This window comes from Mastigoproctus giganteus, chromosome 10 (assembly GCF_048544385.1).
Source record: "Mastigoproctus giganteus isolate SK-2022 chromosome 10, ASM4854438v1, whole genome shotgun sequence".
In the NCBI taxonomy this organism is placed as follows: Eukaryota; Metazoa; Arthropoda; class Arachnida; order Uropygi; family Thelyphonidae; genus Mastigoproctus; species Mastigoproctus giganteus.
This window is the reverse complement of record NC_143584.1, coordinates 26,146,548-26,290,726: the sequence shown is the minus strand read 5'-3', so window position 1 is coordinate 26,290,726 and position 144,179 is coordinate 26,146,548. Positions and strand designations below refer to the sequence as shown.

General features: G+C 39.5%; 1 protein-coding gene and 1 long non-coding RNA gene across 3 annotated transcripts in view; both read left to right on the top strand.

Annotated features, from left to right (window-relative positions):
* Positions 1-47,415: 47,415 nt before the first annotated feature.
* LOC150078912 (uncharacterized) lies at positions 47,416-120,183 on the top strand. Of its 2 annotated transcripts, none has more exons than XM_090382440.1 (3): positions 47,416-47,581; positions 113,345-116,783; positions 119,895-120,183. In XM_090382440.1, exon 2 carries the CDS (start codon positions 113,369-113,371, stop codon positions 116,768-116,770), a length of 3,402 nt encoding a protein of 1,133 aa, XP_090238566.1. In that variant the 5' UTR covers positions 47,416-47,581; positions 113,345-113,368; the 3' UTR covers positions 116,771-116,783; positions 119,895-120,183. The 2 variants fall into 2 exon arrangements, with proteins under 2 accessions (XP_090238566.1, XP_090238565.1); XM_090382439.1 differs by lacking the exon at positions 47,416-47,581 and adding an exon at positions 99,861-100,115.
* Positions 120,184-141,161: 20,978 nt separating this feature from the next.
* Positions 141,162-144,179, top strand: part of LOC150078911 (uncharacterized) — a 5,874-nt gene continuing 2,856 nt past the window's right edge. Inside the window, exon 1 of the long non-coding RNA XR_016547511.1 lies at positions 141,162-141,275. This is a non-coding gene — a long non-coding RNA (uncharacterized LOC150078911). The remainder of the gene's footprint in view (positions 141,276-144,179) is intronic.

Genomic DNA, 144,179 nt, shown 5'->3' with positions numbered 1-144,179 from the left:
CGTTTGATGCCACAGAGGTGAAGCAGGTGGAAACGATATTAGAATTGGGATCCGACTTCATTCTTCCCTGTTTTTATTATGCGATAGGGTACGGCGTTATGAGTGCATAAGAGAGACTTTGGCTGCTTACAATCGATGATAAACCCAACATTCGTGGAGATGTGCTAATGACCCTTCGCAAAGATGATTGATCGTTAATAATGTGATTATCGATCACTACGGTAATTAACCTTGATTGAACTATGCTCTATTTCACACCAATAGCAAAGAGGAAACAGCTGCAATTTTAAGACGTTCACACCTTGTTTTAAAGTGCTACCGAACAGATCCAAGTCATTTTTTCAAGATGCTCAAAATCCTACACACATCTACCACACGAAAAAAAACGCCTTTTTTACAATTCTAATGATTTGGGTGGTTTTTATTTCATGTTTTTTTTTTCTCTCTCTCTCTGTTTTATTGGCTGTGTCTTCTGTTTAATGTAATTTGGATTCTTATGGGTACAAGATCAATCGGTGTTGAGTAAACTGGAACCACCCCCCTCCACACACACATTCAGATATGAAACGTTGTTCATTTATTCGGAACCGGGCAATATGGATTTGCGCTATTTATGCATTTCGACAACATAAGGATATTGGGGAAACGTGTTTGCTCAATGTCTTTGTGTTGAATGACCCCCACAAAGTGGGAAGATGTGTTTGCTCAATGTCTTTGTGTTGAATGACCCCCACAAAGTGGGAAGATGTGTTTGCTCAATGTCTTTGTGTTGAATATCCCCCACAAAGTGGGAAGATTCAACAGAAGGACATTCTCTTTGAATCTCCCCACTTTGTGGGTCGATTCAGAGTCATGTGCACATTATAAGGTCGCCTAGTGACCTTGAGTCGTCCATTAGCGCACGGTGTTTCTATAGTATGTGCAAAATTTTGGGATGAAGTCTAAGGTTCAAAATAACACCACCACAACAACAAAAAAAAAAAGGGGGCCGTATTAACATATCCAATTTTGAACGGCTATGGAACTATGGTTGTTTGAATTTTAAAAAATTTCTGAGGTTCTTAAAAGATAAGAAATAAATGATAATAACCAGACTCGTACCGTGTAAAATATTTATTCATGCTGGTATTTGTTTGTTTATTCTTATTTTTCTATTTTGAAAGGAAGTTTGGTAGACACAAATGAATTGTGAAAATTTTATCCAATATTTTTGCATTTAACATACATACATACTCATAAACTGCTGCTTAATAATTATAGTTTCTACTTTTAAAGCAGCAGCATGGAGTGAATGAACAGTAAACACCTAACAGCGAATGAAACTGTATACTGACATTTCTCTTTTACAAAGAAGTCTAAGTTTGAATCTCACATATATACTCTTCTACAAAGAAGTCTTTGAAGTTTGCATTCCACATTGATTTACTGGATTGTCTTGCATAACTGCCGCGATGAGCCAATTATGGCCAGAAGGCAAAGCATTGCGTAGGAGAGTTCAAGTGTCCTGATTCTAATGAAAAAAGTCTTAGAATTTATCATTCTATATAAGGGCCATTGCTCTTTGACCAAACAGTCAGAGAGCAATGACCCTGGTGAGATTGTGGGTGCCATATACAGTGTATAATGCCTAGGAGAAAGTAAGTTATAATTATACAAACGAGGGGGCTCAAAAAATAAAATTGTTCACCCAGAAGTTGTGATCGAAGGTTGAAACAAACACCATGTATTACACTTCTTAAACATAATCACCAAACAAAATGACGCATTTTGGCCACTGAATATACTTACGCAGGCCAGTTTTGTAGAAGTCCCCTAATTGTCTTTCAAACCATAACTTGGCAGCAGATATCGCCTCATCGTCGGCAGCCACGAAGAAAGGAACGAAGAAGAAATTCGAGGGTGTAAGGTCGGAGGAATAAGCAGGATACGGAAATATCTCAAACCCATATTCGTGGGCACACCTCACTGCAGCATGCAAGGAATGCCCAGTGGCATTATCGTGCAGCAGACATACACCTTTTGACAGCTTTCCCATGCTTTTTCTTTTATAGCAGCACATAGCTTTGTGAGGAGGTTGGAATAATATTTCGCTGTTATAGTACATCTCTTTTGAAGGTAATCTGTTACTATTACACCATGCTGCTCCCAAAAGACTTACAGCATCACCATGCCAACACTTGGTTGCACACTTGCCTTTTTTTGGGGTGGGTTAATTCCACATGCTTCCTTTGTTTTCACATTTTAGTTTCTGGATCATAGTGATCGATCCATGTTTCATCCATGGTGACTAGCCGTGAAAAAACTCTTCTTGCTTTTCCTGGCACACTGACAACATTTCATGTACATATTGTGCCCTCTTCTTTCATTGGTAAAGAGTCAGAAGTCTGGGAACCCATTTATGACACTTTACTCATATGTATCTGTTGATGAATGATATTCTCCAGACCCTACGCTAATTTGGAGCTCTGTAGCTAGTTCCTTGACGCTAATACGGCCATCTTCCAGGATTAATGCCTCCATTTTTGCAACACTCTTCTGTTTCAGCAGTTGCGTGCGTCCTGGGATTTCATCATGCACTGAGGTTCATTTAAATTGTTTATACCAATGTCCAACAACATTGTGATCTGTTAGGTCTTCTCCATAAATATCAACCATTTATTCGTGGATTGTTTTGGGTGTTTTCCCTTGCAGAAAGAGGAACCGAATCGCTGTTCTGGATTCCACTTTATCCCTTGTTGCACTTCATTTCATTTAGCACTGGAAAGAGAAAAGATTATTTGTCAGATCGATACCAAAATTTTTTGTGGTTGCCATAGAGATTTTAAGATGTCAAAATAAAACAAAAAAAACAAATTAAATTTTCTTACAGAAACAGATATGTTTTTATAATCTCGCTCTACAAGTATATTGTTCACACAAACATTGTAACAGACTTTTTTGTAAAAATTCTTGTACCAAGTTGGTTTATATCATTCGGGCATTCTACACAGTATCATTACAAAAGCTCTGTCTTCACGAGACCATCATTTACAAGAAACAGTTCTTCATTCGGGATCTCATTGTCCGCTTAGAATTTGTTCATTTATCATTCTGAACCAGAGTAGACACTTTCAGTAAATTTTCTGGAGATTTTAAGTAATTGCTTCCAAGTCCTCTAGAGTGCGACTTTTGAGGACTTTGACTTAGCTAACAAACAAACTTAGCTATTTCCAAGAAGTCTGTTTCCATACGACTTCTTGGAAATATTAATGATCTGTTGGGTTAGGGAATAGAAAAAATTGACACTCTCGTATCTGATCCATATTAAATTTTAACTTAATCTTTGTAAAGGTCAGTTTTATGTTTCCACTTGACCTTTACCTTATTTCTGGTGGAATTAGCGAAACACTTGAGATTAATTGCACATTGGATAATTAAATCTACAAAAAATCTCTCCCACTGGTTCGCTTTTTAAGTTTGAATTACTTTCAAACTTCGATATTTATTGAAAGGCATTAAACATGAAACGTTAGAAAGATGGAGGAAATAAATTTTTAACATTTCTTTCTAGAATTAAAAGGTGAATGTTGTTATCAAATAGGTTACATGATTTCCTTGGTAAGCACTATATATTTTACTCTATACAGTATACTTCGCTCTATACTCTGTATACTTTTCCCACGTTTTCACTTCATCAAATATCTTAAGGGTTTATGATGGTCCATACGCCTCACTTGAATTGCGGTCAGGCGAATTTGGAGGCCATTCAAGATGGGTAATATCTTCACTGCATTCGTGCACAGTGCAGGCTCAATTACATTGTTCATTTTGTCTTTGAAGAACCCCTTTCTGTCCGGGAAGAAATGCAACATGACAAGGTGCACATGGTCTCCTAAGAGCTGCCGATAGACCTCACAAGTGATGCCCTGTGGTGGGGTAGTATCATCTGCAGGGTAGAACTGCCCTCTGTCCTGGAAATTTGTATAACATCTTGTCGGATTACTTCTCAGGCCGTAGAGTGGTAATCAGATCCAGTTTAGTTGAGAAGACGAGTTGGAGCGCGTTTGTCCCCTGGAGTCTATATTTGGACCCTATATGTGGAGTATAGCGTTGGACGAAGTGCGTGACATGGGTGACTCTTCAGTAATTGCATACGCCGATGATCTGGTGTTTGTAGTAAATGGAAATTCTAGAAAAGAGATTGAGTAATAATCTAGCACTTTACTTCAGGATTTATTCGCGTGGTGTGGTTTGCATAAGCTTGTAACGACTAAACAAAACACTAACTATATTGCTAAAGGGCAGGCTGAGCTTGACGAGGCCACCAGTTATTAGAAGTGGAGATGTCTCGGATATGTGAAGTCCGTCAGGTATTTGGGTGTGTGCTTGGTGGAGCGTCTTCATTTTACGGAACAACTATGTGAAGCAAAAGATTAAACTGCTTTACTCCAAGCTTCGGAGAGTTGTGAGGGTACAATGGGATTTGAAGGGCACAGCTCTAAATTTATTTTGTGAGTGTGTATTTGTGCCCATAATGCCCGGAGCTTGGTGTGCTTATGTCAAACTTTCTGTAATTAAAAAATATTCCTTATCTGCAAAAAGATTTGCTCTTCTGGGCATCACCAGTTCCTGTCGCATGGTATCTATAGATGCATTACTGGTAAGATGCCTGCTGATATGTTGAAGTTCGAGCATGGCTGATCTATTTCTTGAGAGGAGGCATTCTCATTAAAGTCTTGGGCGTGTAGGCATGTTGTGCTCCAATATCATGCCTCTGTCGACTTTATCTCACACCTTGAGAGGAAAGACTTTCTCTCTTACTGAGGATAATTTAAAGTTATTATTTGTAAATAAACTTATTTTACTGCTTTTTGCAGATGTGTTAAATCTTTTTAAAAGAAGGTATAGAGCACTAGATAGTCAAGTCCAATCTCTAAGTAGTTAAAGACGTCAACCCGAGCCAGTGGATGGCACAAATGTCATTCACTGATTAGAGGCTAAAGGCCACGTTCTGTATTTGTGTATTTTATTGAGTATTTTTATGTTTTATTGTTATGTTGTTTCTTTTAAAGTAATTGTTTTATATATTATTTTATATACAATTAGAAGGCACATGGGTCTCTGGCCCAGGTGGCACGCTAATAGTCAGTTGATAAACATGACACCTCACCAGTGAAACGTGGTCTATACACACCAGAGGTCCTAGTTCTTGCCAACAAAATATGCCCCATATTAAGCAACAAGCTTCTCATTGCAACAAGTGTCTATGAGAAGCTTTCTTTCTAACGTGTATGCAACAACTCAGAATGCGGATCAAAATAGTGGTCATTAGTCTCAGTACACAATGCACGTTCAAGAAAACTTTGCTACACAGAGGTGGATTAATTTTTGAAAACTCTTTAATAGTTGGTTTTTGCATGTTTGGGTTTAGAAAATACACTATATAATCCTCAGAAAACAATCAGCAGGGGTTAAATCTAGTGATTGGTTATTCAATTGGTCCACGATGGCCAGCCTACCTTCCAGAAGACTTTTCATCCATATATCATTGTACAGCAACTGAATAATGAGAGGATCATTTATCCTTCGTGTAATAAACATATCTGCTTGTTGGTCGGGGATTACTTTGAGCATAAAGTCCTTTGGTCGTAGTGCAATTGTTCATTTAGTTTATTGCGTATTGTCTGTATACTATAAGTGCGTCCGCGCGCTAGCACAATGGTTATAATCACCATCCTCCCGATACCGAGCGGAAAAGGACCCCTGTTCGAATCCTGTCAGTGGGCAAGGAACTTTTATGGTTTATTTTTTTTTACTCTGTGACTCAGCTAGTCGGTCTTGGCTGCGGATAGCAAGGGTCCACCCTCTCCTGCCTGAAACTCCAGTTTTAAAATCGACACACGCAATTTATGGACATATAAGTTAGTTATCAGGTGGCCATCAGAAGAACACGACACTTTACATACTTTTATATTTCAAGTGTGTGTGCGTTGCGTGTGTTCACCGACCGAGTTGCACGCTATGCAGCTAACCCCTTAATAATTCATGGGGGGGGGGGAACCTTACCGTATTAGGATCGATTAACAGCAACCCCAGTAGAAGAATCTGAGCTCCGACGGGATTTGAACAACGCAGACTTCTCCGAACGAGAAAGGGGGCGAGTTCACTATGATGTTAGAGGGAGGACGGAGTCTGTAGTAATTGTACTATAAAAGAAAGAAAAACATTCAAGAGTTCCATTAGATGATATTTCTTCAAAGACAACCCAGGAGGGCTAATACCTATTTCAGCTGCTCATTACATCCATGTCAGTTTAATTTGAAACTGCCTCGTCGAGCAAGAGTTAGTTATTGTTACTGATTGCAAAAAAAACTGTTTGGCAAATTCCATATGCATGTTAAAAGTCACCTTCATTGAGGACGTAGATTAATTTTGGTGTATGGAACCTTTAATGTTGGTTCCGACGATGTCTTTCATTCACTGTAAAATCTATCAATTGACTTTTATGAATTTGGAAACCAGTATTACTAACATTAGTAATTGTTGGTCTACCACATTTTGGAGGATCTTGCCGCCCTTTCCTAATTTTAAGATTGTATTCTTTGGCAAGTTTTTCTGCAACTTTTCCACTTCCATATTTTGCAAAAACGCTCATGAGCCAAAACATTATCACTACCTACCTAATAGCATGTTTTGTCCTTTTTCTCCATGATAACGCTCACCCGGATTGCCATCGACTCCACGAGATCATAGCAGGTATCCTCGGATATTCTAAACCAGGTGGATAGAACGGCCTCTCGGACTTCGGCAACGGAGCGAGGCATTGGCGTGGACTGGTGAATGCTGTGTTCCACTGCATCCAGCGATACGATTGATAGGAGAATTTTGCGGTCAGGGGAGCACACGAAACGCTTGGGCACGATCCTCGAACCATTCCTGCACAATGCGGAAAATATTGCTGATTAAATCAATTTGCTGTTGCAATTTGAAGTGTAAAATTACATCTTATTAGAAAGCATTAAGCCCTTTAAATTTGGACCAGTATAATTAAGATACTTGAAACTTTCAGAACTATTTGAAGTATTAAATGTCAGTATCAGAGAACTGACATTTGAAAAAATCAAAAGTAATAATTGCTGAATCAGTAGGATCCACAGGAGGTTCAGAGTATTACCATTTTGAATCAGTGAGTCACAAAGGTTAGTGAGTTTAAACATGTGCACAGTGTATTTTTAATTGGAGGATCTTGTGCATCATTCCCAAAAATTTCAGTAGTAATAATCTTAACAGAAATCAACGTTATCGAATGTCCAGATTTCATTAAATTTTAATAAAAAGTAACTTCTTAGTGAATGTAATGAACCTCAAGACAATTGTTAATGTTAAGTTCAAGCACATCAGGTGGAACCGCACATAATCAGGAAAGAAATCTTTGTAAAATTAGCATTTCTATCCATACAGAGCATCTTCAGGAATTACAAATAGAAATGCTAATTTTACTAAGACCTAAGATGTCCAGATTTAAACCATGATGGTTTGAATCATGGCCTGTTTTTGTCCAATCGTGCAGTTTGGTTGCAGCTGCTCACCGTCGAATACCCACCGATCCATCTGCATGATGGAACTGGAACCTTGACATCAGATCAGGTGACTCTTTTTCAGTCCAGGAACGGTGCCCATTGCAGATGGAGGTGTTCATGACGGTCGGTAAACATGGGTAATGAACTGGTCGCTTACTCTGTAGGCCTATCCTCATAGCCCCTGCTGGATGATGTGCTTGGAAACGTTTCTCTGTGCGCCTTGGTTGTAGTCTACCGGGATCGTGAGCCGTCTGTTGTCCCAGACAGCATGTGCCAACAGCAATTCACCTCAGCTGTCGGCCAGTGGTGGTCTTCCTATCTGGGTGGTTGTGTCCTCTTAAGATCCTTTCGCCATACTTTCACTACCGTGGCTCTCGAACAGCCGACAAAGCTTGCGGTTGCTGAGATTCTGGTCCCTAGCGTCGCAAATCATTCCACATTCAAACTCCGTCAGATCCCTCCCTTTCTGCATTGTACGGGTTTCGTACTAACGAACTGGAAGGCACTAACCGTGCCGCGACTATATATGCTGCGCCGGTCGGTGATCACCCTTAGATGCTGTGGGATGTGTCCACTCGGGGAGACTGGGTAATCATAGTTTTGGTTCATGAGTTTAACTTCATTATTAGACTCTCTCCTCAATATTTTACTCAAAAGTATTTGTAGAAAAAAATTACAACAAAAATGGAAAGCCCATAACACAATTTCTTGCGACAAGAATGCGAAAATTTCTTTGAATATTTAAATTTCTTATTCTGGAGGCATGATTTGTTAACTACACCTCAGTAATGTAAATATGCCTTGGCACTAAACCAAACAGTCCCAACTGAACCTTTCATTACCATCCCACAAAATGGTTCACAACTAATACTGTATATTGTTTACATACTCGTAGGACACCATTAGTGTAGCGCAGTTCTTCCACTCCTCTACCCCAGCTCCCCCAATCACCTAGTGTTTTATGTGTCGTATTGCGCATCTTCTTTCCAGGATACTTTTCTGCTGCATCAAAACATCTACCAATGCGGCATCCTTAAGCAGTCTGTGCATTAACAAATTCCCTTGACCACCTCGCGTAACGTATTATTCAGTCTGACATAATTAATTACAGTTGCAAATTGGCTACTGTTCTCATTCCCAGAACGAACTACAGTTTGGACAGAGAGAAAGAACACGGTGCTACGAGTTACCGGATGGATCAACAGTGGAAGAGGTGAGAAATTAAGTTAAACAAATGGCTAGATTTCCCTGTAGTCTATCTAATGGCAGCTATCTATACATCTTAGGTGCTGCCATAGCTTCATTTATCTCCAACTTTTCACAGCGACCAACGTTAATTTTCAGCCCTAACGTCCATGGTATATTTTAGTCGAGAATTATACGTTAAAGCTATCAAGTAGTGTGGTCTCCTTTGTTCTCCTTCCAACAGGAGTATGCAAATACATCAAAATAGCTCAAAGAAGTCACGATTGCCATTTATTTAAGATATCTCTAAACCGGCTGATCTGGGAAGATTTATCTTAAAGGAAAGCTAAAAAAAAATAACGTGGCCACCCTTTTCGTCACATTCTTTCCTTTCTTCTTCTTGAATGACCTAATTCATCACCCCATTATAGAGTAACCCACAGTAGTAATTAGTAACTGTCACCTCTGAACAGTGGACTGGTTGCTCTTGAGGTTTAAGGGAGCAGCATTATAATACTGTAGCGTGCATCCAGCGAGTCTTCAATGGAAATTGCAAACGTTTAGCATCACGGTTTCTCAAGAGCAAGAAGCTCACCACAATAGTCAAATACATTATGCAAGCTAATGGCAGAACTGGCGAGCCTTTTAATGTTGCCCGATAGCAACAATAGAGGGAGCTGGAATAATTTAAATGCTAATCTTAGCTGCTGTCAGTGTAGAATTACCCGCTACATTTGGATGACTGTTATCCATGGACCATACAATATTTATTTTCGTTAATAAAGTGGTCGTGAAGCAGAACGTCACTGCCATTGCATGGGGTGATGTTATCCCCCCCTGCTTTCGTTTTGTGACCCCCGATTTCATTAACTTTAAATTGCATTAGCGAAAGGAAACGAACAGTCAATGATAGCATCACATCGAGCGAATTAAAACCGTCTAACCACGCGAAGAAATGATGCGATCTTAATAAAGATTGGGCACTCGCTCTTTGTACAGTGTCTTTGGAGGAGATTTATGTAAACTCTTCGCTTAACTCAATAAATAATGGTCCAATTTCAGGTTGTTGACTGCATAAGCAGTTGATGCTACTTTCATTGCCGTTATGTTAATTAAAATATACATATTTTTGGCTGTATCAATTTTAATTTGTCTTCTGAATGTTCACAAAATTCGCAATTTATTCGGATAAAGTACAATTACGCCTCATGTCCTTAATTGGACGTTTAGATCATAGGTTATATAAATAAATAAATAAAGGAAGCTGCAGGCATTATCAATCCACTGCAGGATGGAAGCCTCCTCAACAATTCATGTTGAGGGAAATGGACCATAATCTGTCACTCTGGTCCAGTGCGGGTTGGCAGATCGACCGTATTTATTAGTCAGGGGCTTGAATCCCGGTCTACTCAAAGAGCGTGTGCTTCAGCGCTCCCACTCCAGACTAATGGCTATTACTAATAACTTGAGAGAACTAATTGCACTGTTACACCGCGGTTATTACCTTTGGTAAAAACCACGTTTTGGAATTCCTACCGGTCCCTTGGTCACAATAACGCCTTTGAAGTTATGATTACACTAATAACTTTTTATTAAAATACAAGAAAAGTTTATTGGGGAAATGGGGCCATGGAGATTGGAAGATCAGACTTTCGTTAAAGCAAGACTGAAGTAGTTTTATTTTAAGTAGTTCTCAAAGGGTGTTTTATAAACTCGGAAACGCATTTCTGCGAAGTTAGAAGAATGGAAAGAGGTTTATTTATGGGAGTTTTATTACTATTGGGTTCCCCTTAAACAATTATCTACCAACATCCGGTGTAAGTAATGCGATTCCGAACACTGCTGTAAAACTTTGAGAATCTCTTGGGCGAATCAGTAATTAAGAAAAAAACTTCTTCTTTTGCTGCACTGGCAAAAAAAAAAAGTAGATAAGAAAATGCAAGTTGTATGCTTCCCTCCTCACACAGGTAAGTATCTAGTAGACATTTGAATTTATTCAAGCTGTCAGTCCCAACTACCTGTGAGGGCAACTTGTTCCAGCAATCAACGACTCGTGGCTAAAAGAAAACCTCCTACAATCTAATCTAAACTTCAACCGCTGTAATTTGAATTTATGGCCTCCTAGTTCTGGAATTCTTTATAACAGTGAGAATTCCACCTTCATTCATTTTATTAATCCCTCTCAGAACCTTATAAACCTTGGTTTACAAGCTCTGTAACCCTCATAATCTGAGTCTTTCCTCACACTGTTGTCCTTCTGCCGATCTCACCATTCGAGTTGCCCGTATTTTGGACCCTTTCAAGAAGCTTGAGGTCTTGTTTCAGATAGGATCTCCATACTCATGGAGAGGTCTCAATATCATCTATAGGACACCATGCGCTTTCCTGGCTGCCTGCTTACACTGTTCAGAAAACTTCATATCTGCCCGTATTGCAAATCCCTTTCCTCCTCCACTGTTTTTAATTCAACCCCACCAAGTGTATAATTTGGGGGTTGCTAATCTCCAACTGTTAAGACCTTGCATTTAGCAGTATTAAAACATAGCTGCCACTTCTCTGACCATCTTTGAAGTCTGCTCACTTCATCCCGAAGGAGCCCTGCTTGTCACTGATCATTAACGACACTACTAATCCTTACGTCAACTGCAAATTTTGACATAACGCCTTCTAACCCTTCCTCGATCTCATTTATGAAAATGAGAAACAACAGTGGTCCAAGAACCGATCCTTGAGAAACCTCACTCCTGATGTTACACCAATCTGAAGAATATTCATTAATCACAACCTTCTGCCTTGCAGCCACCCAGAAATCATCACATAAACGTAAATAATGTGTTTACTGTTTTTTTTAAAAGTTGTGCTGACTTTGGGGTTTCTTATTAGAATCTTTAATTCAGCAGAAGATGGTATTTTTTGAATCCTTGTTTCTTCTATTTTTCATTATTGGACTTTCTAGCAATTAAAAGAAGAATTAAAATAAAGAGAAACTGTATTTTTTTCTTTCTTTGACTTTCCTTATATTTGCTCTTTCAGTTCCCTCTCTTATCTTCGGAGGTGTGTTAGCTCTTTTAAGTAGTCTTGATGCTTCGTTTTTCTTTGGGTGCCTCCAATTGTTAGCTGTCAGCTTGACGATCACTTTGACCATTTTGGTTAACGCTAAACCTTCCCAAGATATTTTCGCTAATGGACAGTGAGACGGGAACAATTTTTCATCACGTCATCTGACATTCAAATAAGATTGCCAAACGGACTTGATTTCATACTACTGCTTGTGAGTGCGAGCTTGAGCACCCTCCCAACCTTAAAAAAGAAAGAAAGAGAAAAGAATATCTTCATTTATTCCCCCCGTTGCATAATGTAAAACTTTTCTAGGTGCGTGAAACGGTATTTTATCTCATCTGTCTTCGATAGATGAGACAAAACTTGAAAATTGAATAGCTAAGTGGTTACAAACCTCGCACCAGGTGAAATGGACGTAAGACTGATCGCAGTAGATGTTACTATGGTGATAATAGCCAGATGAATGATAGATGAATCTCTAGAAAAGTGGTTGCTGTGAGGATGATGTTGTTTATACGAATAATGTGGCATGCATCTCTCCCTCAAAAAAAAAGAAAAACCACCCCTCAAGTGCTTCAAATAGAATTTGAAATGAGCAAAAAAGACCCGAATCTATAATTCACAGAACATAAAAGCGCTGAATTTGTCTGTCTCTTTGTGGCGATTTTTCTATAAATGTTTAAATATGTAAGAATTCTTCGGGCCATACCAGTGATATTCTTTGAGAGACGGGTCTTTGTTTCTTGTATAAGGTGAAAGAAAATGTAAATGTTAAATGAATGCGCTGTAGTTTATTCATTTGTACATGAGTGCCCACAGGCAGAGACCTAATTAGTAGTCATAAGTTTTGTTTTTGGGGGTAGACAGAGTTCAGACGTAGGTAATCTGTACAGGAGTATCCTCTGAACGGTTTAAGTATCATTTCTTTTTCTATGGGCCAAACGAGTACAGAGAAAGGCAACGAGATTGGTGAATGGAACAAAGGGTTGCTCTTACGAAGAAAGGCTTAAGTTCTGCAAATTGTGGTGTCTGGAGACTAGGCACCTGCGAGATGATCTGATTAAGGTGTTTAAGGCCTTGAATGACTTGAGCAAGCTCAGTGCTGATGGGATTCTTCCTCTTGCCCAGATTAACCCCCGAGGGACATAAATTCAAATTGAGGAAAGACTGTTGTAGAATAGATGTGCGGAAATTTGCCTTTAGCCAGTGGGTGATTGATTCCTGTAACTTCCACCTGTCATTGTGGAATTCAACGCAGAATTAGACAAACATTTGGAGTGAATGGATGAGTGAAATGGGAAGTTTTTTTTGGTTGATGTTATATAAACTTGCTTGCTTGAATCATATGCCTCTGCTATTAGCTGATATAGATTTGAATAATTTTATAACTTGAGTTAATTTTTTTTTTTGCAAACTACGCATTCTGTTGCGGTTCTTCTTGTGATGGATGAAAAATTATTCCTGTTTCTCTGGAATAGAAAATCGTATCCAGGTTAGTTTGGACTTTATCGAATGAATTCTGCAAAGTTCTTATCGGGAAAAATTTTATTTCAGTAATTTTTGGCGTCACTTTGTTTATTTGTCTGAATGTTAATACTAATTCTCCACTCATTCCTCTTGCTGAGACACACCTGAGGAAGGATGGTTGCAGGGTAGATGTGTGGGAGTTTGCCTTCAGCCAGCGAGTGGTTGATGTTGGAACAGGCTTCCATCTGTTGTGGAAGTGGATGGTTTGAATAAATTAAAGGAACTAGACAAATTACAGTAAATTAACCACCAGGTGTTTCTTAAAAGAACATTTTTTAAAAAGATTTTGGATGTAGTTACTGTTCCTCTTGGAGGGTGTAGTTTTTCAATAAAGTAGTCGTACATGATTGTGAGTTGGAGCTTGTTCAGCATTAATCTAGAGAGAATGTTGTTGGTAAAGCATTGTGTGTAGTTAATACTTCAGGTCTCGTGATGAATAATTAACGAACAGAATAGGAAATGCATTTTTATACTACAAGACTAGCCTTGTTAATCCGTATGGGTTGATGAACTGCAAGTTTTAGAACGAAATAAATTAAAAAATTTAAATTAAAATTTATAAAATCCTCTTAAGGAAAAGTACGGACTTCTCGCACTAGTTCATAGGCATTAGCGGATTTAACTCTTAATTTCACCAAAGCTGATGGACCAATATGAAAGTTGCACACTTTTCTCAAAGAGGATTTGATCAGTTTTAATTTTCATTTTATTTTAAGGCTTCAAGTTCATCAAAAGGATTAGAAAGGTGAGTCTCGTAATAGAAAGAAGTTTGCTGTTCTGTTCATTAAGTATATTGTAGAGTAGTTGAATGTTGTGCTGATGGTACAAAACTACTACCATTTTTAATATTTAAAAGGAAAAAGTCCACCTAAGGAAAAAATTCCAGAAGGTATATTTGTTCATGTTCATCTAAAAGAATGGATGAATCTGGAATGAATTAATGGCCCCAAAAAATGTGAGCAAGGCGTCCTGGTGGTCTCTTAAGGAAACCATCTCTTCTCATTTAAAAAGAGGGTGAGGCAATTGAATACACAGGTAGTTGTCATTCCTGGTGGACTGACAAGCCAATTGTAGCCAGTGTCCATAAACAAGCGATTTACGCAGAACAAATGAATGGGAGAACCCGATCATGACCTCACACTCACTGGAAGAATGAAGAGGCCCACCATTGCACAGGTGTGTGAATGGATTAAGGAATCTTGGAGAAATAGAAACGGTAAAATAATTATAAAATCTTTCAAGAAGACTGGAATTAGTAATGCCCTTGTTGGCGCTGAAGACACTGCGTTATTTGAAGATAGTGATACCAACGTTAGCGAGGAAGAGTTTTTGGGATTTGAAGGCGATGATATTTTTTCGTTTTCAAAATGGCTGAACTTTCCCTTTGCAGAACACTGTTTGCTACCATTTCTCACTGTCCTTTTGTTCATTTTCAATTCTAGTGGTCGTTTGCTTCGTATAAAATATTTTCTAATATAGCCAAGATTCTTTTATTTCTCTTTTAAATTGCTGTATTGGTAAATTAATAATAATTAAATAATGTATTATTATACAGTATTAGTATTTTTCTTGCTGTTCTGATCACATGCTTATGATGAACTTTTTTTCTACTATACACATTAGAATAAATATTAAATGGCTAAATACACTAAAACTTAATTTTCCTTTCTAAAATGGGGGTGTCTTATACGCCGTTAAATACGGTATCTATCTATTTAAATATTGTAGTTCTTTTCTCAGAGCGTTACAGTTTGAGTGTTCAGAATAGTAAAGAGTGTGATTTCTTGGATCGCGATTGTGTTGAGCGCCAAGGCGACTGAGGCGTCAGCATATTGTCTGTAAATTGCATCTATTCGATTTGCCTGTTTGCTGAATGGAAAACCCGAGTTCTGGGGAGATAAAACCACCCTTGCACTGATCTGTTCACGTATGATATTCCTACGTGTCTTCCTATAGCGTGATGCGTTTACCTTTCACGCAAAGAGTGAGTGCACCTAATAAAGTGGCCACTTAGTGTATATAAATAGGAAAAGCTCGTACAGCTGGAAACACTTAACGTTTCATTGATGGCGCATTGGATTCAGATATGAATCGGACATTTCTGCGCTTGAAGCAGGTTCGTGAGTGGAGCCATGGATGCATTTAACATGACTCAACTGTTTCTTCCTTGCCGGGTGTGCACCTCTGATTACCACACGTGAGTTGTTCATCATGAGAATTTAGTCGCGCGCTCGGGCCAATCAGTCATTCGAATGACGGCTGTGAACGCGCTGCCCAAATGTTTAGCATTACGGGAGCGCTTCCGCTGTTCTACTCTTGAAAACTGGTCCTTGCACGCGTGATGAGTTTGAAGCTAACGGAAATTGCAGTTCGCGATGAAAGAGATGTGTTGGATGGTGTCCGCTATATCTGTTTGTGCCTTGTCGGGCTCTCCCCAGTTAAGCTGGAAGTCTTCGCAAATGAACACAAGTGGGGAAGAGACTATCCATCCCCCCTCCTTGACACCAGAAGGAAAATTATGGAAGAAAGAAAAACATTGGGGTTCAGAGATGCTCAAGTAAAGTTTCTTGAGCACAAACAAACCAGACATCGAATAAATTTAATTACAATAAAAATGGGGGCTCATTAGCGCCGGCCTGTCTGATTAGCGAACAGTAAAGCAAATAGTGAGTGCACACTATTAGGCATTAATCTGCATTATAAATGTAACGCTGGTCATTAGTGTATTGTTTTGGTGCCAACTTACATCGATAGATTAACGTCTTCATTAGGAAAATGTTCCCTTTTTTTTTTTCTCATCGCGCAGTGTGGGCAGACTACTTAAGACGGGGAAATAAATGCCCTCGTGTAACGATAAATGCTATGCATTCGAAAGAAACGGGGGTGGTCAATTATCTTAATGAGTAATCAAAGTGCTTGGACTGCACCTGATAATTAATATTTTTTGGAAATGACTGCGAAATTAATATTTCACGCTGATAGATCACAACTTAAATATGGCTACCGAAGTTAATTATATGACACTAAAATGGTTTAATTTCGTACTATGGTTTTGTGTGGTGGTGGGGGGGGAGTTACAGATATGAGAGGGGAAAATGGAGAGCATTCATGAATTTTATTAGAGCAACCAAGCACTCCCAGTTCCTTTTTTTCTGGGTAAAGTCGATCACACTCATTGCATTTTCTTTTGAGTTTAAAGTAAGCGTGCAATTTGCCAAGGTCAGGATCAGTCAATAAGATCGTTTACAGAAATTCTATTGTCTGAGGCAGATTAATGAAATTTTTGTCGTTTGTCCACTGGATGAAGTCTGCTGGGTCCCACTAGACAAACTAGGCGATTGCTTGGAGTACCAGTTTTCTATTCGTCTCTTAATTTATAAATTAATTTACATTTTTAATTAACGTTAACTTTTTGAGTCTGCCGGATTGAAAGAATCTTGTGAGACTGCAGTTGGAAATGGTCTAGATATGTACGCCGATTCTGGAGCAGTGTCCCCAAGAGCTGCCATCCTATCGATGTGAGCCACGTATACCATCAAATGTGTGACATATCCTTGCCCACTCTTCTGCGAAATTGGCGTGTTTCCCAGTGTTCATCGTATACCCAATTTAAAAATTTGGCAAGATGGAGATATGCGCAAAATGGATTTCTCACATCAAATGATAACCGGCTTACGTTGTTGAATGTGGTTTACTTTTGAAGGAGTTTTTCTAGTTTAGATATTTTTATTGAATGGTGTACACTCAAGACATGGCTGACGATTTTCCATTGTACTGTATTCTTAAATTCGTTTCTTTTCAGAAACTTTATTCGGTTTCTTCAAAGCGAGTAAAATCGATTTTTGATTGTTGTATAATGAATACCACAATAATATTGCTACTGGTGACTCCTTTCAATCACTAGGCTACCTTTTGTGTTACCCTGAACCCGAGCAGCAGCACGCGTTGTCATGGAAACGTGACGTCAATGTTTTCTGCAGCGAATAACGCTCGCCTATACGCTATGGACAAAATTCGGGACAAAAGGCACATTCTTTCCTACCCAATGTAGGCTGAGCAGTCTGGCTTAAACTGTGTCACTACTAAAGTCAGCTCGAATGAAATTTGTATGCATTTTGATGGGAGTTGTCAACTGACCATGAAAATATTAAGGTCCATATGATGCCCAGTGCTGCAATGAAATTGCGACACAGTATCCTGCAACAAGAAAAGGGAATTATATGTCTTTATGAATGCAAAGTTTTCACTATTGGAGGCCCTCGTGGGTAGCACAGTTGATAGGATCGCTGTCCTCCCCACACCAGGTGGAAAAGAACTGAGTTCGAGTCCCGTCGATGACGTGAGGAATTTTTATGGGCCTATTTTGACAACGTGGTTGAGTTAGTCGGTCTCAGGCGAGGGTTGCATGGTTTTTCCTCCCGGAAACTGTGGTTTTTTGTCCAGCAAACAAAAGATGGACCTCAGAACCCGCAATTTACAGACAATGTGCATGGAGCAATATGGCCTTAGTCGCTGATGCTCCTAAAACCCTACTACAACAATAAAAATTAATATCATTAATTTTAGAAGTTAATTGTTTTACATTAAGGATGGAGATAGGATGGAAATCGGCTGTGACAGAACCCTTAGATCGTTTCTTCTGCTGACGATATTTTACTGTTTTAATAGTGGAGGTAACCCCTGCTTTAAGTATCCACCTAAGATTAAAGAAAAATACTTAATTGAATAATTTTTGAACTCATTCCTTTGAAATGACGTGGTTGGTAAAATGTATCAATGCCTTCTTATAAGCTTCAGTAATTTGCATGCTGCATGGCTTATCAATGTGTAATTAGGTAATTACAGTTACACCGATGTTCGATTTCTTCTGCATGCTCTTTTTAGATACTTCCATGGACACTCTTCTTCCGAATTGGTATCTATAATTCCACTGCTCTCTTCCAAACTAGTCCGAACACGTGCCTCAACTCGTTAACAGTCCAATTATTGTTCAACTCAACTCACAGAATTGTCCATTTTCTTAATTTCTTTCTTCTGTTGTTCTTTGAAACAACTTTCCTTCACACTTATTTCCTGAAAATAAAATTTTAACTTGCAGAAGTTAAAATCTAATTAAAAAATAATAAATGTCTTTCGGTCTCTAACACATACGGGTAGTTTGGAAGAAACTTTGGGAGAAACAGGTACTTTAGAAGAAAGCAATGGAAATTTAAAAGGTCAGTAAACATTCCTCGTGTCATTGACGGGATTCGAACTCGGGTCTTTGCCACCTGGTGTGGGGAGGAAGGTGATTTTACCAACTATGCTACCACGAGGGCACCTGCTGTGAGAGATAGAATAATGAATGATCTGGAAAAGTTTCTAGTTGTTCTGGTGCTTTCTGTTTTGGACATTTAGTTCATTTAATTAAGATGGCCTTGTTGTCAAGTATGCAGGGTGGTTTTAGAATTAATTCTGATTGTACGTTCCACAGGAGAGTATTTCTGTGCTTTTTCCATTCTAATGTGGCCAGCCAGGGATATTGAATTTGGGTCAGCAGCCTACTGGGGATGATGAGCCAAGTTGATTCTGGTGCGAATGCTCCTGTGTGCAATGAAGTATTAAGCTGAAATTACTGAGAGTCAAAACTGGAGATAGAAGTCATTGAGGAAGAATTTCTCCCTCCAGATTTCCTGTGGTGTTTTACTCTGGATCGGCACTCAGAGTAAAAACCACAGAAAAATTGTCCGTTCTTGTGTTTATTGTAAAGAATTGAACATCTTGTCTCTTTAATCGCAGTGTGATGTCAAAGACATTGCAAAGAACTACAAAACAGAAATTATGCTCAATAGAAAATGATAAAACATCAAGAGGAAAATAACCAGAAAGGTAACTCCCAAAGAATAAGAAAGTACAAAGAACAAGGAAGGATTACAAGGAGTTATTTCGTTTTATTCCCCTTTCTATGCACCACTAAAAGCGAACAAGTCAGCTGTCTTGAACCTATAAATCGATAGCTAGCCGATGAACCTGACAGTTTTCCAATAAAATCCTGCACACTCTATTTTTTCGAAGCTGGAGAATCGGCACGAAGTACGCAGACAGGTACTGATGCGTGTGCCTTTTTTGCCACTTCGAAGAATTTATCCCGAATAGCGTGGGACCCATTTCGGTAATTTGAACCTACGAAAACCGTGGCAGAATTGGACGTTACAACTTTTAAGTATGCAAAGAATTTTAAGCCCAAAGCAAAAATAAATATCTTTTACTGTCCCCAACACGTTGCACGTTTTTCGTTTACAATAACGTGAGAGGGAACAAGTGGTAAATTTATTTTCTTTGTCATACAACCAAACCATGAGCCACACGAGCTGAATAGAGGCTATTTATTTTTTATTGTAATTCAATCGCGAAAGTTTATTGAAACCAGAGAGTTGGGAAGCCTGAACAAAACACGCTGGCATATTGGATTTGAATTTCTTACACGTAATTTCAAAACATTGAGGATTTATTTAGTGCAACGCAATACTCCTTGGTCTTGGAGAGGGAAGACTTATTTTCTTACTGACGGAAGTTCAATTTTCGATGTTAGTGGATCTTCTGTGACTGGAATCATTAGTTGAGCAGCGTCATTTTGAACTGTAGTGGGGATCATTTTAGTCCGAAAACACTGAGTTAACTGTGCACTCATCTGTATGGCAGAGGAAGTGAGAAACGTGTTAATTAACAAAGAGATCATCTCAGGCATTCTTAGCACTGTTTCATTAACTTGCCGCTTGCGTCTAATGAGCTCTGTAATTAAGAGACAGGAAACCGCGTATTTCTCACAACGTTTCTTGACTCCCCAGCCACATACCCTCGAGGTAGCTCCATTTGTTTGCCAGTGTGCACGCGTTGTTCTCTGCAACCTTTTTTATTTATATTTCTGTTTATATTTCTTTTATTTTTTTATCCTCGTGACCTGTTGCAGGGAACAGCACGATGTCTCAGCACTGGCAGTCTGCATTTGAAGGGCCCGCGACACGCTAACTGCAGTTAGATTCTTGAAATTTCAACGTTAGGTTTGCAGGGGCATACTTTCATTTGATCAAAGTAGCAATAAAAATGTCGATAAGTTTTTGAATATCGTAAGCTGTTGTCATGGTCAGTAATTGTGATATTAGTTTAAAGAAGATCACAGAATTCTTGGAGTTCTTCTGGGAAGGTTGGTTATTAGACTAACTGTACAGGGCAATTCAATAATACTTTCTTTTGTTTATTGTGAAGCAACTAGTGAGACTACTAAAAACTAAATTTCATACCTTAAAGTTAAATGTTCAATGTGGGCACCCCCTTGCAACACGGCACACATCAATTCGATAATTGAATTCCTGTTTATGACTGCTACCTCTGTGATTACCGGTGGTCTTAATTCATGAAGATCGTGTGGCAGGGGTGGTCAGTAGACAATGTCCTTCACATCGCTCGGAGAAAGAAACCTCATTTTCAATTGCCACAATTGAAAATGAGGCTAAGCTCCATCCTGCTGGAAAATGTAGTCATCTGAGTCTTTCTCTGAGGGAAAAACCATTTCTTCAGCATGTCCTGATAGATCGTGTTTTAATTGAAGAAAGATGGGTCGTAGGTGTTCCGTTGTGAAATAGCGCAAAAGATCTTCACTTCTTTTTTGACGACCACTGCTCTTCCTTTTGCAAATACAACGGTCTTCTTTGAATTGCTTATATCAACGCTGAGTGTTGCTCCTAGTTGGTGGATCCTTTCGGAAATGTGTACATTCTTGGTACCATTGTCACTCAGTTCGCAAACTGCAGGACATAGAACACCTTTTGCTGTGAAGTCACCATTTTCGTAACAAGGTCATCCCTGTCGACGAAGAACTTAGTTTTTCTGACTATTGGTGTACATTATGTGATTGTAGGACTCACTTGTTACTTCACAATAAACATATGAAGGTATATCTTTCTTTTTGAATTGCTGTGTAGGACGTAGTTCTAATTTTACAATATAAGATGATTATTAATGAAACTATACATTTAAACCTATCAGATATTTATCATCCTCGAAAAGGATAACATATACACAAGGAAAACAGTGAACGAACAGTAGCCCAATGTGATCTGTGTCCTTCTAACAAAACACCAACAAAGAAAACCGTTAGAACTTCTACAGAAATCCTGAAGAATCTGCTTTTCTCAGATATTCTGTATTTCGATGCCATAAGCGGTTCAAAGACGGAAAAACCAGCACAGAACATGACCCTTTCCCATGAAATTCAACAATATCATTAACTAATTAACTCTTAGTACAGTGTTTGCTGTCGTCCTTGACCACAGATGAATTACAATCAGAAGACTTGTAGGGGCTTTCAATATTAGTTGAGTGTACAAAGAACATATAGGACAATGGCACGTGTTTGTTCACGTGGTCCTTCAACGCCTTCCTAAACAAAGGCAGACTAGAGTTGGCATCTGTGTTTTCCTCCTATGCCTCCAAAAAGGACACTCTGTAAAGTCTGCTGGCCAGCGTGATCATCGCTACATGATCATGCTGGTATCATTAAATAATACTACAAATTATTATTTAAAATTTGTCTGTGAGAATGTCTTCACAGGCCACCGATTTGCCTGTTGTGCGGGCTGAATCCTGGCAAGTCATCTTTAATTTGCATTCCAATCTGTCTCGATGAAACTTGTTAAAAGCATCAACACGTTATAAAATGCCCCTAAACAAATCTTTGACAATGTATTATTCCATTTATGAACCAATTTTATGCTCCTCAAAGATGAGAACAGGCGATACGCCTTGTCACTTCATTTTTCGGACAAAGGGAGTTCCACAGTTCTTACGAAAGGTTAAGAGGGAAATTACTCTGCTACTCAGAGTGTGGGTGGAGTCCCCATAAACTTCAGAGTTGTGTAGGTCACTAGAATTGCTAAGGGTGGTGTACACTTAGCGTCGGCATTGTGAAAAGACATCCGGAAACCAGTTTGCATGCCTCTTTGTAGACTACAGGAAGGCAGAACACGTGTCTGGACGATAAAGGTAGTCGTAGGAATTCGGGCAGGAAGTTGTAATCACAGCATTTGTTGTTGGGTGGATCGAGACTATACAAATGCGGGTTATAAAGAAACGGAACTAGCCAAATGTCGAATTAACAGTGAACATTGAGTGAACAGGGAGTTCCCTACTCACAAAAAATTTACCAACGCAAAGGGGATAGAACTGATGGGAGGGAAGGAGGAGGTATTTCTTTAAAATCTATCTATCACATAGAGAATATTAATGGTACCCAACGAACATGTAATCAAACATTGCTGATGGCGTGGTGTGATTTAGCGTCTTTCTCCAGAACTGTTTCTTTAAGGATAATAAATTTATTTATTACTCAAAAGAAACAGCCCATTGTTTTAGTGTCCTTTTTCCTCAGGAATGCCTCTTTGTAATGATAGTCCTTTTGGTTTCAGCAACAAGTCAGGCACAAGGTTTATTGCTTCTCAATTTATTAGGATTTCTCATCTAAACAGGACAATTATTGATTTGCAAAGTTGCTTTAATTGTTGATCCAACGTAGATGAAGTTCTGTTGCGTTATTGCACCATTAGCAGGAACAGTATTAAAAATAAAATGAGGCACGCCCTCCGTTAGTTCTGCTGTGTGGATGGCATTAGTTGTGTTGTTAATGGCTTCAGTGCCTTGTCTTTCACATCTGGCAATGCATAGCCATAATGACTGGAAGGATAAATCTGGGCATCTTGCTCAGTTGGAAACAGATGACGCGATATTTTATTACCCAAATGTGGACACGGTTTAATGCGTTACATAAATATATATGATTCAATTTGAGTCATTTGCTTGTGTCAGTATAACTCAGTGATGGATTCATTTTTAATCCACTGTGCACTATAAAAAAAATAAATAAATCTTACACTACCTGTCCACTTTATTAGGACCATGAAGAATTGCTTATTGGACTACTTTTATCCGAAATCGCTGAAAACTGATGCGAAGAATGTTGGATGATTCATGTAGCAAAATTGTTCTTAATTCTTGGAGCAGAGGCTGACGAACACGCATTTCCAGTCCATCCCATAAACGCTCCATGTGGATGAGATGCGAGGATTGGACTGGCTAGGACAGGTTCTTGAAGTCTTCCTCATGTTTCTCAAACTACCCTCTTTGGTAGTATACATTAAATAATTAAAATATTAAATACCCTTTAATACTTCAGCGATGGTCAGAAAAGTGGCAACTGTTTTAATGCAGAAAAATGCAAGGTCTTTTATGCTTGGGAATAGCAACATCTTCCTTGCCACTTAGGTGTGATGAGAAAGGCCCATGGTGTCCTTTCGATGATTTGTAGAATGTTTTTCCTGTAGAAAAAGGGAGGACTTAATCCTACTGTAGGCAGTTGTAAGACCACACCTAAAAGAAAGAGAGCGAGCTTCTGGAAAAAGTCCAAAAATGGGCAACGTGCCTGGTGAGATTAGCAAAAGGGCGTCCAGATGAGGAAAGACTTTGAATATCTGAACTACAAAGTTTGGCAAATAGGCACCTTAGAGTGGTCATGATTGAGGGTATAAGGTTCTGAGCTAAATTCAAATTACGAGGGGGGAGAGGTTTAGATTAGATTGCAGGAAGTTTTCTTTTAATCAGCCAGTTGATTATTGGAATAAGTTCCCTCCTTGGGTGGTAAAGATTCACAGCTTGTTGATATCCGTCTAACGTTACGCGTATTAACCATTGTACTTTGAATGTCTTCCTTCTTAGTCTTTCAACAGACAACTCCTAGGTTATTATTCTGGCGTGTCTATTAATCTTTGTTCACCACGTCGGCCATCTTGTGTTGGGAATGTCACTTGGACATGTGTGTTGTTAACTTAATAACCTTAATGTCTGATCAAATGAATGTTTAATTGAAAATACAGCCATGTTCGAAGGCTGTCACCTCCGAGAGAACATTTCTAGTTAAGATGATTTATTTCATTCTTCCGAACTTTCTGACTTTGCCAATACCAAATAAAACAAATGACCATCAATGAATTCTTCAAATAGTCCGAGCTATTATTCAGATATTTATGATCTTTAAAGTGGCGTCGTTGCTAATGGTTCTTTAATTAACTGGGTCCACAATTGTGCGCTAATCAAGTGCAGGCCCTCTTTGGAAAACTGCCGACAGCTTGGGTCACATAAGATAAATTCTGAATTGCGTGGTTTCAATGCCAGAACTTCCAGCATCCTTAGTACGTGAGGAAATAACCTACCACACGCTGTTCTTTATATTACACTCTTTTATTGTGAAGAACAAAATGCTAGTTGGTGCTCTGTTGATGTTTTGAATTTTTTGCTCCAAAGACAAAAACCAAAGATTTTTTTTTTGTCATTTCTTCCTTTAAAGCACTCTTATTTATTTATTTATTTTTTTTTTTTTCACGATCTGCATTCATCTTTCAATTTTTATTTTGGGCTGCTATCTGAGGTTGGTGAAGGCATAATGAAGTTTTTATTCAAAAGATAAAATAACTGGACAGCGTTTATCGTTCTGATCGATCATATATTAATTTTTTTTTCCGATTAACAATGCTGTTATTGTGAGTAGGTAAACTTTGGCCACTCTTTTAGAACGCTGTGTACTAATATTGTCATCAGCTCGCTGCTCTACGTTCACCACGCCCTAAGTGAAGATAAGGTCCGTATCCACCAACCCACCATTCTAATAGAACTCACTGTATGGGCGTGTGTGAAATGCATTGTTCGGCTGAAATTTTCGATGACAGCACGTGGCGAGTTGCATGATTCATGATTACCCCTTGACCGCAGTGATATTTCGACGCTAATGGCTAATCCATGATTTTAATTCTATAGTTGAGGTGCCCTTTTCATGGAAACTAACTAATAGAACTCTAATGGTGTGTATTTATTGCGATAATATGCACTGAAATTAGTGTTTGGACAGTCATAAAAAGGAACACAAACTTTTGCGAGTAGCTGTATTTTTTTTCCCCTAATTTGATTAAAATTGCAGTCTTTTTCATATCGAGCGTCAAAGATGAAACATACACTGTGCTGCCACTTTATTAGATACACCTACCTAGTAGCGTGTTGAGCCTCCTCTAGCCTTCAAAACAGCCTGAATTCCTCTAGGCATGGATTGAATAAGATGCTGAAAAGGTTGTGCAGGAATGGAGTACCATGCAGACATGAGTGTGTCACGCAGTTCCTTGAGATTCGACGGAGGTGTAGGCCTTCAGCGAACAGCCCTTTCTAGCTCATCCCAAAGCTCTTCAATAGGATTGAGATCTACGGACTGAGCGGGCCACTGCAGCAAAGAAGTCATTGTCATGTTCCTGGAACCATTCCATATAGTGATTCGGGCTTTGTGCACCGGCGCATTATCCTGCTGGAAGTAACCATCTGACTGAGGATAAACTGTCAACATGAACGGATGCACTTGGTCAGCAACGATGTTTAGGTACGATGTAGCATCAGACGTGAATCTATGGGTATGAATGGACCTAACGTGTGCCAAGAAAACATTCCCCACACCATAACACTGCCCCCAACACCTTGCACATTAGTCGTTAGACATGACGGATCCATGGATTCATGTTGTTTTCGCCAAATTCTGAGCCTTCCATCAACATGATGCACCAGGAACTTCGACTCGTCAGACCAAGCAACTGTTTTCCAATCCTCGATAGTCCAATGTCGGTGTTGCTGTGCCCACAGGAGGCGTGCTCTCTTGTTCTTCATTGATAACAAAGGTTATCAATGAAGCCGTCGGTTGTTGTAGCCCATTCGCGACAAAGTGCGACTAGTTGTCCATCGCGATATTTTGTTCTGCGCACCAAGGTTGTATTCTTACGTGATGTGCGATATTGTGGCCCGTCTGTTTGCTTGCGCAATTTTAGCCATCCTTCTCTGGCCTCTCTCATCAACAAGCGGTTTTCTTTCGCAGGAGTGCCATTAAGAGGATGTTTTCTGTTCGTTACACCATTCTCGATACACCCTTGAAACTGTGGTGCGTGAAAATTTCAGAACTGCTTTTTCAGAGATGTTTTGTCCAGCACGTCTTGCACCTACTACCATGCCACTTTCGAAGTTCGTTAGATCACTCCTTTTCCTCATTCTTCTACGGTTAACACGTTTAACTGATACTAGAAAGGTTGTTCTGCTGCATTTATATCCACAACTTAGGTCATGTGACTTGCAACGTTTTGGGAAAAACCATTTGTGTGCACAGCAGGGATGTACCTAATAAAGTGGCAACACAATGTAATTATTTCTAAGCAGAACGAAGTGTGGTGCATAAAATGATTTTTTCTTTTTCAGCAACAAGACTCTGAAAAAGAGGTAGAGAATCATAACACGAAACGTATGCTTTCTATATATTTTTTAGGAGATATAATTTTTTTTTCAACTCTGGAAGAAGTGCTCATTTCATAAGACAGTGAATGTAATTTTATTGTGTTAACAGTACGATTAAAAAAAAAAAAATTCCAACTTGCCCAGCTCAAATTTGAACCTCTCATCTAAGCACGGTCTGCGCACTTGGTAACACTAAAGTGGCCATGGTCCAGTATATTTAATCCTCTATAGACAGTGTAATACGACAAAAGAAAACACCATGATTTTTTGGAGATGGTGTCTATCTCTTTAACTCAACATCCTTAGTGCAGAGACCAGAAACTTCCGAAATAACTCTTCTTCCACCGTCTTTTCCTAGATTACCCTTTCTGTCCAAATGAGGTCGGCTTGCTTTTGACAAAGCTGTGCTGCTGATTACGTCAGGGATTTTTACTGGCCATTTATGATTTTCGAATCAAAGGAACTCGGAGGTTGAGTTAAGCGGTCCACAGTGGGAAAAGATTTAGCCTTAATGAATGCATAATGACAGTCATTACGACATTCTAGATGATAACCCTCTCTTTTTTTCCTTCCAGCAGAATTCTTAAATCTCTAGGACATTAACTGCTATTTATGTCTAGTGTTTAGCATCTGAATTTAAACAGATATTTATCATCCGGTCGTAGTGGATTTTTCTTTTGATCTCCCTCGAGATATTAATTATTGTTTGGTGGTGATTAAGCAGCAGTGGAGTAACTTTGGTCAAGATCAGTTCGGTTCCATTTAAAATGAGTGGTTGTCGTGCTTCGATACCAAGATTGTCCTTTTGTATACCGCGGTAATGAACGCCTACTACCGATCTCTATCTTAGCTGTGTAATGATTACTTTCGAGATTAGATTTTAAAGAGTAGGTCTGAAAAGAATACAGACCCGGGCAGAATATTAGCCAACCGGTCCTGAGTAATTTATTATACAATGTATTATATTAATGAACAAATGAGCCTGTATGAAGTAATTACAAATGCATGAAAAGTGTTTAAAGAATTTCCATTTGGTCTTAGGCTGATGAGGGGAGAGTTAAGGGTCGAACTCCATTAATCCTATTGGGTTTGGCTCTGGAATGTGCGCCAAATTGTGCAACTATAGCTACTTTTTCGCAATTTTGCTATGGCAATAGTGTGATTGATAGAAGCGAAAAGTAAATGAATAATTAATTTTTTGCCAATTAATTGCTAATTAATTAAAGAATAATATATAAAAACCAGTTCTTTTTCACTTCACTGCATGTACCTCACTGTAATTATGCAATGCGTTAACGTTTTAGGCGCATTGGATTTTTATTTCTTAAATTAATTAGTTTTCTTTTTCTCTGATTAATAGAAGCTAAAAATTGGACGACTAATTATCTTGTTACTAATTAATTACTAATTAATCGAATAATAATATATAAAAGTAATTATTTTCATTTCGATGCGCATTCTTCCCAACGTAATATTCACTACTTTATACTCAACAACACGTGACATGTAATGCGTGTTTCAGGGTCTGTTATTTAATAAATAATTGTAATATACTGTCAACGCTTTCGTAATGCACTTTACTATTTCTTCCTGTATTTTAATAATAGTTGAAATATGAAACTTAGTTAACGTTTCTGGTGTGATTAATATGATAAACTAATGGTTAACAATTCATGATTTATGTATCTAGCAAACTGATAAAAAAAATTAGTCCAAGCCAGATTTTGAACGGGATAACAGTAGAAAACCTTCTTTTTGGCCTCTTTCCAAAACTAATGGCCAGAACTTTTGATCATCTATACTCCCACCTCTTTTAAAACCTGATGGTTTTACTGCCTCCTCAGCTGAAGATAAAACCAACTTACTAGCATCCTACTTTTCTTCTAACTCTTGTATTGACAATCTTGGCAAAGCACTTCCTACCACTCCCTTCACTTAATGCCTCTTGTGGTCTTCCGTCAAAAGGATGTCATAAGAATTTTGAACAATCTTGAAAAGCTCCAGCTGATGTAATTCCTCCACTTGATTTCAAAACCTATGCTCCTGATCTTACTCCTGTTCTGTGTTGCCTTTTGTACTTCACTACTCCAGTGCTTCAGCTACATATAGCTTATGTGATATGCATGAAAAAAAAAAATAAATATTAATTGCTGGATATATTGGTCCGATTTTAATGAAATCTGGGATTGCTTGATAAATATTTCTGAAAGAGCTCAATAGAAAATTTCATGAAAATCTGTCTACTGAGAGTAGAGTTGTTTCATGCGGACGGACAGACGGGCATGCCGAAGTCAGAAGCACTGTACACAAATTCTTTCTCATAACAGCTACTTTTATTTTGTAATAAAAACAAACACGACTTCTCGTGGATTTTGTTATTTTGATACTTTTTAATTAAAAAAAAAGTAAAACATAAATCAGGAATTATTACTATTTTTGTTATACTGATACAAGAAATAAATAAAGTGCATTACGAAAGTGTTGAAAGCATACTACGATATGATGTATATTACTATTTGTTTTTAATATATTACAGAAAACGTGTTTCATTCCAATTTTTATTATAATCCAGTAAGAAAGAGGTACATTATAAAACATTTCCTGAATATTGTTCAGGTATGTGCAGTGAAGCGAACACAATTACTTTTATACATTATTAGTTAATGAATTATTAATTGACAAGTTAATTATTTAGGTTTCACTTCTGCTAATTATAGAAAATTTAATTAATTAAAAAAATCGAATCCGCCTGAAATGTAATGAGCCACACAGGAGACCCCTCCTGTTTCAAGACGAGGTTATCTGGAGTTGACCCCTTCCTCCCAATACTCGAGAGATTTCTAAATTTTTGAATATATCTACGTGTGCCCCTCATTAACCTTTGTTTTCTCATGACTCCCACTCATTTAGGGAGCGACGTGACAACAGCTCACTCCCTTTACTAGAGATGTATGTATATTAAATACTGTTTCTCTTGTATTACCTAACTTAACTTTCAAATAAATCCTTCAAGAATCCAGATGATTAGGGTTCTTAGCACTGTTTTTTTTTAATTTTCCGATCTTAGATTAATTTAAAGTTGCAATTAATTTGCAAGCATTCCATTTAAGGATCCAAATTACAGAATTTCATATCGATCCGTGAAAATCAATAATGTCCCTTATGTATTTCTTACGCTCGATGTTTCTCAATCCATGAGTGTGGTATTTTATTTCAGTGATTAGAAAAACAGATGATGATAGCCTGTTCCACAATGGACCATTAATCTGAGAGCAGAGTAGTTGTTAGCAGCGGTTATATAGCAATGAAAGGGATGTAGACAGTTCCTTATCAGTCTCACTGGCTAACAGGAACAAAATAGATAAAAAAATTGTTTCTACAGTAAGTCCACAAAAAAATAGACGCGCTTGAACTTCTTAACTCCATAATTGCTTTAATTTTGTTTGTTGAAAATGCAAGGGCGAAACCAGAGGGAGAGGTAATGGGATAATAATCCAAATGAGATTATTTTAAAAGCGTTTCAAATGCATATAATCGAATCTAGGTAATTTCCACACGATATGAGATGGCAGTAATGCCTTCCACCCCGAGTAACCTTATGTAGGGCGGCACCTGAACGTCAGTTCAACTCCGCTTTACTACACTGTGTTTGTCATTCCCGGTGTTTGTCACCTGGAAGGCCTGTCCAGTGTTCGTCTACACCACAGTGAGGTGGGCCACAACTGTGCATGTACTTGGCAGACCTCAACTAACTCATACTGAATGCCCAAAATGACTTTGGGATCATTCAAATAGGGGAGAAAAACCACATCCACTGGTGGAGTACAAGACTGGTGGATGCCACGATCTTAGGCACCCGAGGCTCCAGCAGAATCCCGCCGCGATCATTCATTACTCTGCAAGCACTTAAGAATTCTTGGAGAGAAGCCACTTCACAGTTGTCTTTGTATTAAAACGGAAACAAGTTTCTTAACTTCTTCATCAGAAAAGCCATGGTTTTTGAGGATCTTGTTAAAAAGATCACCCACTATATCTTCTCTGGTCGTTTCCTTTGCAACGTCATAAATGAGCAAAGTTGGTATTAGAGAAGGAACAAGAAGCAATCCTTACAAGATCTTTTTGGGATGCCGTTTCTATTAGAACTCCTTTGTTACGGATGAGACGAAGAGTTTTAATTATTGTGCAATGGGGAAACTTGTTTCGCATTCGTTTTTTATGAAATTGTCATCGATTAGGATGGCAGTGGTTGAAGTCTCCAAGTTGGCCCACTTGTCTAAAATGAAGTTAGTAGCCTCCTTAGTCAGTTTGCTTGAATTACCCGTTAAAAATCCCATGACGTTTTTGTAGTCTTGACATGGCTTTGTATAAGGAGGAAACATCTTGACAGGCTGAGTCTTCATTTCCGGTGTTTACAGATTTGGGAGCTTGGGATCTCTCTCTATCGTATCTGGATCCATAAACTCCAAGTTATCGCTGGTGTTTGAATCCGTCAGGTTGCAAGAGTCAATTTCTGGATAAATTTTGAAATGCTCTTAATAAATACGTGCTAAACCTTTTGGGTTCATGAGTATTAAAATGATCGTGATGAAGAATAAAAATATTGACTGTTCAATGATGTACGGGCCTAATGAGTGGGAATGTGGGACAAGCGATTTCTATTCAAGGCTCATTTAATAGTTTAAGTGGCGTAAAGCATGTTAATGAGATGGTGAACTGCAGACTGCAGATTTTAATTATTGATTAGCTGTTTAACTGTATTCTACATCATCTCCTTTGGGAGAAATAAATTTCATTCTCTCTCTCTCTGTTCCCTAAAGGTTTCTGCTCGTTTGAATTTTCACTTGAAAAACTATGCTGGTTGTCTTTTTATGAGGTGGCAACAACTTGAGTACATCGTATTCCTTCTGAAATATTTTCACGTTCATGAGCCTTGGTGTTTTCGACTTAAATCACTCAGTGCTTGGAAGTAGTATTTTCCTGAAACATTTTTTTTTTTAAGATAAATCTCCTTTTTCAGTGTTATCGCCACCAAAAAGTCTAGAATTGCATGTTCAATGTTCTCGATTTATTAATAAATATACACTGTCCTGTCAAAACTTTGGTCTTCTACCTAATAGTGGGTATTTCCTCCTCATGCTGCGAGTATCGACGCCACTCGGGGAGGCATGGACTGTAAAGGCCTCTAAACATTGCAAGAAGTATGTTGTACCATATCGCCAGTATTGTGTCCAGTACATCTAATAGACTGTGGTGGAGGATCTCTCGATTTACTTAATCTCAAAGATGTACTGTGGAAGTCATATCCGACGAATTCAGTATCCAGGGAAGAAACTGAAGTTACTTTTATGTTCGGCCAACCACTCTTTAAGAATGGCAGAGCACATTATGCTGCTGGAACACAACCGTGCCATCCGAGAAGAGTCCCCCATTGACGCCTCTCAGGTGCAAACTTTAGGCGTCCTTAGCGATGGGTGGCCATAAGCATGTAGGTACCTTGACCAGGCGCCTACTATGGGGACCTATGGGGAGGAGGGTTTGTTAGATTGTGGTCTTTTTGGAATCACTGCTGGTCGTCACCCAGTTAAAGTCCATGGTAAAAAAATTAAGAATTGTCATAGTAAGCCACTCAAATGTTAATTTATATGCCATACTATGTCTCTAAATTGCGTGTGTTCTCTGGTCGATTTGCCTGTTTTTCTGGACCAAAAGCCCGAGTTTCCGGGGGTAAACACCATGCTATCTACGCCTGAGACCGACTAACTGAGCCACGGAATAAAAAAAAGAGCCTATAAAAGTTCCTTGGGTCATCGACAGGATTCGAACCCGGGTCTTTTTCCACCCGTTGTGTGGAGGACGGTGCCGATACTACTGTGCTATCTGTACAGACAAAATCCATGGTCATAATGCACAGTGTTTAGAGGGTCAGGCGCCACCAGTGGTTTTCCACATCTGCGCCGTAAGTACTCATGTGAAGAAATACGGTGACACTGTAAAAGACAGAAAAAGTGTTGTGTTGGATTCTGTTGTGTTCTGGCTTTTGGTCACACGACCCCCTGGTGGAACCCTACGTTGTCTGTACACACCACTAGGAGGTAAGCCAGGCTGTCACTATTCTCTGGCTGGTCTCCGCCAGGTTCGTCTGAGCTTACCTGGACGGAGAGAGAATAAGAAATAATAAAAAAAAAGAGGTAGAGTACAGTGTAACACAAGAAGGAGGGGTTGAAAGTAAGAGTTAGGTGATGTAGATGGATGCAGGCTGCTAGTTAAAGTTAAAACAAACTCTACCAGGCAAAAGGAGAAGAGGAGGAAAGGTCGACAGCAGCAGGGATTTTGGGTGCAGAGGCTTTTGGCGTTGGTGTGGATTTAAGCCACTGATCCTACCCGGTCCAGGGACTAGGTTAACAACATCCCACCCTGAGAAACAGGGTCAGCAGAGGCTTGTGATTGTAAATTTCTGGAGTAAGAAAAGTCCGGAGATAGGGTCAATCCGGTAGGTGCCACAACCGGATGTATGGACAGTCCAGTAGGTGTCAAGTCCAAAGATAAGTCGATACAGTAGGTGTCAGGTCCAGGGATGAGGACAGTCCGGTAAGTGTACATTCAGGTGAAGCAGATCAAGGAACATTTCAGTAAGCCTATGGTCCTTGAGGCTGTCACAGACATTCTCTCTGGTATACCAAGCTGGGATACCAGAGAGAGAGTCTAAAGCGCTGATGGAACTGATATTTAGGTGACACTCAAGTCAAGTGGACCTAATTTCGGCAAAATTCGGTCGGTCTGTGACAGCCAGATCCTCTGCTTGCACCTTCACGATGATGGGGTTGTTAGTAACCCTGGGTATAACCCCATGTGCAAGTCCTGAAATAAGGCACCTGGCACACTGTAGGTGACGTAGGAGCAAGCCAACTTAAGTATGGGTCGTGGTATGGCGCCTACAAAACACGGAGGAATACCGCCCCTCTGCGTTACCAGGAAATACAATATAGTAGATGACTCTCATCAACCGGTGCAATACCACTACTTTGCTTATTAGAGGCTTGGAGGTGGTGAAACTCATTGTCTGAGAAGAAATTCTCCTCGTGTGTGGTGTGGTTGGCCTTCATTCATTCGTTTGTGTGTTATTATTTGCAGAAGACTGTTTGACACCGAGAAATTTATTTGTGAGGTGGAAAGGGGCCTGCTTTGTACAACACGGCATTAAAGGATTACCCCAGAGGACTAACAAAGGATTTTAACGAAATTTATTATATGTGAGGGAAAGTATTAAATAATTTAAATCTTTTGATTGCCACATACATTTAATTCAAATTCGTTGTACATAGTTTCTTATTTTTCTCAATTTTAATTTTCTACTAATATTTATTTTTAAAAACGGATAAATTTTATTGTAATTATATTCTAGTATAGCCCATGCAAAATTTGATATTCATTCTTTGCTCCATTGCACAATCGTGACGCGGAATGGTAACACTACTAACGAAACTGGTTTTTACTTGTAGCATACTGGACAATCTCTGTACTACCATCTGTTGGAGGAAGTTTGAACTACAGCATACCACTTCTGTTTACATTCAAACTCATCAAACATGGCTGCAACAGCACTAGTCCGGGTATTTTATTGCTCCACCTCGTATATGTTTCAAAATATAGTGTACTGTATTAAAATGTGCTCCCACAGATGACATCGTGCTAGTGTAAAAAAAGAACCTTTCCCTTGCTAGAGTATTTTCAGTCACAAGAAAAAAGACGCTGCGGTGACCCAGCTTCAATGGTAGTGGTTCCATTTCAGGATCACTTACAAAGCACTTCCTAACAAGAAGTCTGTTTTAAGATGGTGCAAAGATGTACAGATTTGTCACGTTTTTCACGAAATGGAAGCATAATCTGTTTCCAGTTAACGTCATTGATTAACAAACAAACTTACTCATTTCCGAGTGTATTTTATTTTGGTGCATACTGTACATAATTAGGATAATTCACTCCACAATCTTGTAATGAATTTATCACTATGACATTTTACATAGATAATAAAAGAGATAACAAAAGAAAAGCAAGAAAAAAAGAGCTCGATGATGAATGAAAGCAAAATAAATGATGCAGGATGAAAGAACGTAGGGTGGAAGAGGAGCGGAGATCACGAAAGAGAAAAGATCGGGAAATAAAAGAAGCTACGACTTATGATGACCTTTTCAAGACAAAGGCAGCCAAGACGTGTATGTGCAGTGCATTTGGTTATTAAGAAAGGAAAGGCAGCATTTTAACTGGAAGGCACTCAGCCTCTCTCTGTACTATTTCCAGATCCCATTTCAGTGTGAACAACACAAAGGAGAGGTATTGACGACACAGGACAGCTCTGTTCAGACGGATGCACTTCGCATCTACTACTCTAAAGTGCATTTAGCGATACAAAACTGACTCACTGGGATCCCGGGAGGCCTGCGCAAATAAGAATGAGTTCCATTTAGAGAGAGAGAGAAAGTCTCTGTGCTCTACCCCTATCCCCTTCGTCCCACCCTTCCCAATTGCAGCAGATAACTGAACCACACAGCAAAGATTATTTAGTTGAGCTTTCCTTTTCGTCCTGCTTAATACTGCCAAACGTTGGGAGCGAGGTGCGAAAGGGAAAGTCTGGGATGGAGAAATGGACAAAGGAAAGGAGTTAGGAAGCGCCCGGGACATTAATTAGATGTTAATGGGTCTACTTAAAGTAGTGTATGTTTTTTTCGGTGTGTGACAAAGCTGTGTTCGCTCCACTGTGATCTCATATCACTGTAAACACAGGTGTTTAAACCTGTTCCTAATGAAAGGTTAGGAAACTGTTTCTTAACAAGCGTACTCGCCCTTCTGTCTTAGAGGTTCAGCTCGTGCATGCCATTATTTGTGCACATATGTTTACCCTTTTGAAATTACTTCCGATAATAACTTGTTTTTTGTTTGTTTATTCTGCGTAACTCCCTTAGGGATAGTCGCCTAATTTGTATGAATTTTAAGAACTAAGCTTCACGAAGATTTCAGGTTGTGTCACCTACATTAATCTGAGTTGAGACCTTACGCTTAGCAACAAAACAAAAAATCTGTGGAATACATGAACCGCTGCTTAGCTAACTTCAAACCTATGCCACGATAGCCATATCAAATTTCTATCGACAGTGATGTTTTCTTTAACGAAAGGTGTCCCTCAGGGCTCCACCCTGGGCCCATTATTGTCTAGTCTAATATATATATATATATATAACCCGACTCTGAACATCTCAAAATGGACAGTTGTAACCTATGCGGACCCTAGGAAGAAAAGATTTTTCATCCTTACAAAATAATCAATTCAATACACGTGAATTCCATAACGACTTAGGAATGTTGTTTTACTCCAACACCTCTTTCATTTCTCATTTGGAAACTTTTAAGAAGGCATATAAGGTACTTGGTTCGTTAAGAGATTCAATTATACAGTACATTTAATAATCCAGTCTTTACCAGTCATTTATTTATCTCAATCTTTCCCATAATTCAATATGCTGTCCCAGAGTGCAACATTCGCTCAAGTGTTGGAAAAATATTCAAAAAAAGTCCATGAGATTACTATTAAAATTAGTTAACGCGAATTCCTGTGACCTAGTGTTCTTGCTGGAGTATAAATAAGGAGTTGTTTTTAATTGATTATTTGTGTATTTATATACAATGTATATATAGTTGTTTAAATGCACTATTTGATTTTGTAATAGTGTACATATGCAGTGTTATTGGAATTTACACTGTAATCTATATTTTTTTTGAAATATATAGATAAATACCTCCTATTGACAAGCATATAAAGCAGTGTTCCTCAAAAGTGTGTCACGGCATAAAGGTTTGCCGTAAAAACTGAATATTGTTTAACTTGTGACGCCTAAACAACAACAAAAATAATAATTTACAGTATTATTGACAATAGACTAATATCTAGAAAGTGTACATAATCGAGGAAGTTATATTCTGACGTCACATTCATTAAGGGGATTAATATGAGTTAATCGTACTCCTTGTTTCATATTTGTTTATCCATTACTACGTTTGCTATTCTTTAAATTCGAAGAGCATTTTTTTTTTCCATCTAATTTTAGCTCCCTCAGTCTGCTTCCGTTTTCTGTAGCCAAGTGTTTTGTGGTTGCCACCCACCAGATGTTGCTGTTGCACTTACGGTAATCACAGTGTCCAGATGTCAAGCCATGTCTGCCTGAGGCACCGGCAGCTATCACGTTTATCTAACAACCCCCACCTCCCGCGCTCTCTCTCGTGTTACAGCGAGAAAAGACTATTCATTATGCTGTTGCTAGTCCCGATCCTAGTGCTCTTTGCCATATTTAGTCCCGGATGTTTACTGCATTTTTTATACACATTTTTTTGTCATGGTATGTAGTCTGAGAATACCTAAGGATGAGAAATTATAAAATGCTTGCTGGGTGCTGAGAACCCCGTCTTTTCTTTTTATAGGTTTCTAGATTTCTTCCTTTTTTTTTTTTCTTCCTTCCCTCCCTTGGGGATGGGAACTTTCCACAGATTAACAAACTTAGAAACCCGATAAAGAAATTAGCACCGCATGTGGTATCTTAAATTTATGTATACAATACCAAGCACATTGCAGTGAATGATAAATACCATCCTTTTTGTTGGATGTAAATCCAAGAAAAATGATGGTATTTATCATCCTTTTTCTTGGTACTTACGTGTATATTGGAGATGATGGGACACGTTTGGATATTGCCCCAAGTCATTTTTCAACTCTTAGAGGAGTTACTCTTGAAATTTTTGCCATTTCGTGTACTGAAATTTGTACTCAATATTAAAGTTCCTAACTGTCCACCGACTGTATATTATTTAATATAATATACATGTATTGTTCTTGATGGATATTAGCAGTTGCTTTCAAGAGCTGTAAATACCATTCACTTTTAGTGTATCTCTAATTAAATAAACTGTTAGGTATTCGTCCTGGACGTAGTAGTTATGCAGGATTAACAAACCTTTCTGTTAAAAATAGTAGTCATTTAACACTCTCCTAATTATTTGGTCGTAAAGCGTTCTAGTTCTGTAAAGCGAGCGCATAAAGTTATGTAATTACAACTCACACACACATCTCCATTATCTAGTGGAATTCCAGATTGTTTTTAATTGTCCGACGTCCCACTTTGCACGAAGTAAGCGCAGTTAATACCATCAAGTGAAAAAGATGTATTTAAACTACTGCCCTCCAGAACAATTGGTCTCTCACAGTAGACAATTAGCACGCAGGAAAGTTTTACAATGGACTTCCTAAATGGCATATCCCATCCGTACAATAATTAACAATTCCGAATACTTCTCCACATTTCCATTAAAATCTCCTATGGAATGAGCTTTTGTTTCATATCCAGTTAAGGACCAACAGCGACAGTCGATAGCTCCACCAAAGTACGTCCTTCTACCTTAACAAGATCGTAAGACGATATTTGTAATTAAATAACTGTCTAGAGGACTTAGTCGAGAACTGCGTCTACTGGAGATATGCAAATGAGGATTCATGGCGCTGGAACGGTATAAATGATAATCAGAAAAGGAACGAGATGGAGGCTGTTTAATCTTTGTAAACATTTCTGGAAATGGGTTTTTGGCTGCTCTATATCGTCAAAAGGAACGCGATCAATTCTTAATGTCAAAGTTGCCGAGATGTAAGATAAAAAGCTCACTTACTTTACCTCATTCTTAACTAACCCCGTAGTCTTATTTCTTAAGCAGCATACTGTCATCCTATTACCTTAGAGACACCCGACTGTGTTCCTCTTCGATATAAACCGGCAAGTGAACTTCTCCTTTGCCTTTTTCGTCTCCTATGTAATTACAACGAATTGGTGGTTGTCTCGTGACAATTTCGTTTTCATTATTAGCCTCCCAGCTACCTACATAGACTGGCAATAATAATCCCATCCGTTCTATGTTATTGCTACACAAACACCATTGATCAAGTCGTATTGATAAATTGCACGGCATCCTAATGGGAGACGTGATCGATGTCCCACGTGACACTGGTATAGGACACGAGACGCTGCTGTAAATGAAGGAGGATGTGTTCTTGGGAGCTGCATAAATCACTTTGCATGAATAAAGAACTTAACCTTAACCCTTCTGTAGAAAATGCACTGAAGCAGACCTCACATTAGACAACCCAATCTTTTATTGGAAGAGAAATGGAGGCTGGACACTTGGTGATGATCACTTCCGAATATCAGTTCTAAATTTTTACATTTAAGCCTTTTCCCAACAACGTTCACTTAAGATTCTTTTAGGTGAGGAAGGAAGTTTCCTTTTGATCAATATTTCTTGGCGTTTCAACAAACATATTAAACGGATAGTCTTTAGGTTCAAAAAATGTTCATGTGACCTACTAAAAACGTAACTGACAAGCTAATGTACATGATGTGTAACAAAATAAATCAACCCAATGAAATGGAAATTTGTTATAAATATTTTAAAATATAATGGATCAGAGCGCCTGTTCCAATTTTATAGTAATATTTCTGCAAGGGAAATTGGGGAAGGAATGTTAGAACCATCTCAGCGGCCAACTATATGTTGAAAATTTGGTAGCAATGAATTTAATTTCTTGAATTCACGGAATTCAATTAATTAATCTATGAATTTCTTTTTTAAGATACGAATCGTGTATAAAAATAAATTTCTGAATTTCTGTTTGTTCGACTTTAATGAAATATGGAATGGCTTGAAAAATCTCTGTTCGAACCAAATATAAAATTTCATGAAAATCTGTCCACTGGAGTCGCGTTGCTAATGCGGACCGACATGGTGATATGCTAACGCGCCTAAAAAACTTGGATTCATGAACTTTTGATATTCCGGCGTTCCTTGGAACACGTTATTATAGGGAATCCAAGGATCAGTAAGAGGGGTGGTGATGGTGTCAACCCATTTGTCGTTGAGCACTGGCACACACCTAAAATGGCAATGAGACAGTCAGATGGATTTGAAACCATCTCTGCGATCATTAGTACCAAAATATGTGTATTCAACTCTGTTTAATATACAGTACTTACCTCCAGATCACTCTGACACTACGAGACTGGGACTCCAGATGTGGTTAGTAACCAGTCTTTAACCAAACCTCCCAATAGTTGGTGGTTGGGGACTTTATATGCCTGTTCCTCAATTTTTAGCGCGCTTTACCTCAAGAGACTTGGAACACCATCAACAAGAGATAATCAAGCTTTATCTGCTTTTCACAATCTGCCAGATGTATCAACTCTACCAAGCTCATTTACTTTCTCCTCTGACTACCCGCCGATCACTTGTTTATTATCTGTTCCTCCAAAGGTAAAAGAAAAAAAACAGGGAAACTGCAGCCATTATCAATCCACTGCGGGATGGAAGCCTTCTCAACAATTCATGTTGAGAGAAATGGACCATAATCTGCCACGCTGGTCCAGTGTGGCAGAACTCAAAGAACCTGTGCTACTGCACTCCCGCTTCTGACCATTTGGCTACTGAGGCCTTATTCCTCCCAAGGATACTACGCAAATTGAGAATCAGGAAGTTCCCTCGTCTTCTCAGTTGATGTGCTCTATTAAATTCCTTTATTAAATTCCTTAACCCTGAAATTGTGATCCATCACCTCAAGTTATACCTTGGGGACTTCTTTCCGGCTCTTGCTGACCAACTAAGACACATTGCATAGTTGGGCATCCAGTGAAGTTAGGATTACCAGCAGATCCCACATTTGGGTTCCACCCAAATATCAAAGAAGCCTTCAAGCAGAAACAGAAGTCGTAGGTGGAAGAGGTGTGGAGTGACTACAGACCTCGAAATATACAAGAGAAAGAGAGCCAAATTTTCTCAGACTTAAAAGAAGGGCACAACACGAATACATCATCTTGCAGATGAAAATGCATCGGAGAATTTTCAACCACCGGAAACACCATTTTTACATGGACGGAAAATTACTCCAAGCGGGCCGATATGACTTTTAACCAACAGGACAGTCCTCATATAAGACCATTTCTCCCTGTTAGGAACTTAGGAATTGTGAAGGTTGGGCGATATTAGGATCACAAAGGAGAATTTAATAAAAGTAATTGATAGTCTTCCTAACAAACCTATAGTAGGACTTGATGGCTTTCCCCACTTGGCAGTTAAAATTTGTTTCGTATCTATAGTAGACCTCTTATTACAAATCTTTCAACGCATCCTTAAAATTGGCATCATCCCATCTCTGTGGAGAACCTACTATGTGAAGCCTATATCTAAAATTACACCCCGAATTACCCAAGGATCTTCGTGCCATCTCTTAACTACTTCAACGTACCTGACTCCATAGCCTCTATACTAGAAAACCTACTTCAACCGAGACGGTTTGTTATTTCTCATGGAACTTACAAGACAACTGGTCGTGTCAGGAGTGGTGTACCTCAAGGTGGGGTGTTATCATCTATCCTCTTTGCTGCGATGTTAGAACTCTTCCTGGCATCATATTCTGACTTTAGCTCATGCTGATGATTTAAAGCTCATCGTAACTTCGAGGGACCCTCAACACGTAGCGGCAATAAACCAACAAGTAGCAATACAAGTCACACCTAGCTGACTACCTAGAGATGATAGCATTAGAATTTAATAGCTTCAAATCCGCCCACGTGTCAATCACAACGCGGCTAACAAGGAATGATATCCAAGTCATCCTGAATGGGAAACGGAAAGAAAGGTTCTCGTCCCACTCTGACTTGGGTCATGGCTGGGATGAAAACCTCACCTTCCAGGATCACTTCATGCACACTAAAAAGAAAACTTACGATACCTTCTGGGCCATCCACCAAGAATTAACTGGTTGCCAGAACTGGACCCTGATAAGCCAGTATATGGACAGATGCCTCACACCATGCCACTGTATGCCTTCGAGATTTGGTTTTCAGCACCAATTTGCTATCAAAACAAATTCCTAGCCCTGGAATACTGGATTCTATGATATATCGGAAAATCCACTCACCATTTCTCGATCCACCTTACAAACAAACTCAAATATAACGGCCTGGAGGTATATTGCTGTTGTCCACCCTAGCTAAACTACTGTCTGGACGAATTGATTCCCCCTCTGTTGACGAGATTATTTCGGGACAACGAACCAGAGGCTGAACAATCAAAATGGTGTCTCTCTCTCTCTCTCTCTCTCTCTCTCTCTCTCTCTCTCTCCTCTGAGTGACACTCACAAACCTCTGAGGTCTAAATAGGCTTCCAATATCAACATTGCTCACGGCACTGTGCATATGTTAATTGATTATATATTATTGATCATCTGTATAGAGGAATGTACACTGTCAATAGATACACTATTCTGTATAGAGGGGTGTACACCCCTCTAGCCTGCAGACTGTTCAGGAAGTGAACCAATACCATAACAAAGCAGACTTTAATAATTTTGGGAACAGGGATGGATTTACTAATAGGACTGCTCTTCATCTATTGATAGATAGAGCAGTGCGCATTTGTTTACACCGTTCCCTTGTTAGGACAAACATTGAATCCAGACTTAAACACCGATTTGTTAATCTTTAGAGGCTCGACCTATGCGAATAATTTCTAGTAAATGAATGCTGCAGACACAATTTCCCGCTGTAACTTAATTTGCACGAAACTTTTGAAAAGGATGTTGCTTTTCAATTGTTCCAAAGTGCTTGGAATTTTAATCCATTAATATTGTAGAGGATCGATCGTCTTTGGATTAATGTTGTAGAGATATGAAATCTGTATTTCATGGAAAACCACCACGTAACGTCGTTCATTTTCAGAGTTTCTTGGTGAGTCATGTGGAATTTCTGCCAATTTGTGCTAAACGTTCCTCGATGCTCGAATATGACTCATTCACATTCCCAGTCCTCTGAACATTTTCACAAGCTTCCACATTGCAGATTTTATTGGTGTCTTATGACATCGAAATTGCTTACAAAAATCACGTTGAGCAGTGTGTTCAATGACTATTTTGAGGTAATATTTCACGATGAATACACGGTCCTCTGGGTTGAACCTCATGTTCATTTACTGTTTATACTACGCACGCGCATTCATAGTTTTAAAAGTTGTTGCAACACCATTTCAAATGATCCATCTTGTATATATGCAGATTTTGCAATTGTATTAGTTTCACCTCTAGCTAGAAAATATTCAGATATTCTCAATTCGATATTAATTAAATGACCATATGAAGTGGTCTCGCGTACAGAACAAACCTTTATTTTACAATTTCGTGTTTTTTAATGTGAAGTCGGTTTCATAATGCTTTTGTTTGAAGGAATAAAACAAACATAATGTAAGAATTATGCCAGTAAATACGGTATTATAAAATAAAAGTCTGTCTATTGAGAAACATGGTGATCCAGCGCGATGCTAATGTAGTGATTCTCATGCCACTATATATGTATATACTGTTCATGCCTAAACCACATAATACTTGAATACAATTTTAGCTGAAAGTAAAATCGGTGGGAGCCTGAAGCTGTTTTTTCTTCTAAGCAAGCGCGATGTTTTTACAGAGTGAAATTGTTCCCTTTGAAGCAAAGGAAACACTTTACTATAAATAAATATGGGTGGTACATAAGACATAAATAAACTGAGACATTTCACATCAAGTAAACAAGTAGAGGCATTCTGCTAGAAATCAAAACACACAAAAACACTTCGAGTGAAAAGACACAAAACACTCTACGTGAAATAGATGCATTCTCTGCAACGAAATGCGAGTTATAAGCAATGACCGATTCGGCGAAACACGCGCATTTGGAGATAAGTTTTGTGCAACCAAAATCGATGCCGCAAAAACAAAACAAATGTCCATCTCGTGTGACATGCAAAAAAGAACAAAGAAGTGAAGTAAATATGCGCACCACAGGCGTTTATTTTTTCTTATTCCTTTTGAATGAGCCACGCCACCCCATATTCGAAACGACAGATTCACGAATAATCCACTCTTAATGAAGATATTATTAATTCCAATTGTTGGATGCACTGGAGCTATTCACTGATGCGTTATTTTAGAAGTAAAATGATTAATTAGTGGATTCTCCTATCGTTTATATCTTTCTTGGGTCTGTTCTTGTCATCCGCCAGTGGAACTTCACGTTAAGCAGCGATTACTATTGCATCAATGTCCGCAACCGCCACAAATGACAGCTGTTAGGGACTGCGTTCCTGACTGAGTCATCAGCACCACGTTTTTTGTTTTCTTCTCTTCCCGAGATGGAGTTATAGCACGTAGTTAGCTGAAGAGCACGTGAGCATCGCGGTGGTTTACAAATGCCTTCACTGACAGTGGATCATTTAAGTCGAGAGGGAGGAAATATATCTATGATTAGCCCACTTTATTTATTTAAAAGAGCTACGAAGAATTGGTTAATTAATATATCAGCCACTGTCATATTACAGATGCTCTCCCTAGTACCCTCTCAATATGTACACGTTACAAATAGCAGACTGCTTAGGAAGAAGTGCTGTTTATTTGAAGTGCACGGCCAAGATAACTCGTGGCGACTCCATATTTTGCTACGTTCACAAACATGATTTTTTTCCCAACTCATACACAATTTTTCTTTTATAGTTCTAGCATGTCCTCAAAGCCCTGGTCTAAATTTACATAAATTTTGAGTACGCAATCATTTGTGTGGATGCTGAACCCTTTTGATGGATATCGAGTCTTAATTATTTAAAATTTGTGTATTTAAAAAAATCTATATTATGCTTTTTTATCAAAATTATGAAGTGAAGTTTATTAAGCAGCTTGTATATTACTAAACTGTTTATTCACACACGGTGTCCTTTGAGTATTTTCTCTGTTTTTTCTGCGATTTTTATAAAATAAGTAAATACGTTTAAAAAAAGTAATTTTATGAATAATACCTGTATACAAAAAAATATACGTTGAATATTTATAAACAAAGAAGCATATACTCATTTTTCCTCAAAGATACTCATTTTCATTTGAAGGGAGGAGAAAAGCAAAAGCTTAAATTTTATTTAGGCCTTTTGTCTGTTTTAAAACAGACAAAAGCTTTTTGCTGTTTGAAATGGACAAAGGATTTTTTTTTTGTAGTTTGAAATGGACAAAGGATTTTTTTTTTGTAGTTTGAAATGGACAAAGTATTTTTTTTTTTGTAGTTTGAAATGGACAAAGTATTTTTTTTTTTGTAGTTTGAAATGGACAAAGGATTTTTTTTTTTGTAGTTTGAAATGGACAAAGGATTTTTTTTATTGTAGTTTGAAATGGACAAAAAGTTTTAATGGCGGTTTTTATTCGCAACTTTTCAGTTGCGAATAAAAACTGCCATTCAGTTATAAAACAACTGAAAGAAAATTTCATAAGAATCATAGAAGAAATCTAGTCTCGTAAATATGTTTATTTTATTTATTATTAAAACGAACTGTTTTAATTATGTTTATTATACGTTAAATATTAGTATTTTTCGTCTCAGTTTAAAATTCATTAAGTGTTTCGTATTATAATTATTGGTGAATGCATTTTAAATGTATTTCGAGATTTTTGTGTCATTTTAAATGAAAGATTCTTAATAGTTCAGCTGTTTTATTTCATTCTATGGTTCGTGTATGTGTGAACAAGAATTAGGCTACCTGCCAGACTGTTTGCTTAAGTAAAATTAAAAAGAAACATTCATTATGCGATTTGAAAACAAAATTGGAATGAATTGAAACACTAGAGGATGGTGTATGTCTGATTTGAAATGACCTTTCGGATCCGCGTCGGATGTTTAGGTGCCCTATGACGTGGTTTTTCCTTAGTTACCTGAAAGTACTTCCATCAATACCGATCATGTGGCCATACAGCAACAGGAGGAGATAAATGAACTATGCCCATCTGTGTGGAATCCACTGACCAGAGATATTTCTAGACCACTCCGGGTCTTAAAATCAACGGAGAGCATCATTGTTAGTGACGTTAGTACTCGGAAATTACGATCGCAGATGCATTTGGAGGCAGAAATAAGCGGAGAGTAACGGGAGAAGATAGTACCGTCGTTATTCCCCATAAATTACAGATATTTATAGCCGAAATGCACGAGACTATATTCCATCCACTAATTCAGCTTCATTAGCGTCACTAGTGATGCATTTCTTGTGTTGCAGTATAAGCGACACACGCATTCCTGCCGTAAAAATGTCTTATAGCTTCTATCGTGTGGGGAGGCCATTGTCTGTTCTATACTAAAAGCGTTCCTTAATGGATAGATTGACTTTTGTGCTGCTTCGAGAGTTCGCTTTACTCCACGAGGAATAAAATTATCATCCCAAATATCAGCATAATGTCGAGCTAACCGGTTATCATCTTTGACGTCATTAAGTATATCATATTTTAGGCATAATATTCTGCATTATATTAATTTAAATGGCACAATTCGTAATATACGAAGGGTCTTTCGAGTTTTCGTCGTGGCCATGTGGGGGCCGGGATGTTTGAATCTACACACACCACAAAAGTACAAAATCTGGCCTTGAAACAATCAAAGAGGCTTATTTGCTTATATAAAAGTTATGTTCAAGTTTATTTTTGCTTCAAAGAAACGGGTTGTGAGGTGCTGGTTCCTTTGTTTTGCCGGATGAAAAACCGGAGGGTGTTTCATGATCAAGAAACTCTCACAAAAAAAAAAAAAAAAAAAATCGGATTCTCCATTCGAATAAAAACGAACCCGGAGGCTTACCTCCGGGATCTCTGCTTTCGGCTTAAAAAGTTGATTATTTTTCTTCAGAATTTTGATACCTTACGAAATTTACACTGCTCTTTGTAGATAAACTGGCTGTGAGTAGAAATGGCTTTTACGGAGGGAACAGCCAGTTTTTTATTTCCCTGAGTGTCGAGGAACTGACTTCGATGTTTGATACATTGTTCCTAAGCTAACTAGTATCCGATCGATTTAAACGGTCAGGTGTGTCGAAAAACGACAAGCTGATGCAAATTAAGGTAATTAATGAAGTAATTAACACGCCTAATTAGTCTAATTGGAAAAATCCAACGAAATCCTAAGATGTAGCGTTCACGCCTAACGTGAAAAACTTGAGGTGTTTTGTTTTCAGCGTTAGCTTCCTTCCCCCTTCCTCACCCCATCTTTGTATTGAGGGTGGCGGAACCTGCTGTCTCTATATCTTCTCTTTTATCCCTAATTTCGGTTACGAAGTTAACTCATGACTCGTTTTATCTTTCTTTTAATTAGAAAACCGACGATCTGCCTGATTAGAGCAGCTAGAATTTCTTCCACGCAAGCAAATTTTGTTCCCCCTCCCCCATTTTAATGCTTTCATAAAGTAGCGCTGGATATTACTTTAGCATAACTGTGGCTTTTAATTTTGTGGGCATCTACGTGCATTATTCAACTTAGATGGCGCCTAAAGATTCATATGACTGTGTGATGGATTATTATTATTTTGGCTTACTTTTAAACTTATTTTATTTTATCATTGTTGTTGAATAAAAAGTATTCAAAAATTGGTGGTAAAAAAAATTAGATATTGAGGAATTCTTCCTCGGGGGATCTTCGACTTCCACTACAAATTTTCTCTCGGTGAAAAATATCAAACTCTTATTGAGTTATAATTTTGAGTTAAATTGTGACATTGTGTGGTTTTGTTTGTTTTTTTCCAGTGATGATTGCATCGCTCTGCCTTCGTCATAGAGGACTGCTGTTGAAGAAAGGGGTAAGATTGGTAGGCTCTGTGCAGTAGGTATTGAACTCGATACTCGCAAGCAGCATGTCAAGACCCTTGGAGAGCATTTCGCCATTATGGGATCATTGTGATAATCGCATACACCAAGAATTCCCGGTATTTCAATCTGAGTCCTGGTGTCCTTCCAGGATGTATTGAAATTGGATCTTGTAACAACCAATATTCAGGTAAGATCTGAACTTAAAGAAGATTGCAAAATTTAAAGTAACAAAGTATTACAGAAATTAAACTGTTACCAAAAATTTATCTGCTAGTGAAGATAAAATTAAGCTATCAAAGATACCAGAAAGAATTTAATTCAGAAATATTTTAGAAAAGTTAAGGATTAAATTTACAAAATATTGTAGAAATTAATATTACAAAATTACTCAAATCAGATTTAAATATTACAGAAATTAAATTTAAACGAATTTTAAGCAAAAATTTGTCTACCAGACACCTTATCTTAATTAATCCCCTTCAGTTAATCCACTGGAGTCCACTTAAAACACTTTCTTCGACTGCTTCCAGCAGAATCCAGTTATTTTCCAGAGATGATGATAATTGTAGAGGTTTTTGAAAGAAGACAAATTTGTTAAAAAGGGGTTGTTATTAGAAATATCTCTACTCAAGATATCAACAGACATTTGCATAATTAAATAATGGGATACTTAGTGAACAAAGGTAGGTTTGTAAGCTTTTCCCTTTAAGATGTCTGTGTACTGAGTCGGCTAATGAGAATCATCAGAATAAGAAGATTATGAACCGTATGTTTGGGAGATGGCTGGCTATTACCAATAAAGCCAACGTGTCATTAAGCGTAGCTAATGTCATTGCAGGGTTTTAAAAATAAAGAACTTAAATCATGGAAAAAGCAAAATTAAAAAAAAAAAACATTTCGCAGTCTAAAGATATACAGTATTAAGGTTGGATATGTGCCAGCACCCCTTGGCCAGATTAATATACGGCATCTGAACTCCTCTCATCCTCCCCTCCAACCCCCATCAGCTACATAATGTGTTGCGTAGACAGACCAGGCTATTCGATGGAAGGTACTTTTGTTAAGATAGATACTTTAAAGGAAATCTATACTCAATGTGGATTTAATCAAGTTGAGAATGGTAATCTAAAATCTTAGACTTTACGGACAGCATAATTGAATGATTTCTTATCCCTCCAAATGCGGGTTTTAGTACCACCACTTTAATAGATAGTTTCCACCCGTTGATGTTGCACTGTTTTTTTTCCAGGGATGGGGGTATTTATTTTTATTCACTCCATTAAGAGATATTCATTGGTCATCAAATATTAGCGGTTGGATGTTTTGTAAATTACTTTAAGCGTTATAGCTTTGCTGTGAACAGTGTTAGTCGTTGTTGGGTTTCAGGAGCATCAGCGACTAGGCATATTGCTCAGTGTATGTTGTAAATTGCGTGTGTTCTGAGGCCGATTTACTGTTTGCTGGACGCAAAACCGGAGTTTCCAGGAGAAAAACCATGTCACCCTCGCCTGAGACCGACTAACTCAGCAATTTTGTGGAAAAGGCACATAAAAATTCCCCACGTCATCGACTGGACTCGAACTGTGGTCTTTTGCACCCAGTGTGGGGAGGACAGCACTCCTATTAACTGTGCTACCCAGGAGGCCAATTGTTGCTAGTAAGTCGGTATTAATTAATTTATAATAGTCTTAAAGATTAATGTAAAATTTGGTGTCCAGTTTGCGTAGGTGCTTAACTACTTAATGAATTCCATTAAATGTATTTGCTAAAAGTCGTGAAGAAATCAGATTATTATGAAGTTTATAAAAAATTGACATATATGGATAAGTTCCACACTATCACACCAAAAGTCAAGGGGAACCCTCTGATAGCATAAAAGTGGCTGTGACCAAGAAATATGCAAACAATGGGCATGGAAAGAGCTAAAAGAGTTCTTCAGCTGAGATTGATAGTTTGTATGTTGGGAAAATGTCTGTGTGTGCTATTGCACAATTGACAACGTGCGAGAAATGGAGATTCCAGGGTGTCACCGTGCACATGGGGGTACATGTGTGCCCCACATGCTGAAACATGTACATGAGTCTTTTTTTTTTTAAATAAATCAGTTAATAATTGTGGAATCGTAACTTGGGGTCGAAGACTATACGTAAGTCGGTTTGCATGGGCACCTCAAGAGGTAGCTACAGTCTGGGTTGTATTATTTTTCAGTGGATAATCGCTTTGAGTGATCGTGATTGAAGACTCGTGACTTCAATCACGATCTCATTTTCTGAATTTTGCAAACTCCTCTGACCTAGTGGTATATCCGTTGTAGTTAATCAACCTGGTGATTAACTACAACGTTACACAATTAGTCTCTGTCGATATGGACACTTTGAAACTTCAGTTAGACCTGCTCTCTGTTATTCTTAGAGTTTAGGATTAAGGATATCTTGAAGTATCCTGCAGAAGCACAAAACCTGGTGTAGTTGCTTGCATAGAGACGCTGAACAGCGACCACCAACTTGGAAGTTTTCTTCATAATTGGGCGAGGAGAAAAAGAGTCCCCAGAAACTTGTCTTCGGGATATGGTATTCTTCGCAAAGTCTTCCGGTGGCAATCTTCAGTGTATTAAATATCTTGAATGTGTTTGCTGTGAAGCATCGCCAAAGATTATCGAGCACGTTGGGTTAGAAGCGAAGAAATAGGCTCGGGCCAGTAGAGAGACTCGTATTGGCCTTGGGCATGAAGTCGAAGATGAATTTTCTTTTTTGTTTTGTCTGCGTATATCATAAAACAGTAGACGTACTGGAGGCACTGCGCACTGAACCTTGGATATTCCAATCTCCTCCAGGAATTAAAGATAAAAAAAAAAAAAAAAAAAAAAATCCTCTATTCTTGAAGTTTCATGTTAAGGCTGTCTACAGCATCAATTCTTTGAAAATTCAATTCTAATTCAATCTTTCAAACGTGTTTTACTTCTTGTTGGAGTTGGAAAAAAAAAATCCATCGCATCGTAATAGGTTCGTGAGGTTTGCAGTTTGATGAATTTTAGAGCAAGCTGATGCAATCTAGAAGAAAATAAAGCAGGTATCAACAGACTTTCTTCATTTTTCCAGAGAGCCTACTCCTTCCGGCATTTTGTTCTTTGAACATAAAGTACAAGGCCAACGACCGCTGCTTAATAGTTTACTGCCTCTCCGTAAGCTCTAACCCGACGAAGCAGTGCCTAAAGTAATAATCATATAATTTGACGGCTGACGGCCTTGGCGAAATAATATAATGGAAGGGCTGCCAGCGAAGCAATGAGGGATGAGTCACACAAGGGCAGGGAAGAGACGTCAATTCGGGGGTGTCGATCACACACATTAGTGGAACTGGTGTTAATAGAGATATCAACTCCGACAAGCCAGTGACGGCCGTATATTTCCGAATTATGACCTCTGTGTTGCTCCTTAGTCGGAGCGCTTCATTTTCTTGTAAAGCCAACTTCTGTCTCCAGCGAAATGTGCCATCATAAAGATGTGGCTGAATTGAGAGTGGTTGTTAAGTTTAGTCATTTTCTGAGCCACGCGCCAAGAGATTTCTCATTTATTCTTCGAATAGAAAGAGTGATGAGTATCTTTTTTTTTTATTTTCCTAACCCATTAGCTTTTTTCGTGTTGTGTGCACTAAAAGCGCTTTCTTGATAGAAGGAACACATTCTACAATAGATCCTTTCTTGTGATAAACTGTAATATAAGTACAAAATTAAATTCTGATTGGATGAAAGAAAAAGAACTCAATTTAATAAATACTCCGCTAACTATTATTTTGTTGCCATTAAAGCGGATGGGTAGTTTGAAGAATAATGTGGCTGTTGTTGCAAAAAAAAAAGAAATGAGTTCCAAATGAAATGATATAAGCTCTTGTAATATGCGCACAATCACGTTAAGTCCAACACAGCTGCGCACGAAAATTTTCATGCTCCTATTGATCGTTTCATATCTTGGAGTTCTATTTGTATTGTATGCATTAGAAGTAGGTATTGTACCACCAATACGTCTCTATAGCAACACCAATCTACATGGATGAGGTGGCTAGATGAAATTAGCATCAAGAACCCAGACTGTCCCAAAATAGAGGGCGATGATTTATGATTGGAAGTATTTGCGAAGCATTGACTGGAAGATGAAAGTTTTAGCAGTTAGCGCAGACAGAGCTCCTTATCAAGGTTGGGTGACCATTTTTAAAACGGTTAGTTCCACCATTTAGCATCACGGAAGTAAAATTTCACTTGAGGAAGTCGAAACAGAGAAGTCACTTGACCATAAGATCCTTTTAATACCCCATTCCTGAGAAGAATGGTTGTTGGCGAAGTTTTCACGATGGCTAAGCACTGAGTGGATGCTCTATGAACAGCTATTGGCTTATAAACAAAGAGTAAGCGATACACAAACAGGGGAAAAAATGAACTGCTCCGTCTCCATGACAACGGTTATAGCTGGGATCACATTCTGTGCCCTGTCACCTTTTTCATATATGCTTTTAGACGCGTTATGCATAGCGTCGGCTTCCTCTTGTCTGTGCATCCACCAGTCCGTTCTTCTGGCGCCCAGTGGACAGATTTTTATGACATTTTATTATTAATTTAGCTATTTCAGAAAAATATGTTGTCACATTGGGGTTACCCAAAAACAACCTTATCCAACCATATTAGGTCCATAAATTGCACATATCCTCTGCTCGCTTCCTCTTTATCTGGATGAAAAACCAGTCTCGGGATATTATCTCATGCTGGCCTCTTCTGATAACTCAGCCACGTTATTTATGGTAAAAGCCCATAAAAATTCTTCGCTTCATTGATGGGATTGAAACTTAGATCTTTTCCAACGTTGTGTCCAGGAGGAGGAGGGTGATTATAACAACCGTGCTACCACTTAGCCGAAGCACTGGATATTGTTTGTTTCGTTCGGTCATTGGAGGAATGAGGGACAATATGGCGGATGCGTAGAAAATAAATGTTTTCTGTTCGCGCATATGAAACTGGTTGCTTTTTGAAGAGCTCTTTTTTTTGTTACAAAGGTAAACTGCAGCCATTATGAACCCACTGCAGGATGGAAGCCTCCTCAACAATTCATGCTGAGGGAAATGGACCATAATCTGCCACGCTGGTCCAGTGCAGGTTGGCAGATCGACCGTATTTAGCAGTCAGGGGCTTGAACCCCGGTCCACTCAAAGAGCCTGACTTCTTTATTTACCATTTTACACTTTTTCTATTTTTTAAGTTTATTATTTAATGCTATGGAAAGCACTGTTGCCTACCAAAATTAAATTCTGTACGCGTATCTTTACAGACTTGTTTAAACTTGTTAGAAATTTGAAATCAGGGTTCGGGGAAGCGTTGTGCGTAATAAACACATGACAGATACGTTACAACCATCCTAAAATCACATTTGATCCTTTCCTGACCCTAATATATCGTGTAAAAGATGCATGCGTGACCTAGATCTATTACGAAACGAACCATGCCTTAATATCATTATAGAGTTCACTGAAGATCGCCTAGAGGTCAAATGCATACAGGTGAAAAGTAAATTAACAATTGTAACTTTGACCCTTTAGCCCATACTCTTCCAGCCAGTTTTTTTTATTATCCTAATGGCCTTATTACAAACCAAAATTACTCCTCTCTCCATAGAGTTATGCATCCTGGATGAACTCGCTGAAAGGCGCAATCTAGCTTTCTTACATGATCGTACCAGCATAAAACTTCTAAATGGCAGAGCCCTAGCATTTGATGCATCGTAACGCCTGGCTATATTAGGTTTATCATCTGCTACTCCTTCCAGCTATGAATATCGTTAAATGCTGTTCCACTTTACAAGCCACTCTTCTTACCAGCTACTGGTAATTGGGAGCACCTCCACCAGTGCTCTTGACGCTGCTAATTAGATTCCCCTATAGAATTAAATAACCGGTAATGAATGACCGTAGGCTTGCTATCTTGGGCTTGTTCCTTCCAGTGATGGGAAACAAACTTTACGGAGGTCAGGTGCTTGCAAACTTTCCGCATGCTAATTACATAATTCTCTGCTTTGTACCAAATCGCTGGTTAGTAATCTTTCGCGTGCATCCTCCTTTACATCGTAAAGGAGAGTGAGAAAACCTAAGAAAAGAAGTCTGAAAATACTCAACCCAAGTTGGATATTTTCTCATTTGACCTTTAATTACTTTCTGTACTTTTTAGGTTTGGCATTTGTAATCCATCTTGAAGATACTCTTCTTTCTCACGACATTCTTTAAATTCCAAAAAGATGGCATCACAATGGGAAGTTGGAATTATTAAAGCGGATATCTAGGTCGTATTGACAGCGACTGATATCCCTCAGGGCAATTTTGATGTCTCGCGTTCCGCTTAAAGGGAAAAATACTCTCGCCTCCATTCCAACATCATTCAGTCCATTGAGACGTAGAAAATGAGATCCACCAGAAGAACTGCCATGTTTGCAGGTATTCTAATGATCGTGCCACTTCGCGAGATATTCATTTGGGAGAACGGATTGTCAACAACCAGACAAATATTGTAGCTGGTTTCGTGTATTCGTTCTTTCTTTTTTTATTTATCCAGTCTTCAGAGAAGGAAGTTTAATTTATCCTTTCGTTAAAAATTGAAAACCGACTACTCATAGGAGATATTTGCTATTTGAACTGTAGATGGCACTTGCAAAGGGAATAAGCAAAATGCATAGAGAAAATCGATATAAAGATTGAGGAAAAAACCATAAGCGACAGTGAAGAAAAGAATTAGACACTAACTGGTTTCATAACCGGAAATGACTTTGGAAACTCGCAGACAGTATTGATTTTGTCTGCATACTTGAGGGATGTTGAATATGCATTTGGTTTAATCTCTCATGTCTACGTTTATTAAAAGATGGTTTATATAGATTTATAATCTCATCTCCTATGGCTTGTGCTCTCTTTAAAGAAAAATTAAACCATTAAAAACCAAAAATCGTTCTCTTAATAATTGTGGTCTTTTAGTAATTCTATGAAAAAAAATCTTATATTGCATTTATACTGGCATAAGAGTGATAGATTAGCTGCCCCCTCCCATTACAATTTTAATCTTCTCCAAGGGAGATTTTTAAATAAATAAAGATGTAACCAGTGTGGATTCCTCATTCCACACACCCCATAAATGGAATCGCCAGGAACTATATTTTACGTAGCCAGACTGTTCAATTATACATGGACTTCTGGGAGGCACAACGAAACATGGCTATTGATTCTATGAAAAATTTAAATCCATCGAGAGATGGAGGAGAATTGGGATCATTGCTGCTCTAAAGACAATGCCTTGTCTTAAAGGGTATATCTTTTTGGGCGAAGGTTGTAATTTCGTCTCACTACTTGTCTTGTGCTCCATAAATGTTCCTTGATAAATGCCTTACTCGCTGTGTGCCCTTGTGAGACTGGCGCGTGGGTGTACGTGTCTTCTTTGGGAGAAGACGAGAAAATGCGATGTAACTTATACAAGTGGAATAATGTCCTGGTTTTTCAAATTTCTGATATGGCCAGGTGAAATGATAAACATCTTTATGTTTTTAAATATCTATTTCCACCTGAAAATATTTTATGCGCTATGTTCCAGTAAACTGCGTGAGGGCTGTTCAAAAAGTAGTGGGCAATAATACAGCTGTTAAAAACAGCATATACAACCAAAGAGAAAAATAAGTCTGAAAGAAAAAAAGAACTGAGGAGAGTTAAAAAGGGAAAGTCTTGAATCAATATTCAATCAGACAGGTAACACAAGCAAGAGATCTCGAATTCATGATTGCAGCTTTGACATCTGTATCGCGAAAAGAGTCATTCTAGCAATCAAGATGGTGAAGAGTCAAGCAATTCATTAATCTGGGGTTATCTGGCTTATTATATAAAGCGCTGGTTCTTCCTAAGCTTAAGATTTCTTCGCATATCTGGAACCCACTAGAAAATACGCCAAAAAAATTCATCGGACATTTCATAAATCATGGAGCAGTGCTTTACCAGAGAAAAAATTATACCCGACTTTGTCGATATTTCAAACTTCAACCATTAGATGGAGAGCAGAAATATTCAAGATATGAAATTCTTCCACAAATTGATTACAGGTTACATCCGGCCGTTCCAGAACAAGTTCATCTTCATGTCCCAACAGAGTCAATCAGACGATAGCCAACCTTCTGTATAGCTTTATCCACAGAGCAACGAGAATGGTGAACACATTGGACATCGATTTTGTTTTTCTCACAAACGTCAGTTAATTGCAGAGCACTCTCATGGAAGTGGAATGGTGATCTTGATCCAAGGACTTTTCCCACTAATTCCATGCCTTAATTCTGGATGTATAAGAACTGTGTTCATCGATATATAAACAAATGAAACAGTGATTCCACTACTTGTTCAACAGCCCCCGGAATGTTTTCAGGGAAGATTTCAAGGATTGAATTCGAGCCATCCTCCAGAAGAGATATAATTTCTGAGGATCGTAACTCTGACACTCCTTAGAATCTTTAGGAAAAATTAAAATTGCGATGAAAAATGAAAACCATTCCATTAAAAATATGATTTCATTTAAGCAGTTTGGTTTTGTATCTTTAAATTATGCAATAAAGTCGAAGGAGAAAAAAAGTTAGGGATCAAAGTCACGTGAAGGATTCTCGCGCTAAGACTGAAAAACTTTTCGGAAACTATGCAGCTACCTAAGCTGGGATTTGTTGTTTTAAAACTTTCCAGTTTTCTACAATACGAAAAGAAGTAGACAGTATTTGGAGATATCTAGTGATGAACTGTGAAATCTGGAACCTTTGGTATAATGCTATCCGTCTTCGAGTTTTCAGCTGTGGCATCTCTTTGGAGTTTTTCCTCGACTCTGTCTCCTGACTATCCTTTCCTGTGAGCGTCTTAAATCTTATTAGGAGTTCACAGTTTTTTTTCCCTTGCTAGTTGCGCTTGTGTTTTCGTTTAGCTTCTCTTTTCCGCTGTGCCATACATGAGGAAGTGGGTGGTAAAAGGCTTCCATTGTTAATCCACTACACACTCTTGGCAGACTTGCGTGAAGTGTTGTATTAAAGAAGTGTTCCCACACGAGGATTGACACTGTTGGTTTGCTAGATCACGTGATTAAGGCATTCTGGCCCTGTGGAACAAAGTCTAACTTCGGTTAGAGATTTGTTTTCGATTAATGAACTAAGGATTTCTTTTGGCAGTTCGAGACATTTTCCTATGTAGATTAAAACAGCTGGATTTCAACTGAGGAAGGATTTCAACTTCTGTTTTTTATTTCTTGTTTTAAAAATCCTCTGTCTTATTCAGCTATTCGAAACTTCCTTAACTGCTGGACAGCTCGACTCCATCAGAGAAGCACGTGTTTATTCGAGAAACTATCTTGGTATTCTAACGTCCTCTATCCTAGATCAATAAAGATACAAAATTAATGTAACAGAGGATAGGAAACACCTGTGAATTCGTTCAAACTTCAGTCCAAACTTCATATTCGGTTAATGCTTCTAATTTATTTTTTATTAACTGTGACCATCAATAAAGCTAACTTTCCCAGAATTGATTTACATTTTACAAAAGCTCCTCCAGTGTCTGAATATCTTTGAGCAAGTTGAAACACTGAGGAATAAAATAAGGCTGCTGTACATATGGGATGTGTGTCTGAACTCTTGCGATTTTTTAACAATGATTAAAAATAAGGCTAACTTCAGAACAGGGGGCGCACTCCAGACAGCGATTTTTAATTGTGGGAGTTATTTTAGTGTGTTTTTTTTTTTAATAGACTTACATTTTTGGTTAGTGAAAAAAAGGTTAAATTCAGGACGGGTTCAAGCATAGTGAAAAAAGGTTAGGTTATGTTACGCTGCACCCTGTTCTGAAGTTTTACCAATTAGGTTGTTTTTCATTTATCCATTTCCAGATCTATCTAATAGGTTAGTTTTTAATGGAGGAAAATAGATTCCTCAATTTCTTTGCCAGTTGCATAAAAGAAGAAAGATTATTTACCACTACAACAGCTATATATAAAGTTGCTTTTCCTCATGCTTCACTCTTACGTCCTCAGATTACACTAAAATCAACTAGCAGTGGCAACATTAGCTGGTTCATAGCCGCGAATAAAATCACTGAGAAAGACATCAATCGATGATCCACACCGTTTGAATAATTAATACCTTTGCCATCAGAAAAGAGGTTTACAGACTATTTCGCTTCTGCGTGGTTGTATTAATGATTTGGTCATTAACGACAGCAGCAAATCATTCTGATGCGCAGAACAATTTACTTATACAGTATGTGATTTAATTGTATCCTGGCTCTGTCGAAAAACAGATTAATGCCCAAATAAAAATAGACCTTCGTGGTAGATGTTAAGTTACAATAACCAATTTGTATTTTGTGTACAGTAAGAAACCTTTTTTGGTTGTTGAGAAAAGAAGCTCAAAGTAGCTGACTTTTAGTTTCGGATTTCAATTTGGAATTCTCAATTAAAAACGGTCTTGGAACTCTCAAAAAAATCTTTTTTTTTTTCTGGGAGGGATTTGCTTTTCAATCATGAAGGAGAGCTTACTTAATGAACTCTTTGAATATTTGACGGCACAAAACTGAGAGCTTTCCACGCTGCTGCGATTGTAATTTGCCCTCTCGTGGGCGGTCTTGGTGGGTTCATCACGCACCAGCTAACAGCTTATATGAGAAATGCTTGCGCGAACGAAAGATGTTGATTTAGAATAAACAGCTTCCATCGTAGGCCTGTTGAAGCTATCTCTGTCACAGCGTTTTCCCTTGGTCTGACAGAACAATCGATAGCACAACGTTGCTTTGTTTCAGGCGACACATGGACGCATCCGTAGTTTCTGCCAACCCCCCTTCCCCCAATCTCTTCTTCCCTCCCGTTCCCATTACGCATTACAGTGTCCTTGTGTTCAGTAGTCGAAGCATTCAGTCGTTGCTGCAAAAAGGTTGTGTACTTGCAAATAGGCCATTTCGGGGGGGTGGGGGGAGAGTTTTTGATTTGATGTCCCATAAAGTACGTTCTAGCGGTGTTCTTTTAATGTGTAGGCTCTAAAGTAATTCTGTACGTCACATAATTGCGTAATACACAGATGGAAAGAAGTTTTATCAGTCAACAGCAGTGAATAAATAGATGGAGAAATAGAACGATCACAGAAGTTGTCAAAAATGAACGGAGTTCGAGATGAGAGATGGTATAAGTTTTTATCCTATTATAATAGGATGGAAACTTCCATCTTGTATACCATCTTCAAGTATACTTATCTTATTAAACATAAACTCATAACTGACTGTAACAGGAAAAACTTACTATTTAAATCATTCACAAAGTTCTCGTATCTTCTGTGTTTCTGGTCAAAAGAAATGAAAAAAATAATAATAAATTTCTTTTTATACTGTGGGATGACCACATAAGTCAGAGGAGTTTACAATAATAATGGTTTCTCCACTTGTCATTCGTTTCGAGATCTCAGATTTAAGTCTGGTCATAGACAGAGGAATTTCTAAGGTTCTCTTCAATCAAGGCTGCAGTTAGCGATCTAAGGAGGGAGTAGGGATTTTCAGCTCGCACAACATGCAAATCAGCTCACGAACACTTCCACAGACATAATAAGCAATGGCGTAATATGGTCTCAGACTCTGTCACTAAACATAATATTTGAAGTGATTTGGAGAAATCGTCCATGTTCCTGGTCCCCCTCTGTGGGCATTCATCTGATAGAGCCACGAGATCGTGGTTCTGCCTTCAAACGAGTGACTGTCAGACATATCCGGTGTGTGGGAAGGGTGCATTTTCTTACAAATACCATTGCAAGAAAATTTATTGAAAAGCAGTTACAAACTGCTGTAGCCGAGTGGTCATCGCAAGAGTGCATAAATGATTTGCGTGACCATGGTTCCAAACACTTGACTGCTAAATACGGTGCTGTTTCTCGTATTCTCTGTACCTTGTGAACTCCTGACCGTGTGGTTGTCCCCGAGTATAAAAATAAATTGTATTTATTTAATTGTAAACAGCTTAATTAAAAACAAAATAAAGCAATATAAGTATATAAGAATTTTTTTTAATAATTTTCATTTAATTAATAATTATATTAATTAAATTCATTTGTCACTTTGTTTCGACTAAGTGCATTATGGAACTAGACCCATTTATTCAACGGTGAAGATTGTTTCTAATTGGCATCTTCATTAATCCGTTAATTAACGTGATTATTTAATTACGTATTAGTGAGAATTTAATTGGCGTCTTAAGTTTCTTAATTTGCAAATCAGTCTTCTAAATTAAATTAAACGTTTTGTCCCACCTTCGTGCACCCCGGTGCTATTTACTTTAGGGTTATGCAACTCAATAATTATAACAGATGTTTGTACGCATCATGTTTCCTGCATTGAATCGGAATAAATGGCGCCTCACTTCCTGTTCAAAAACATCCCACAGGTTTTCAATTGGATTGAAGTCAGACGAATTTGGAGGCCAATCAAGATGGGTGATATCTTCACTGTGATCCTCCAACCACGGGTCCGATGGCTCTACGCATTAATGCTTCTGAAGATCCCGTTTCTGTCTGGGAAAGAATGCCACATAACAGGGCAGGGTGTACATGATCTCTTAAGAGCTGCCAATAGACTTCTCTTACCAGGGGTTGTTGGATAGTTTCTCCCAGTGTCCAATTTTTTTTTACATATTTTATTATATATATATTATTTTATTTATTTTTATTTTTAAAATTATTTTCTGTTATTATTACTTTACCTGGAGATAGAAGGAAGTCTAGATGCCACAATGGATAATAATAATAATATATGTATTGTCTTTGGTGGCCCCTAGACTGTTGTCCAACTCCACCTAGTGTCGCTGTTATTTATAATACTAATTATAAAGAACTTAATGCCAACAGACCTCATCAGCGAAACGTTGGCCTATACGCACCAAGGATTCTAGTTCTTGCCAGCAAAACATGCTCCATATTAAACAACCACCACCACTTGTCTGGATAGTGGGCACCATGTTGCTTGCGCCACACACGAAGTCGTCTGTCGGCATTTTGCACCAGATATTTGGACTCAACCAACCGGAGCACATTCGTCTCCAGTTCCAACCAGCTTGTTGACACCACAGCATTCTCCGTCGACAATGATCAGCGGTGAGGAGAAGGTATCTCTTGGGTCGCCCGCTGCGGAACCCAATACGTCTGAGTGTGCAGTGCATCGTCATTTGGGACATTGTTCTTGCATTCCTCATTTGTATTGCAATGTCAATTGTTGCACAGTGACCTGCCATTGAGTTCGTACAACACGCTGCACCCTACCGCTTATCACCAACATGCACCTTGCGTAATCCTTTACGGTTCTGTTGGCGAGAAGTGGATTAATCCGTTTGACACCATTCTTTGTAAGCCTTGACCACAGTGGGCCGTGAGCAACCGACAAAACGTGCTGTTTCCAATACAGAAGCACCGACCCTCGTGCTCGCATAATCGTGCCTTTTGGAAATTCCATGATATCTTTACTACATCTCTAAACTGCTACTTTGTCACTTTGAGTTGCGCGGCCAGGTGCAAATTACCACTACTATAGCGTAGGAAGCGAGCGAGCTATGAGTATCGTCCATTACAGATGGGTGGTCATAATTCAGTGATCCCTGAGAATACATCTCTGGGTTGGAATCTATTTTTGACTGGATTCGAACCCAGATCGTTCAACCTAAAAGTGACAAATCACTCTTCCATGAGGACCCATGCTAACCGAATATCATGTTATCCGAGGTCCAGTCTCTGTAAGAGCGCAGTGGTTTCTCCACTTGTCACTCACATCGCCCTCTCGTTGGGTATTTCTCGGTGTTTCATCCCGGAAGAATTTACATATCCACTTATAACATACATTACTATAAATACCACTATTGGAGCGTACATTGCCCTGTTTGGTTGTGTAATAAATAAATAGGTAAAATTTAAACAGAGGTCGCTTCAGTCCTATATACTTAATTTCTTATAATGCTATTGAATTTTCCTCTCGCGTTCGAAATACGTAGTTAGTGCAAGTTGCTCATTTCCTCTGTACTTTGTGTGCGATGACATAAATGTTTTAAATTGCAGTTTAGAACAAAAGATATTAAACGGCGAACTGCAAGGAGAAATCCAGTTCATCGGCCTTATTCGATCACTCCACATGAGGAATGAACTTCTAGATGACAAATGGGCAACCTTTTCTCATTTTCTCAATCTGTTTGTTGCTTGGCACGTTCCGGAGACAGTGAGACAACCCAGACGCCCACCCCACATGGCTGGGTGACTTAATTTCGCTATAAATCAACTAAGCCTTCATCTGCACAAACACCAAAGTTTCCTTCTGTTCTCTCAGCTGCGCATTACATTTCATTGAGACACTCCAGTTTCTCCCCCAGCTCACTTTCCGGATTTCACCTCGACCATTTTCCCGCCTACAACGCATGCCAGAGGACCTCCGCACGAGCTGTAGCGTCATGCTGGTCTCATATTTATCACTCGAAACGTTCTCCTAGAGTTATGACATTTTGAGCCACATAATGATCGCCAGAACAGTCAGGCTTGATGTTAAGTCTCCTTTCACGTCGATGCGGTGAATTTAAAATATCGGAACGCAGTCAAAAACGACAGCGTTTTGTTTCGGCAGATCACGTGCCGCTACTGGGCGGTTGAAGCCAAAATCCTGGTCATTTTCTGTACGTTTAGCCCCCTTCAGATGGACGTTGACGAATAGCAGGGTCCTTTGCTGATCACAAATTTGGACAAAACTTCCGAATGTTATTTATTCTTTTATTCCGTTTTATATTATCCAATCATCAAAGACAAATTCTCGTTCGATTGTGTCTATAAAATTATCAGGATAATATTTTACGTCTATAGAATTTCTTTTAAAAATATTCGATCAGAATGTGTTGAAAGGAAGGTACACGCTTTATCCGAGTCTCTTATAACGAAGTTTTCTCTTTCTATCTTTTTCCATCTCGTAAAGCACGCAAGTAATAACGTAATTTTTACAGACACAAACACCACCCCATAGCCTTACTTACCTTGGTAAAAGATCGACCAATCAACCAACTGTAATGGTTTTTTCGCTCATCCATGTTAAGTGGCATCATAACCTTCCCTTTGCGAAACATTTCACAAGAAGGAATACGAGATACAATAAGGTTTGTCTTAGTACACGCGACTTCAAGTTTCTTGAAGTTCATTTTTTATGTACACTCAGTAATCACTGAATTATGACCACCTACCTAATACCGTGTTGGGTCACAGCTCTAATGGATGAAAGCTGTTATTCGCCTACGCATTGACTCCACTAGACGTCTGAAGACGTCAATAGGGAGCTGTAGCCATGCTTCCCGTTCCAGAACATCTCATAGGTGTTCAATTGGATTGAGGTCAGGCGAATTTGGACTCCTATGGGTGATATCTTTAGTGATTCTCGAACCACTCGTGTACGGTTCAGGCCTGATGACATGGCGCATTATCGCCTTGGAAGATCCTGTTTCTGTCCATGAACAAATGCGACATGGCAGAGTGTACATGGTCTCTTAACAGCTGCCGGTAGACGTCACCAGTGAAATGTTGGTCCATACGCACCATTGGTCTCAGTTGTTGCTAGCAAAAAGTGCTGTCCCATATTAAGCAACCACTGCCATCTGTCTGAATAGTGGGCACCATGCATGGGTGTCCACAGACTTGCGTGCTGCAACAGATATTTGAACTCCTGCGACCAGCACACTCGTTTCCAGTCCTCCAGTGTCCAACCAGCGTGTTGTTGACATCATAGCGTTCGCCGTCAGCGATGATCAGCTGTGAGGAGAGGGTGTCTCTTGGGTCATCTGCTGTGGAGCCCCATAAGTCTGAGTGTGCGGCGAATCATCATTTGGAATATCGTTCTTGCATTCTCCTTATTGTATTGCCATGTCAACTGTCGCACATTGACCTGCTGTTGAGCCTTTTGTTCACTACGAAGACACACCTTTCGTAATCCTTTACATTTCTGTCAGCGGGAGGTGGTTTGACCCGTTCGACCATTCTGAAGGACACAGGTTAGGTATGTGTCCTTTAGCATATATTGAACTCCCTTCAGTTTGCTAGTTTTCTGGCCGGAAAAAACCATGCTGCTCTAGCCTGAGACCGACCAACAGAGCCACAATGTGAAAAAATGCGTAAAAATGCGTCACGCCATTGAAGAGATTCGAACCGGTGTGGGAGGACGATTATTATAACCACTATTCTACCCGTTAGGGTGGGCAAAAGGTGACCCGACGTCCTGTTCCTACATGATCCTAATATATATGCCAGCTGCTTGAATTTTCTATTTCTAGTAAGTCCCTTCGTTTTATTACAAAAGATGCCATTTTTAAATATAGTTGAGTGACGCAGTTTGCCCCCTTCTGTTTTTCCATTTGTTATTTGTCGAATCAAATTCAGAATCTGTGCTCTTTGCAGTCTGATTTGTGCTGGCCGTTTTTTCACAAACTTCTCTTTGGAACAATTTTATCCGAAGTTATAAAATATTTCTTTGGTGTGCCCATCTCGTGCAGTCCTCGCGATGTAACTACAAAGAAGGAATTGGCTGCTATCGATTTCTCATAAAACTCTAGTTTCCCGACCGTCTTAATTCAGGTCACTAGGAAAGATCAGTTCCAGAAATAACCAATCCCTCCACACAACAACACAGTTGTACAGTCCCAGAATCCTTCACCTCGGACTCCCTCTTGTCCAAATGAATACAACATCGAATGATACTGGCTACAGCACGATTTATTGCGCGAGTCGATAAGAATGGACAAAAATAAATTTGAAATCCGTTTGGAGATTAAGTTTAGAACAAAGATGGAACTTCGAGTTGTTGAAATGGTTCTCTACGAATTAATGTAGTTTATTTTTTGAAACAGGAATCACTCAATGATAATGTCCGAACTCTGTCATTGCAAACCAAGAATAGTCTGTTGACAGACCGACTAAGAGATGAATGATGAACTTCCCAGTTCACAAAGTTCAACGCGGCTGTTTTTTCAATGATTGGAGAATTATTTGTCTTAGAAGATCATGAGACAATACAAGAGCTTTCAAAAACACATCATAATTATGAATCAGAATCAAAGAACTAGGATCCTATCAGAGGAGTATTATCGATGCCGGATTTAGGTAGCTGAAACCTTTAGATTCCCTAAATATAAGGTCATAGGGCTCTGGACTAAGAGTAATTGAATTGTTCTGTAGAGGGGGTTTCGACCAGCTACTCCATTGCACCTTGGTAAATCTGGTCTTGAGTATTCCCCATTTGATTAAATCAGTGTTCCAAGGGTTCCAGTGTTCGAATTTTAACGTGTTTTCGCGTTTTACTAGAAATAATGCCCTCTTGGGTAGCATAGTTCGTGTAATCACTGCCCTCCACCACACCTGGTGGAAAAGACCTGAGTTCAAATCCCGTCACTGACACAAGGAATTTTTATGGGTCCTTTTCACAATGTGGATGAGTTAGTCGCTCTCAGACGAGGATAGCATGGTTTTTTCATCCAGGAAACTCTAGTGTAGATATTTCCCCAAAATCCACTGTCATAAACTGGTCACGTGGCCATCTTCAGATAGGATTAGCGAAAAAAAAAAAAGTCCAACCCAGATTTCTGTAGGAAAATGGTAGTTGCCTTCTTTGAGAACACCATGATTGATCTTTTAAACTTGGATTTTGAATAACTGGTGACATTTAAGTGTCTGTTAAGCGCCAAAGGAACTAAGGCTATGGTCCATTGTAATGTCAGCTGATGAAGGGACCCAATATAGTTTGTATATTTGTAAATATTTTAAATATTTGTATAGTTTGTAATTATTTTAGTCCTGCTCTTTCGGATGCAACAATATTCCTCATGCATTCTGGAACCCGAAGCAAAAGACCTTTTCTTAAGTGACCAATGTAAACGCAGGTAAATAATTACATAGTGATAGGGTAGCCAGTGGGAGAAGAGGGATGCGGATGACGTGGTACAAGTGCGCGGGGTAATTACGTCACTAGAAATGCCCAAATAAATAATTACATAGGTCATTTCCTGATTAGATATCGACAGGTTTGCTTTCTACATAGAAAAGATTTGACTTACTCCGTCATACCTCTACATTTTATGTAAAAAAGCGTGCGCGGGGATTGGCGAGCAAAGCGATGGGGGTGAAGCCCCCTAGTTATTAATTTTTAATGTTTTTTTTTTTATTTTTTATTTAAAATCTAGTGGAAAAAGGTATCCTAAAATAATGTTGAAAGTATTACACTTTGTATTTTTTGGTGAAAATGCGATTTTTATAATTTTATTTTGTGTAGGATATATTAAGAAAATCATAATTTGAATTTCATCCCTAATACACGATTTGGTTTCTAAAGTTGGTTTTCTATTTTGGTTTCTACTTGTATTTTCCCTATTTATTGGGATTGCGACAGTAAAGTTGGATGATCGAGTGTTTAAAGGCAGTTCTGATACCATATTTCTATCTGAGTACGTTTTCGATTTCTCGATGATCCCATCGACTTTATATTGAGTTTTTTTTGTTTTTTTTTAAAGTCTTTCAAGCGAAACAACATTCGCATCGGTGACGTCATCACTAACTAGATGAACACTTCCAGCGAACGAGCAAAGATGTTAGATTAAGGTTGGGGGAAAGATGGGGGGAGGGGGTTGCAACGAAAACACGCTTGTTGAAATAATCTTTTCCCGAAGTTAGTAATTGAATTGGCTTGCTTAGGAAGCTGAATTCACAACATGTCCGCAAGACGCGTTAAGATGGACATCGCTGCATGTGGTCTGTTAGGTGGCGAAATTGCTGGAGTTTTTCTTTCTTTCGTTTTCTTTTTCTTTTTTATTTTAAGTCACAGAGAAATTTCATCCTCTGGAAGGCGTAGGTATTAAAGTAAGAAAATCTAGAAAATGGTTTTTATTGCTCGAGGTAAAGGAAATATCACAAAGAGATCAATTTCAATCAAAATAGAATTTAAGGATAAGAACAATGTAACTTCTGTATCGATAGATGGCGTGTAGATCGCCTACTGCTCGTGAGCTACGTATACATGAGATATAGGTATCGGAACTTGTATTAGAAGTTGTATAAATGTATGTAAACCGTCCTGAAACAAGTTTGAAACTATTATTAAATTTAGAAAAATCCTCGTTTTCATAAATAAACGCTCTCCGAATTATCGAAGTTCGTATTAGCGAGGTTTTACTCTAACTATATATACCACACTTTTGTATCACAATTGCTGTGATCAATTGAGCATGCACCAGCGCTGTCACCTTTATATATATAGTAAAATTTATGTAGAGTCAACGCGGGAGGCATTTGCATGAGTTATTGAGTACTAATTTTTCCTACTAGATGGAAAACAAAAGGACTTTGGAATTTGCATCGAGTTTTGTTTCAAGATTGGTAAAAGCAGCTTCATGAACACAGGAATATTATGAACATCGTTTGGGGACGATTATTCAACACAAGCAAAAACGTTCTGATGGTTTTAAAATCATCTTTGAATTTTTAAAGATCCCAAAAATTTCTTGTCAACAACCAAATGCCTATGGATCTTCCATCTCTCTGGCCTTTACTTCGTTCTACTTTTTATTTTCAAAGACAAAATTAAAGCTGAAAGGAATTGTCTTGAAGATTCAGCAAAAACCAAAGAAGATACAGGTTGTCCAAAAATCTTTTGCAAAACTAAAATGTTATTCTGTAAATAGGGTTGATCAAAAGGGATTTTCAGACATGCTTTCAATGTCAAAAGCGCTGATATATTTTACTTATTTTTTGAAATAGTTGCTATCCTTAATGTCTTGCATCTTTCAAGAAACTCCCTTCTGTTGTATACATATCGGGCATAGCCTCTTTCTACCTATAACTGCGAGATAACTGAATTTGGTTGGGTGTTGTAGAATTTTAGGCGCATTAGCAACTTAGGCCCTGGAGAAACAACCATGCTGCCCTCGCCTGAGACCGACTAACTATGCCATATTGTGAAAAAGATCCATAAAAATTGCTCCCGTCATTGACGGGATTCCAACTCAGGTCTTTTTCACCTGGTGTGGGGAGGACGGCGATTATAACAACTGTGGACCTCTGGTATGGCACTACTCTAAATAAAAGGCAATGCTCCAATGTCGAGTATACATCTTTTCATTTAAAGTGCATGCCACCACCACCAACCAGACCCTGGTGTCGATTATGATTGGAGTCTCATCAGTGGGTAGATGGGCACTGAAGACGTGAGCAACTCAGTGACGAGATCTTCACAATGGTCAGACCTTCACCCAGGTCTTCACAATGCCTACTCGCCCATCGAGGAAACCCCAATCAGAGTCGAAATTCCAGTCTGGATGTTGGCATACGCTTTAAATAAAAAGCAATATACTTCTCCATTGGAGCATTGTCTTTTATTTAGAGTAGTACAATACCAAGGGCAACTCAGGGCGAAGTGCCTCCACAATGTGAGATTGATGCACTTGCTCGTGGAAGGAATCTATAACTGACATGTATAATGACTTTATATAGCTTTCATAGCTTGAAGCGTTTACTATAGATATATGCGTCTTTGGGCAACCACATAATTTGCGTATTAATTATAGTACATCTTTCAAGATTCTTTATTTAAAATTATATTTGAAGCCTTTCTTAAATCGTTTTAGATTTCTGAAATTCATCGCATTCCTCCCTTATTTGCGAAATTAATTAAAACTGAAATATTTTCTATTATTCTGTAATCTTTAATGCTCACACCATTTCTTTCAACGGACTTCTTTTCCATTCTTTTTGATTTTGCGATTTAAGCAACTTGAAGTCACTGTGTAATTTGCATATTAATTGGAATCTCCACTAATCACGCAAACATTTATTTACTCAGCTAAGAGGTCTTTCCTTGTGGAAAATATTCTTTCATTTCAGTTGCAAAAAAAAAGTTCCAGCAGGATCTTGGTAATTAAATACCGATTATCACGAGGTGTCCAGTGCTTCATGCAGGGGCCCGAAACAATATGCCTCCTTGAGATTAAAGAAACAGAATTAAATATTTCACTTCTGCAACTTTCTTTCATTTAAACGTATTCTTCAGGGCATATCATCTCTAATGAATGGTCTTAAATGTTTTAAGTTTTCTGGATTAGAAGCGCAATAACTCGCTCTTCTCTTCTCTGTTGGTTCTACAACTAAAATATTTAAGGCTGGAACAGTAGCAGTTGAATTCAGATGGTACGCTCTCTGACCGACCTCTTTCTGCAGTATCAAGGTCATGATGGCGACACGTGCGCCTTACTGTAATCAGTTTTGTAATTTAATAGTTCGGGTTGGAGTAGCCACGAAATTTCGAATGTAGTTGTCATGCTGGTCATGAATGCTTGGGATTGGGCAGTTTTCGTGGCCCGAGTCATTGGAACTCAATCCCCCGAGAAAGCGATATGAGGGTAGAGCTGGGAACAGCAATGAGGAATTACTGCTGTTTATCGATTTTGTAACAATTTGCTTCCCTGCTTCTATTTGTGGGAGCTTATATATGCAAACAAATGTTTAATCCAGTGAGTGCGTACTAAAATGGATCCCTGTTAGTAGGGAAAGGTTTAGATAGTCGAATAGGCAAGGTGTAAATGGAACTTAAATTGTGCACACAGATCTACAGTCGGCAACCTTTCAGGGATCGTACGTCAGGTTGTTGTCAGGGGCTGTAGTCACTCTGGTCTGGAGTTTCTTGTGGGAATTGTTGTCGCAATGTTTTAGCAACATCAGCGACTATATTGGTCAGTTTGTAAATTGCCTGTGTTCTGCGACTATTTTCTGTTTGGACGAAAAACTCGAGTTTCTGGGAGAAATAAACCATGCTCCCCTCGCTTAAGACTGACTAACTCAGCCACTTTGTGAAAATGGCCCATAAAAATTCCTCTTTTCATCGACGGGACTCGAACTCGGGATATTTTTACCCGGTGTGGGAGGATGGTAAATTTTTAAAACCACGTCTACAGTATGTGCAAGGAAATCCCCTTTTGCTAATTTTCAACAAGTAGTGTGTTGCATTTCAGGCGCGTTGTTTCCATTTCTTAAATTGATTTTTGTTTCTTTTTCTCTCATTAATTGAAGTGGAAAGTGAATAATTATCTGTTTTCTTTTTAATAATCGCCAACTGTTAGTGAAATCTGAAGCTATCTTGAACTTCAGGCTTCCCAATGCTTTTTAGGAATATTTTTCGTCACAGTGGAAGAAAGTTTAACTTCCAGTTTGAGGAAAGAATCCTACTTGCACATCCCATCGTACAGGAAATGAGTTGGCAAGAAAAGCCAAAGTTTCGAGCGGCAAGAACTTGAAACAGTCTTCCTCCTCACATAAAGTCATCAAAGTCACTCAGTGGGTTTAAGAAACTTATAAACGAACACTTCATGAAGCTTTTACGAGTGTTTAACCATCTTTCGTTTTGTTAGTCGCTTGCACCCGGCGTGGTATCGGCTGCACAACACCGCGGAAGGTGTCCTCTGGTATCCTGAACTAGCTGGAGAGGACATCCCAGAATTGAGGCACTGGTGAGTTCCGCGTTACACCACATCCCTCAAATATTCGATGTGATTGATGTCGATGGAATTTGGTGACCAAGAGAGCACATAAAATGCTTCGACCTTATCCTCTACTTCTTGTTGAAAGTGTTCAGTGCTATCTGGATAAATGGTCAACACGTAGGGCAAAACGTGTTCCGAAACAACCTCGAGGTAGAATCTGGCGGTGAGGGTGTGTTCAATGGGGATGGGGGGGGGGGTCCATCAACACCCAGTGATAACCATGAAAACATTCCCCCAAATAATGATACTACAGCCGCCAGCCTGTTTTTTGAACTGCGGTCTCCAACTGTTCACCTGATCGCTGTCGAATACGTACATGTCCATGGCCATGATGGAACTGGAAACTTTATTCATCAGCGTGTCGATGACGATTGGTCAACATGGGCACCTGAACAGGTCGCCTATCCGCTGGACGGTGTGGTCTGGTTGTAGTTTGCCCGTATGAGGGATCGTGAGCCGTCTGTTGTTCGAGACAGCATGTGCCAATAGCCGTTCACCTTGACTGTCAGCTAGTGGTCGTTTCTCTGTCCCAACATATTGAGTGGTTGTGTGTCCCTCTTCAGACCCTTTTGCCACACCTTGTGTGGCAAGTGTGCATACCAAAATAAGGTATGCACACTTGCACCTGCTTACAAATCTACACGCGATTTTCAGAAACACTAAACAAATTTCCTCATCTCCTTAGTTACCATGAAACAATTAAAATCAGATGGGGTATAGTTTCTGAATAGTTGAATTGCTATCACTTCAACACGTGACAATTACTATTGAATTAAATTTGAATTTTACCACTAGATGTCTCTTCAGTATCTAACGATTTCATCTATATTGAGGTTGGTTGAGGATATCATTGTACATTAGTACCTCCTGATACCCTCAATGGATATACTTTTGGATTTCGTTTTTCAATATTGCTGTGGTTCTCCCAGTGCATTTTTTTTTAATTGGCTCGATACGTTTTTTTTTTTTAATTACTGTATTTTATTACCTCCACCAATTTAATTAAAACTCTTGAGGAGCGCGCCGAAGAAGATTCAGACTTCAGTTCACGATTTGCAGGACTTTCTTTTTTGGTTAAAGACATGCTGGCTGCCTTAAACCTCACTCCCCACAACAGTAAGAATGTGATCCATCATTCTGTGAGCTGGTGAATAACAGGTGAGTGTTAAAACAAAACAGTTTCATTAACGAATACTTTAATTAAATATTCCATTCCTCTCTTATGGATTTTTCCATCTAAGCTAAAGTTAATTGAAACGTACCACATATATTTAGATGACCTCAATTTTCGATATGGCCAGATGGAGCCAAGAAGAATGAATCAAGAAATGTCCAAAGCGGCATTTAAAATTCCCTTAGAAAATCTACGATTTTATCAATATAACGGGACCCCTCCCCCTAACAAATGTTTTAATTTTCTGACTAATATTTATTGGTAACTCGGAGCAACTCTGGCTGAAGTCATAAAATATTTTCCCTCTACATATCCTCCTCATTCTCATGATGATTGATTTTCAAACATTTTTGCTGGAGAAAAAAATCGATCGCTTGTAGAGAATCCTAAACTCTATCAGAGACCAGCTAACTACATTTCCGACTGACACAACTACACTCATTGGGTAAAAATTTAGAATCCTTTAGCAACTGGCGTCAGTAGATAATTAAACGTACGATGTGTACACTGCTTGGCAAAATTAACAGAACAAAATGTTTTTCTTGAATATTTTATTGTGTACAGTGTCGCCAAAGGCGAATATTTTACATTCTGGCATGCAAATTCCGAGTATCCAATAGAAATCGATCTACCACCCGCACATTATGCAAATTATTCGGCCTATAAAAACACTGGTTGCGAACACATTATTTCATTCCCGTTTTTTGACTTTCTCAGTGGGACAGCCACATCTCCAGTACTCAGGATGGCAAGTCATCGTCGTTTAGATGATTCTTTGAGATGGCGGGCCGTTAGACGACTTGAAGCCGAGCAGTCGCTGGTGGAGGTGGCACGCACAGGCACTATGGAAGCAGTTTCAGGAGACAGGAACCATTACAAAAATAGCTGGCCAAAATCACCCGAGGTCTTCGTCAACCAGAACAGACCTCTATCTAGCTCTAACAGCAAGACGGAAACCTACTATGTCCCGTCATCAACTGTCTCTTGAGGTTGCTGAGACCACAGGTGAAAACATTTCCAACCAGATTGTGGTTTGTATCCCATTGACTCCAAGCCATCACAGAGCTCGTTGAAACTGGTGCCATGAACATGTGACTTGGAGTCCTGACAAAAGTGGTACAGTTACAGTTCTCTTCTCTGATGAGGCCTGTTTTAGCCTACAAACAGATTCTAGACATTATTTCCTCTGGCGACAACGAGGAATACGGTACCATCCCTCCAAAATCAGAGAAAGGGACCTTATGGTGGTGGTGGTGTTCTCGTGTGGGACGGAAAATTGATCAACGGCCGCACCCCTCTTCATGTTGCAGATAGGGATACCGCAACTGCTCAGAGATACCGAGAACAGATCCTTGAACCCTCTGTGCGACTTTTTAGGGATGCGGTTGGCCCAGATTTTCTTTTCATGCAGGACAACGCCATTGCACATAGAGCTCAAGTGGTAAAGGCATATCTTGAAACTGAAGATATCCAACAACTGCCATGTTCAGCAATATCACCAGACTTAAATCCGATCGAATGTGTGGGACGCAACTGGGCGTCGCATTGCACGTCGGCAGCCAACTCTTTGGTGAACTGAGGTCTGGGCTGGTGGAAGAATAGGATTTGTTGCCACAGAATCTTATAGGCACCCTTATATTGAACATGGTTCACTGATGTCACGCCTGTTTAGCCGTTGGAGGGAATTACACCGTACTGATATCATGTGACCATATTCTCGAGCATCTTGTACCGACTTCTGTAATGTGACCTTTTTTTGGTAATTATTATACAACCCCTATAAATGTCCCTTATACTTGTACGAAGTTTCTCGCTGTCTCCTCATTTCATTGTTATTCTATGGTACACCATACCAAATTTTGTCCTGCTTCGTCTCCAGCTGCTCTAGTTACACCAGTTTTCTACGTGTTCTGTTAATTTTGTCTAGCAGTGTATAAGTTGTTACGTGGTAAGGTCATACATTCCTTTTTTGTCAGACATTTTGTATCCTTTTTGGGAATTTTAAACTATCTGGTCATAGGGAGACAGGCGATCTTTCCTACTTTCTGAAAAATGTTGTTGGAGCACGTAGAAGCCACAGTTGAGAAAAAGAAAATCATTAGTGTATCGAAAGCAACCATGTGAAAAGTAAACAAGGAGTGGAAGAGGAAAGGAGAATGAAGCTCTAAAAGGAAGAAATGAAGCGGAAAGTCGGTACTCCAAGGAGGAGACCGCAGGAATCTAAAGCGAATTGTGCGTCAGAAAAGAAGGTCCAGATTGCAGCAGATGACTTAAAAATTCAGTTTAGGCAAATAAAAACCATTTCGAAACTATGCGGCAGTGGTTGAAGAATCTGATGTGGTTAGTAGTCGTGCCCCTAAATGAAAGCCACTTAATAATATAGATCTGCAGCCATTGTTAATCCACTGCTGGATGGAGGCCTCCTCAACAAGTCTTGTTGAGGAGGCTGAGGAGAGTAGACCCTAATCTGCTACGCTGGTCCAGTGCGATTTGGTAGACCAACCGTATTTAGCAGTCAGGCGCTTGAACCCCGTCTACTAAAAGAACACTATTGCACTTTGACTCTGCTATATTCTTTAAAAATCGAAAGTTTCGACTGGAGTGGTACCACCAAAGCCAGGACTGGATTGTAGAACGGTGAAAAATGATCACGTGGTCTGAGACTCGATTTGCACTTTTTTGTATCAATGATAGGGAACATCCGGAACATCCTTCATGAAACATCCGGATTGTCTCGTGTCTGCCATTAAAGCGGCTGGAGATGGTATAATGGTATGTTCTATTGATAGAGTCCACTCATACCGTTAGAAGATCGTACTACCTCTAATAAATCTTTTTTGTCATGTCTGCGCGCGTAGCACAGTGGTACCGTCACCGTCTTCCCCACACCGGGTGGAAAAGGCCCCGGTTCAAATCCCGTCGATGACGCGGGAACTTGGTGGGCTTTTTTCACTTGGGCCTGAGTTAGTCGGTCTCAGACGTAGCTAGCAAGGTTTTTTCCGGGGGTTTATTCGTCCAGCGTACAGGCAAATCGACCAGAGGACCCATGCAATTTACAGACAAAATAAATATATGGGTAGATGTAATGATTAACAGCGGACCCTAATATCATTTTTTTTTTTTTTTTTTTGTCATATTGGACCAACTTTACGAACTGTACCCTTCAGTGCTATATTTTTATTTGGATAACGACGAATTCTTCAAAATGACAACTCAATTATCTGCCGACAGTGCAAAATTTTTATTCGAATGGTTCCAGGAACATTCCCAGCATTTCCCACATGTACCCTGGCCGCTCAGTTCTCCAGATCTAAATCGAACTGAGCATGTTTGGGACATTTGAAAAGGGAAGTTCGGCTCCCAATTCTCCACCGACCACAATACAGCAGCTGACAAATAACCCAATTGAAGAAATCTGTTGCTAGACTCCCTCAGACGCCTACTGGAATCCATGCAATGACATGTTCTGGCAAAAGTTAGCACTGCTTGATTTTTAATAAAGGTATCTAATTTTTTGGCCAGTAAATATAGTTAAAACAACCTCGCAGTTGTACCTACATTAAAACTGCTTTATTAACATACATAACAGGGTATTCGATCATCTTACTCGGAGCGATGTTTTGAAATCTCAACCATGTTGAGATTTCAAAACATCGCTCCGAGTAAGATGATCGAATACCCTGTGCATAACCCGCGCACTCCATTTTTAGACACACACACGTCCTCAAACCATCACAGCGCGAACAGTGTGACATGGAGCATTTGCCTGCTCATAGAATATGGGCCTCACCCCCACGTGCTGCCATAATGTTTGTAACTTATTTTTATTGTCCAGGACTTCTGGATTTGACCCCGGCATTCATGGTTTTGTCCAAAACTACCAATGGTCTCAGGCCAAACCGCGAAAAGCAGAGCTAGACCTTCAAGGTGACCTCCCCCCCTCAACTTCTTTGTTGGGAGGATACAGTCCGGCATGTAGCTTTCACCAAGCATACGCCACTCTCATACACGACCATCACACTGGTAGACCATGTACTGTGACTTTTCACTCCAAAGTACAGCTTTCCAGGAACCCGCCGTTTTTGGTCTCCAGTCCAGGAGTGGCGGGCCTTGCGCCAATCTAGACGGGGTTTGCCATTAGTCGGGATGATTACTTCTGGACGGCTGCACAACCATGTAATCCATATCATGCAGTGTCCTGGGACTGTACTATTGTTGACGTCTCCCAGTCGTCTCACTTTGTGTGTGTGCTGCAACAACGTCGACCTGATTTGAGTGTTGTTGTTGTAGGATGGTTTTAGTCGCTGACGTTCCTAAAACACGTTGTAAACCCTCCAAAACCCTCCTAAGCCACGTTGTGAAAAATCCCATTAAAAACTCGGGTCTTTTCCACCCGGTGTGGGAAGGACTGCGATCCTACCACCTGTGCTACCCAAGAGGACACCTGATTTCTGACGAACGATTCTTTGCAGGGCTCTTCTGTCACGTTCTGTCAACTTCGAAGGTTCCCCTGGTGCTGAAATTGTCTTGTCATGACGGTTTCAGCACCAATCGGCTCCCATTTGCAGATCACATCACCAATCGTCAACGTAAGGATCTTCAGAGCCGTTGAAAGGTCACCTACAGACCAATTGCTTAAACTGTATCCTATTATCATTTCACTCTGGAAGTCTGTTAACTCCATCGTTCGCGGCATCTTGCATTCACACTCGTACTATTGTCTCCTTAAAGGCTTACGAGCATATTTATAGTTGTCTAACATAGCTAGGTGTCCCAATTCAATGACAGGGCAGTATATATATATATATATATATATATATATGTGTGTGTGTAAACAAAGGTAGCCATACTTAGAATCTGGAATAATTGAGCTAGGTTATTTCTAACACGAGTGAGGGAGAGTGACAAATCCCCCCATTACCCTGCTACATTCATTCACTACTTTCATTTTCACCGAGCAGTAAACAACATCGGCGTTTGTTATCTGTTTCTCTTTCTTCAGAAATCAATCGCGTTGCTAGGAAACAATGTTCATTTAAGGAAAAGAGAATCTTTTTATGCAGCGTAACATTCCAAACTGAAGATAGTTATTTATTTTTGCAATAATTGCATATATGGCTACCATGGTGTATCTACAGTTCCCCTTAAAGTAAAGATTACCGAGGCAATCCGATTCATACAATTCCCAAACCCATAGGGGTGTAGTCAATGTGTAATATATGCTTCAGTGTCCACTGGATATCTGCTTCATATTGCCGTGCAGAGTTGGAAAAGGATCTTAGAATATCTCTAATGGGCCTTGCCCTTTCCAAATTTTATGAAGGAAAGAATAGATGGTACAGTTGCATGGTTCATTATCTTCTTGTGATATAAAAACGATCGATTTCGATATTTCAATGGAGTCTCCTAATCTGTCTTTGGAGAAATATTCCATTGGAACTTTGAGAAACTTTTCAGAGAAGTGGCAACAAGAAAACTTGAGTGTCAGATTCGCTTCTGTAAGCCTCTCAGAAGACATGCAAAATGTTGCTGCGTATTTTCAGGGCTCTGAAAAAGGTGCTCTGGTTATTAGCGCTGCCACCCAACTGTTATAAACCTCTCCGAGATTTGCGTGGGTCAGAAATCCATTTAGAGTTGCAATTGTTATCTTACGAGATGGTGCCTGTAGTTGCGAGCTGTCGCTGTTATGTAGGGTGATAGTTTGTACCTTAGCGATTGCACCTTAGAAGCAACGCAGACATAAAGACGATGTTCTTTGTGACGTAAATTTCCAGACGGTTACTATGGAAACTTTACTGAGTGAAACATCTTATGGAAGGAAGACGTTATTCTGAATACACATCCTGGCTAAGGAAGGATTTTTGTGCACTTTCTTAATCTTTTGTTGGGCCTTTGAGGGCTTGCGTGGAAACAAGATTTTATAGACGCCTTCGTCCACGGATGCTTTGTGCGAAGAATTCACTTGAGTTGTAGGCTTTCCCAGATATTTTCAAAAGAGATTCTTTGAATTTCTAGGATTTCTCTTTCGGTGTTAAAGGGTTTTGTACAGTAAATGATGAGGCTCAAGAGAAACACGGATAAAGCAAAGCATACGTATTGAACAGGAAAGAAGGATACGTCAACGCTGGTTTGTAATATGAAATTAAATAACTTTTGAAGTCTGATAAGTAAATTGACTGCATTCAGATCGATGAGTTGTTGATATGAGTAAAATGTAATACAAAAAAATATCAAAACACGATTGGAAGACAAAGATAGTGCTTTTATGATTTCAGTGTACAACGTGTTTAGACATGTTTCTTATTTTCCATGTCGGAATGGTGAACTACGTGTGTGGACATTTTGAAATATAAGTGTAGATGAAACATGGATTTATGAGTATCATTCTGAAACCAAACAGAAGTCATCCCACTGGAAAGTTCCTTATTCTTCCTAACTCCCCTTCCCAAAAGAGTGGTAAGTGTGCAGCAAAACACAAGGCCATTTTATTATCCCTTTATTAGACTGTGAGGTCATTTGTGATGTTGTCCACCATGGATACGCTCCAGAGGGTCAAACATATGCCTTCTTGATATGATTCCAAGAAAAAAGATCGGAAAGTTTAACTCCAAACACCAGTTTCTACAGCAGGACAATGTGCCGTGTCATTTGTAGCTACTTGTACAGAGTTCTTTCAGCCAAATACTGAATCGCTCAAGTGCAACAACCCCCTTATTCACTAGATAAGGTTCCACTGACTTTTTTTTCTTTTAAGAATCTTAAAATAAGATTTAAAAAAATACAAAAAAGAACCAGTTGAAAGACACAGTAGAGGGATAGAAAATGAAAATAAAACAATATGCTGAACTTCACCAATTTAAAAATGCCCTTAGTCACGTGATCCAGTTAAATTTACTACCCTCTCTTCTCAGATTTCAGTTGGGACACAACCTTCTATCGGATTTTGTCTCACTGCGGGCAAGTAAACTAAGCTGAGAATAGATCCATTTACAGGCACAACATACTGATGCCTCGTGGTCTTAGATGCCTCGTAACAACGTCTGAATAACCAACAAACACCAAAGGAAAAGAAAATTCAGACAGCAAAGTTTTAAAATCCTTCAGAGAAATTTCTGTACTACGTGCGTTTATGCTGTGGCCCTCTTAGTGTGTTTACGACTCCAAACGTAGTGTCTGTTCCACGAATAAATACTAAGAGTGATGGTGGAGCATCGGATATAATCCAAATCGAGGAAAGCTTTGAAAGTTCGTTGCCCTATTTCGATCACAGCATATCTCTTGCTTTTCGACTTCCAACTCTTCCAGACATTGTTTTTTGACAACCTCTCCCTTTCGTTATGTTCTGCCAGGAACACATTTCATCATTCTTGCGTGCATCTTTTCAAGAATTCACTATTCGAAACTTGTTTATGTCTGAAAGCACGCTTTAAAACACCAAATTTGCACCGCGCGTTGAATTTTAGTTTTATATTTGCATTTTAGGATTCAATCCAAGTCTCCAAGAATATACAATACGTCAATATGTTAGAGTGCTGCACCAAAACATTTGTTTTCTAATATTTTAAATTGCTGCTTTTGGACACGTTCTTCCAGACCATACTGTTTAAAGAAACATATTGAAATATGTGGGTTCTTTGAGAATATAGTACAGTTTATGTGAATTCGTTGACCACATTGGGAGATTGGTTCTAAAAAACGGATATCCCACTGGTCTCTTTCTTTTATCTCCTCTATAAAAGTTTAGATTCATTCCAGGGAAGAAGTTTGTTAAAGAAGTTTAAGATTAAGACCAGCTTGATCTGTCTAGATGGTTTTTTGTTCTACGTGTAATAGATTCAGATAAATCTTGAACTGTCTTAATAGGAACATTAGACCATTCTTCATGGAGGAACGTTTCAAGCTTCTTGAGTGATGGTGAAGGATATCTGTTTCTCACTCTCCTCTCCAAATATATGCCTCAATAATGTTTACGTCTGGTGATCGTGCAGGCTATGGGAGATGCACAGCCTCAGTTTCATATTCCTCAAACCAAGATTGTACACTTCTGCTGTATTTATTGGAGCATTATCATCTTGAAATATCGCATCGTTTGTGGGAAACAATGTTTGCACCATGGGTTCCATATTAGCAATTGTCTGTATATGTCATTTCATCGACATTGAAGATTCATAGGTCAACGATTGGTGGTGTGGTCTGCAACTAGAAGTGGATTGGTACTGAAACCGTCACGGAACTATCCTCAACAGATTATTGGGAGACGCATATCAGCACAGTATTAAGGACTCCAAGATATGGGTTACCACGGTCATGCAGCTGTCCAAAATTCACTAATCACCCCGACTAATGCAAGACACAGTCTAGTTTGGTGTAAGGGCCGCCTTTTTTGGACTGTAGACCAATGTAAAGGTGTGCTTTGGAGTGACCGGTCACCATACGTTCTCAAGTCTGACAGTCGTGTTATGTTTGGTGGATATCGGGAGAAAGTTACCTGCTGGAGACTGTATCGTCCCAACAATGAAGTTTGGCGGAGGTACTGTGGTCTGGGATTGTTTTTAGTCTTGGGGCTACTGGTTGTTTTGAACAAAATCATGTTTTCTAGTGTCTGTCTAGATGTCCTGAACAAGAATGCATTACTTACTTTGTGGAAACACGTTGGAGAACGCCCATGCGTATATCAGCATGACAACGCTCCATGTCACACTTCATTTGAGCTTCAAAAAGTTTGTCTGACGTATCCAGATCTCTGACCTCAATTCTGTAGAGAACTGGAACATTGAGTGCGTGGGAGGAGAGACCGCCCAATAAACAGAGCTGAACTGGTTGCCGAATGGTGGAAAATATCTAGCATTTACAAAAAAACAAACTTTATTTGTAGATACTTCAGGATATTTAGTGGTATGGTAGTGTATTTAATTACCAAGCCAGAATAAAGTTTCACTTTATGTACCACAAACAACGCTGGTGGTATTCGTGGTACAAAAACGAGGAAAATCATTCTAGATTTTCACATTTAAAGTCGCTTTGAGAGCAATTTCCCATAGTATTCATTTTAAAAGACATCCAACTGGAACCTTTATTGATAAAAGTGACTTTTTTTAAAAGTTAATTTGTCGCCAGACAGACAGACAGACACAAAAACAGGGCAGACGGATCTGGAAAGATACGCCAGACATCATTAAAATAGCCACAGAGGAGATAAGCAGTGCTGTTAATGTTACAGGAGGAATGGGAGAAGTAGAAAATGTTAAAGGTCACCGTTTGAAGAACTCCTACGAGCAGCAACTTAGATCGAAATGCTCGTCCACGGTAACAGCGAATATATCATACTCGTGTGTCTTCTGGGATATCAGTTGGTTGAACGAAAATTTTATCTCCATTTGTCTTCTTAGTGGTACATAAAAATAAAAGGTGCTGATGTAGCGAATCAAGTGTTTATGGGCTGCTTTTAAAGGTGTTCTCTTTGCACGTGCATAACGAAGACTGTAAAATCTACGTGAGTAGCGTCGAGAGTGGCAAAGAATCATGTTTGAGCTTTTAATGGCCCTTGGAGAGCCGAATATTCTCTAACCTTGTTGGTGGAATGGGGGAGAAATTTCGAACGAATTTATTTATCGGTGTGTATATATGTACATACATACACACACACGCACGCACACTTTCGTACATGCTTCATGAATATTATTTTATTATATCGAACCATTAAATATCCGGAAATTATTATTTCTTTGTCTGTCCGTCCGTCTGTTTGCATGTAATAACTCGACTCTCATTGGATGGGTTTTCGTGAAATTTTGTATTTTTCTCTTTTAGAACGATGTGTACAGCCTTAATTAAAATCGGACCAATAGAAATCCGACAGGTATTATTTCTTTCTCTCTTTTTGTTTTTAATAATAATCACATTGGCTATCCATGTATCGAATATTGTAGTTGAAGTACTGGATATTGTCTGCTGCCGTGCTCTGATTGGAGGAATGAATTGGCAATATGAAGGATGCGCAGAGACATCGTGCAGCTCGAGATTCTTTTTAAAGTTGGCGCCCCTTGACAGGCACGTTACGATCTTTCACTTTTATCGAAAAACAGTTATTCAAGAGGTACAAAAATACATAAATTGTGCTAACAGCAGATAAATTCACTCCTCCCCCTCCCCTTTTTCATGTCTTAAAAATAGGATCCGCGTGGTATTTGAGAAGATATGGACTGTATAATTATAAAACTTTTATATTTGTTTTTAATTTGATAAGAATTTATTCATTTATTCATTTTATACTGGTCTCTTGGACACCATATTAGATGTAGGCCATTATGAACATGAGTGGATTTTTGGTGATTCTTAATTAAGGGGACGTTTATTTTTATGTGGGGTGATAAAATTAACTTTAGGTGCGCCTTTTGATGTATAGGGATTTCATATTGTATCTACTGTACTTAAATGGGACTTGAATCTATTGAGTTTTAGAAAAGGCCATGCATTTCTGGTTTTTCTATTAAACTGTCTGAGTGCAGTATGGCATGAGCATTGTCATGCTGATACACGTATGGGCTTGCCACAACGTAGGTAACGCATGTCCAGGACGTTTTGTCCTAAACAACCAATGGTACCAGGCCAATCCCAGACCGCGGCCTCTGCCACATTTCAATGTCTGGACGATACAGTGCGGCAAGTAGCTTTCTCCGGCCACCAGCCCGCCATAGATACTCCAAAAGACAGCTTTCCATTGGTCTGCAGTGTAAAGCCCACCAGAATGGTGGGCTTTACACTAAGCTAGTGGCGTCTGGCATTAGCCAGGATGGTTAGTGGCCTGTAGCTAGCTGCATGGCAGTAGTAACCCATATCATGCAGCATCCTGCGCACTGTAATTGTGTCGTGTCCCAGTCATCTCACTCAAGCCTGTGTGTTGTGACATTTGACCTGCAATCCATCAGCTTCCGAGATTTTCCGCATCATTTCGTGACTCTTTCAGCACCAGGCCGCTTTCATGTACATCACATCACCAATCGTTGACCTTGGGATCCTTAGCTGTGACAGGTGATGCTTGAGTAGGACGTGACCACTATCAACGAAGGGGGTGTCTGGTTTATTAATGGTAGGACAGTTTATTGTAAATGTAAGTGTAAAAAAGGCCCTAAATAATACCTTATTTAGGGCCTTCTGTCTTCTCGGGTCTTAGGATGGGTCTTAGTCTTCTCGACGATGTTCCACCAATAAGCCCTCCCAGAAGTCAAACTTCTCCAGCTTCTTATTCTCATGCTCTTTATGTCCTTTCTACGTCATCCATCCATCTTTTTCGTGGTATACCTGTCGCCCTTCTCCCTGTAGGTTTCCATTTCATTATACTCTTAGTTGTTCAGCTATCATCCATTCTCATAACATGTCCGAACAGGGCAAGTCTCTAACTCTTCACAAATCTGACGATGTCTGCACCCTTAATAAGATGGCCAAGTTCATGGTTCATTCTGATCCTCCAGGATCCGGCAACATCTTGTAGGAGTCCAAGCTTCACAACTGGTCTAATGAGGCTTTTGTATATTCTTAATTTTTAAATGTCTGTTCAATACTCTGGACTTCAATAGTTCAAATGAAAAGATTAGGTGTACCCAATAAAGTGATCACGTAGTGTATATTATTTTAAGTTCTTTTGGCATTATTTTATTATTGTAGATGCCTCGTTTGCGTTGCCCTTTTTTTTAGAATAGAAATAAATTGCAGCAAAGAAGATTTGCAGTAAGTGTCTGGTGATGGACTGCTTGTGAAAGATGTACTTTATTTCCGGTTGTCAGTAAGAAAGGTGACCTTGACTCTAAGCTCAGTTTACGGTCACTTTTTTTTTATTTGTGTATCATCACTTGAGTTTTCAATTTTCTAGGTGGTATCTAGCGCCACGTAGCGGCAAAATTCCACTCTAAATAGTTTTCAGCGCCATTTTAATTAATTTTGCTTTTATTGTTATCTACAAAAAAGAATAAAACTACATTTTTTTTATAAGGAAATGTCTCGAGAGATTCATTTCCTGTAAACTTTAAAAAATAATAATTTCTTGTATGGATCGAAGCAAAGTCCATTATTAAACTATTATTATTTCTTTCTTTTTTTCAAATAAACTGCATCGAACAATTAATATTAATGCATTTACCCATCATGGAACATATTCCCCGAAACGATACTGTATTAAGGAAACACCAAGATAACATAGAATTAATTTATCACTCAGGATTTTATAAATAAGAAAGGCGTGAATGAGGGCGCAATATGTGAGCACTTAGGAGAGGCAAGATTACAAGCTAAGAGAATTAATTGTTCGCTTTAAGTTCCCATTTCCATCTGCTAACTCTTATCAGCTAAACCAATCGATTTGGAATGTTTGTCTTACACAAACATAACGTGATCGCTCCAGAAGTTCCAATCGATTAGTGAGGAACTAGATGGAATAATGAAACTGTTATCCGAGTACAGAAACCGGTTAACTGTCTCACAAAATAATCGGTTTTTTTTTCTTCTTTTTGGACACTAATTTTCATTGTACCTTTTCTTTTAGAACCTTCGAAATTTTTATGCAATATAAAAATGAAACGAGTCGAAGAGAATTCATTTTTTTTTTTATATACAGGTTGTCCTTATATACAGGTTGTTTTATATACAGGTTTTATATACAGGTTTTATATACAGGTTGTCCCAAAAATAACTGCGTATTTTGGTGAAACTGATTTTTCAAATAAATTTCATTACAAGTATATTTGTTCATTTTTACATAAAACATGAGTATTTGTAATGTGTTAGATCTTATATTAAGTTTATTAAGCTATTCGCCCAAACTGCTATAAATAAGGTAACGTTTCAGGTATCTTACCGATTACCCATCATCAGACCGTACTGCTGACAGACTTCTCTTGCCGATGCTCCCACAAATCTGATGTTATTATATTCTTTGTTTGTGAAGATTTTCAAGATGAATACGTTTTAAAGAACTGGGTCTGTGCTTGACGAGGAGAGATGTTCGAAGAGGACCCAAAATTATTAGTTAAGGAGGGATCTCGAAGACTGAACATACCCAAGACACATTTCACAGAATTTTGCGTTCGACACTGATTGAAAAGCCCTTCCACATCCAACTGTTGCTTGACCTGCATGAAGAAGATTCTCCACGTCGCGCAGCAATGTGCAGAAGTTGTTGATCAAATCCAAAATTAATGGACCACACTATGAAATCTTGAAATTTTTTTTGTCTTCCTGAGACATTCATCTTTTCAGATAATTAAAATACGAATATACACTGTGCTGCCACTTTATTAGGTACATCCCTGCTGTGCACACAAATGGTCTGTCCCACAACGTTGCAAATCACATGACCACAGTTGTGGATATAAATGCATCAGAACACAACATTTCTAGTATCAGTTAAGCGCACAAACGGTAGCATGAATGGGGAAAGGGAGTGATCGAACGAACTTCGAACGTGGCATGGTAGTAGGTGCAAGACGTGCTCGACAAAGCATCTTTGAAACGGCAGTTCTCCTGAACTTCTCACGCACCACAGTTTCAAGGGTGTATTGAGAATGGTGCAACGAACAGAAAACATCCTCTCAACGGCACTCCTGTGGAAGAAAATCGCCTGTTGATGAGAGATGTCAGAAGAGGATGGCTAGAATTGTGCAAGCAAACTGACGGGCCACAATGTCGCACATCACGTCAGAATACAACATTGGTGCGCAGAACAAAATGTTGCTAACGGGCTACAACAGCCAACGGCCACTTCGCGTACCTTTGTTATCAATGAAGAACAAGATAGCACGCCTCCTGTGGGCACAGCACCACCAGCACTGGACTGTCGAGGATTGGAAAACAGTTGCTTGGTCTGACGAGTCGAAGTTCCTGGTGCATTATGTTGATGGAAGGCTCAGAATATATTCCTGGTTACGAATGCGGCAGTAGTGTGTTATATGCGCAAAAATGACAACACTGGTGGAATGCACAGCCGGTTAAACCATTTTGACGAACTTGATAGGTGAACTACAGCTGTAGCCATTGGTCAGACCCCAGGGTACACGTGATTTGAGTGTCCATGGTTCAAGCCTACGTGACAACTAAATACGGTGCTATTTCTTGTATTCTCTCTATCATGTGAACTGCTCTGACCATGTGGTCGTCCCAGAGTATAAACAGAATATTTAATTTATTTATAAACGTTGTGTTCAACGGTCTATAGGCTGCTTTTGAGGAATTCTCTATCTGTAAGGGTGTCGTCTCATGTCCTTCGACATATTTCTCTCCATTCTTAGAAACGTGTGTGGATAATGTTTTTTGGAGTTCTGCACAGTGCGTTAGACAAGATTCTTCTACAAATTCTGCCTCAAGCAAGATTTTAGAACCACCTATTTATAATTATATAAAATCGCGCCCATCGAATCTCCACTCGGCTGTGGCAGACTTTGTGGTTTATTAACCACCACTGAGTTGATGTATTCTCGACACCTGTGTCGTGCTGGCCCTTGACATCAATGTTTTCATCATTTTCTTACATGTACACAGCCCCCTCTTTAATAAAGCCGTTGTTTTGAACTTTTACCTTTCCTAATGCCGTGGTGGAATGCTGCCACTCATGCATTGTCTTTGTTCTCATAAAATAGCTTAACTTAATGCTCTTGATTCAACGGGCATTCATTCAATCCTATGGCGTTTGGGGTGGCAGCCTGGCTTTTAATAAGGAAAGTACTCTTTGGCAGTGAACAACTTACGGTGTATTTGGAAGAAGACGATTTATTACCCCCTGGTGGCGTTATGAATCATTTTTTATTCATGGTATTGTCCACCCCCACTGAATGTCATGTTGTATGACATCGTTCTCTGTAATCTGCCAAGTACCTTTGTTGTTATCATATTTTAAATCTTTTTTGAAGATGAAAGTACGCTTTAGTAAAAACTAAAGAAAAAGATTGCATGCATTCTAGTGTCGGTTTGCCTGTTTTGAGGCAAACAGACGAAAAACTCGAGTTTCTGGAAATGAAACCATGAAAAGGCAGCCTAAGACTAATTAACTGTTACCATGGTGTGCAAAGAAGTCCACAATGTTTTTTTTTTTATTTCCTCACCAGGTGGTACCGTTGGCTCGGTGACTTTACTCGTTTAAGTAGCGCAAAATGTAGTGTTCTTTCTGTGTAGAATGACAGATAGTAGTATAAAATTATTTTTTATCCTAATTAAGCTATGGTGTCTAACATCGAATTCAGTTCATGTTAAAAAGGGTGACATATTTATAAAAAATATATAAATAATCCTGAAGTTGAAAATAATTTTAAAAAAAAATCATAATGAAAATCAAGTTCGTTTGGCGAACAGTTGGAAAATTCGTTTGGCAAAGATTTGTTTGAAAAATCTTTTGGCGAAGAATTTTGTGTGAAAAATCGTTTGGCAAAGATTTGTGTGAAAAATCGTTTGGCAAAGATTTGTGTGAAAAATCGTTTGGCAAACATTTGTTTGAAAATTCTTTTGGCGAAGAATTTTGTGTGAAAAATCGTTTGGTGATTTGTTTGAAAAATCGTTTGGCGAAGAGTTTGTTCGAAAAATCGTTTGGCGAACTTCAAAATAAAATAAAAATGAATACAGCAGTTATAACTGGCCTATTTCATAACGAATTTTTTCCTATTTGACAAAGCACGAAGTTGGTTACTCCACATCGAAATTTTCCAATATCCAGTCCAAGAATGATTTCTAAAGCAGGAGCAAACATCATTTCTACGATATGGCCGTTATTTTGCAGGCAGACCGGTATTATTTTAGTAAACGCATTTCGAAGATTTGCCCATGGCAATAAACCAGTATTTCTTAAATTAGAAGACGCAAACGGATATTTATAGAGCAGAAGCTCGGCTACATGTTTCTTCCCTGCTTGAGTCTGTCAAATCCTCATGGCTTCTGACGCGTTCTCTTATTAAATCAGCACACGGTCGCCTTCGACCCACGACACGGGAAAGTTGTCGTAATTTACAGTGCGGTGGCTTCATTTTCCATTAAACTTAATTCGCAGATCCACGCTAGGATTCAAATAGCAAGTAGGGGAAAAAATATAATTCCACCTTCGATGTAATTTGCTCCATTAACACTACAATCACGCATTCTCATTTTTCTCAGCATGGCTCCGGGAATTCCATTTTCCACAATATTACGCGTTAAATTAATATTACAAGTAAATGGTCTGAGTGGAAAGCCAGGACGCTACGCACATGCTGCCATCTAGCGTTTGAAGGGTAAAATAGTGTTGAGAATCAAACATTGGTCCGGTAATTATAGATAAATAATAAAAATAAATGTTCTGTTATCAAATTGAACCAATTTTTTATATTAGTTGAAATTATGAATAGACAGATTTTAATAATAATAAATATAAATTTTTGTTATGAATTACCAATATTTTTAAATAGTTTGTTTCTGTTATTTTTCAATAAAATATGTTTAAATTAGAGCGCCATCTATTGGAGAACAAAAAAGTGCAGTTGGTTTCTATTACTTTCATGTTCAATTATAAAGATGGGATGCAATTATCAACGTGTTAGTCATGATTGTGCTAAATTTGATTATCATCTTTAGGCCTAATTAGGCTTAATTAAGCCTAGTGCTTTTCTGTCACAGTTTTATGGAGATCAATAGAGTGGGAATTTTCTTTTCTTTTTTTTAGGGGGGGGCAAAGAGAGCAAAAACAAGATTATGTTGATGTCTTAACGTCAGTAATCCATAATTAGAATATCATTTAGAATTTCGTAAAAGACATTTCAAAGAGTTGTTGATGGGTGGATCTTGAATTCGCGAATATACCATTCGGGTGTTAATTATCTTCTGGGATTTCGCAATATTACCTTGTTGGCGTTCTCCTCTCCTAATCTGCCTTATCATCCCATTAAGGCATTTACTTTCTCGTTGAATAATGATTCAGAAGTCAAGGTGCCATGTTTTGAATGACGGGGTTTGTGAAAGTAATTTTTTTCCGAAATTGCTTTTAAAGCTTTCTGTATAGACTTCGAGGGACACTTTGGCCGCCTCAGTGTCCTTTATAGTTGAAAGCAGAATATCGAGCAGTGCCAGGTCTCGTTACGCTCGGAGACTGGCCCTATTTCGTGGGCATTAGAAAGGACGCGGATCTCGCTGACGGTAATCGCCACCTGGCTCTGTGCCAAACAAAACGGTACTTCATCTAAACAAAGTGCGGAGGCACATTAATCCACACTGTCCTCCTGCGATTTCTGGGTGACATTGTTGCTACATGCTTCAGAGGGATGCCACCATTACTGGACTTTATTTTCTTTTAAGTTTTTCTTTGCTGTTGTGATTAGAGGTGGCTCGATGTGGCTCACCTTCACAAGGTCACAGGACTTTGTGAGAAGTAGCACTCATTGTTACTGTTCCCCTAGGCTGTGGTTGCCCTTTGTTTTCATTATTCGAGGATCATCTTAGAGCATTATGTAAGGAATCTTTTCAACTACCTTTAAAAGGTAGTTGATTGCTGGAACAAACTTCTGTCTGTTGTTGTGGAAGTTGATAGCTTAAATAAATCCAATGCAGAACTAGACAAACATTTGGAACGAACGGGTCAGTGAAATGGGAAGTTTTTTTTTTTTTTTTGGCTGATGCTGTATAAGCTTGCTTGTACCAAATTGAAACCTGCATTCGCACCAATCATTTATTTGTTCCTCATACAGTTCAAATACTCTAAAAAGAGTGAATGCATGTCCACAATAGAAAGGTGAACACTTCCAGCACATTTTATAAGTTTTGATAAAATTCTGTGTTCTTTTCAAAGAAATTATTTTTTTTATATTCCAATTACAGAGTTGTATTGGATAATCCTGTACATCCTCACCGGAACTCCGAGTTCCAGCATATGAATTTTCCAGCAGCTGGTAATATTACCATACTAGAGGATTGCCTGTTTAGCATCTGTAAAGACAAAATGATAGAAGTAAACCAGACTTATGTCCAGGTATCTCACTGTCCAATCCTTTCTTAAATTTTCACAGACCCTCTCGTTCTATAAGAATCATAGTTGGTCAACAGTCAGCAAATGAATATTTTCTAATATTCAGTCTACAACTGCTCTTTCTTAGGTTAAGAGTATGTCCTCTGTGCCACCTGTGAATGAAATAAAAATATAGTTGAGTTAGTGAACGACATTATACAAAACTTAAGAAAGATATCTCTGTTTAGTTTATTGAAATCCTAGGCTTTGAGTGCTTCAGTCAACTCCCCACTCAAATACTTCTTTATATCAATAACTAATCTTTGCTCTTCTCTGCGCATTTTCGAGCAAGGTTCCTCATCCATTCTGAGATGATGGAATAATTACTTTTTTGTCCCTACTCCTATGCATCGTACATAAAGACCATGGCAGACTGTTTCACAGTTGAGAGAGCTGCATATCATTTTTAACTGCATCGGTGGTATGCTTAGTAGTGCATAATCATTGCAAGTGGGTAACCAGAATTGGAACTTGATTAGGATTGATAACTAGTAATACACAACTACATCTTCAATATATTGGCAAAGAAAACATATCTTTGGCTTCTTTCTCGAACTGCACAAAGTTTTACGAATCAAAAGATGGTGGGCAATGAAGGTGGTTGGTACACAGAGTAGGCCATGCAATAATCAAGGATACCAAGCTGTGTTCAGGTACGATTGGGCTCTTTGCATTGTCCATAACAATGCTCAATATTCCGAAGATTGCACATTTTATATTAGCCAATTTTGTTCAAGAATAAAACTCCTTATAATTCATCCAAATACACGAAGTAAGTCCAAGGACCCACGACAGACCCAAAATGGTATGTCACGTGACAGTATAAGGCGTTTTAATGGTAATTACTTTATTGGGTAGCGTAATAGAGAAAAGAGAACTTTTTTTCTGCGTGATCAATCTGACAATTTCTTTCAGTTTAGGAGGAGGAGGAGGTGGAAGAAAGATTTCCTTTTTCCCTCTTTAGAAGATACCCGAGTGAAGCGACATTTTTCAAACTTACTTCTCCTTTTACATCCAGAGTATTTTGGCCGTCGCTTCTTTCTCCCCTACCCACCCGCGCCGGAGAGACTTTTTATCTCTCGCTTACCGGCATTGGTTTCGAAGATGACTTCCGATAATCGATGACATCTGGTTGCAAGTGGCGTGTCCGCAGTCCGTCCTGACAACGGAAGGATTGATTTTCTTTTTCTTGTGCCACACTACCGTTAACTGCCACACTTAGGGGTGATGTACGATTCCAAAACTGATAAGGGTGGCCACGCGGCACGTGAATGGGTCGTTGGCCCGCACGTAAACATTTATCTCCTTAGACGCTCCAGGGCACGTTTTGGACGGACGCCAGTGTAGCACGTGCCCCGTGTGTTGCCGTTCTATAAATACTTGAAAAATGGCATTTATTTGACTAGCTGGTGTTGACGACTAGGAGGAGTTAAACATAGCATGGGTGGTGTGAGTGGATGCTGCATTGTGTACAGCGACGATGGAAACACGGATACCTGAGCTGTTCCCTCATCGGATCTGGGTCACCAGGGCTTCCTTGCAGTGGCAGCGTGCTAAACTCCCACAACGGGGACCTTCGTCTGAGAAAATATTTCAGGGAACGGAATGATTTACGGGCGCCACAGCTGGTGAGTTTCTTTAGCACGAGCCTGCGATCAAGGATGAAAAATGAGGTCCTCTGCTTGCAATAATTATTGATTTTTTTTCTGCTCTTGGTTATATATTTAATGGTAACATTTCAGCTGAACGAATACATCAAAATAAATCATTTTTTTTAAAGAATTTGTCTGTAATCTTAAGAGTATTGTTGCACTCAAGGCGTTTGTCTATTACTGCCATCTACCGGGGATGATGACAATAAATCTTGCAGAAAAAAGACTCAAGTTTTAAGATTTACCACTTAAGATTAAGACTCAAGTTTTAAGATTTACCACTTAAGATTAAGACTCAAGTTTTAAGATTTACCACTTAAGATTAAGACTCAAGTTTTAAATACATTTTACGAAGCTGCAGAATAAAACCCAAATAGAATTTTTCGATGTAGTCGTCGACTGTTTTATGATTGATGAAATGAATATTGAAAAAGTGGACATTGATAAAACAGATGGTCCTGTTCACTCAATTAACCTTTAACTATCTGTCAAGTAGCCTTAGTTGAAGTGTTAAGATGGCAATGTGGGGTCTGGTTTAATGACAAATAAGAGGAGAAATTTTCATCGACAAAGGACGATTAGTCTTTTGAATAATTATTCCACCAGTAGATCTTTCTAAGATTTTGTCTTCCACCATGTTTGTTTAAAAACTACAGACGTCTGGAATGTCTTTATTGTTCTAAATACTTCAGTGATTGATGGTCCACAGTGGCAGACAAGACTGCTATACAAATTATGCATATTCAGACATAAAAATAGATGGAGCCATTAGAGATTTGTGGTAGTATTTTTACAGCCTTGACATACGTTTCAAGGTTATTTTCCCCATTTATACAGTATATTAAAAACAGCGCATCGGATTTTATAGCCCCAGCCAAATTTAAATATACCGGTAAAACGACATTCGCTGTCACTTCTTTAATATTCCAGAAGATGGCGCTGCATCGGTAATGAATTGGTTCTTGATGAATTGCCAGCGAATGCCTACATGCCCAACTAAAGATTAAACTAATCCATAGAGCGTAAAGTGAAATTAATCAAGAGGAAAGGTCTTTAAGTAGAAGACATTCCAGTTAGCCTTGGTTATGTTGACATTTTTTAGTCCCTGCCAAAAGGATGCAGAAGAGAAACTGAAGCCATATATAGTAATAAAGTGAATTGCTAGGAAACATTACTTTTTGGATATTTTTCTCCTTTTTATGACTTCAAGGTCCTTAGAATTTCCAGCGTATGTATTTCAACACTTTTGCCGCCTACGACTTCCCCTTAATAATTCCCCTATTGGTATTTTCTTCCTGATGACGTGATTGAATTTCCAGTATTGCTCATCTGTTTTGTAACACCCTCAATTGACCTTTTCTCTCTCAGGAAGCTTTTTGATGCAACAACGGATAATTTCTCGGTTAAAAATCCCCCCAATTTTTGGAAAGATGCACAGAGGACATGAATGTTTCACCAACTAAACCGAAAAAGGCTCACCATCGGCCTTTGTGCACAATTAATGAGGAAAAACTTGCAGTTCCCCTTCACAGCAATCAAATTAAGGAAACCACCTTTCCTATATAGGTCATGGCGATGACGTATCTGCTTGTTTACCACCTGAGACAAGCGATGTCCTTTGTCGCACGAAACAACTTAATTGAGAAAAGTACTGGCGAAAGTAAGTGTGTATCGACTCAAGATGTCAACACGACGAAAAGAAAATCCGCCATGACATATCCCCGAGGTAGTTTAGAAGAGCCAATGGAACGAGGTACTTCCTTCTCTTTGACATTTAAAATGTTTGTTGATTTAGAGAGGAATGGTATCTCTGGACGCTGTACAAAGTTAAAGCTGATGATTTATCCGAGGCTTAGTATCTTAAACTCAGGGGGTTAGAATAAATTAAATAATTCTAATTAATAAAATGATCGTAATTTTTTTGGACAAGGAATGACATCTAATGATTTTATTCTATATGAGGTGTATTTTTGGTGGTGCATTTAGATTAATTTTTATTTAAGTTGAATCCTGCACAGCATCATTGGCCGTAAGATATAAATCAAATTATTTTATAAATATAATTTGTATTAATTTTAATAAGTTCCATTTAAAGACTTACTAATTTTCATGACATTTTTAGGAAAAAAAATTGGATTCATTCTACCAGGAAGGAAGGAGATGATTGATCCGATGGCTGGTCATCAGTATTTCCTAAGATTAGCTATTGTGGAGTTTTAATATTTCTAGAGGACTAGGAATTTCCATGGTTTAACTTGTAGAGTGCCAAAAAGAATTGACTTCGATAGGTTGTATTCTGAACAAGGCGGTTTAAGTATCTCATCATGCAAAGCTCAGTTGAAAAACTGGCCACATGATTGATTCACATAAGATGTGGATCGATGTACAGTGAGCCCTCGCTTTAGTGGATCTCGATTTAATACGTCAGAAATAATGGAGGGTCTACCGAAGCCAGGCTTTTATTCCGTACTAGACCCGGTGACTTAACTGTTTCAGTCCAGTGGTATTTGCCATTAATATACACTGAGTGATCACTGAATTATGACCACCTCGATGAAGCCGACCGGGCTAGCCGAGTGGGTAAAGTACCTGCCCGGCAACCCAAAGGTCGCGGGTTCGATTCCCGCCTCGGGCTTGGATCAAAGTACTGCAAAAAACCTTGGGAGGTGCAATATGGCCACAGAAGCCGATGCGCCAACAACTACCAAATCAAAAAAAAAAAAAAAAAAACCACCTCGATGAAAATTGAATGTGACCACGTGAGGTACGAGAGTGCGGAGTTAGTCGACCTACATAGCATAGATAAGATGTCAGTGGTTCAGTAGGTAGTAAAATTCCGAGCGTGATAGGTAAAAGGAAGGATTTATCGGACTTTGATAAAGGACAGAGTGTGGGTGCTCGACGTGCTGTGGTGCCTTGATTTCCCAAACGGCTGAACTGGTGGGGTGTTCGAGAGCCGCCATACTTAAAGTGTACCAGGACTGGCGTCAAAATGATCAAACAACGACCCGACTGGAAAACAGCAAAGGTCATCGAAAGGTTGATGTTAGAGGTGAGCGCCGGGTCTGATGACTCGTACAGACGAACAGGCCAGCACTGTTGAAGAGTTGACTACCCAACACAACGTGGGCCAACCCGGAACAATATCTGCTATGACCATGCGTTGCGTCGCACGTATGGGCTATACCAGCAGACAACTCCTACGGCATCCTCTCCTAACCAAGGTTAATCGGCGTAAAAGACTCGCCTGGGGCAAAGAGCATGCAAGGTGGACGTTAGAAGACTGGAAGAAGGTGTGCTGGTCGGATGAGTCCCATTATTTACTCCACACCGTGGATGGTCGTGTACGGATTTGGCGTCAACAACATGAGCTTCTTCATCCATCATGCATGGTATCAAAAGTGCAGGCCGGTGGAGGCGGTTGTATGGTGTGGGGCGTGTTTCACTGCAAGGAACTTGAACCCCTGGTGCATGTGGAACAACGGATCAGTGGTCTCCGCTTTCATCAACTGCTTGCGGACTGTGTACACCCCGCTATGTTACACTTTTTCACGAATGGCGATGGTGTCTTCCAAGATGACAATGCGCCGAGCCACCGGGCACTTGTTCAGCAGGAATGGTTTGAGGAACACAGTTCTGACTTCCAGCCTCGATTGGCCGTTGTCAAAGTTTGTTGATGATTTAAAGGTAGGAAGAGTGGTTAATGACCAGGATACAGGGTGGAGTTCCCCAAGGATCAGTATTAGGACCACTGTTGTTTTTAATTTTCATAAACGACATTGCTTGAAGGGATAGAGGGCGTGATGTCTAAATTTGCAGATGATGTTAAAATTGGTAGAGTAGTTAATGATCACTGTCAAGCTGAGCTTCTTCAGAGAGACCTAGATAGACTTCAGGATTGGTCAGAAAAATGGCAGCTATGCTTTAATCCAACAAGGTGTAAGGTATTACACCTTGTTGGATTAAACACCGAAAGAGGGAGAACTGATAAATAGTTGGTGCGTGTATTCAGCGCCAAAGCAACTAAGGAGTCAAATATAAACACCACCCTCGAGCTTTTCGGCAGCTGAGCCCCACAATCTAGTGTAATACCTTACACCTTGTTGGATGAGATCAGCAAAAGGGCGTCCTTACGAAGCAAGACTTCGAATATGTGGGTTGCAGAGTTTGGAAACTAGACACCTTAGAGGAGATTTGATTGAGGTGTTTAAGGCTCTGAGAGGCATCAGTAAAATGAATGAGGACGAAATTTTCAAGGTTATAAATGATGCTAGAACTAGGGGACATAAATTCAAGTTACGGGAGGAGATGTTTATATTGGATTGCAGGAAGTTTTATTTTAGACAGCAAGTTATAAATTATTGTAATAAATTGCCTACATGGGTGGTAGAGGCTGACAGTTTGGGGAAATTCAAAGGTCATCTGGATAGTACCTTCGGGCGAGGGAAACGCATAGGATGATAGGTTTAATTTCCTTTTCTTTTATTAATTATCAGTTTTTTTTTTGGCTGGTGCAGCATAAGCCATAGGCTTTCTTGCACCATGCGGCCATTACTAATACTAATTTTATTTTCAAAATGACTTAGATCCGTTGCATAATTTGTCCAAAAAATTGCAACTTTGATGCTTATAAATCTTAGCAACGAAAGAACTGAAATCCAGGAGTTGCAAGCTAGTGAGAGTGAAGTTACAAATGATCTAGGGCGTAAAAGGACTTGAGGGGTTATGAATGAGACATGAAATTTTTCACGCAGTGTAAACAGGCGGCCAGGAAAGCACACGGTTTCCTGTCTTCATATAAGAAGAGGAAATTAAGGCAGCGTTTAGAACATTGTGTTCAGCTCTGGGTTCAAAGAAAGACAACCATATTGGTTAAAGGTGCTAATCGATGTCAATATGACATGGTCTCTGTGGTCTGCTTGCTTTATCTTTGAGACTAATATCTGAATGTGAAACCGCAACACGTGGCGCCATCTTGTTTTCAGAACCAGTAATATTCCAACGTGGTACTCAGTTTTAATAATAAAAATCGGTCAACTACTGAGTGCCGCCTCAACACTGGTCCTCTGAGTACTTCCTTGCCGGGACAACTCCAGCTTTGAAAATTGTTAAAAAACACTCAAGATGAAGGGTCCGTAATCAGGAATGGTCGTTAGTGTAGTATCTCAAATAGAGAGCTTTATGGTAACTGAAAAGTTTCTAGTACCCCGGCTTGGCCTAACGAAAACGTTGTCTATTTGAGTCTTCCCAGTTGTTGTGAATGATAAGGGTGGGAGAAGCGACTCCGTCTTCTTCCTGGAGAAGCAATTAAAGTCTTGAGGGAGAAGCGACTGGCAGGTGAGGGCCGTTCAAGAGTCTGCGTAGGTTCCTCCTCACCACCGCCGCCTCAACACTGGCTTTCTGAGTACCTCCTTACCTGGACAACTCCAGCTTTGAAAATTGTTAAAAAATACTTCTCGTGGCAAAATTTATAAATGACCTTTATAGAATTATTAACTAACTATTTAGCAACTTTTTTGTCACCAAAAGGAGAGTTACTTAGTACAAAGCGCGCTATGGAAGTGCAATAAAAAAATTGGTTTTATAATTTTAGAAGAAGAAATAGAAGGGAGGGACATGAAAATTATTCCCATTTTCCTGTCTGGTACCTCCATTTTTAATTTTAAATCTATTTTAAAATTATATTTTAAGCCTACTCATTGAGCTCTTTCCAACGGTGTATAATAAGCTATAGGTTGTCCACAACATTTTTGTCCCTCCCCCCCATTTCTCAGACAAATTTTTGTCAACAACGATCAATATGGCGTTATGTTGGCCCACATGATGTACAAACCCATGCAAAATTGTGTTGGTTGAGTGGTTCCAGAGATACAATACTGTGACAGACAGACACCCGAGTGACATTTTAAGGGTCCTTCGTTAGACTGCGGACTCTAAAAAGTATTCTCAGGGCCTCTTCGTGCCCTTTATGCTTTCCCCTATTAACAATGACAGCATTTCAGTTCGTTGAATAAAAACGCAACCAAAAGGAAGTTTGTTTTAATGATAAACAATTGTGCTCTTAGAATGGCTCCTCATAAATTGCGTGTGCATTTTTGAAGGCCGTGTCCCTGCAATTCAACTTTACTTGAAATAATTGCAGCACCGGATGACCTTCAGTGATTAATAAATGCAAATGAGAGTTATCTTAAATAAAAACATCGCGCATAATTGCCAAAACCCTTGGATGGGTTGAGGATTGTGGGGCTCAGCTGCCGAAAAGCTCGAGGGTGGTGTTTATATTTGACTCCTTAGTTGCTTTGGCGCTGAATACACGCACCAACTATTTATCAGTTCTCCCTCTTTCGGTGAGTACGTAATCCATCGAACTTCATCTACCTTACTCTTTATAAAGTCATTACTGGGTTATAAGTAGTGTTCATTCAACTTGTTAAGGGTGTTGTACCTAACTTTATTACATGGCATTTAAGGGATTTCTACGCTACTTAGTGGCGGCACTGAAGGATGCCATCTTCCTGTTTGCCCTTGTCCAATGTTTCTACTTTGTTTCATTATTACTGTTAGTCAGAGGCGATCTGTTTTACTCATCAGAGTTTGCAGTGGGTGGAAAATTACGTGAATTCAGTAACCGCCGCCTTAGGTAAGGACCCAAGTCCGTTACGGTTGCTCTACCTTTAAGACAAAGGTTGGTGTTCCGTGTCCGCCAAAGAGAAACCGTTCTCTGACCGAACGCTTATCTGAGTAGAATGCTAAGTAGCAATTTCATGCAGTTTCTAGGGATTAACCGAGACGTAGTGAAAATCCTGATCGTCTAATCTCATTCTCTTCTTGACACCACTCAGATTTATTGTCCAATTTTCGGATTTCCGGTTCACAGTCTACCGGTCATATTATGCCCTACACTGTACATGTTGTACAGGAAGGAAGGGATTGGTTTTCGGTCTGAGACTGTTCTCGCTGTCAAGAAACTTCGGAAAGAAAACGCCACTCTGCCCACGTTTGGGGGTGAAAGTTTGGTTATAGTCTGCTGAGTATCCGTCCATCTTTTCTGTTTAGTTATCTGCTTCTTCGACTTTCAGTGTCATCTTAACCACTGGACTGTAGAATAGGTATGAACTCGTCTCAAGTTCGCTGTATCGCGGTGTATTTTTAATTTTCTTATAACCGTTTTTCTCATTTTAAATCCGGTGACTGTTAGAATAGAGATGGGTTTACATCATTTAGATTCGTGTGCATATGCAAATGCGTATTGTGGTCATTGTAATTAGTGCATATATTACAAGTAATACTGCATATTCCTTGTAAAATTTTACCACAGATGGCATTATTGTGTCGCTTGCTGAATGAACTTTCCATACAAGAAAGAATTGCGATTGACCATCGTGAATTATGGCCAGATGAAGGAAAAGCAAGAAAATTTCCAGAGAAGTCACTTTTAACCAAGCCATGTACTTCAAAAGAAGAGAAAAGTGATTTTTCAAAGAATGTGCGTCTCGCCCTGCAATATCCCTTTCAAAGGATATTGCAATATCCCTTGAAAGGGATATTGCAGTAGAAAACAACTCAGGATTTCACACTTTAAGGAAAATAGATGAATTTATAAATGGAAAAAGAAATGAAGTTCCATTTCAAGTAGAGGCTTCAGAAGCTCACATTTTTGAATACAGCCCAGCCACTTCCATTGAAGTAGAAAGGTCATTCTTTGCCAATGAAAAAGAGCTTAGACGATAAACGCCACAAATTTACAATGGACCACTTTGAGAAATATATTATTGTGTATTGTAACAAAAATTAATGAGTTGAATACAAAGAAATTGTGGTTTAATTATTTATAATATTGTTGGTGCATAAAATATGCACCGAAATGCATATATTATTCCCATAAATTTTGTGAAGAAAGGCAGACAACGGAGTTGGCGGTCTAGATGGTCCCATAACAGCTCTACTGGATTTAAGTCAAACGATTTGGGTAGCCTTGCAATACTCCCTTCTGTTGTTTAGTTGCTAGAAAGTCCCTGCACAGCTTAGAGCTGTGCTTTGGCTCATTGTCTTGTTGTAATATAAAATTTCTTCCACAAAGTTGAAGTCCAGAGATTATTATTATATTATGTTCTAGAATTTTTTACAGCGTTATTTTCTTAAAATTCCTTCAATTCTGACAATGTCATCCACTCCAGATCACGATGGAACCACCACCGTGCTTGACTGTAGGCACAAAACAATGTGGCACCAAATTTTCTGGAATTCATCGTTTCACAAACTCTACGCTTGGATCCAAAAATTTCGAATTTGGATTCATTCCACAGTACGTTTTTGCACTTTATTGTCTGATATTCTTGGTTCTTAGCCGAAGGTAACTGTTTCTTTCAATTTTCTGGTTTTAATAAGCGCTTTCGGACCATGAGGTCCTGCTTGTTTAAGACGAAGTTTTACAGTGGATGTAGACAAGGCAGTTTCTCGCTTCCTATTGAACTCAGCTCGCATTTCAGGTGCAGTAAGTCATCGATTGCGTTTAGAAATCACTGTTAAGGTCTTTTTTTTAAGCGCGGTCGTCTTGATGGTGGTCTTCCCTTAAACTGCCAGTCTCCTCGAATCTTCGAATGGTAGTTTGTACTCCTTTAACATGAAACGCCTAGTTTTTTTGCAAATATTTCTCGTGGAATAACTTTATTTATACAGAGTTTTAATAGAATTTCCTTATTTCTCGTCATGAAACACCCAACTTGCACCAAATACTCTTTCTGAGTGACCGGTGTTCGATTTTATAAATTGACGTCTGACTGGAGGAATTTCTAAAGGTCTCTTCAATCGGGGTCACAGTACACATCAACGAATATGGTCAGAGTTGCTGAATCTCGAAAAAAACCAACATTTGGAAATAAACAATAAGTTTAAAACCAGAGGCAAAATAAAAACGAAAGATGTCGTTGCAATCGTCGATATGACGTCATCAAACCACAACTACGTCACGAAATGAGGAAACGCGACTAACCGTTCCGAGGGTCAGAAGTTACATTTTCATTACTAGTAGCTCAACTGTTTCTTTAGAACTCGTTTTGCTTCGAAATTTGATTTTAAATATTCCAACACGTAAGTCATGCTCGTTTGCCTTCCAGCGAAAAAAAGTTGCGTCTGGTTTTTAGCCTCGCAATCAGCGAAGAGGAAAATTCTTGCCTGGGGACAAATGCAAGTTCGGCACGTGGGCTCTCCGTGAACGAGACATGCATCTTCTGTGTGCGTAGATGTCTGCTGATCTTCGAACATATAGCCATGGCCTTGAACACCTGGGTAAGTTAAACGATTTTATTCAAATATTTATCGTGAAATTCGTTTCTTTAGGACTTGAGTCGCTTCAGGAGTGCTCGGTAATGACTCTTAAGTGTGCATACACTTCGTCAGTATGATTTAAGAAAAGAAAACTGATTTAGGGAACACCTCGAAGCATCCCAAGTGTGTCTTTACAATGTCTTCTCTCTCTCTCTCTCTCTGTTTATTAATGGTTTGCAATGTTATTAACTGCTCTATCGTGCCCTACCACCATTTGTTCTGGTAAACGGCAATAGCAAAGTAAGACCATTTACAATAAGTGGCTTCTAGGAAGGACACTCATTAAGGGGTGCTAATTTCAGTGATATATCTTAAAGTAATGCGTCACACTAACTGATTTTTTCTTATCCCTGTTCTTAATGTATTTATAAGATTAGAAGCGTAAAGTGTGTCGCGTAGTAAGTAACTGTAACACTGATTTAAATATTAAAACGCATGCTTATTGGTTGTAGTTTCATGCGCCATCTGCATTTAACTTATAGCGATATTATAAACGTCTTCACTAAACAAATAAATGATGGGAAGTTCAAACTTATGAGAATGATTTGGAGTAAAAATACAAGGTCTGTGCGCCATCTTGGGTAGCACAGTTGGTAGGATTGCCATCCTTCGGGTGGAAAAGACTTGAGTTCGAGTCCTCGATGACGGGAGGAATTTTTATGAGGCTTTTTCACAACGTGGTTGAATTAGGCGGTCTCAGGCGAGGGTAGCTTGGTTTTCCCCTCCGGAAACTCGGGTTTTTCATCCAACAAACAGAAAATCGACCTCAGAACACACCCAATTTACAGACAGTATACGCGGGCAATATGGCCTTAGTTGCTGATGCTCCCAAAACCCTACTACTACTTGTATTCTATGCTGATAGCACAGTTCTGCTACCTGCAAAGCCAATATCGCTCTATCCAGCTGACGCTTAAATCCTGTGCTGGTTCTTATTCTACTCCTAATAGTTGTCAAAATTTGGGTCAGTTATTAAACTTCACCTTTGAGGACTTTAAACTAAGTAAACCTAATTCATCTGTTATTACGCTGAAAGAAAAACGTTTGCTTATATTTGACTCTATCTTATGTGTGTTTTGTATGCTAAAATTGAACGATGTCGTTGAGTTTCCTCTCTTATCAATATTTTGGTGGCAATTGAAAATGTTGTTTTAGCAACATTTATGCGTATTACTGAAGTGTGAACCCCGTCTTATATATAAAAATACTATGATATATAATAACCAGAAGTATTTGTGAAATTTATTTTTGTGAAGTTTGCTATGGATACCAAACGAAAGTGTAAGTTATCTCCAGACTCGTTCTGCAATTTTGTGGTATTGTGTAGAACCGAAGCAGATGAAGCATAACCATCTGCCAAGTTTTGCGGTGCAATTCAAGCCTAGTTTGGAATGCTTATGGGTAATCAAGATTGCAACGTGGTAGAAATTTCTACCACAGGTGGAATTTCTGCAGTTGCAAGTCAGCATTAAAAGGATGGTTTCGTGGTAGCCATAAGAGATACGACTGAGCCGACAAGCCGTGACTGCTACTTTTGTTTGGTGGATATATCCAATTTTAAACGCTGTGGTGCATTTCAGCTTACTATCTTCTATTGCTCCGGTGGCACATAATGAAGACCTGCCAGCTCCAAACCCCCCACCTATGAGTGAAGAGTTTCAGAACTTGATGACGAATCTGGTGAATAGGATAACTGGGATTAGACCTCAGAATCTTGTTCTATTAAATCGCTACAGTTTCCTAATCAGCAGGAATTGGATGACTTAGTTGAGGAACTTGGGTCTAACCAAATCAAGTGCAGAGCGCTTGACAATTCGTTTAAAACAGCAAAATCTACTGGATGCCAGTTGCAAGGCTTCCACATACAGAAAACGACATGCTACTTATGCACCTTCTGTTCATATCTAAAAAGGTAACGTATTAGAAAAGATCATGTATGAATGGAATGTCTGTGGGGATTTCTTGATGCTGCAAAGTTCCTTCTGGGTTTTCAAAATGCATCTGGTGTTGCAGGGCAGTAGATTCGCACCACAGGAGAAAAGGCCAGAATTGAGTTGTAGTTTGATGCATACAATTCAAAAACAAATTTAAAGCATTTGATTCTCATGGTTCCTTCAACCATACACTGTGTTTCCAAAACTGTCTGATTTAGATGTGAGAAATATCATATTTATTGGTCCACAAGTTAAGCAGATGTTGGCTTTACAAGAAACGGAAAACAATGTCTCATTGATACTCCCACAGACACCTAGTGTAATCCATGGCATTGCGTGTAAGGACAGTAATCGGGCAATAAGTGGCCCTACTAGATATTGAATAAAGGTTTTAATTTTTTGGCCAGTGAGTATATATCAAATTGATTAACAGTGTTTAATTTCCTTATAGAATCGAGTACCTGAAATACCTGATTTATTTCGTCTTGCAGTGAATTGCTTTTGGTAACGTTTTCAAGGATTTTTGTTTTGATTAACCCGAGAAGGGTTTCTACTTTTTTAATTTCAGTTTTTTTTTTTTTTACTTTTCTCTTTATTTATGGAAAAGTTTAATACTCGATTCTATACGGAAATTAAACGCTGTTAATCAATTGATATACACTCACTGGCCAAAAAATTAAAACCTTTACTCAATATCTAGTAGGGCCACTTTATTGCCCGATTACTGTTCTTTTACGTCGTGCCATGGATTACACTAGGCCTAGCTCCAGATTTGACCATTCCTCCCTTAGGTTATTCGTCATCTTATTGTGATCGGTAGAGAACAACGAAATCGAACTGCTCTTTCTAATATATCGCATACGTTCTTAAATGGATTCAGATCTGAAAAATTAGACGGTCAGGATAGATGTTGGAAATCTTGGGAATGTTGCTCGAACCATTCGGATAAAACATTTGCAGGGTGGATAGTTGCTTTGTCGTCTTGGGAAAAAAAACCCATCGAAATCCGTGTAAAAATGAAGCATTTCAGAATGTAGTTGGTCCGATATGACAAAGATATTCGTTGGAAGTAATACAACCCTCTAACGGTATGAGCAGACCCAGTCTCTACCAAAAGAACATACTCTATACCATGGTACCACCTCCAGGCCCTCGTGAGTAGCAGAGTTGGTATTATCATCATCATCCTCACACCGAATGGAAAAGACCTAAGTTAACTGTAATCCCACCAATGACGCGTGGAATTTTTATGGTCTTTTACACAACGTGGCTGCGTTAGTCGGTCTCAGTTGAGAGCGCAATATGGCCCAAGTTGCTTATGCGCCTAAAAGTGTACAACAACCAACCCAACCACCTCCATCCACTTGAATGTTGGACATGAGACAGTCAGGATGCGTGGCTTCATGAAATACACGCCACACGTTCACCTTACCATTGGTTCAAAAAAGAGTAATTCGAGACGCGTCAGATCACATGATTTTTTTTTCTCGCTGTTCCACAGTCCGGTCTTGACGCTGGCGGCACCACTCCAGTTGAATATTTCGATTTTTTATAAAGAAAAGTGGCTTTCGTAGAGGCCCAACTACCAGACTCTACATTCTTCAACTCCTGCCGCATAGTTCGGTTGGAAATGGCTCTTTCTTTTCCTAAATTAAATTTATCATTCATTTGCTGCACACTGCACCTTCTATTCCCACGCACAATTCTTTAAATTCCTGATCTTGTTCTTGGAATACCAAGTTTCTGCCGCATTTATTCTTCTTAGAGCTGCAATCTCCTTTCGTCCTCCACTTATTCTATATTTTCGAGATAGATGCTTTCGATAGACCAGTGATTTCCTTTGTTTTCTCAGTTTTGGTTCATGCTAAATGTGCTCCAAAAATACACCATTCTAAAAACCTGAAGGACCGCCTGTTTTTCCTCTCATAATCGATGAACTAAGAAGCCCTAAGAAAGGATATATTGCTTAGCTAATACCAAAGAACTGATGGCCATGCCATGTGGCAACTTGCATGTCGTACGTTTAATTACTGCTGATGCCAATTCCAAAAATTCTAATTTTTTTGCTAGTGAGTGTAGTATTAGTGCATAAATTTTCTTTCATTTATTTACAAACCATCGATGCTGTGCAAAAACTAAGGAATAAGAAACTAAGAAAAGCAACGGATGCGGAATATGGAGGAAAAAGTCTTTTCAACCTATTAGCCTAGTGTTTTTCAAAGATTTTCCTTAAAGATTAATAAAATAGAAATTGTCAGCAAGTTTACCTGAATAACAGCTCCTGCCCTTACTGGTAAACAAAACTTTCTGTGAATTCCATCCCCCCGGGAAACAATTACAGAATAGAAAGAATGAACCCAGCCAATGACGCTTAGACAACAGAACACTTTGCTTGATCCTACCCTAATGAACAGCCATCACCTTGACGAAAAGAAGTCCTCAGCCGCTAAGACTTGTAATAACGAACGCTGTTAGAGGATGTGTTGGGACGTAAATGTATACTTGAGGATTTACGCGTGCCCCTGTCCATACAGATAGGTGGCATCTTGTTCCTTTTATACTCAGGGACAATGGCTTTCTATAAGAGTGCGACACTTGTCTTAGTTAGTCTTCAACAGATGCAATGGCAAAAGAAAGAAAACACATGAAAGGGATTTAAATCGCTATGGAACCTGATGGTGGGTGCTAAGAAATCAATACTTTTTGGTGACGTAACTACGATGCTGACAACCTGTGTGGGGGGGAGCAGAACGATTTATTACACGTGCATTTTCTTTGTGGATGGATTAGAGCTGTATTATTGAATTTTAGACAAATTTAAATATTTCAAAATACACTACCCTTTGAAAAAGTTTACAAACATTGATATTTTCATAGTCCATTGGACGTACAGGCCACACACAAGACAGATGTTCTAGTCATGGCACGTAGAGCTGAGCTGACTGATTTCGAGAGGGGGTTTGTTGTCGAATATCACATTAGTGGCTTGTCAATTCGTCCAGTTGCTGACAGCGTACACCATCTTCGACCGTTGGTGATCTTATTATGAAATTTAAGACTGATGGTACGGCATCAACAGGGGTTGACACGCAAAAAAGTAAAAATTATAAAAACTAAGAGTTTGATTCAGCCTTTCTGTTTTTTGTTGCTTTGAAGGTTTTTGGCATTTATTGAGGCTAAATTTGGGGCGAGGGGGAATCAAAATACTGAAGTAGCAACTTCTTACATTAAAGATATGACACTAATTGTGCTGATAGTTGGGGTTGCAATTGTTCTGTAGGTAGCACAGTAAAGTCAAACGTTAATTCGGGCGTGAAAAGTGTACTATACTCATTAATGTCGATAAGAATCCAGTTGATGTCATCTCAACATGCCAATAAGATGAATTTCAAATAACCCACACAGTTTTTATGTGTTTTTCTTGCTTTGCATGTTTTAAAGTATTTTAAGAAAATTCGGGCCATTGTCCGATTTGTATTTACCAAGTGGTTTTTAGTGTTCCAGTATGCTTTCCAGCAGTTCCAATTTCTTGCTTCAATCCTTGAACTGACTTTGGTTGTTTCTGTAAAGAACGACATATTATCCTTAAGAAAATTCAACGAGAACACCAGGAAGAATTGGGTAACATTTTTCTTCAAGGAGACGCAGATAGCAATTAGCAGACACCGTATCGTCGATAAAAATTCAATAATTAGACCAACTATATACTAGCTGACACATGCATGCTGCTGTTATTTCTGCAATTAAATTTCTAGCTTTTCTGTGGCCTATATAAGCATATTCAAGGCCATAATACTACGCATGCCTAGGTAATCGCCCATCCGCGAACCAACGCATTCCACTTACCCACAAAGCAATTGCCGGACCCTGGATGATATTCATTGCTATGTAACAGATAACGCTAAGTGCAGCGCCACTACTTTGCTTAATAGGGGAGCTTGAAGTGGCTAAAATCACTTTGACCTTCAGTACAAAGGACCGACATCTCCCTATAGCTGCCGCCATGCAGTGTGTATTATGTCTTTGGAAACAGAGGGGCAGAATGGCGAGACCCAACATTCCCTATATTGCGAGAGTATAGGTTTAATACACACCTAACCCAACCTTAATTTTTTATCCTCACCAGCCACCCTTCAAAATACACAATTAATATTACTTGCCCTCTAAGTAATTAAGAGCACAACTCAACTTTGTCTTCTCCAATGGAACCTCTGCTGCATAGCCATTCTCAGACAGGTTTAATTTGGCATTACACTGTGTTCCTTGGCTAGATTTTTGTCTTAAGTCTCTTTTGATCTGAATATGCGTTGCGTTCAGGTTTTATCAGTGAAATCTTCCATTCTACATTTTCATAAATTCTCGTCTTTCATCAAAACCATGGTTATTTTCGAAAAATGAATATTTACACATTTGGCTTGTGTAAAAATATTTGGATTCCTTTTCTGCTACACCAAAGCAAAAGTTCTGAATAGTTATTAGTGCACAGACTGATCATTTACTTTGGATGGCTAGGATTAGCTTGATAAATCTCGTTCTGTCATGTCCAACTGTGTGCCTCCCTTGGTTTTCCGACAAAAAGAGATTAGAAGAATCCCGAACAACTTATGGATTCTGATGAAATTTATCCACTGTTATCTACTTGTTCTTAAAATCTGTTCCACAGTCATCCAGAGATACTCTTATTGTAGTAATGTTTCCCTTCTGCTTGAAAATTTGCTAATATCCGACCAGTTCCTTAAAAGGGTTAAAAATCCCTCATTTCCAATTATCACCTCATTGCACTTGTCTCAACTCTTTCCAAAGTAATGGAGAAATCCATATAACAGCAGTACTATCCTGAAATCTTCATCAGTGCCAATAACTGATGATGCCTTGGATTATATTCTTCATCTGTAAATAGTTCATTGTAAAGATTGGTGGGACTTTGTATAACGACCCTTTAGAAAGTTATCATCTGATGGACTGTCCCGAATTTATTTGTTTAGGTTTCCACTTTTATCTCTGACTACGCACCGCATGGGATTGCAGGGTGGCTCTCTGTCTTTTAATTTTTCAGCTAAAATTTAAATTTCCCCAGAGGTTCTGTTCTTTTGCACACTCTTTTCCTCCTATATAGAAATGCCCTTCTTCCATAACTGGAAATTCTATGCATGGTTTCAGCGATTATCGTCCAGGTAGGCTGACAGGTTGCAGTGAACAACCCGAGGAAGTTCGTGATGATCCAAGAAGTGGGCATCTGTCGGCCTCTCTAAATGAGAACATGCCACAGTTCAGGAAATTGTTTTAAGAGATCGTTGTTTGACCCTCAGAATGATGACTGATGAGTTGGATATGAATAAGGAGACGATTTCTCAAATTCTGCATGAAGGAAGATCTGTGCAAAACTTGTGCCGCCACAGCCTCATGGATGAGCAGAAGCAATGAAAATTGTCCAGACTTCATCCAGACTTGTCGAGACAATCCTAATCTCCTCGAGTGTATTGCACCAGAGATTAGTGTTGGGTGTTTCGATACGACCCAGAGACGACCCACCGGACTTAGAATCACCAAGGTTCAAAACGTTTCCTTTACAGAAGTCCAGGATGAATACGATGCTGATCATGTTTTTCTACAAACAGGATGTGAATCACAAGGAACTTTTACCTGAAGGGGAGAGAGAGTCAATGCTTCATTCTACGTACAGGTGTTTCAATGACAATTGAAGCGCATTTCCCGTTTGAGGCCACGATATTGCGCACTTGTTGTGAAGACATTTCTGACGAAACATGGCATTTTACAGAGCAACCAACAGCTGCACTCAAAGGAAAGAGATTCAGGATGTTAAGGACATAACGAAAAACGTAATCTCTTTGGACGCCTTCGCTGATTCTTTTCAGAAACCCTTAGAACGATGTAATAAGTACATTCAATCAGGTGGCGATTACTCTGAGTAAAAATAAAAGCATTTTTTGAGTTTCTTCACTTTGTGTTCTTTTTTATTGCACCAGTCCGGCAATTTAATTGCCACGCCTCAAAGATTAAATATAGTTTCAATGCAGTATTTGTTAACTCCACCAACCCCACCACAGAAAAATCTATTCATATAAAAGAAAGTATATTTCGCATAATACTCTGGAACAAGAAGTCAGTTCGAGTCCAAATTTTCAACCTATCTTCTGTTGGTCTTTGGAAAAAATACAAGTCCAATTACGATTTCACAGCCCTGGTTTCCTTCTCCTCCCAACTACATCAAAGTATGTTATCGCATTAATTGACAATAAAACTGTGCATTACTATCAAATTTTCAACCTATATTCTGTTGACCTCTGGGATGGTTCTAAGTTCAGTTCTGATTTCGTAGTAGCATTCCCTCCTCACTTTCGCCTACAGAAGTTTTACTATAAATGTGGAACAAGAACTCTTTGCTAAGGAACTACTTTTGTGGCCTGCGACTTTCACCATTTTATGTGTTGGCCGTTGACCGAAAGAGGTTGGATGACTCTGATCTAACACTAAGAACATCTTGAACAACACAACGACTTAAACACACAATTAACCTTGTGCAACACTTAATTGTCAAACCTTTGTATTTCGATGAATCTTCTTGGAAAGTCCCATAATTTTCTGAAATGTAGCGCACTGCTCACATTAACTAACATAATTTGATCTACTTTTATTGTAATAGGGGGTGATCATATTTAAAAAAAGAAAACACTGCAATATGCTGTTATTTCATGTCATGATTAATTACGTTTTTTCGATGGGTGATATAAATTTGAGAAACTGTTTGTTGATCAAATACCCCAGAGAGCTTCCGCGATAAGATCACTAATTACCGAAACCCGCCACGTATTTCATCTGCCTGTAGATGTCTCCAGTGTGTTCTATCTCAGCTGTTACACTGCACCACCGACCTCGTACTCACTTATTAGCTGCTGCCCCATGGCACTTTCCGATTTAACACCAGGCTTGCTGTGCTGTCCAAACAAAAGAAAAAGGCACAAAGCTTCAGGGTAGAAAATGGCTGCCCTTATCTCCATTCGCTGGAGCAAAAATCTTTGCGTTCATCATAAATAAAAGTGATTTTTAAACTGTGGATTTATATATCGCCAACCAACTTTTTCCTAAGAGCTAGAATAAACATTGAAGACACGCGGTTGATCACGTGATTAATATACGTGCTGGCTTGTAACGATTAGATTTGTTTTGAGTTACAGAACTTTGTGTATATTTGTATTTAAATTCCTACAGGTGTAGTTTTTGCAGGCCTTAAATTTCGTAGAAAGATGGTCCTCGTGTTGGATCTAGTATTCCCCAAGGTTGTTCTTTCTCCCACTCTTTTCCCTCTCGTGCATTAATGACCACATTACGCATGAAATGTAATATCCCCATTGACTGGCAGTTCTGTCCATAGTTTTTCTGACAATAGTACATTGCATTTTACTTTCAATTTGACATTTTACTTTCCCTGCTAAAACAGCATCAACTTCTCGAATATCCACTACCAGTTCTCAGTGGGACAAAGATAACTTAATTGATTTCATTCCTTCTAAAACTCAGTCCTCTCTTATATCTCGCAAAAAGGTTTCTGAGACAGACTAACTCAGACACATTTGAAATAATCTCCTAAAAAAAACTGTTTAACTTGGATGGCACTCAGATTTCTGAACAAGAACCCATATCTCTATTAAGGATTACCTTGAATTCCAATCTATTTTGTCATATGCACATCCTTTACATTTAAAAAGCTGGGTTTTCTCTTTCGTTATCAGCGTTGCTCTTCTTCTAAACAACCCACTCTTTGCAAATCTCAAATACGCCCTGCCATGGAATATCGTTCCCACATCTGGGGCTGTGTCCCCTCTCTCAGCCTTCTAGACTCCATTCAAAAGAGAGCAGTTAGGTTAATGACCCATCTCTCTCTCTCTTCCAAACCAGTCCGAACACGTGCTGCAAACAATCAGCATCCTTTTACTGTCCAATTTCAAACTCACAGAACCAGCTTTTCTTCCTCCTCATTTATTCCTTTAAATTCCGTTTTCTGGAACAACCTCCCTCCAGACGTGTTTTAAAAATCACAATCTACAGAAATTCAGGTCTGATGTCAACAAGTATCTTCCTTCATCTTCTCAACCATCAACTCAAAGGTTTTAATACCTTTCGTGTTTAAGGTTTTCATTAAAAAAATCTCACAATGGCTTAGTCACAGACATTTCCGGTTTTCCGTCATCTATTGGTTAACAAATATTAACTAATAGGGGACGGTTGTAGGTTAATAAATATTAACCGAGACCTCCTCTAATAGTTTGATAATTACATCAGCTAGTACCCAGTCACAATACTAATCACTGCACTTTTTAAATTTTCATACATTTTGGCTGGTTTTATTTTGTGCACAATTCCAAATCGTTCAAGCAGAAGAAACCATAGAAGCAACCAACCGACTCTCGGAGAGCTGCACATTAAAATGACAAAAGACAGCGAATGGACAAGTCGATCACCCTTCTGTTCGTTTAAGATCTAATTTTTTTTTCTTTGCAAAGAAGAGAAAATTCAATATCCATTTCCTGTTGGGCTGCTAGATTTTTTTTTCCTTCTCCTGAATAAGCGACACATGAATGATGAGACACAGAGCCCTTTCTTCATATTTGCTCTTTCCTTTTAGCTTTTTATACTTTCAACTGACTATTTTCATTGATGGAACTTCTGTTTAAGATATAATATCCGATCTGTCCCCGGTCCTGTATACGCATTAATAGTTTGGCATTCAGGACTTGGTGATAAACGAGTTGGTTTTTGTGTTGTTGCAGCCTTTTGAAAATGCCATCTTTTCAAACAAACTTTAAAGAATGTTGGAATATTTTATATTGGTTAGCAACGAAAATGTATTGATAGAAAATGCTAAGGGATGACCTCTTAACTTGAGTAGAAAGTAAGTGTCATATTAGCGCTGCTAAAATAAGAGATCTGTTTTTCTCCAATTTTCAATTGTCAAATCAGTGGTTATAGACCAGGGAGGACTCTAATCTCCCTGCATCATGAACTATTACTTATATCCTGTTATTGTGGATAAAATCTTACTTAACGAACTTATTTGTGATGGGGACCCGCAAGATTCAACTTTAGGACCACATTTTTTCATCATTTTGGGAATGATTTATTACTTCATTTGGATTGTAATTACTCATTTCATCTGGGGTCTTCCACTGGTTTTTAATTTCATCGAAAGCTGTATCTGAATAAACGCCGAAAACTGAGTTTATTGTAATATACACTCAGTGATCACTGAATTATGACCACCTCATCCGTAATGGACTGTGCTGCATAGCTCACAAAAAAAAAAAAAAAAAAAAAAAAAAAGCCGTAATTTGCATCTGCAAGTCAAAATGATAAAAGTAGAAGTTATGGGACTTAGTAAATTTATCACAAAGTTTCTGGAGGGTGTGATTATGGGAGTCGTGCGTCTGGTGCTTCCATATTGGAAACGGGACGTCTTGTTGGTTGATCACGGCCCATGGTTAAATTGTACAAAGAATGGTGTCTTTTTTGCAATTTGTGAATTGTACAAATAACGTATTGCGTAAGGTGGATGTTCATGGTGAGAGAAGGGTGTAGTGCGTTGTGGGGTTCAACGGCATGGCACTTACAGTTGACATCGCAATACAATATGGGAAATGCAAGAACAATATCCCAAATGATGATGCTCGCACACTCAGATGTATGGGGTTCCACAGCAGACGACCGGAGAGACATCCTCTCCTCACGATAATCATTGTTGACAGCAGTTGCTGTGGTATCAACCACATGCTGTTTGGACACTGGGCGACTGGAAACGAATTTGCTGGTTGGATGAGGCCAAATACGTGGTTCAGCACGACGACGGATGACTTAGTCTGTAACGCAAGCAACGTCGTGCATGGTGCTTGCTATTCAGGCTGGTTGCGATGGTTGCTTAATATAGGGCACGTTTTGCTGGCGAGAACTAGGATTCTCTGGTGTGTATAGACCAACGTTTCACTGCTGAAGTCTACCAGCAGCTCTTAGGAGACCATGTACACCCTGCCAAGTTGCATTTTTCACCAAGGCAAACGAGATCTTCCAGGACTCCGTATCATGGGGCCGCACTGTGTACGAGTGGTTCGAGGAACACAGTGAAGATATCATCCATCTTGATTGGTCTCAAACTTCGCCTGACCTCAGTTAATTGAACACTTGTGGGATGTTTTGGAACTGGAAGTGAGTGAGGGGTATGAACAGGCAACAGTCATCTATTCCCACACTATGGAAAGCCTTGTAGGTAGCATAGCTGCAGAGCGGATCTCTATGGATGTCTTCAGACATCTAGTGGAGTTAATGCCTAGGCGAATAGTGGGTGTTAATCGTGTGAATGGTGGGTTAAGCGCTATTAGGTAGGTGATCATAATTCAGTGATCACTCAGTGTACATCGAAAGAGTCAAACCTATTCTTGTCAGTGATTGTAAGCCTTAATGGTTGCTTGTCTTCATTATCTTTCAAGTATTGTTATATTTTCTTAGACATGTCTCGATAATATCCTGTTTGTATGTTTTTAATAAAAAAAAACAATTGATGTCCCAGATAAGGATACTGACCCTACATATCCTTAATTGTTATTCTAAATGTATAATTACGCTGTATCCAACAACTAATATCGTGCATTAAAATTCAGCAAGTATACTCCATGGGCAGTTGGTTGTTTTCAAAAGCTTTTCCTTCTCATCCAGCTGACTGCATTTATTATCATTGTCAAGCGATAAAACTGAAAGACGTAAACATGGAGCATGAGTCTCGCAACAGTAGAGGTTACCACGAAACCTGTTTTTTGACTTGGCTCCAATAACTGTCTTTGGCGTTAACAGCAAGTTCGGGTACTTGTACAAAAAGTTGCCTGGGTTAGTTCCAATTGCAGATGGTTAAGGGATCAAGGACGTTCGACTGCTCTGGAATTCCTCCAGACACAAAGGAAGTAAAAAACGAGTTAAGAATATAATCTGCTATTTATCTGATTTACCAAGATCTGCAATCTTTGCAGCCAGAAGTCTGGATTTCAAAATAAGCTTCGAATGGGATTTATAAAAACAAAAACAGGATATAGCATTTGATTTGTAGTGTGGTAGTCTCTTATTAGACTTGCTAATTAAACTTGCTATTACTGCAAAAGAGTTTCCCAGAACTATTGGAGAACTCTTTTGCAGTCCAATTCGTTTTTGATTCTCCTGTCGACTTTGACAAAGTAATTAAACGTTTACTTTTTTTAGGTATATTTCTCGCTGTTCCTGCAGATGGCTTGTCTAGTATCATCTCAAAGAAGATCTCTTGTTACTTATACTGCGCCTACTCAGCTTCCGGACAGATATATTACAACAGATAGGAGCCATTTTAATGGTTCAGAAATGATGAAAGGTTCAGCTATCAACAATCAGCAAAAAGGCTCCAGTTTTCAAGAGGATGATTATCGTGGTTCTGATCATAGATCAGTTAATTCAGAAGTTCGTACATCCATCCAGAAAGGAAGCGCAATTATAACTGACAATATTCCGTCTAGAAGGCAGGAATATGAAGGAGGGCTTCCAACAGATCCTTATCAGTCAAGCCATCCGAATTCAGATACTTCTCTGAGTAGGGGAAATCTACCTCCAGTTTCTCCCAAAGGGGAAATTCCTGATAGACGTATGCAACTCCCAGTACTGACTTCTGATAGGGATTACAAAGATAGGTCTTATGAAAACAGACCTCATCAAGAATCCAGGTTGCGCCCTGATTCACAGGAAGAAAGGGGCATAAACCATTCCAGTGCTCTTCCACGTTATGATCAAGGAACGAGAAACTCAAATGGAAATCCAAAGTATGACGATCGTCAGCTTTCTCGATATCCTCCTGAAAGAGAGATACCAAGTAGAAACCCACTGCCAATTGGTCCTGCGAGAGACGAATACAGTAGAGGGAGAGACAGTGTAGAAAGTCCTAGTAGAAGATACGAAACCGACATTTCTTCAGATAGGGACAGTTCTTATGATGATTACAACTCAAGGTCATCTGACTCGTCCAATAACAGGCGTACGCTGGATTCAAGCAGAGATGCTTACCAAGGACGGCCAAATCCTAGAGATGTAGCATATGAAGATAGAGATGTACCACGACGTTCTGATTATCCATCTGATTCGTCTTCAGGAAGGCCTCTTGGTGACGATCGTCAAAGGCCGTTTAAGAGTGACGATACAAGAAAAGGCGACTTTTCCGAAGACAGATATCGGATTGATTCCCTTCCTTGCAGAGACAGAAGTTGTGAAGGCAGAATCTCAGATCACCTTTCCCGTCCAAGGAGTGATGACAGACAGGGTCCAAGGAGACTAGATTCTAATTCAAATAGAGATACCATTCAAGATACGCGCAGGTTAGGAGATGACGCGTATGATGATAGAAGAGATGTGAATTACAGACGTGACTCAAATGAGAGAAGATACCAATCAGATTCGAATCCTGTAAGATCCCGCGATAGAGGAAGAGATTCCATTACAAGAAGGGATGAAAGACGACCTGTTGATCGAGATGATGAGAGGAGATCAATTGCAGATCCAATTCGAGATTCGGTTCCTGATAAAGGTCGGCCGGAAGGAATGAACACTGGAACAGCAAGACGAAATACTGATGTGGGCCGAGATCCATACAGAGGAACAGAACGAAGAACTGAAGATCGGCTAGAAAGGGATCGATCGGAATCCATGTATCGCTCTAATAAACCACAGTCAGATAACTCTGATGTGAAGATCCACACAACGTCCAGGGAAGATTCTCCTCAAGAATATGCCAAAGGTGACAAACCTCCCACCAGAGTTATTGATGATAGAGATTCAAGGGATGGTGGACGATATTATACCCAAGATAGAAGGGATGAAGCACGTTATGATCCTCAGTCGAGAATGGACGAAGATCGCTTTGATTCTCGTTCGAGGGCAGATGAAAGACGTTATGATTCTCGAAGAGATGAAGCACGATATGATGCTCAGGCTAGAGGGGATGATGTAAGCTACAATCCCCCTGTAAGGAGAGGCGATGACCGCTACGATCCTCCTTCAAGGAGGAACGATGACCGTTATGATCCCCCTCCAAGGAGAGACGACTACCGCTATGATCCCCCTCCAAGAAGAGACGACTACCGCTATGATCCCCCTCCTAGGAGAGACGACTACCGCTATGATCCCCCTCCTAGGAGAGACGGCGACCGTTACGATCCCCCTCCGAGGAGAGACGACGGCCGCTACGATCCCCCTCCAAGAAGAGGAGACGACCGCTACGATCCCCCTCCAAGAAGAGGAGACGGCCGCTACGATCCCCCTCCAAGGAGAGGCGACGACCGCTACGATCCCCCTCCAAGGAGAGACGACGACCACTACGATCTTCCTCTGCCACGAAGAGATGACGATCTCCCTCCGCCACGAAGAGATGACGATCTCCCTCCGCCACGGAGAGGTGACGACCTTCCTCCACCACGGAGAGGTGACGACCTTCCTCCACCACGGAGAGGTGACGACCTTCCTCCACCACGGAGAGGTGACGACCTTCCTCCACTACGGAGAGGTGACGACCTTCCTCCACCACGGAGAGGTGGCGATCTTCCTCCAGCACGGAAAGATGACGACCTTCCTCCAGCACGGAAAGATGACGACCTTCTTCCACCACGGAGAGATGACGACCTTCCTCCACCACGGAGAGACGGGGATCGCTACGACCCATCATACAGAAGGGGTGACGACCGTTACGATCCTCCATCTAGAAGGGATGGCGACCGTTACGGTCCTCCGTCTAGGAGGAATGAAGACGTTTATGAACTCCCGTCAAGAAGTGAAGGAGCGCGCTATGACCCTCAGTCGGGGAAAGGTGAAGCAGGTTATGATTCTCCAAGGAACGTTGATGTTGCACATGATACCGGCCTTGGAAGAGGAGAGAGGCGCTATGATCCCGGGACAACGCGAACTGGCGTGTATGCGAGTAGAGCTGAAGAAGGCCGCTATGATACCCATGGGAGGAGGGATGATGACCGCCGTAGTCATAACGAGCGTTATGATCCTCAGGTGAAAGGAGAAAACCCCAATGCTGATCTTCGGTCTAGGAGAGTTGAGGAACGCCTTGATGACCGTGGAAATAGGAACAGAGGGAATTATGAGCCGCAGGTAAGGAAGGAGAGTGCCCTGGGAATGAACGCTACAGTTCGTGATCTCAGTAATGATACGAAGTTTACCAAAGACCGTGACACTGCTGTGAACCAAAGACCATCAGTAGAACAGAACCTCACAGGTCTGGATGAACACATCACGAAGCCCGTGTCAGGCGAGAAGAGAGGAACAAATCCCGTTAAAATGGATGCAAATGCTTCTCATTTATCAACCTTAACCTCTTCGCCGGTCGACAATAAGGGTAGTAGACCATTGGGAACGCCTTATCCTTCCAAAAGTGCAACGGACCGAAAACATTCCACAGAAACTCCATATCGTTCGGCACCTTCAGCAAAACCAGTTTTCAGAAGCTCCAAGGAAATCATCGAGTCGCAGATATATCTGCACAGGGACGCTGACAGACAGGGAAATAAGACCGAAGTGCAGTATCCCGTTTACGATCCGCGGAAAACCAACAATGACGATAAGTTTTTCATCCGGCCTGATGAAAGGAGAGGCCGAACAGTGTGAGCAGAATCTCGTGGTAAGTAGGCCACAGAATAAATCCAAACATTAAAACACTTCTGAATTTTAAACTGCCCTTAAAGTTGATTTCAATCGATACCTTTTTGATATCATTTTATAATTAAATTATTATTTAATTATATTAAATTAAATTTCTTTGAACTTAAATTATAAGGATTGCAAGAATTATTATTTGATGTTGAGTCCTATTATTGATAACTTATTAAAATACGTTATTTAAGCTTTTTGAAGCATATCTTCGTTGTAACTCGTAAAGGATCAAACCTTTTCATCCAACTCTTATATAGACGACCTTAAGCTACCTTCTGTTATACCAAAGACACTCCACTTAATGCTTCCTGTGGTCTTCCGACAGAAGCATATTACAAGAATTCTGAACAAACTTGATGCCAAGAAAACTCTTGGTCCTGATGGAGTTTCTGCCCTTGTCTTTAAAACCTCTGCTGTTCTGTTTCGCCATTTTTCGCTTTCTTATTCCTTCTGCTTGGAAATTTGCTCAAACCCAGCCAGTTCATGAAAAAGGGTTAGAAATCCCTCTCATCCAATTATCGCCCCATTGTACTTACATCTACTCTTTCCAGAGTAATTGGCAAATCAATTAACCGCCAAAACTCCTAAGCTTTCATAAAACTTTCTTTTCTTATCAGGGATCGCCGGTATGGATTCGTCATCGTCCACTGGTGATATATGGGTTTCTGTTATTCATCTTTGGACAAATTTAATGAAAACGTTTAGTGAATCTGAAGAAGTTGCTCATAACAGTTCTGAGGCTTTTGATCGTGTTTGTCAATGTCTTAAGTTCCCATCTTATGTATTGCCAACTATTTCTTGAAATTCGTTATTCAGTTTTCTCTCTGACTTCACTGCATGTGATGGTAGGTGGTGCCGGCTCTTCTAACTTCTCCACTAATGCTGGTGTTCTCCAAGTTTCAGTTCTTTCTTCCACTCTTTTCCTTGTGTATATTAATGGATAGGATTTCCAATCAGTGGATTTTGTCGCTCTGTATGGAAATCCTATCCATAGTTTGGCTGATAATCGTACACGTTCTGCCTTCCAATTTTAGAAACCTTGTTCTGCACTAACGGTTTCGACTTCTCCAATAATCTCCACCAAGTCCTTGAAATGCCAATCTTCAGGTAATTCTTTAGTGAAAAAAAAAAAAACTTAGCGAATTTCAACTCTTCTAAAACTCATTGTCTTATATCTCGCAAAAAGGGCACTCAGATTTCTAGACCAGATCACACATCTCGGTAAGGGATTATCCTAACTTCTAATCTCTCTCTTGGCATAAGCATATCACAACACAAAACAATTAGGTTTCCATTTTCGCTCTCGGTGATTCTTAAAATCTGAACTCTGTAGAAATCACAAATCCGCTGTACCATGGAATATTGTTCCCGCATCTGGGATGGTGCTCCCAAAACCTCTCTCAGGCTTCTAGACTCCATTCAAAAGAGGGCAGAGGTTAATTAATGATCCATCTGTACAAAGTTTCTCCACTCTGTTTCAGCTGCATGTCTTTCATATAGGTATTTCTATGGGCATTATTCTTCTGAATTGGTATCTGGAAGTTCCCTCATCTTCCAAATCAGTTCGAACACTTACCGCAACCAGTCTCACAGAACCAACTTTCACTTCTCATTTATTCCTTCTACTTCCCGTGGTCTTGATCAACCTTCATTCACATGTATTTCTGAAATTCTGTCTAGCGTCAACAAGCATCTTCTGTCGTCTCAACCTACAACCCGCACATGGTATTCAGTACTGTAGATTCCAGTACATCTCTTATTTGGAGTTTTTATAAAAAAGTCCCATTAGACGGTTGTTGTTGTAAAAGGGTTTAGGAGCATCAGCAACTAAGGCCTATTGCTCCGTATATAAATTGTGTTCTGAGGTCGATTTTCTGTTTGCTGGACGAGAGCCCCAATTTTCCAGTAGAAAAAGCCATGCTGCTCTCCCCTGAGACCGAATAACTCGGGCAAATTGTGAAAAGCCCCATAAAAATTCCTCCCGTCATGTAATGGGAGTCGAACTCAGGTCTTTTTCCACCCAGTGTGGAAAGACGGCGATTTTACTAACTATGCTACCCATGAGGTCCATGTAGATGGAAGAAACTTTACCACTTACAAGAAAGAAAACTTATTCTTGACAGATTTTAGTACTACTATATTCAAGTATAATATACACTGCTGTGCAAAACTTAAGGACCAACACTATTTCTGAAGGTTACAACCACAAAATCTTTACTTAGGTACTCTTCACTGATGAGAGTAGAATTCAGTCTCAGCAGTGATTCTGGACGCCAGCTAATCTGGCGAGAGGTTGGCACACGGTATCATCCCGCACACATCACTGAAAGGGATCGATATGGCAGTCGAAGCGTTATCTTGGATGGACGTACACAACTCCAGATACTGGAAAGCGGTACTGTAACCGGTGCCCGCTACTGTACTGAGGTAATCCTTCCCCGATGTGCCATTGGCCCCGAGTTCACGTTTATGGACGATAACACCATACCCCATCGCACTGCAGTTTTGATATGCTTTTGGAAAGTAAGGACATTGTTCGTATGGATTGGCCTGCCCGTTTCCCTCGATATAAGTTCCATCGAACACATATGGGACGCTCTTGGGAGACGCCTAGCGGCACGGCCACACCCACCAGAAAATATTCACCAACTGAAGATGGCACTGACAGAGGAATGGATGGTGTTACCGCAAGAAATTATCAACAACATTGTCCTAAGTATGGACAGGCGGTGCAAAGCCTGCATCGACATTAGCGGTGGCCAGGCCATGTTTCCTACTGAGGACCACCCTTTGTTCCATCTTTGGAAGTGATGCATCTGTGTCATGGCAGCCAGTGCCATTTTTGAATAAAGTCCCTCTGTACTGTTTTGTTTCCGTTGTTGTTTCCTTCATCAATTCTGTACCTCACGAGGTTCCTTTGGTATGCTTTTCCCATATCCAGGCCACTCCTGCGGGTGAAAGGTCCTTAAATTTTGCACGCCAGTGTACATTAAAGTATGTTAAGTCAGAATTTTATTATTAATTTTTCTATTATTTTATTTTCAATTCAAGTTCATTATTATAAATTTTATGTTTTTAGATGCTCCTCTCTTTTCGACTGATTAAACCAGAGGAACCAGCTGGTTATGGTGCTACACTTGAAAGACTCATAAACGAAAGGTATGCTGTAAATAGTAGACTTCAAAGAAAACTTCAAGATATCACCACGAGATGGCGTTTAATAGACTCGGCGGGTTTTCCATTAAGTATAGCTGTCACTCTTCTAATGCTGTTAAGATTTAGATAGAGCCAGAAGTGAAACAGTGAATGATTAACCACTAATATGGGACTTTACGCATGTTTGGTTTAATAAAAGTTCACTTTCTTGAGTTGCCTCTTAATAAATAGATTAGAAGAAGACCAGTACTGGTCCAAGAATTGTGATGTCTGTGGCCCTACCTAATAAGAAAAAGTAAGCATAATTTGAATTAACAGACACTATTTTATAAATCTGAAATAATACCTCATCACCCTCTACCTTTTAGAATATCTGCAAGGTTTCCAGTTTCCTTGAGGAAAAACTGATCTGTACGTTGTTCTGCAATTACGCCCGCGGCATTTCCCCGGTCAGCTTTCAAAGCTGACAGGAGAGGCCTGCAAAGAATTGTTCTCTCGTAACGAAGGTCGACGTTGTCGCTGCAGGCACAGACCCTCAGTGAGACGATTGGGATACATGACAGCCCCACTACAGGGCTACAGAAGGCTGTGTGATGTGGGCTACCGCGGTTGTGCAGCTGTCCAGAATAATGCAAGAGCAATTATTCTGGACAGCTGCTATGAATGATATTAAGAGGGCATTCCATTCTGACCTCCATTGTAGAAACCACTACCTGAGCCGAGGCTCATCCGTGGCTAATTCTAAAATGGGAAATAAAGTCTATACTGAAATCCTTTTTATTATATTATTAAATTTTGCAACGCAATAAACCATAAAGAAAGAAATTAACAAAACAATAACGCTCGGCAACTTAGCCTCGTGCTAGGAAAATCAATCTCAAGTTTCATCTTTATTGATCTTAATAGCCCGAGTTGACATCCCTGCCACGTGGAGGCGTGCCTCTACTATCCAGCAATCTTATTCTTCTTTTAAAAACACTATTTACATAATTATTAAAATAAGTAAAGAGACGCCGGTCATTAAACATAACATAGAGGAGCTCCTTCTCCAGAATGCCCAAAGATAGTTCTAGAGTATGCCTTAAATCTGCATATTGACTGCAATACATCATGACATGTTCAGATGTCTCTTCTTCACCACAAGAGCACAGTCCAGTATCATGCAAACTTAGTTGATATAGTTTATAAGCCAATCCATGTCCGGTTACCAAAAATGTTGATTGTAATCCAAATTGTAACCAGCTCCTATTTCTAAAATCAACTATATCAACTCTTGGCAGAAACATATATGTTTGCCTCCCTTTTTCTGATGTATCCCAATATTCCTGCCATTTTATCTTAATTTCATTCACAAATCTTTTCTTCTCTAATTTTACATCTGCTTTTGTATATTCTTTATTACCATCTGGACATGTGCTCACACCAAGTACAGTTTTCTTGATATTTCTTTTTGTCAAATATGAGAGTCCTGCAACAAGTACTACATAATAGGCTGGCATCTTTCCAGCTAATACCTGCAAGGCGTCTGAAGACACCGTCCGGCATGCCCTTGTAATTCCAAGCAAAGCAAATCTTTGTGCTTGTATCAAGTATTTTTGAATAACAACATTATTTAATTTATTAACCCAAGCTCCAGCACCATAAGATATTATAGGGACAAACAAACATTCGTACAATAAATTTAATGCCCTTCCCTTAATACCCCAATCTTTCCGTATAACTCTTCGAAGCTTGGCATATAATGTACAAATCTTCTCTTTTAAATACTTGACATGCTCGGTAAAAAAGAGCCTTTCTTCTAATTTTAGACCTAAATATTTTACTACTCGGGCATACCGAACAGGCCTCTCCATCAACCTCACAGATGGGACTCTATTCATACTTAATTTCCCCTTTAACAACATCTGAACAGTCTTTTCTTTTGATATCAGCAGTCTATGCTTCAATGTCCATTCTTGCAAGACCACAAGGGCTTCATTAGCCCTACTCTCAATTACTGATCTTGCATTTCCTTTCACTAAAATAACCAAGTCATCAGCATACGCTATTTTTATAGCATCAGAATCCATATTTAAATACTCGTCAAACACAATGTTCCAGGCATAGGGACCGATATTAAGAGGGCAGTGAAAATCACATTAATTTTGTTTCTATTTTAAATATTTAAATATCCAGTGCATTTTAATTAGTATTTTGACTTTTTTCTTTGTAGCTCATTGAGAAGTGAACTACAAAGAAAAAAAGAAAAGAAAAACAAAGTCTCTGAGAAGTTCTAATGATTGTTATAGGACAATCTGTCGTTTGTCTTCACTTGGGAATAGACAACAGTTGGAAACATTTTGAAAATAATCTTTAATCTGTTTACTGGAAGAAAATCCGAGTTTCTTAAGGGGGAGGGACCAAGTAATTATGGAAGAGGTAAAAGGGAATAGTTTCGTTAATGGACTGAAAGGGTGTGGCTTGGCTGGAAAAGTGTTTTCTTTGAGGATGGTAGGAGATTTAGATGATGGTTGGCTGTGCACTCAGAAAGACGCATCTTCGCATCGAAAACTTCAATTCCACTTCGAATAGTATGGCACTCAAAATAGTATTTACCGCTTATTACAGACTGAACATGTGAAAAATTAAAATAAATATTTATTAAATCAACAAAACACAAATATATCAAGATATGTACAAAAAGTTAAATTATTAAAACTCTTAAAAATATAAATACGTTTTCTCTTGATAAAGGCTAAGCAAATGACATGCGTCGAAAGCAATACATGTTCAACAGCGAAAAGACGGAATACAGACGGACGCCAGCGGTGTTTACATGGAATAATCATGTTTAAAACTTGACCAAACCGTGAATCCAAATGGATCTAAATGTTCCCTTAATGTGTCTGCGCGGGTAGCGCAGTGGTATTGTCACCATCCTCCGGATGGAAAAGTCCCGGGTTCGAATCCCGTCCACGACTTGAGAAACTTGTAATGCGCTTTTTTCACTCCGTGACTGAGTTAGTCGGTCTCAAGCATAGATTGTTTTTCTCTGGTTTCACACAATTAACAGACATAAGACACACAGCACGGCAGATGAATTTAATTATTTGGGTGGCCTAAAAATAATAGTTTGTTCCCTTAGAGCTTTAGAAAGAGTGCAGTCAGCTGAGCTTTAAGGGCTAAGTTAGACATAGCAGCAGGGTTACCGCCCCTGCTGCTATGTCTAACTGGATCAGGGGCCAAGAGGTTTTTAAAAACGTTTTTAGGCTTGTATGAGCTTTTGCCCTGGTGATGCCACAAAAGTAATATAATGATGTTCCCTTAATGTATCTGAAAAGTGTGTTTTATATTTTATCAGTATTAATATAATCGACTGATGCACGCACACAATTGAAAGTAGTTAAGTGATTAAATTGACCGAAATAGTTATTTTCTTTTTTCAGACTTTTGATTTCGCATTTTAATCACGATATGTGAATATAAATTGAAAGAGCTACATGATTTCTAGAATGATTAAGGGCCATTTTACTATAATTTCAGCTGCGTGTGGATTTTGGTTTTAAGTGGAACAAAGCGTGTGGAACAAAGGTTTGGTTTTAAGGATAAAAGTTCGATTGCAGCGAGATTTTCCTTGTTGTATACTTTGATAAAACAAATTTCAAACGTTCCTTATTGTTGAATAGTTGGTTTTTTTATTTAAAAAAAAATTCCACTGCAGATATATAGTGACCAACAAAAATTAAAGGTTTTGATACCTTTGCTATGCATAACTTAGCCCTTAAATCTGCCTTGTTGGTGGCGCCATCTCTCGAATGATGACGAGACTTCTAATATGAAAGTAGGTAATGGTATAATTGGGACCTTCGACTGTTGTTCTGACAATTACCGATAGATGGCAGCACTGCAAAGCATTAGTGAAATAGTTTTTTTAAAAAGAATACTGGCACGTAGGTCGTGGAATGAGATGCGTATGGGGACTTTCAAGGTTAAATTTATCGGGGAGCAATGATACAGCTTATCCATGGCTTCCCAGGGTAGCCGGGGAGCCCACACTAATGCAATCGCTGTAAGGATTAATGTTTTTTTTTAGCTTTTAATATTTACGAGGGAGATTTGAGAAATTCGTGGTCTGGGTATTTCAAATAGTAACCCAATGATTCTTCCTATTCCATGGTGAAGAAGTGGGCGGCAGAATTTAAACGAGGGTGGGGGAGAATCTGGAAGATGAATCACGCTGTGCAAGACCTGCGACGTTCATCATTCCAGAAGTGGTTGACGGTGTGCATGATCTGATGATGAGTGATCAACGCGTGACAGTTACGTTCATTGCCAGCATCTGGGGCATCTCACCCGAAGATATACTAAATGATAGCATCGGGTCTCGCTATAAAAATGGTGACAGCACGATGAATCCCAAACTTGATGACAGTAGATCAAAAGCGAACATTTGTATAATTTCAAGCAGATCCAGCAAATTTACTTGCAAGGTTGTGATCATGGATGACATGTAGATCCATTGCTGTCAGCCAGAGACAAAGGAGCAGCCCAAAAAGTGGAAATACAGCTCTTCTTCCCTTTCCAAAGAAAGACAAGTCGATTCCTTTTGCTGGCAAGGTGACGGTTTTTTGGTATGCTGATGGAGTGTTGCTAGTGGATTACTTTTGTAAAGGCCGGACAGTCATAGTGGCATATTACACAGACATTGTGAGACGTTTGAGTGAAAACATCAAATACAAACGTCAAGAAAAACTCTGCGAAGATATCGTGTTCCATCAGCACAACGCGTCTGCTCACAAAGTCTCATTGCGATAGCTGCACTGCATGAATTTAGGTTTTGAAATATTAAATCGTCCAATATATTCACCAGATATTTACTAACTTTGAAAAATACCTGGCTGGCATCCATTTTCCCATCGACAGTGACGTCATTGTTGGTAGTGGATGCATTTCTGGAGGCCCAAGAGAAAACTTTCTTCGCAGCTGGAATCAGCAGAAATGTATTGACTCCTTAGGGGACTATGTTGAAAAGTAACATGTTACCAGATTCCTCAAATAAACCGTTCATAGTGAGGCTACGAACTTTTCAAACGGCCCTCGTATGTGCTGCAGAGTCCCAAACTACCTAAACTTAAATCAGGCATTGGTAATTTCGCTGCATGTAGGTTGGACACATAATTCTTATTTTAGCAGTTGTCTAATATTCTGTGGATTCGATAAAATAATGAAAAATAATAATATGATGCTCTCATTTTATATCATTAGCGATTTTCCCCAAATCTCCGTCCTCGTCTTCACGCTACATTCTTGATAACCGGTCACTGCTCCTTCAAGGATAAGTTGGAATCATTCAGGATCCACCCTATCACTGTGGCCAGCCTGAAGATTGGAACTACATCGTTTATGATTTGCCCAGCTACGAGGATCTCCGAAGCACTCTTTTTACAGAAATTCAAGATATTCCTCGAGGACACGAGTATATCTACATCAATGATGCACATCGCTACAAAGCTTTCTCTCGTTTTGCACAGGGTCTATTTGAATACTTGACATAGTGTAAAAGATTATGGAGGTCCTAAATTCTTGTAATTTTATTAGACAGTTGGACAGACAACCTGAGTAGCCGAGACCCGCTAATTTTCGTACAGTCGGACAAATGCTAATAATTTATTGTGATTTTTCCTTGTAGTGGATCTGCGTTCTCATTATGGATTTAAAATAAACTTTGCGGATTTTTTCCAAAAAGGCCTATAATATCCTTTCTTTTGGAAAAAATCCACAAAGTTTATTTTAAATACGAATACGAATAACCCCATTCCCTGGGGTTATTCGTATTCTCCTTTCGCCTGGTGGAGTTTATTTCATCTTTTTATATAGGGGGCTGCCTTTATCTACAATTCATCACTCTTATTTTCACTCCTCTCCCTTCTTGTCTTATACTCTACTCCCCACGTTCTACATCTTTTTTCCCCCCCTTTTTTTTTTAACGAATTACTGTACTTCATACCAGTAGGCTTGCTAACCGGCAAATAAAAACCCCCAAATCAAGTAAAATGAGAGCTTAAGCATGAAAATAATAGGCACCATCTGCTTGTTCTCTGACTCAACATAATAAAATGTTATATCTGATATCCAGGGGTCTACAAATGACCACCCATCACATGTCTTCTCCACGTGCATACAGTATCTATGTGCATCTAAAGTCAGTTTACCGAACTGACAGGCTACATATTATCCCTACTTCGAGAGAATTGAGCGATTAGACAGATCATGTTGGACAATTTCAATAAAGTTGAGCTAGAAAATATTGTAAATACTGCCCAATTACTGGAATTGTAAGAAGACAACAAATATATTGTCGCTAGTCGGGCTTCTCTCCAAAAGAAGTCATGGCCAGTGACAATTAGATCATAACCAAACACAACCAGTAACCATGCAGCTTCCAGTTAGTCTTGAGGATGCTGTTTCAAAGCTTTATTCTCCAAAGGTGGAGTACCAATTGCCTCTTTCTCTCGAAGATGCCCTAGTGGGTACCTCAATTGGTCGAATCGCCGTCCTCCACCCTGTGGAATCTACACCCTGTGGAAAAGATCTGAGTTCGAATCCCGTCGATGATGTGAGTGGAGTTTTTATGGCCCTTTTTCACAACGTGGAGAGGGTAGCATGGATTTTCATCCAACAAACAGGAAATCGACCACAGAACACATGCAATGTACAGACATAATTCATACCGAGCAATATAGCCTAAATCGCTGATGCGCCTTAAACCCCACGACAACAACCAACAGCAGCTTCAAGAACCAGGTGATAAGAAGACTTTTAAATCCCTTAACCTTATTATTTTGCCCCTAGAGTCATAATATATCAACTGTACTACCAACGAGGGCCTCTATATGGAGTCTATATGTTGATAAAATTCAATTGCAGTCGTCAGATAAGACAACTGGCTTCATCATCACCATGACGTTTTTGAATCCCTCTTTCAAGCAAAAATGTTCTAAACCTCACACTGCACCCGAGTAACAGAATCCATACGTTGCAATTAAATTCAGATACTGGAACATTACCGATCTCCATGTTGCAAATCCGACCATAATTTATATACTTTCTCAAAGTCTGCAACATAACAAACAAGTTGTATGAACTCCTAACTCATAATAATCTCCGAATAATACGTGGCCCCTTGCTTATCCAAAACCTCACAGAGAGACCGAACCCACAAAATGGTAACTGTGTTTTGCATATGCACATGCAAGTCATAGCTTTGCTGTATACCATAAATCCTACAATGAGAATTCTTATACTTTTGAAGCCTTAATCACCTCAATATCATACAGTAAACATCACCATCCTAAATTCCAACTGCTACGACCTACATTCCCCAGACTATATTACCTAGAAGATAGAGAGTTGTCTAGTTGAATTACGACTTAGATTAGTCTTTTCAATTCCATGAGAGACGATTGCCTCCAATTTCCTTCCAAGATTCAATTATGAAAACGGGAAGCTAAGAGAAATATTAGGTATCGGTATTGTTGATATTCAAGCAACAAGAAAATCCCAGAGGATTGATCTGCAATTTCACGTCTGTGTAGCCTCCCACACAGTTTAGGTTCGTTTAAGACCACACGTTGTTATCGAGTTTCGAGTTAATATAATTTCTTTTCCAAAGTTACAGCTACAAAGAGTTTATGGCAATTTAATTTTCCACGAAGTTCATCAATGAAAGTGAAAGTGTGTTTAGGGTCAAACGGCACCAGGGGGTTCCCCCCCGTAGGTGGGTGAACCAGTTGACTGGAAAAGCTAGAGATTTAAAAGTGTGTGGTGTCGTGTACCGTTGTTCATCTGGTCATTTAGCCGCTGGACACCTGCTGAAGCCCAACGTTGCCCCACTTTTGCCCCGTGTAGGCAGACCAGGAACTCACTTGACTTAAGTTACTCTGGCAGGTCCTGCCGCTTAATTTCCTGAGATTTCGGCGGCTAGGACCTAAAAAAAAATTGAAGATATACATGTATAAGTATATATATCGATGCAGTTGTAATTACTTTGAATGTTTGAATACAGCGCATAGCGTCCAAACGACAGGAGCAGGGCAATGCGTGTGATAGACCGGGACTGGGCGAAAATTATTTTAGATTTGATTAATTTAGGATGTAGGGCGTTCGCGTCGTGTATAGGTAGAGTTGGGGAGAAGAGGCAGAAGGCTGAGAGGTAAAGGTAGACGTATGGGGGCAACAGAGTAGACGTTCCCAGGTGGTCAGTGAGGCATGTCCATGCTTCACCAGAAGGAAAAGGAGGGTCGGCGGGGAGAGGCGGGTACAGGGTCTCGCCCCTCTTCCCGTTTGGGTTTAAAGTAATCGAGTCAGGTGCTCGATTTTGTTCGCCATGGCTTGGTGGCAGCGAACTGCACGATCCAGGTCGGTGTATTCCTTTGACAAGTCCAGGGTTGAGGTCATTCATACGGTTGTAAGCCGTGTCCTTTATTCTTAGTAGAGTCGGTTTCCTTGTAGGTTCTACGATGCGGCAGCCATGACACCTAGTCGTTATCAGTTCTCAGCTTGAATTTGTTTTATTGCTGTTGGTCACGGTTTGGTTGTTGTACGATGAGGGTACGTCTCCTCTTGTAGAGGTCTTCTACGAATTTGGAGAAAGCAATGTATTGCTCTTTACTGTCGAGTAGGTGCTTTTCCTGTCTCTAGGCAAAAGGTGATCCTGGAGATGAGCTGGCAACGAAGGTCATCGTAGAGCCGCAATCGTACATGAGGTGCTGCTAGCTCTCAGACACTCCACAGTAGCAGGTGGGATCCTCTGTGATGCCCAGGGCTGTGAGTTTTGCATTGAATGCTCCGTGTCCGGTAAGTAAAAAGGTTGTATAGCGGGCCGGTGAGAACCACAGCGGGGCCTTCGGATGTAATTTCTCTACTTTGGGGGGGAATTTCCTAGAGATCTCTCCCTTGGAAGAGCTGTCCCATCTAGATTGCCATATTTGCGTGAGGTGGGCAATGAGTCTTTTCTTTTCGGTCGCTCGGTTAGCAGTGGGATCTGCATTGAAGCCCATTAAGGTGCAGGCATTCCCCTTAGATAATTCATAGAGGATTCCGATTCTGGGCACTTCCAGGTCGAGTGGAAGGGTTCCAGCCAGCACCTGCAGTGCATGTGTGCTCACTGTGCTGCAGGCTCGTGTGATGGCTAATAGCATAGCTCTGTGGATAGAGTCTAGTAACCTGTGGTTAACTGCCATGGTGACTTTAGAGTACCATGCTCTTGATGCATAGGTTGCTATCGGTAAAAGGCTGCTTTGTATATGAGCTTGAGGGTTTTGCTGTTTAGCCCCCAGTCCCCTTTTGCGACCCTGGTGACGAGGGCCGTGTAGCCCCTAATTTTCTTCCTGGTGTAGTTGAGATGCGCTTTAAAGGAGAGAGTGGCGTCAAGTATTACACCCAGGTACTTGTGCTCTTTTGATAGTCTCCATGTGGTGGTACTAATGTTGATCTGAGGGGGTCTCCTCGGGTCAAGAGAGCCCCTTAGGAGCATAGAATTAGTTTTTTCTTTGGAGATCCTTAGATTGTGCTTTTCGGTCCATTTCAGAAGAATTTTTAGGGCATAGTTTGCCTTTGTTTCAATTTGTAGTCTGCTGTTTCTGGCGACCATAAGGATGAGGTCATCTGCGAAGGCTTGCGAGGATGCTTCACCGATGTCCGTATTTAGGAATTCATCCATTGTAATGTTCACAGTATTGGTCCCAGTACAGAGCCCTGTGGGCAGCCTCTGTGTATTTGTCTCGTAAGCGTTCTATATGGGGTGTTTATCGTGATACATCTGTCAGACAGGTAGCTTTTTATTACGTTATATAAATTTTCTGGCATGCTGGGCTCCCGGAGCCGGGCCAGGACGCTTGACCACCAGAGGGTGTCAAACGCCGCAGAAAAGTCGACAGAGATAGCTAGGAAGTACTTTTGATCAGTGGCTGCTGCTTGCACCAAGTTTTTCTCAGGGCATTCACGGTTGACAGCCCCTGTCGGAAGCCATACTGTTTTGGCGATGCCAGGTTTGCTTGCAGGTGGTTTCGGATCCTGGTCAGGAGTGTCTCGGGCGTTTGCTATAAACAAAGAGCAGGGCTATTGGTCTGTAGGAGTTTGGTAGTTCCGGCGGCTTGTTAGGATTTTTGATAATTAGTTTTACGTTGGCCCTCTTCCACTGTTTTGGGGAAAGTTACAGTCCTGAGGCATAGATTATAGAGGTTTAGGAGTATGTCTGGGGCTATCTCAACAACCTTCAACACGACCTCCGGTCCAGGAGTCCGGCCCTGGGCATTTTTTCCCTTTCATACGGTATGCGGCTGCTTGGAGTTCTTCCAGGGCAAAAGCCCGTTCCTTTTCATCCGTTTGGTATTGGTCATTCTCCTGGCACATCCGGAATTTTTCTGACTTTGTGGGTCAGCATTTGGGTGAAAGGTTACGTCTAAGATGTTGTTAACTGACACCTTCCATGAGTTTGTGACTCTGGCTTGTGGAGTCCTAGTAGTTGTCATCAGAGTTCCCTGTAGTTGTGACTAGATTCTCCCAAGATTGTTGTTTATTACTGCAGATAAGTGAGGTGTATAGGTTCCTTGCCTCTTTGTAACTTTCGCATAGCGCATTTACCTCTGGGACAGGCCATGAGCGTCTGGCCCTCTGGAAGGCCTTCCTTTTATTTTGGACATCCTTTCGAAGGCTCTGGAGCTGAGGATTCTACCGTGGCACTGTATCTGGGGTGGGGTTTTTTCTTTTGATTGCAGCATTTGCCGCTTTGGTAATAACTGCAGTGACGGTTTTTGCAGTAGGTCCGGGTCTAGTTGCGAGTCCATTTCAGATTGTTTGGCATTTTTTTCCATAGCTACAGTGTCTCTGAATACACTCCAATCAGCAGTGTGGAGCGCATATCTGTGGAGCATTCTTGTTGCCAGGTGGGGTCTCTGTTTAGTTGGAAGGTCAGGGGCCCTATGATCGGAGGTTGTCCAGGCGTCCTGCACCTTCCAATCGGTTATGCTGCCTGCGATGTTTTTAGTTGCTAATGTGACGTCTATGGTGGCTTCCCACCTGAGGTTACAGTAGGTTGGTAGGCGGTTTGGCTTGTTTAGTACGGTGATGGTTGATGTTGCAAGGAATTCTTCCAAGCGCTGCCCATTTCTCGTTCCCTGTCTATCCGGAGTATGGCTGTACCAAGCCTGCGATCGACAGTTCACGTCGGCTCCTATTATTATTTTTTGATCACGGAGGATGCTGGTTACATTTTCCAGGTATCTAGTGGCAAAAGTTATGTCTTCGCCGGGTCTGCAATAGAGTGCAATCACATAGAATGCACCCAGTGCTGAAATAACGTGGACACAGGCTGCCCAGGCTGTGCGGAGATGTGTAATTCTGGTGGCTGTGAGATCTGGGTTTCTAATCACTATTGCGATCCAAGGGGTTTCATCTTCAGCTTGTATGACTTTGTAGTGTAGGGAATAACCCCTTACTTGCTTAACGACCGCGTACGGTTCTTGGAGTATAATGATATCAGTATTTTCGTCTTCTGCTTTTAGTCTAATCTGGTCAGCCACTGCCCTAGCCCTCTGTGTATTGATTTGGAAAAATTTCGCTATGCTAGTATTAAATTTTTTATGGTGTGCTGCCATAATCGGTTCTTGCTTGGTTTAGGCCCTTGTACTTTTGATATGCAGGACAGTTGACATCTCTAAGAGAGTGGGAGGCATCTAGCTTTAGGTTTTTGCAGTTAGCACAGACTGGGTCTGCACTTTTGTTAGGGCAGTTGCTGAAGTTGTGGCCTTTACTAGCGCAGTGGCCACAGGTGTGCGAGGTGTGGGCACAGCATGGGCACAGGTGTGCGAGGTGTGGCCAAATTTACAACATTTGTAACACTTGGTGACAGCCACGTGTTCGCGAAAGCGGTGGGGCCTCAGTTTATGTATATTCTTGTCTGGTTTGTGAGAACCTTCCAGGCTGCCGGGCTAAGTTCCACGACCCAGTTGACAGTGGTTGCGGATTGGGTTCTGGTGGTGTGTTTAGGCACCACATGGTCGATCCGATCTTGGTTACGGATGTGGTCTCGTAGGTTTCTTTCATATATTTCCCTAGTGGTCGCATCAGGTTTGGTGTTCTTGTCTGTATCGTAAATTACGATCGAGGGCCCTTTTCTTTTTGGTGGTTCGGCTGTAAGACCCAGAGTTGCAATTTTGGGGTTTTCAAGTATTTGCTTTATCTCTTCTGTGGTCTCAGTTTCGATAATCACACCTGGATTCCTAGTCTTTCTTACTGCTTTTATTTTAGTGGGTTTTAAATCTTCAAAGAGTTTGTCCATGAGTACTTGCTTTATGCCTTCACTAGTTTGGTTGTCCTCTTTGTTTAGAGGCCTGAGAACCACTAGGTTGGGTCTTTGGGTGGTGACTTTTGTCTTTTGCTGGGTTGCTTGTGTGGCGGTATGGCCGCTCTGTGCGGGTATCCTCAGCGCGTCAGCATAGGAGGTAGCGCGCTGTTGCATATTTTTTGCTCCTCCTTTCATGTAAACTTCGACTTTGGCAGCGGACTTTTCGGACTCCAGATAAGTTTTGTAGAGAATAGACTCCATCTTATTCCAGAGTGACAAATTGGCCTCTAAAGCCAGCAGACTCTCCGGTTTTGACTGAGCGAAGCTTTTGATTCTGTGTGGTGGGAGAGTGTGTTAACATCCTTAAGAATGTCTCGATGTGACAGATACATATATGGAGTAATTCGTTCTTACTTCTGTGATAGGCTGGTGAGGGTCTGTGCAAAACATCTGACGTTTGGAAAATATATCAGTCGAGGGTGCCCGCAGGGATCTGTTTTGGGTCCTATATTTTGGAACACAGTTTTGGATCAGTGGCTGAATAGGCCTAGTGCCTCAAGATGCCTGCAGGTGGCCTACGCGGATGACCTGGTTGTTGGAGTTCCTGGTGGGTCTAGATTGATGCTGGAGCAGAGAATACGAGATGTTCTGGAGGACTTTTCTGAGTCCTTAAACAAGTTAAAAATTTCATCTAAGAAAACTAACTTCATGGTGTTTAAAAAACATTTTGATTATAACCGTCCGCCCAGAGTATTGTTAAATGGAAGACAAATTCCTTTTGTGTCTAGCACTAAATACCTAGCAGTTATTCTGGATGATAGGCTGGGATTCCATTTGCACGTATCACACCTCAATGATAAAATCAAGAAATTCACGTCTTCGGTGATTAGAATCTCCAAAACAGAATGGGGACTTAACAAACGAACGATGTCACTGTATTACAAAACTATCTTCCTGCCAATTGTTGCTTATGCGGCTGGTGTGTGGTCGGGATCAGTGATTAAAGTAAAAATAAAAAACAAACTCATGTCATTACAAAGATCTATGTTGTTGGCCCTATTGCATGCCCCGAGGACGGTATCTACGGCTGCGCTACAGGTAATTGCTGGATCTATTCCTCTTGATCTCTACATTGCATATCGTGGAATGTTATATGCTATGAGAAAGGAAATCCCTGCTAATTATTTGGACATTTCCATCAACCTGGATGCCAGTGTTAAGGAGGAGAAACTTAGAATCTGGAATGAACTAATAGAGATTTGGAGGAATCGGTGGATTTCGTCGGAGGTGGGAGAAATAACTAGGAATATTATTCCTGCTGCGGACTTTGCTACTTCTAAAACAGTTTCGTCATGGTTTTGTCCTTCAATGTTCACCAACTATGTGCTGACAGGACATGGGTCCTTTCGAGACAAATTATGTTCATGGGGTCTGGAGCCAGATCCGTGGTGTTCTTGTGGTGAGGCGGAAACTTGGCTGCATACACTGTTTCATTGCCCATTTTATGATGTTGAGAGGCATCGTCTTTTCGAACTGATTCCCGATCTAGCTGAAAACAACGTGCAGGAGTTTGTGAACAGGAGTGTCTAATTTTCAGGCATTGCAGGTTTTTGCTGCTGCAGTGTTCTCTAAGAGATCAATTATAAGGAACCTATCAGAAAATGAACTGGCAGTGTATGTTGGGAGTTTTGCTTGATTGCATCTGGGCTTGGGAGCCTCAGACCTGGAAGCTTAATGTCAATAGTATTGCACTTTCTCTTTTGGGTGTAGAAACCGGTTAATGTTTCTAAGTGTTATTGTTAAGTTAATATCATTCTAAGTGTATGTATTTGTTATTTACATGTAAATATTTGTATAATGTTGCTTTTGTCTCAACAAGTATACATTGTTCTTATTTGGAAATTTTTTTTTTTTTTTTTTCGCTGGCCTCCAAGTTTGGGCAGCCTTGGGGGCAGGATTGTTCGCACCTAGCAGTATAGCACTACTTCCGGGATTTGTGCATTACAGCACACTCCGAGAATGGTTGATCCAGGTGTTGGTTAATCCCTGGTGTTTCTTATCAGGACACACACAATCAAATGTACAGAAAGACTACAGTATATATAAGAGTATGTATATAAAATCTGTATATAAATATTGTATATAAATTGATTAATGTATATTAGAGAATGTATATACAGTTGTGTGTTAATAAAAAAAAAAAAAAAAAAAAAAAAGACTCTCCCGATGAATTCCTTCAACTGTTTTCGTCTGATGAAGAAGATGAACATTTGGTATTAAAATTATATTGATATTAACCTGTCTTTCTGAACCTAAGTACGCGCGTTTAATTCAAGTTTACGATATTATGCTCAACGTTTATTATTATTATTATTGTTGCAAGGAAGCCTTTCTTTTTTTCTTTGCATTGCTTTTCGTGCTGCTACTTTTTTTTTTTTTTTTTTTTTACTTGCTACTAATAGTCGCGTAGCGTTTGCTTAGTGATGTTGTGTGGCACTTAGTCTCTTGGAATTTATCTTTGTAGAAGTGTTTTTAGGCCATCCCCCCTATAAGTTTTTGTGTCCCTGAAAGCAGAAGATGTGGTGAGTGAAGTGATACTATTTTTGTGACTGTCTGAGAGGAAATGGCGTTTTGCTAAACAAAAAACCATTCTTCAATTTCATCGATAATATCTTGCTGCTTTAACGTAAAAAAATGGCTGCTGGTTAACATTGATTTTCTTCTCAGACAGTATTATTTCTTGTTTGGTGGCCCTTGACCTCTGTACAGGGGTGTCTAGGGTTTTCTTTTGTTTTCTGGCATACCAGGGTGGCTGTTAGTGGCACTGGGGTCACAGTTTTGTTTTTATTTTGTGCCAATACCCAGCCGTATAGAAGATATAAAATTTTTAAGCTTTTGCCTACAATATTAAATTTACTTTGTTTATGGTAGCCATGTCTTCTTCCCCAAAGTAATGGCCAATCAGTTGCTTTGGTGGGAAATTTTGGCGGACTTGTGAAAATTGAAAGCTGCCATCTTGGCCGCCATCTTGTAATATGGCTGCTTCCACTGGAGGCCGCCATTTCGTGTAGCTCTCATTGAATTACATTAGTTTTACTTTTGGTGGTGGACATTTGGTGGGTATGATGAGTGAACATTTACAGTGTATCTTTAGGGCAAAATATTGGTTGCCCAGTACTAAGCGTATGGAATTATATATATGTTGATAATTTATGTTACTATAATGGCTGCCTTTATCTGTGTATATATATTGGTAAGACTCTAAATTGTGTGAATATTGTGTTAAAGTGTTCATATTATTTTTCCACTTGGTATATAATCTCTTCTTGTCCTAAGGATCCCCTCCAAGGAGTTTGGTGGGATTTTGTGCATTAGGGACTGAGTTATAGTCATTTCTTCTTGTGGAACTTAAACTGCCCTTCTATTTCCATTGTGGCCTGGTTTGGGCTAAACGTTTCTAGCTTTAAACGCCCATATCTCCGTCCGTATTATGTGGATTGAGCTCAAACTTTGTGAGAATAATTAAAATTAAATTACTTAATTTTAAATATATTTTTTTTAGCGCCTGGTGTATTTAACATTAAATACTATTATCTTCAAATTGCCTAGTTATATCATTTAACAGTGACGGCTGCTTATTGGAAGGGACTAAATACATTGTACATTTTGTTTTCATGATGGATAATAGTAGTTCTGAAGATTCTTCTTGTTCTTTTGGGGACATGCCTAAGGAACTGACTCCTGCTCCTCAGCATGTAGAAAATTTGAATCCAACGGTTAAATTAGTTGATGTTAGGGCTAAATGCCCTGAACCTAGTCCTAAGAAATCAAACACCTCTCCTAACTCAAGTGAAACATCTAGTAATGCTAATGAGGATTTATCTAATGCTTTTAGGGCTTATAGAGAACAATTTATAAGTTTATTCAAGGAAGGTGGAATAATTTCTTCTAGATTGATCACCTTATCTTGGTTAATCTGGTCCAAGTCGGAAGACATACTTCACTCTTACAATTCTTGGGCTAACAAAACGGAGTTAGAGAATGCCAAGGCTGCTGCTGCTTGGTCTGCTCAGAGGGATCAACTAAAATCTAAAATAGATTCTCTAACTGACGAACTAAACATTAAATGTAATGATAATATTCAACTGAATATTAAGATGGATTCCATGAAGGAGGATCTCATTGCCAAGGATCGCTTACTCTCTGATCTTCAGACTAAAATAAATACTTTGGAGGAAAATTTAACAGATCTTAACCTAAAAATGAACAATCCACCTGTGATAACTTCTACTCCTAAGGCTTCCTTCGCCAGTGTCGTTTCCACCGGTGTTTCATCGATTCCTTCTGAGGCTCTGTTACCCCCGAGCGCCCAGGCTAAGCATGTATTGATTATAAAAGCTGACATTGATTATTGTCCTCTGAAAACAAGTGAAGAGATACACGAGATAGTTACCAATAATTTAAAGCCAGACATTAAATCCTTAAAGATTAATTCGATCAGAAAATTGCGGGATAAAGGTGTTGCAAGTGGAAACAGCTTCCTTCAGTGATCTTAATTATCTAAGAGACTGTAATAAATTAAATGAACTTAAACTAAAATCTGACTCTCCAAAGTTATTGAATCCAACCATGGTCGTTTACGATGTACCTCAAAATACTTCAGAACAGGACTTTCTTGACGACCTCTTTAATAAAAAAATTTTCTAATTCCACTGTTTCCCTCGAAGAATTAACTAATGATGTTAAAATACGTTTCTAAATGGCTGTGAGAAATAAGACTAAGTTACATTGGATCATAGAAGTCTCTCCTAAGATTAGATTACATTTCTTGGGAGCTTGAGGACGTATTTTTGGTCTCTTCGTGTTTTTTTGTTGGGAGCCAGTTCCTTCTTGTATATCACTCTGACTCCTTGTAGTCTGTATTTGGGATTGTTCTTTTCCAGTTCTTTTTCTTTGCCATGGGCAAAGAAAAAGAACCGGAAAAGAACAATCCCAAGCCTGGGGAAACAATTCCCTTGTATCCCCAGGCTGCAACATTTGATCATTGTCTGTGTCGGGGTGAGACACTTCAGGCTGTTTAGTAGGTCTTCCCTGCGTTTCTTCCAGCATTTCGCATTTCATGTCGGATTTACGCGGTGTCTGGATAATCGTGTGGCTATTCATTAGTTCTTATAGAGGGTGAAAATTGATGAAAAATGTCGTGTCACACAAATTGGTGTGTTGGAAATTCACCTCGTAGCACGCTGGCGAAGTTTTTGGGCTATCCCCACAGCTCTAGGGGGAGGGACAGCCTGGGGCTAAAATGCTCCTAGGAGAGTGGGATCATTTTCCCTTGGGGTATTTGGGGATGGCGAAGATGATAGTAGCGTTTAAAAAGTTATTAGACGCACACGGGGGGACAGCGCAACACCATTTTAAGTCCCATTTTACCCCATTTAATGATTGAGGGATTAAATCGGCGCTATTGTGTGGCAACCTTGACTTCGTGAGGTTTCTACATACACAGTTTAGCCCTACTCGGGGAATGGTTTACTGTGATTATGATATCTGCAATATATTCAACAGAAAAATGACAATAAAATTTTACCTGTGATAGGGTGTTGGACGACAGTTCCATCATTGGATCGCTGATAGTAAACGGATTCTTCTGGTATTTGATTCATCATGGTGCACTGTTACGAACACTTTCGACAACCTAAAGGTTGTCGAGATCGCCGACTCCATTGCCCTATATTTTAAAAAGATTGCCAAAATAGGTGTCAAAGAAGTACTCATATGCTGTTAGACCAAGCATAGTTAGTTCTCTCCCGAAGATACTTCTTTTCAGTGAAAAGAAGTAGCCTTACAGGGCCTTTAGGAAATGCCCACTACGTGAAAGTACGAAAATACACTACCATGCAAGAGCATCTTTCGCGAGAGCCAGGTTTAAAACCAACCGAGGAGTTGTCTACAAGAGGCTTGCTACTAATTGAAGAATTTCACATAAAATCAACAGAGAAATACGATTAGGTATTTCTGTTCCTGAAGAATTTCATACTCGACCTGTCCTTCCAAGCAGTCAACGTCCTGAAAACTGATAAAACTCTGCAATTAGACCTATGCCTAAGAATGGTCATCCCATAACTTCGAAAGATTACATACCTCATATCACTTAGTTTCCATAATGAAAATTTGTGAAAAAGCACTGCTGCAATATACAATGGTGTGCAAAACTTAAGGACCAACACTATTTCTAAAGGTTACAACCACAAAATCAAACGAGACAGCCTGTGGCGATTTGCATAACTGTGGCCGTTCAGTAGAAAGCTGGTGCACGTGCAAAGATTTGAATCGTGATGAGAGGGCTCACATAAACAGATAAAAGCAGCAGTTCAGCAGTTGTGCAAATTACCGAATGGTGAGCACGATTGTTACAGACGTTCGATTGGTTTCATACAGTGGTACAGACAATGAAATGGCCAGTAGATAACATCTGGATGACTTTACCCGGGGTCGAATAATTGGAAAGCTCGAGGAAGGTCGAAGTGTGAGGAGTGTGGCTGCAGAGTTCGGTATCGCCAATAGCATCGTCTCACGTGCGTGGTTAGCCTTCAGAACGTCAGGTACGAAGGACCAGTGGTGGTCGTCCACGAAAACAACGCCCGATGATAAACGCTATATACTTCTACAGGCCAAGAGGGACCGACACCACACAGCAGGATCGATTGCAAACCAACTGCACAGGAGCAGGACGCAGGATATCGCGGTTTACTGTGGCCAGGCGTCTCCACAAAGGTGGACTGTTTGCCCGACGGTCAGTACGCTGTGTCCCTTTAACACCTGCCATCGGAGACACCAATTACAGTGTTGCATCGAACACAAGGACTGGACAGCAGCGCAATGGAGCAAGGTACTATTTACCGATGAGAGTAGATTCAGTCTCGCAGCGATTCTGGACGTCACCTAATCTGGCGAGAGACTAGCACGCAGTATCACCCCGCAAACATCACTGAAAGGAATCTATGTGGCGGTCGAGGTGTTCTCGTCTGGAGAGGCGTTATCTTGGATGGATGTACACAACTCCAGATACTGGAAGGCGGTCTGTTCCTAGGTGCCATTGGCCCCGAGTTCGTGTTTATGGGTGATAACGCCACACCCCGTCGCACATAAGCTGTTGAAATGCTTTTGGAAAGTGAGGACGTCTTTCGTATCGGTTGGCCTGCCTGTTTCCTCCGATCTAAATTCCATCGAATACATCTGGGACGCTCTGGGGAAACGCCTAGCGCACGTCCACACCCACCAGAAAATGTTCACCAGCTGAAGATGGCGCTGTCAGAGGAATGGACGAAGTTACCCCAAGAACTTATCAGCAACATTCTTTTAAGTATGGACAGGCGGTGCAAAGCCTGCATCGATATTAGGGGTGGTCATATCTCCTACTGAGGAGCCCCTCTTCCCTTTGTTCCATCTTTTGCAGTGATGCATCTGTATCATGGCAGCCAGTGCTATGTTGCCATTTTTGAATAAAGTCCCTCTGTACCGTTTTGTTTCCGTTGTTGTGTCAGTGTTGTTTCCTTCATTTCTGCACCTCACGAGGTTCCTTTTGTATGCTTTTCCCATATCCAGGCCACTCCTATGAGAAGCTACAGAAAACCTAACTGGTCCTTAAGTTTTGCACACCAGTGTACAACGCTGAACAAGGGTTCTCAAATAATCTTCAGCACTAAGAGACTGAAAATTTACATTATCGTAACTCTAGAAGGATATCCTATTTAGAAGGTTCCACAGTGGCATAGTTCAGAAACATGCGAAGAAATACCAATCTGCCTTTGCCCATTACTTCGCTGAAAAGAAAAGGGAAAACCATGGGACACTAGTTTGCGAGACAACATTTCAGAGGGATATGGTATTTCAACCTTGTAACACGGTATGTTCTCGAGCTAGCTTATAAACTTCCTCAGCCTGGGCCACTGCTCCGTTTAATCTCGTTAGATTCCTGTCTGCCAAATACCGGATCCTAAGGTGGCCGAACCGTGACCTCAAAAAAACCTTTTTCTATGAGGAGCATTTTTCGTGCCAACCTTGATTCTAGTCCGAGGTAATCCACCATCTTCAAACAAGATTTCCATCCTTGTAAATCTGATCACAAAAAAGTTGGTCAGGTTAAGCTATGAATTAACAAGGCAACGAGAGGGGCTTCAACTGGATGTTCGTTTCCAACCCAGTCCGAATGTTTCGCACGCTGAACATCAATTGTGATTAGTTTTGCGAAGAAGCAGCCCACCGGTTCGAAATGCACCCATTCGCCTTGCCCACACCAGATTGATATTGGACACAAGAAACGTGTTAATCGCTAACACAAACTTTTGAAAGGATGGTTATTATTATTTGTTTATTTTATTTTTAACTCTCTATAGAAATTTAACTTGGGCAATTTTTGGAGTTAGATTCATCAAAATCATTAAAAAGTTTTAAAAATCAAGTATACTTAGAGCTAGCGAGTAGAGTTGGCATCTTGAAGAAAAACCGAGCTAAGTGACTTCTTTCGTGCTAAACAACCATCATAAAAACAGCTCCTTAAATAGGGAAGTATCGGAGGGAGGGAGGGAAGGAGGGAATAAAGAAAAGTTTTTCAGAACGATTTATTATCTATTATGAAAAGGTTTAGTTTTTCAGAAATACTACCTAATTGTGTAGCAGATATCACGAAGACAACTTTGACCCTTAGCTGTCACCAGGGTGTTATTTTTCCAGGAAGAAGGAGAAATGATCTTATCTTTAGCAATTCACAATATAGATGAGAGATCCTAGCGGAGAAAGTGAGCTCTTCACATGTGGAGAAGACTTGTCATGTGATAGTAGTTGGCGTTTTTGGTGGTAATATTCCTACGTGTGTGCAGTATTACCTATAGGAACTAAAGAAACCATCAACTAGAAAAAGCGGGTTGTCCTTTTCTCTTCCAGCTGGTTCTCAGTGCTCATAGCAACATGACATTATGGGTAAGTTGGCACAAGTAATTCAAGTGACCTTTCAATTATCAAAATGAAATTTAAAACGAAATTTTATTTTCTCTTCGTTTATTAGCGTGTAGACCACCAAATACTGTACATCGATACTTTTGGCAGCGTATATATTTGCAAGCTTTTCTTAAATTCCGAAAAGGTTCCTCCAGAATGTTTAGCATTTGAATTTTAATTTAATATAATTTTTTTTTTAACTGCAGTCCGAGGTGAATTCAAAATTCTGCTGTTCAGAAACTTTGGATATTGATAATTACAGTAAACCCTCGATTTAACGTACCCCGATATAACGGATTTCAGATTTAACGGACCGGACAAATAATAATGTACATATTAATCTCGACCATATTATTTTTTTAGGTTATACAAACTTCAGTGTTATTACTAATTAAAAGCTAATAATAATTACCTATTTCCATTATTGTTTTGATAATTAGCTACTTTTATTTTTATAATCAAATTCAAGAAATTGTTTTTTGTTCTTCCTGAAAACATGTTCAAATAGCTGTTTTCCCAGAATACAGATAATAGATAAGAGCAGGCGGTGACTTTCGAGCTGAACGTGGCTCGGGACACTAAACTGCAGGTCTACCGACCCGCTTTGTTTCGGTCTCAGTCTGCTTCAAGTTATCGTGCGGTCAGGTTGTTTCAAGTGATTCAGGTTGTTTAAAAATGGCATAAAGTGATAGAGGAGTTAAAAAAAAGCGTGTGAACTTAAATTCACAGAAATTGGAGCTAATTGAAAAATTAGAACAAAGCGTCTCAGTCGCACGTGTTTGTGAAATTTACGGCTTTAAAAAACAAACAGTTTCTGATATCCGTAAATAAAAGGCCAAATTGCAACATTTTATATTTACAACAGAATATTACATATTCTTTATTATAATTTTATATTGTACAGTACTGTATATTGTATTAAAACTTTTTTTTAACGTTAAGCACAATAAAAAAAATGCCCCCTCAGGTTACATTCGATTAATGGACTTTCGGCATTAACAGACACCCCTTCTCCCCTATTAGTCCGTTAAATCGAGGGTTTACTGTATATGTAGTTCGGGTTTATGGTTAAAATTTTAAAAAATTTATTTATTTGTTCCACTATTATTATTTTAAATAGTAACGTGTGGCTGTATCGATTTCAGTTTTAATAGTTCCCACATTCATCACCAGATGGAAACACTATATGGTTAAAAAAAAAAAACGTTCTCGTTATGCTTTGTATTTTGCTTTCGTCAGTAAGTAGGTTATCAGAATCAAAGACGATTGATTACTTCACGCAATACAAATTAATGTTAGAAGAATTTTAAACAAACAGAAAACTTGTTAGATTAATGAAGAAAGTTCTGAATAATGACGTGTACTGGGAAGAACTTTTTAGAATTTAAAAGTTTGAAAATCTAAACCGTTTAGGAGTCATCCTACATATTAGATACAACATACTCTCGTAGTATCAATGATACGAGGGTTTTTATAGCTTTTTCAGGCCGTGGCCGAGTTAGCTGGTCTCAGGCGAGGACAGAAACTTTTGTTGTCCCTCGAAATCGCGGATTTTTCGTGCAGCAAAACAGGCAAGCCGACCAGACCACTGACGCAATTTACAGGGTTGGCCCTATGACAGTTTTTTTTTTTAAATTCCTATAGTGAGTGTTTCTCACAAATAAACGAGGACGGGGAATAGTTTTCCCGTTGAGAAAAAAGCAATTGATTAGGCCAAGTTTAAATTTAGAAATTGTCAAGTCTAAACAGTAATACTTAGTCCAATTTTAACATCGAATTCAAAAACTTCAGCCGAAATGCAAAAAGAAAAAAAAGGACAGGACTTTAAATAGCCTAAACGTATAAATAGAGATAGACCTCGGTGCTTTTTAATTGAAACACCCTGTATAATGGAGTCAATAAATTTCGAATTTCTAAAAACAATTGTGGAAGGACTCATTATATTTGTTCATTGGTTATGTACAAATGAACGGATATGGAGCACCAGCAGTTATATTGTATCTATAAACATATGGTATAATCACTGCCCTCCTCACGGTCCAGAAGAGCTCAGTTAGAATACTGACAATGACAAAGAATTTTTATAGGCCTTTTCCACAACGTGGCTGAGTTAGTGAGGGTAGCATGGTTTTCTCCCGGAAACTCTCGGATTTTTCATCCAGAAACAGGCAAATCTACCACAGAACGTGTGCAATTTACAGACATAAATTGTCCTAAGTGCTAATATGCCCTAAGTCTCTGATGCCCCCCTTAAACCCAATAACAACACTAACCGACATGATCCAGGTATCCATCTAAAAATATAAGTAAAGCTTTGTCACGATTCGCCCAGGACCTCTTCGCGAGAGGAAAGACGCAAATTTCCATACACTGAGGAAATGCCACCCGACTCTGACAACCCAAAGACTCAGGGGAGGTACCCATAGACTGGAAATGTGCAAATGTGACCCCAATTCACAAAGGAGGATCAAAGGCTGACACAAGTAATTATAGACCTGTGAGCTTAACTTCTGTTCCAGGAAAATTAATGGAGGCACTGGTTAAAGAAGCACTGCAGGATCATTTAGACAAGACTTCAGTTATAGCTCAGACGCAGCATGGTTTTGTTAAGGGGAAGTCTTGCCTGACCAACTTGATTGGATACTATGATGCAGTCACAAAAGAACTGGATGCAGGGAATAACTTTGATATTATATACTTGGATCTTAGAAAGGCTTTTGATACTGTTGCACATGGAAGACTGCTACACAAATTGGAGCAGTGTGGCACTGGAGGCAAATTGCTGCTATGGATAAAGGGGTGGTTGAGGGGGAGAAGACAGAGAGTGGTAATCAATGGACACTGCTCATCGTGGACTGATGTTATTAGTGGAGTCCCTCAGGGCTC